This window comes from Hemitrygon akajei, chromosome 3 (genome assembly GCF_048418815.1).
Source record: "Hemitrygon akajei chromosome 3, sHemAka1.3, whole genome shotgun sequence".
Taxonomy (NCBI): Eukaryota; Metazoa; Chordata; class Chondrichthyes; order Myliobatiformes; family Dasyatidae; genus Hemitrygon; species Hemitrygon akajei.
In genome coordinates, this window is record NC_133126.1 from 118,345,724 (window position 1) to 118,459,966 (window position 114,243).

The 114,243-nt window shown below is 44.8% G+C and overlaps 1 protein-coding gene across 3 annotated transcripts; it reads left to right on the forward strand.

Moving 5' to 3' along the window:
* The first annotated feature begins 1,381 nt into the window (after window positions 1-1,381).
* Window positions 1,382-82,451, forward strand: LOC140723612 (interleukin-20 receptor subunit beta-like). 3 transcript variants are annotated; one of them, XM_073038187.1, is made up of 7 exons: window positions 1,382-1,607; window positions 36,246-36,369; window positions 55,707-55,894; window positions 66,720-66,844; window positions 67,198-67,348; window positions 74,131-74,279; window positions 80,630-82,451. In XM_073038187.1, exons 1-7 carry the CDS (start codon window positions 1,508-1,510, stop codon window positions 80,930-80,932), a joined length of 1,140 nt encoding a protein of 379 aa, XP_072894288.1. In that variant the 5' UTR covers window positions 1,382-1,507; the 3' UTR covers window positions 80,933-82,451. The 3 variants fall into 3 exon arrangements, with proteins under 3 accessions (XP_072894288.1, XP_072894294.1, XP_072894301.1); XM_073038193.1 differs by having other exon boundaries at window positions 55,707-55,870; XM_073038200.1 differs by lacking the exon at window positions 36,246-36,369.
* The last annotated feature ends 31,792 nt before the right edge of the window (window positions 82,452-114,243 follow it).

Consider the following 114,243-nt stretch of genomic DNA (forward strand, 5'->3'; position numbering starts at 1 on the left):
GGAAATCAATAGATCATGTAGGTTTCAGAGTCTTGAGCTACAGGTCTGGTCACAGAGAAAGGTGGGAGTCTAAGGAAGCCACATTGCTTCAGAATCATGAACCTCTAGGGTACTGAACACACAGTGAGACCAGACAATGAGGAGGTTGGAACTGGGATATTAAACAGCAACTTTGCCGGTTATTGAAACTGACTGAGTGGCAATTATCTGAAATGAATCTGTCCTAGTCTTTATTGACAATTTCCCCCGTTGTCAGGTCGTGCCTGTATTGGAACAGCGTGGTTGGAGGCATTGCTAGACTTCTGTGCTAAAGCAGGGCTGTCGTCTGGTCCCAGAGATTTTGCAATACCCAGTGCTGTCACAAGCACCAAGCACCATAAGGAGTGAGCAGAAGTGGCTTAAAATTGGCTTCAGTGACGGTGGGGATCAATGTTCCCTCTAATTTTTTTCTACAGCTGTGCAGACCACCATTGCTCTGAGCAGGATTCACGGCCTCAAAACTGCATGGCGTTTCAAGAGTTTTGCCTATGTAATGTGCATACTATGAATATTTAGAATGAAGATTGAACACTCACCTGCTTTTGAATTTATTGAAGGATGTAGTGAAATACAGCACAGCAAAGAGAATCCTTCATGTATTGTAGACTTTCTTTTTGTCAGTCTTTATTACAAATCCACTGTCTTTATTTTGGCACTCACATGCCAGGTTACACCATCGATAAGAAAAAGGATGTTTTTGGAGTCTCCTTCTCCTTCTCCTTCTGTGACCGCTCCCAACTGGATGCAGTAGGTCTGCAGGGCCATTGGACCCTTGCAGATAGGGACACAGGGCCAATGGCGAGAGCTGCATTTTCTGGGGTGTGGGTTACTTACTCTTGTTAGCTGCTGTGTTTGCAGAGCGTTAAGGCAACACATGACGTCCTCTCTTGGTGAGACTTCTTCCGTGTTTCATATTTCTGTAACTATTAAAAACTGCATCAGAGGTTTGTGGTTCTACTGCACCACACCTATTGGGAGTTGGACCTTGAAGTTCCTGTCCAGAGTACTTTTTATACCGTTGCTAATTTCAGTATCTTTTCAAAGTTACATCCAAAATGAAAGATTAGTTTTCTCTATTTTGTGACTGTAACTGCAATTTATATTTTTTTTGTGAAACACTTTGAGGTGGCCTGAACATATTGAAGACACTTTACATGATGCAGAGTGCCAAATGTAACTTTAATCTTCTGCCAGTCACATAATATAATTGTGGGTTAATTACTTATGACATCATGCTGTGTCCTACTGTAACGAGAAGAATACGTTTTGTTCCCTGGAGGCTTCTGCAATAACATCCTCCCACAGCACCAGTGTTTATTGCTGCATGTAGCTATGAAGAACACGTAGAATGACTTGCCAAGGCTTGACTAACAGAAGTCCGGGAGAGAGGAGAGATCAGGATATAACTTAAGCATCGAATGTCGGAAACAAAGTCGAGTTAAAGAGAGAAAGGGAGGTCAAGTAAAAAATGCAGACCAAAAGGAAAGAACTCGAATCGGAATGGTTTCTATATGTAATAGGACACATCATGTTCACGTCAGTATTTCTGGCTTCAACATCAGGGAGAGGTAAGTACATGTGGGTAAGAGGCTAGCTTACCCTTGGGTGCAGATGCACACTTCTTCTGGGTCTCTGAGCTGGAATGTAAAATCAGTGTGAGAGAAAACCAAATATCTTTTGGTCACTAAGATGAAACTGAAAGTTGAAAGAAGTTCGGGGGAGCATAATAATTAACCTTCAAACTGGAAACAAATTTCAAACATGATTTTGCAGTGCTTTTTCAAATTATATTGTAATTATCTTGTATGATACAAATGCTCACTGATATTAAGCAAAATAATATTTGTACTGTAGAGGGTGTAAATCACACTGATAGAACCTCTCCTCTTTAATATGGGAAGTGTGCAGATTATTCTACATAATCAAGGGTATGGCATCAGTTCTGAGCAGCTAGTAGGAAATTCAAGATTTATGAAGGGGATTTATTTCCAAGGTGGCACCTGCTACATAGCTACTGATAATCCAGAATCACTCTCCTTCTCTGTGTCTGCCAGTGTAAGGACTTGTCCTGTTAATATCCGTGCTTTTGGTCAATCCAAGTAAAAGAAAGGCATACATTTGTAAGGCACCTTACATGGCCACTGGCTACCTAAAATTACTTCACAGATAAAGATTACAGTACTTCTGAAATATAGTCACTGTTGTCATGGTGGAAATCTGTAGTCAGAAATCGCAGCAAAATCGGAGCTGGTGTGTGGTGAGGAAGGCAAACAGGATGGTAGCATTCATTTCAAGAGGTCTAGAATATAAAGGTGAATATAGAATATAGAGGTGACGGGTTGCACCTGAACCCAAGGGGCACCAATATTCTTGCGGGCAAGTTTGTTAGAGCTGTTGGGGAGGGTTTAAACTAATTTGGCAGAGGGGTGGGAACCAGAGTGAAGGGACTCAGGATAGGACGGATGGTAAAGAAGTAAAGATAGCGTGCAGTCAGACTGTCAGGAAGGGCAGGCAGGTGATGGGACTCAGTTGCAGCCAACAGACTGAATATCAAATCATTAGGGATGCAGAATCAGAAAGGATAGCAAATAAGGGTACTCAAGGTGTTGTATCTCAATGCGCAGAGTAGAAGAAATAAGGTGGATGATCTTGTTGCACTATTACAGATTGCCAGGTATGATGTTGTGGCCATCACTGAATCGTGGCTGAAGGATGGTTGTAGTTGGGAGATGAATGTCCAAGGTTACACGTTATACCGGAGGGATAGGAATGTAGACAGAGTGGGTGGTGTGGCTCTACTGGTAAAGAATGGCATCAAATCAGTAGAAAGTTGTGACATAGGATCGGACAATGTTGAATCTTGTGGGTTAAGTTAAGAAACTGCAAGGGTAAGAGGACATTGATGACAATTATATACAGGCCCCCCCAACAGTGGCTGGGAGGTGGACCACAGATTATAACAGGAAGTAGAAAAAGCATGTCAAAAGGGCAATGTTATGGGGGGGTAGTCATGGGAGATTTTAACATGCAGGTTGATTAGAAAAATCAGGTTGGTAATGGATCTCAAGAGAGTGAGTATGTTGAATGCCTAAGAGATAGCTTTTTAGAGTTTATCATTGAGCCTACGAGGGGATGAACTATACTGGATTGGGTGTTATGTAATGAACCAGAGGCCATTAAGGAGTTTAGGGTAAAAGGAACCTGTGATCACAATATGATTGTGTTCAACTTGAAATTTGATAGGGAGAAAGTAAAGTCTGATGTAGCAGTATTTCAGTGGAGTAAGGGAAATTACAGTGGTATGAGAGAGGAGTTGGCCAAAGTAAATTGGAAGGAGCTGCTAGCAGGGATGACAACAGAGCAGCAATGGTGTGCATTTCTGGTAAAAATGAGGAAGGTACAGGACATGTGTATTCCAAAATTGAAGAAGTACTCAAATGGTAAAATAGTACAACCGTGGCTGACAGGGAAGTCAGAGCATTGTAAAGGCAAAAGAAAGGGCATACATCAAAGCAAAAATTAGTGGGAAGATAGAGGATTGAAAACTTTTTAAAAACCTACAGAGAGCAACTAAAAAAAAATCACTAGAAAGGAAAAGATGAAATATAAAATCAAGCTAACAAATAATATCAAAGTGGATAGTAAAAGGTTTTTCAAGTATGTTAAAAATAAAAGAGAAATGAGAGTGGATATAGGACCATTAGAAAATAAGGCAGGAGAAGTAATAATGGGGGACTAGGAGATGGCTGATGAATTAAGTGAGTATTTTGCCTCAGACTTTCCTGTGAAAGACTCTAGCAGCATGCCTGATGTTGCAGTGTGTGAAGGAAGAGAAGTGGGTGCAGTTACTGTTACAAGAGAGAAGGTGTTCAAAAAGCTGAAAGACCTAAAGGTACATAAGTCACTTGGACCAAATGAACTGCACCCTAGGGTTCTGAAAGAGGTAGCATTGTGGTGGCATTAGAAATGATCGTTCAAAAATCATTGGACTCTGCCAAGTGCCAGAGAACTGGAAAATTACAAATGTCACTCCACTCTTTAAGAAAGGAGGAAGGCAGCAGAAAAGAAATTATAGACCAGTTAGCCTGACCTTAGTGGTTGGGAGGATGTTGGAGTGAATTGTTAAGGATGAGGTGATGGAGTACTTGGTGACACAGGACAAGATAGTACAAAGTCTGCATGGTTTCCTGCATTCCTGCCCGACTAACCTTTTGGAATTCTTTGAAGAGATTACAAGTAGGATAGATAAAGGGGATGCAGTGGATGTTGTATATTTGCACTTTCAGAAGGCCTTTGACAACGTGCCACACATGAGTCTGCTTACCAAGTTAAGAGCCTATCGTTTTACAGGAATGTTACTAATATGGTTAAAGCTTTGGCTGATTGGTAGGAGGCAGTGAATGGGAATAAAAGGATCCTTTTCTGGTTGGCTACCAGTAACTAGTGGTGCTCTGCAGGGATCGGTGGTGTTGGGACCACTTAGACAGATTAGGAGAATGGGCATGAAAGTGGCAAATGAAATATAATGTTTGAAAATGCATGGTCATGCACTTTGGTAGTAGAAATAAATGTGCGGACTTTTTTCTAAACGGGGAGAAAATCGAGGAACCTGAGATTCAGAGGGACTTGGGAGTCCTTGTGCAGAATACATTGAAGGTTAACTTCCATGTTGAGTTGGTGGTGAGAAAGGCATATTCCATATTAGCATTCATTTCACGAGGTTTAGAATACAAGAGCAAGGATGTGATGCTGAGGCTTTATGAGGCACTGGTGAGGCCTCCTTGAGTATTGTGAACAGCTTTGGGCCCGTCATCTTAGAAAAGATGTGCTGGCATTGGAGAGGTTCCAGAGGAGGTTCACAAGGATGATTCCAGGAATGAAAGGGTTATCATACGAGGAATGTTTGATGGTTCTGGGTCTGTACTTGCTGGAATTCAGAAGGATGAGGGAGGAATCTCATTGAAACCTTTTGAATATTGAAAGGCCTAGACAGCGTAGATGTGGAAAGGATGTTTCCCATGGGGGGAGAGTCTAGGACAAGAGGACACAGCCTCAGGATAGAGGGCGCCCTTTCAAAACAGAGATGCGGAGAAATTTCTTTAGCCAAAGGGTGGTGAATTTGGGGAATTTATTGTCACATGCAGCTGTGGAGACCAGGTCATTGGGTGTATTTAAGGCAGAGGGTGATAGATTCTTGATTGGACATGGTATCAAAGGTTATGGGGAGAAGACCGGGAACTGGGGTTGAGGAGGAGAAAAAAAAAGGATTATCCATGATTGAATTGTGGAGCAGACTCGATGGGCCAGATGACCAAATTCTGCTCCTATATCTTATGGTCTTATGGTCTACCAGTTGTCCTGGGTTCACCTTTGCCACCGGGATTTACCTCATCATGGCGAAGATAGTGCTGCTGGGGATGGTGCACCCCTGTGGCACTTTAATATCTTCCTTGCGCAGGTCTCCACCTCTGACCACGGTGAACAATACCTGGACCTTATGGTCTAAAAGCAAGGATGTAAGGTTGAGACTTTATAAAGCATTGGTTAGGCTTCACTTGGAGGACTGTGAGCAGTCTTGGGCTCCTTGTCTTAAAAGGGACATGCTCACTCTGGAGCGGGTTCAAAGGAGATTCATGAAAATGATTCCAGGTTTGAACAGCCAGCTTTTCATATGAAGAGCATTTGATGGCTCTGGGCCTGTATTCTCTGGAATTCAGAAGAATGAGGGGTGACCTCATTGAAACATATGGAATGGTGAAAGGCCTTGATAGAGTGGATGTGGAGAGGATGTTTTTCTGTGGTGGGGAAGTCTAATACCAGAGGACCTAGCCTCAGAATAGAGGGGTGTCCTTTTAGAATGGAGATGAGGAGGAATTTCTTTAGCCGGAGACAGGTGAACCTGTGGAATTTGTTGCCACAGACAGCTGTGGGGGTCAGTTCTTTATGTATATTTAAGGCAGAGATTGATAGATTCTTGATTGGTCAGGGCATGAAGGGATATGTGGAGAAACCAGGAGACTGGGGCTGAGAGGAAAAATGGATCAGCCATGATGAAATGGCGGAGCAGACTTGATGGGCCAAATGGCCTAATTCTGCTCCTATGTATTATGGTCTAAAAGTCAGTTGACCGGGAAATGCCTGCATGTAGTGCCCACACTTTAGCCGGGCAGTATAAACGTCATTGGGTAATTCTCTTGTCTATCAAGTTTAATACCCACACTACTCTGTACAACTGAGATTGATTTTATGTTTTGAATTAATTACCCTCCATTCACTGCAATATTTCTGGGAATTCATTCTGCATTAGTTGAGAGAAGTTGCTTTAGTTTCAATTTACTTCACAATGACTTTGTTTAAATACATGCAGATTCATAAATTAATTCACAAGAATGATCCCTAGAATGAAAGGGTTAATATACGAGGAACATTTGATGGCTCTGGACCTGCAATCACTTAGAAGAATGAACGGGGATCGCATTGAAAACTACCAAATATTGAAAGGCTCAGGTGGAGTGGATATGGAGAAGTTTTCTATCGTAAGGCAGCCTGAGAATAGAGGGATGTCTCTTTATAGCAAGCCACCTCTTCAGGTAGAGAGTGGCAAATTTGTGGAATTCGTTGCCACAGATGCTATGTAGGCCAAATCAGTGGGTACTTTTAAGGCAGAGGTTGATAAGTTCTTGATCAGTAAGAGCAAAATGGTTATATTGAGAAGGCGGGACAAAGGGATTGAGAGGGACTACAAATCAGTCATGAAGGATTTGCAGAATAGACTCAATAGACAGAATGGCCTATGTTTCATGGTCTTGTGGAATCGACTTTGATTATTGTCCAATAGAATACCACCTCCAACTCATTGTTGTCAATAAATAGTTTTGCCTAGAAAATGGACAAATTTTTTAATTTTAAATTCTTTACATGCAAGAAAGAGAAAAGAAACACGGGTGGGGCAAAGCAGTGAAAAACAGGTCTGTGCTGATGCGAGTGGATTGAAAACTGCAATGTTCAAAATACTTAGATTAGGTTGGGTCTATGCAGAGAGTAAAAGCAAGTTAGTTACAGATTTGTAGAACTGCTATCTGACAGCTCCAGAAACCCAGGTCTAAGCCCGTCTGTTGGGAGATTACATGGTTCTCCCTGTGACTCTGTGGATTTCCTCTGGGTGCCCCTGTTTCCACCCATATGTAAAGAATTTACAGGTTGGTAAGTTAGTTGGCCAGTGTGTCGGTGAGTGGTCAAATCTAGGGAAGTAGATGGGACTTTGGGCAGAATAAAATGGGCATGGGTAGGATTGGTGAAAACAGCTGCTTGATATACAAGGGCTTGTTTCTGAACTGGATGACTCCATGACTTCATAAAAATGATTTTGCTCATATTTCTGGATTGATTATTACTCATTGGATAATGAGTAATAATCATGGCCCAAACAATTCTGGCCATGATTCAGAAACTTCCCAGAACCAGATGTAAACCAATATTATCCCATACACAGCAAAACTCTCTGAACTTATCCCATCAGAAACTGGCAGCCAGTGGTACAACCTATGAGCTGTCATAGGTTTTCACTGTCACGAACAGCATCAGTGACAAGATATCAGTTAAAGGGTGCCCATGTTACACAGCTTCAGGCAGACTGATTTCTCTGTCTATTGGAACAACTCAGCCTGTTAAGCAGCAACTGAGTGGTATGGGTGTGGGGCCTGCTGGTTGAAAGGAATTATTAACACCTTGGGTTGACGTCTTGCACCAGCCTTTTTGTAGAGTCTTGACCTGAAACAGACAATTCCTTTCCCCAAGAGATGTTGCTCATCTTGCTGAGTCCCTTCAGCAGATTGTTTGTTGTCCAGATTCCAGCATCTGTGGGCTCTTGTGCCTTTATTTTCCTGTGATCCATATTTATGTTCTAACTTCACTGACAAAAAAAAGTTCCAGGAACTTGATAATACTGGCCTAAATGTGAGATGTTCAGTAGGAATGAGTGAGTGATCTGGAACAATAAGTTAAAGACACTGGGCATGATTTTAGATCAACTTATAGCTTACTCATTCATTACATGGCCCTCTACACCCAGAATCGTGATAGACCCTTCCATACAAGATACTGTAGCAGTGTGCTACACGCAGCGCTGAAATAACGACATGTAGTCGATGAGCTGCAGTTGCAAAAAGAGATTTATTCGAACTTCGCGGCTTCGCTTTAAAGCCTTCCTGATCCCGCCCTCCCCGAGCGGGAATGCTGATGCTGTAGGGGGCGCATATTCACAGTCCCGTCCTGCGTGCGGGCTTTTCCCCTTGCTGGTGAGGCAGACTTGGCGCCCTTTTTGGGACTGGCTTCAATGCCGGCGCGGGCCGATTTGTGAGCCGGTTCGAGTGCACTGGGAAGTGGGTCGCCACATAATCCCCCCTCAGAACCGGCGATACACCCCCCCAATGTCCACAGTCTGGGTCGGACTCTGTTTGGGAGGTCTGCCTCTGCGCCGCGGTGCCGGAATCTCGACCGGCTGCGCCACGTCCACACGGGCCGGTTTGAGTCGGTCCACCATGAAAAACTCCACTCTCCCCCCAATGTCCAGCACGAATGTGGACCCGTTGTTTCTGATCACCGTAAACAGCCCCTCGTAGGGCCGCTGTAGCGGTGCCTGATGTCCGCCCCGTCGTACAAAAACGAACTTACAGTTTAGCAGGTCTTTGGGTACGCAGATCGGGTTCTGCCCATGCTGCGAAGTGGGTATGGGGGCCAGGTTACCGAGCATCATGTATAGTCTGCCCAGGACCGCTGCGGGTTCTTCCTCTTGCCCCCTTGGGGCTGGTATGAACTCCCCTGGGACGACCAGGGGTGCGCCGTACACCAACTCGGCCGACGAAGTGTGCAGATCTCCTTTGGGCGCCGTGCGGATTCCGAGCAGGACCCAGGGAAGCTCGTCCACCCAGTTAGGCCCTTTGAGGCGGGCCATGAGAGCCAACTTCAGGTGACGGTGGAAACGCTCCACTAGTCCGTTCAACTGTGGGTGGTAGGCAGTTGTGTGGTGCAGCTGTGTCCCCAAAAGGCTGGCCATAGTTGACCACAGGCTGGAGGTGAACTGGGCGCCTCTGTCGGAGGTAATGTGGGCCGGTACACCAAAGCGGGATACCCAGGTGATGATCAGTGCCCAGGCGCAAGATTCGGAGGTGGTGTCGGTGAGCGGGATCGCCTCTGGCCATATGGTGAACTGGTCCACGATAGTCAGAAGGTGCCGCGCTCCGCGCGACACTGGCAGGAGGCCCACGATATCCACATGAATGTGGTCAAAACGCCGGCGGGTGGGGTGGAACTGCTGCGGCAGAGCTTTGGTGTGCCGCTGCACCTTGGCTGTTTGGCAGTGCATGCACGTTCTGGCCCATTCACTGACCTGCTTGCGGAGTCCGTGCCAAAGGAACCTGTTGGAGACCATCCGGACGGTTGTCCTGGTGGAGGGGTGAGCTAAGTTGTGAATGGAGTTGAAAACGCGCCGCCACCAGGCTGCCGGGACGACGGGGCGGGGTTGGCTGGTGGTGACATCACAGAGTAGGGTCCTCTCACCTGGGCCTACGGGGAGGTCCTGGAGCTGCAAACCGGAGACTGCGGTTCTGTAACTGGGGATCTCCTCGTCTGCCTGCTGCGCCTCCGCCAGCGCTTCATAGTCTACCCCCTGGGACAGGGCTTGGATGTTAGGGTGAGAGAGGGCGTCCGCCACGACATTGTCCTTTCCCGAGACATGCCGGACATCCGTCGTGTATCCAGAGATGTAGGACAGATGTCGCTGCTGGTGGGACGACCAGGGGTCGGACACCTTCGTGAATGTAAAGGTAAGCGGTTTGTGGTCAGTGAACGCGGTGAAGGGCCTACCTTCCAAGAAGTACCTGAAATGCCGGATTGCCAGGTATAGCGCCAACAGTTCCCGGTCGAAAGCACTGTATTTGAGCTCAGGTGGTCGCAGGTGTTTGCTGAAAAACGCCAGGGGTTGCCAGTGACTCGTGATGAGTTGCTCCAGTACCCCACCGACTGTCGTGTTAGATGCATCCACTGTGAGGGCGGTAGGGACGTCCATTCTGGGGTGCACTAGCATCACGGCATTTACCAAGGCTTCTTTCGTTTTAATGAAAGCAGCGGCGAACTCCTCGTCCCAGGTAATGTCCTTGCCCGGACCCGACATCAGGGCGAACAGGGGGTGCATGATTCGGGCAGCTAAAGGGAGGAAGTGGTGGTAGAAATTTACCATACCCACGAATTCCTGAAGGCCTTTGATTGTGTTGGGTCGGGGGAAATGGCGGACCGCATCTACATTAGCAGGCAGAGGGGTTGTCCCGTCTTTAGTAATTCTGTGGCCCAGGAAGTCGATGGTGTCGAGCCCGAACTGGCATTTGGCCGGGTGGATTGTCTGGCCATATTCACAGTCGGGCGTAGAGTTGACGGAGGTGGGACAGATGCTCCTGATGACTGCTGCTGGCTATGAGGATGTCGTCCAAATAGATGAAAGCGAAGTCCAGGTCGCGTCCCACCGCGTCCATTAACTGCTGAAACGACTGTGCGGCATTCTTTAAGCCGAACGGCATGTGGAGGAACTCGAAAAGACCAAAAGGGGTGATGAGTGCCGTTTTGGGGTCGTCATCCGGATGCATCGGGATTTGATGGTATCCCCGGACGAGGTCCACCTTGGAGAAGATCCGTGCGCCGTGCAGGTTTGCTACAAAATCCTGTATGTGCGGCACGGGGGTAGCGGTCCGGTGTTGTAGCCTCGTTCAGCCTGCGGTAGTCGCCGCATGGTCTCCAGCCCCCTGTCGCTTTGGGCACCATGTGCAGGGGGGATGCCCATGGGCTGTCAGACCGCCGTATGATCCCCAATTCCTCCATCCTCTTGAACTCCTCCTTCGCCAGTCGGAGCTTGTCCGGGGGAAGCCTTCGAGCACGGGCGTGGAGGGGTGGTCCCTGTGTCGGGATGTGGTGCTGTACCTGGCACCGGGTGTACCGGGTCTGGGCATGGCTGTCATGAACTGCAGTGCCAGAACCGATGGGAAATCCGCCAGGACTCTGGTGAGGTCGTTGTCGGATAGGGTGATGGTGTCTAGCTGTGGGGCTGGCAACTGGGCTTCACCCAGGGAGAACGTTTGAAAGGTCTCGGCGTGGACCAGTCTCTTCCTTGGCAGGTCGACCAGTAGGCTGTGAGCGCACAAAAAATCCGTGCCCAGGAGCGGTTGGGCTACGGCGGCCAATGTGAAGTCCCACGTGAACTGGCTGGAGCTGAACTGTAGCCGCACCGTACGGGTGCCGTAGGTCCTTACCGTGCTGCCGTTCGCGGCCCTCAGGGTGGGACCCGGTGCCCTGTTGCGGGTGTCATAACTCGTCGGAGGTAAGACGCTGATCACGGCTCCGGTGTCGACCAAAAAGCGGCGTCCCGACTGCTTGTCCCACACATACAGGAGGCTATCCTGATGGCCAGCCGCCGTAGCCATCAGCAGCGGCTGGCCCTGGCGTTTCCTGGGAACTTGCAGGACGGGCTACAGCAGTGGGCTTCTGCGCCCCACCGCTGGTGATAGAAGCACCATTGTTCGTTGGGCTCCCCACCCCTGCCTCTGGGGTTAGCGGGCTCTGCGGCCGGGCCGGGTCTGGTCTGCTGCTGGGAGTGTGGCCTGTTGATCTGTGCGACGGACACCCCACTCTCCTTCTTGGCGTTCCACAGCAAGTCCGCCCGGGCTGCCACCTTCAGGGGGTCGCTGAAATCCGCGTCGGACAGCAGCAGGCGTATGTCCTCGGGCAGGTGCTCTAGGAATGCCTGCTCAAACATGAGGCAGGGCTTGTGTCCTCCGGCCAGGGACAGCATCTTGTTCATCAAAGCCGACGGTGGCCTGTCTCCCAAACCATCCAGGTGCAGTAAGCGGGCAGCTCGCTCACGCTGTGAGAGTCCGAAAGTCCTTATGAGCAAGGCTTTGAATTCTGTGTATTTGCTGTCCGCTGGGGGAGACTGTATGAAATCCTCAACCTGGGCCGCTGTTTCCTGGTCGAGGGAGCTCACCACGTAGTAGTAACGTGTGTCCTCCGAGGTTATCTGCCGAACGTGGAATTGGGCTTCTGCTTGCTGGAACCATAGGTGAGGTCGCAGCGTCCAGAAGCTTGGCAGTTTTAACGAAACTGCATGAACAGGTGTGGCGTCGTTCATCTTTGGCTCAAATATCGTTTGGGCCATCGGGGGTCACCATTTATAGCGGTGTGCTACACGCAGCACTGAAATAACGACACGTAGTCGATGAGCTGCAGTTGCAAAAGAGATTTATTCGAACTTCGCGGCCTCGCTTTAAAGCCTTCCTGATCCTACCCTTCCCGGGCAGGAATACTGTAGGGGGCACATATTTACGGTCCCGCCCCGCGCAAGGGCTTTTCCCCTTGCTGGTAAAGCAGTCTTGGCGCCCTTTTCGGGACTGGCCTCAATGCAATTTGTGAGCCGATGTGAGCCGGTTCGAGTGCTCTGGGAAGTGGGTCGCCACAATACGATGAACCGTCATTCAGAGTGTTTCTGAGTACTATTTCTGGTTACATTTACCTGTTGCTTAATGTACAAGTGCAGGAGTAGTCACTCCACCCTTCAAATCTGCCCAGCCGTTCAATAAGATCATAATTGATCTGCCTCAAAATTCAACTCCTTTTTTGTGCTAGTTCCATATTCTGATCTTTCAGTAACTTATCTATTTCTCTTAAATTGCCCTTAATGGTCCGGCCTCCACATCCCTCCAGGGTAGAGAGTTCCAGAGATTCACCACCTTCTGCAGAAGTTCCTATATACCTCAATTTTAAATAACCATCTCCTAATCTTGTAACTATTTCCTTTAATTGGAGACTTATCCATGAATGGAAATATATTGACATCTACCAACCATACACTATCAGGTTCTTAGATGTTTTAATTAGATCACCTCTTTCTTCTTGACTCTAAAGAATAGATATCTAATTTCTACAGCTGCACATGTTAGGTTAACCCTCTTCTTCCAGAACTTAGCAAAACAAATCTCTTCTGGACTCCCCCCAATGCCATTAATCCTTTCAGAAATAAGGGAACTAAATCTGCATCAGTACTCTAGGTGTGGTCTCACTAACAACCTGCATAATTGTAACAGTACTTCTCTGTTAGTTAACTCCAATCCTTTTGCAATAAAGGCAAATGTGATAGGTTCCTTCCTAATAATTTGCAACTTCTGCCTGCTAAATTTCTGCAATTCAGAATCAGAATCAGACTTTAATTGCCAAGTACTTATGCACATACAAGGAATTTACTTCCGGCGGATGTTGTCTCTCTGCTCATAACAATAATAATGATAAATATAAATGAAAATATAGATTATACATACAGGTAGTGCAATCCAAGTAATAGTTAGCCGACAGTTAACCGGCAGTTAACTGTTCAGCAAAGTGACCGCAGTAGGGAAAAAACTTCTTCAGTGCCTATTAGTCTTAGTCTGGAGGGATCTGAAGCACCTACCAGACGGAAGCAGATCAAACAGTCCGTGCGCAGGATGGGAGGAGTCCTTTATGATGTTCCCCGCCCTCTTCTTCAACCTGGAAGAGTACAGGTCCACAATAGAGGGCAGGGAGGCTCCAATGATGCGCTCGGCAGTCCTCACTGTGCGCTGTAGTCTGGTTCTATCCTGCTTGGTGGCGGCTCCAAACCACACAATGATGGAGGTGCACAGGACAGACTCAATGACTGCAGTGTAGAATTGCAGCAGCAATTCCTGAGGCAGACCGTATTTCCTCAAGAGCCGCAGGAAATACATCCGCTGCTGGGCTTTCTTCAGGATGGAGCTGATGTTCTGCTCCCACTTCAGATCCTGAGAGATGGTGGTTCCCAGGAACCTGAAGTTCTCCACGGTGGACACAGGGCTGCTGAGGACTGTGAGGGGAGACATAGCGGAGGGATGTCTCCTGAAATCCACTATCATCTCCTTTGTCTTGAGCGCATTCAGCTCCAGATTGTTCCGACTGCACCAGAGCGCCAGTTGGTCCACCTGCTGTCGATATGCAGACTCATCACTATTCTGGATGAGTCCGATGACGGTAGTGTCGTCTGCAAACTTCAAAAGCTTCACATAGGGGTTGGAGGAGGTGCAGTCATTGGTGTAGAGGGAGAACAGCAGTGGAGAGAGGACACACCCCAGGGGGCGCCGGTGTTGGTGATTTGAATATCCGAGCATATTCGTGCATAAGAACACCTCAACTCAACTATACTTCACCCTGCAATCTCTCCCACTCTCTATTTCTCTGTGGTTTTATATATATATATATATATATATAATTCTTCTTACCTCACACTTTCCCACATTAAACCCCAGTTGCCAAGTTTTCATCCTCTTCTTTATTTACCTATATACTGCAGCAGATCCAATTACCCTCATTGTCACATGTCTTCCTCTTTATTTTGCTGTCAAGAACAAACTTGGGTACCTTGCACTCTGCTCCCTCCTCCTGGTTATTGATATAGATCACAAATAAGTAATTGAGGGCCAATAACAGATTCTTGGGTCAATTCACTAGTTATGTTCTTCCTGAAAAATGATCTTTTATTCTGATTCTGTCTCCAGTGAGAAACCCCAAAGTTCAATCTATGTGAAGACACTTTCCCTTATACTATGTTGTGCACTAGACTGTTAGATGGCATCTTGTCAAACGTCTTGTAAAAATCCCAATGTACTACTCTCTCCCTGCTCTCGAGGGAAGGGCTCTGCATTTGGATGATCAATCTCTCTGCCTTGATGCTGTCAGCGGACAGTGTCAGTATCAGAGCAGGTTTAACTGCTGTGGTTTGTGGATTGTGGACTCCAATTCAGGTTTATGATGTGTTCTTGTTCTGGTTGCTCCTTGCTTTGTTGCTGCTTTTCAGCGACGTTTGAATAGGGGTAGCTTGCAGATTATGAACACTGAGCTGAACTGAAATATGCCTTTTGATTTTGTGTTTTATATTCTGTGTTTTCTTTTGTTGCTGTTTGCGCAATTTTTCTGCACATGGAGAGGAGGGTGGGTTTGATCTTTTTTCCTCGAACGTGTAGGTTCCATGGTTCTTTGTTTTGTGGCTGTCTGTGGAAGATAAATTTCAGGGCTGTGTACTGCATGCGTACATGTATTTTGAATCCTTGGGCGGTGCTCTATTAAATCTGTAGGTTGCATTCTCAAAGACCAGGAGCAAGTTTACCAAACAAGATTCATCATTGATTTTTTAAAAAAAGCATAGAGTTGATCTAATTGCATTGAGTTTCTCCAAATGATTATTTGTTTCTTCCTTGATTAGACATTCCAGCATCTTGTCAGCAACGGATGTTACCATCTTTTTGTCTTCCTCCCTCCTTGAACACTGAATTCACACTTGCAGCTTTTAATCTGCTGGAGCCTCCCATGAACTCAATGAGCTTTGAAAGCATGAACCAATGACTGCAGTAATCTACTACACAACCGTTTGGTGTGGGCCATAAAACTTGACTTGTTGTCTGCCTTTGGTTCCAGTTGTTTATCCAATAACTTGACCCTCATGATAGGGAACTTAAGAAATATTGTTTGAAATTACCAACCAGATGTCTTTGCAAATGTTTGCAGTCTTCCACCATGACTGATGAAAAGCATTGATTTAACTTATCAATAATTTCCTAGTTTCCTGAAGTTGTAAAGTTCCTAGTTCTTGAAAAATTACTGTTTTTGTAACGTTCTCAGTCCTCTGATTTACCACTAGCCTATATCACTTTTATATGCTCTAGTCTTTGATAATATTTTCATCTTCATCCTGAGATAGTTTATTTTACATTTCTCTTCAGAGATCTCTTTCTAATTGGGATGTTTTTGCTGAGTGTTATAAATTAATTATTTAAATATCTGCCTCTGCTCATCCTTTGACCATGTCGTTACCCAATCCACTCAGACTACTTGATCTTCATATCACTGTTAGAGCTCTTATTTCAGCGAAGGCCATTGGTTATGACTTCAAATTGTATCCGGATTTGTACTATAAAGTGCGGGACAGGTCCTTCCAGCCTAACAAGCCACACTGCTCAACAACCCAAATATTTAACACTAGTCTAATCACAGGATTGTTGGCGAGTGGCCATGGTAAAAGCATTGGTCTAGTGATCTGAAGGTCACTAGTTCGAGCCTTAGTTGAGGCAGAGTGTTGCGTCCTTGAGTAAGCCACTTAACCACACGTTGCTCTGTGATGACACCGGTGCCAAACCGTATCAGCCCTTTGCCCTTCCCTTGGACACATCAGTGGCGTGGAGAGGGGAGACTTGCAGCATGGGCAACTGCCTGTCTCCCATACAACCTTGCCCAGGACTGTGCCCTGGAAACTTTCCATGGTGCAAATCCATGGTCTCTCAAGACTAACGGATGTCTATATATAATCGCAGGACAATTTACAATGACCAATTAACCACGACACTTTTGGACTGTGGTAAGGAACCAGAGCACCCAGATGAAACCCACACAGTTACAGGGAGAACGTATAAACTCCTTACAGGCAGCGTCAGGAATTGAATCCAGGTCATCGGCACTGTAAAGTGACGTGCTAACCACTACACTACTGTGCTGGCCATGATATGGTGGTGTAGTCTCCATTTCTGGTCTTTGACACAGGGGATCCTTAACCAAAACATATTTTATCAATCTTAAATCCCCTTATCCTTACATTCCACCCCAAGAGTCTTCGCATCCAGCATATCATTTTCCATCTTCTGTGGGACCCAAACACTAAAGACATCTTTACCCCCTCTCCACTTTCCATAGGGATTGCTCTGTCCACGGCTCCATTGTCTATTCGTCCCTCCCCACTGATCCCCCTTCTGGAACATCCCTGCCAGTGGCACAATTCAGCTTCCTCACCACCATTCAGGGCCCCAAACAATGCTTCTGGGAGAGGCAGCACTGCACCTGCGAGTCTGTTGTGGTCTTCAACTGTATCTGGTGCTCCTGGTGCGGCCTCCTCTACGTCAGTGAGACCAGACGTCGATTGAAGGACCATTTTGTCAAGAACCTTCGCTCTGTCCACAACAGTAGGATTTTCCAGAGGCCAACCATTTTAATTCCACCTCTCATTCATTTTGACATGTCGGTCCATGGGCAACTCTACAGCCAAGATGTGGCCACTCTCAGGGGGATGGAGCAACACCTCATATTCCACCTGAGTAGCATCCAACCTGATTGCAAGGACATCACATTGATTTCTCTAACTTCTAGTAATGTCTCTCCCCTTGCCCTTCTCTCTTTTTCCATTCTGGAGCTCCTCTCTTCTCTTCACCCACCTATCGCCTCCTTATGGTGCCCTTTCTCCCATGGTCCACTCCTCTCTCCCATCTGATTCCTTCTACTTCAGAACTTTACTTTTGCCACCTAATACCTCCTAGCTTCTCACTTCATCCCACCCTTCCCCACCCGCCTACCTTCTCCATCACCCGGTTTCAGCTATCACAGAATCAGAATCAGAATCAGGTTTATTATCACTGGCCTCTGTCTTGAAATTTGTTAACTTAGCAGCAGCAGTTCAATGCAACATAGTATAGAAGAAGAAAAAAACCCAATAAAAATAATTAGATCAATTACAGTATATGTACGTATACTGAATAGATTAAAAATCGTGCAAAAACAGAGATAATATATATTAAGAAGTGAGGTAGTGCCCAAGGGTTCAATGTCCATTTTGGAATTGGATGGCAGAGGGGAAGAAGCTGTTCCTGAATTGCTGAGTGTGTGCCTTCAGGCTTCTGTACTTCCTACTGACAGTAATACTGAGAAAAGGGGGCATGCCCTGGGTGCTGGATGTCCTTAATAACGGACGCTGCCTTTCTGAGACACCACTCCTTGAAGATGTCCTGGGCACTTTGTAGGCTAGTACCCAAGATGGAGTTGACTAAACTTACTATCCTCTGCAGCTTCTTTCAGTCCTGTGCAGTAGCTCCCCCCACCCCACCCCCATACCAGACAGTGATGCTGCCTGTCAGAATGCTCTCCACTGTATCAGTCATCTATTATCTGGTTGCAACTATCATCTATCAAGCTAATATTGACATAGTTGTGTACTTATCATTCTCTCTGCTGATATATGTAATCACTCTAGCTAGGTAATCACTTAGCGTGCCTAAGGCTGTTGCTTGGTACTCTATATATTTATGTATCTTTCATGTAATCTATCTTTTTATGTGAACTATTTGCCATTTTATCATTTAGTATCTATCTACATATATAGAGATTGCCTTCAATTTCCTTAGAGTTTTTTCAGTAACTTGATTTCTGCTCTATTTTTCTAATGCTGGTACATTAGATAGTTTACTACAGGAATGCAACTACTGTACTGCGCAAAAGTTTAAGTCTTATGTATATAGCTAGGGTACCTCGGGTACATTGGACTATCGCAGAGTACTGTATTTGTCAACATGGAGTAGAAAGCGAGTTTGTAAATCGGGCAAGAGCAAAGGATGTTGGGAATGAAGAGTGGAGTGCCACTGGAGAAGTGTGGGAAAGGTGGCAGAGAAGGAATACAGTGGCAGGGATGTGAGACACCAGGCAAAATTGTTTGACTCCAAACAATTGGTTTATTGATCATTACAGAATGTCTCTCTGGTCTTTCCACTCCCTCACCTCTCTCTTTTCCTTTTCCCAACCATGATTCCCCTCTCTCTTCCCTCTTCCCACTGTCATGAAATTATTTTTTTTTGCAGTCCATAATATCCATAATATTACTACAGTACTGTGCAAAAGTCTTCCGCACCCTAGCTCTATATATATATATATATATATACACCTAAGACTTTTGGACAGTACTGTACTTATTTCACATTCCTTTAAATTCAACAAATCTTAACATTTTGGATTTTTCTGGGAGGCATCTAAAAACTGTCACATTTTGATTCAAACTAAATCTCAATCCTTAAATGAGCTAGGAGCACATCAATTCTAATACAAAAATATTTTTAAAAGATTAAAATAAAGCTTTGTGTTCTGTCCATTATTCTTCACAAGACTTTCTGCTCAGGAGTCTCATGGTAGTAATTTGCCTTGTCCGGTGTGTGAGGCTCTCTCCACTGGAACCAGGGATGACAAAGTTGTTCCCTCTTATTTTCTTTGACTGGCTTTCTTCTCTATACTTGGAAAGGAAGGAGAGGATCCTTCAGTGTCAAACTACCAGAACTGGAAAGTTGAGGGAAGAGTTTCTATTAAGGAAGTGTTAGGAGTTTATGAGCTAAGTGGAAAAGCAAGATCTTGTGGGTCAAACATATTAATATTGTTATAGAAAACAAGGAAAAATTTCCAATTATGTAGCACCTTTCATGACCACTGATAATTCATTTTAAAGTATTATCGAAGGACATATATGTCATCATTTGGTTCAAGGGCCTAATGGTTGAGTGGTAGTAACTGTTCCTGAACCTGGTGAGTCTGGAGGCTCCTGTACCTTCTCCCAATGGCAGCAGTGAGAGGAAAGTATGTCCTGCGTTCAGCTTCCTGATGATGACTGCTGTTCTCTTGCGACAGCGTTTCAAGTAGATGTGCTCAGTTGTTGGGAGTGATTCTCTTGAGATGGGCTGGGGCATATCCATTACATGTTGTAGGATATTCCATTCAAGGGCATTGGTGTTTCCATACCAGGCTGTGATGTAGCCAGTCAATATACTCTCCACTGCACATAGATGCTTGTCAAAGGAGGTCTTGGAGCTTATTGATTAGGTTTGAGGGAATGATAATATTGAATGCTGAGATGTAGTTAATAAAGAGCATCGTGATCTATGAATCTTTGCTGTCCAGATGTTCCAGCGTTGAGTAAAGAGCCAATGAGATGGTGTCACTGTGGACCTGTTGCTCCATAGGCACCTTGGAGCTGATCAGGCAGGAATGTTTCATCGCTAACCTCTCAAACATTTCATCACTGTGGATGTAAGTGCCATTAGGTGACAGTTGTTGTGGTAGGTCACCAAGCTGTTCTTGGGCCCTGGTATAACTGAAGCCTGTCTGAAGCAGGTGGGTACCACACACTGCTGAAGTGAGAGGTTAAAGATCTCAGTGAACATTTCAGCCAGAAGATCAGCACAGGTCTTCAGTACTCGGCCAGGTATCATCTGGGCCAGATGCTTTTCGTGGATTCACCCTCCTGAAGGCTGCTGGCATATCAACTTCAGAGAGTGAAATCTTATGATCCTTGGGGAATGTGGGAGTTCCTGATGGTTCCTCCATGTTTTGACAGTCAAAGTGAGTATAGAAGGCATTGAGCTCATCTGGAACGAAACCCTGTTGTCACCTATGTCACTTGATATAACTTTATAAGAGGTGATAGTATTCAAGCCCTGCCACAACTGTCGAGCAGCCTTTGTTGATTCAAGTTTGGTCCGGAATTGCCATTTCACCTATGAGCACACTTTCTGTAGATTGTACCTGGACCTCCTGTAACTTTCTTGGTTAGCTGACTCGAATGCCTCTGATCTGGCCCTCAGCAGATTGTGGATCTCATGGTTCATTCAGGGCATCTGACTGGGGAAGACTGAATGATTTTGTGGGGACACACTCATCTACAGCTGTTTTAATCAAGTGTATTACAACCATGGTGTATTCATTCAGATCCACAGAGGAGTACTTGAATACGGCTCAGTCCACTGACTCGAAGCAATCCTGTAGTTGCTCCTCTGCCTCTTGAGACCACCTCTTTGTTGTTCTAATCTCTGGGGCTTTGCTCTTTAGTCTCTGCCTGTATGCAGGTAGGAGAAGGACAGTCAGGTGATCAGATTTCCCAAAATGCAGTCTGGGCAAGGCACTCCACATCTTTAGTATAGCAGTGATCTAGTGTGTTGGAATCTCTGATGCTACAAGTTATATACTGATAGTAACTGGGCAGGATTTTCTTCAAACAAGTCTATTTGAAGACTCTGTGATTTGAAATGCGTTGGGATGGACTTTTTCTTGTTTGGAGACGGCATCATGCAGGGCTTGATTATAGTGGGTCACTGGCTGTGGTCAGGATCACAGATGAGAATTGAATAGATGCTGTTTGACCATGGGATGTTCCAAGTTGGGTGAACACAAGTTCAACAAGACTACCACACTGGAGCACCATCAAGAGTTTATCATGAAATACACACCTCCTCCTTTTGTTTTTTCTGATTCAGTAGTTTGGTCTATTCTGTAAATCTGGGAGCCTTCAGGTCAGATTGCTGCATCTGGCATGTTGGGAGAAGGCCGCGACTCCATCAGAAATGGAATACAACAGGCTCTCATTTCTCTCTGATACGGCAATCTTGCTGCATCTGAAAGCATTTTATAATCAATGATGCATTGTCACCGTGTGGTGGAGGAAAAGTGCCAGCTAGTTTGTGTAGAGCAAGCTCCCAGGCACAGCAACATGAAAATGAAGAGATAAAGTGTCTTTAACAGTAATTATGAGGAATGAATTGCTGAATAATGTTGGAATCTCTTGTGTTTATAATAGCAATGTGGGACTTTTTATAGCCGCCTGAAATATTGCACGTGTAAGATGACACCTCTCATTGCAGCATTCCCTCCCTGCTATGTGAGGATTGTGTGAATTATTTTCCAAAGTGGTATCAGAAGCTATTAACCTTTGGCACAGAAAGTATTACAAGAATATCTTCAAGTTAAAGGAATGACTGTTGCATTTAGTGGAACTAACTCTGATACAGGGACAGGAGTGAATTGTAACAGAGATGTACCATGCCAGAACAGTGTTGTCATCAAGATGGGGGACATGGAGGATCATTTGAGGCTGTAGAGACAACTTTAAACTAATGGAATAGAGAAGAGAACTGCAGAAAGTTAGCAAAATATAATGGATCAAGAGCAAAGAATAAAACACAATCTAAAGAAAGAACTGTGAATAACACTAATGACCACAGAGCGGAGAAATTCATAAAGCATTAAATTAAATTAAAATAACAACTAAAAACAAGGAGAAAGGCAGTGATACATTAGAAAACAAGACAACATTTGTTCAGGTAAAAATGAAAAAGAGCAGAACAATAATTTGTGGAAAGCAAAGTGAAGTACACCTACAGACAGCTCTTCAACCCAGCTCCTGCATGCAAGCGGACAAACTACAGAGTCCCATCTCGAGAATCCCTATAAATTTGACTTAAATCAAATAAATCACAAATTATCAGAAGAAGTGATCAGGATCAAAATAATAATCACAGGGCGTTTTAATAAGTGTTAACTATGTGGCAGGGGAAGAATAAAATTTTTCTATTTATATGGATGTTTTTCTCTCAGCCTCTATAAGAAGTCCAAGAAGAACAGAACAGATGGGACAAGGGTTGGTGATCTTAGAATTATTGCTCACAACATTGTAAGGCTCAAGATTAGGATTAAGATTGACATTAAGTCCAGTAAAGGCAGGTAATTGATTAGAAATGAGCAAATCACAAAGAAACAAGGGTGGTATTAAATGGAGAAAGCCTAGATAATCTTAACAGTAGAAAAGAAATGGGAAAATTATGAGGTTAATCAATAGAGCTTAATAGAATTGCTCTTTACTAAAAGCCTCAAGCAAGGCAACTAATTATAGTGTCGTCCTTATAAACAGATGGTAGATTCTAATGAAAACAACACTTAGATTTACCTAGATCCTAAAGAAATGGAAGGCAAAGAGGAATATTAAGAATATGTTATAAAGGAATATAAAAACAAAAGGAATTCAAAAAATTATAACTACAGGAATACAAAGAAAGTTAAAGTTGGAATATGATCAGTTAAGCATAAGCAAGATAACCTCAAAGAAAATGATAACGAGTTATCAAGTTCAAGTTTAATTGTCATTCAACCTGTTACCCATTAGTAATAATGACCAGAGAGGCACAGAGAGAATTCGTAATTACCAACAAGACCCTTAATTGTCTCACATAAATTTAGACAACCTAGTACCTGTGTGTACACCTACTGATCCTCCATGAACAGTTAAACAGGAAAGGTTGTACCAGTAAAAGGAGTCTGTACTAGCCATGTGTTCCTCATGGTCCCACTCTGATCTCCGTGTGTCCGTGGGATCCTCCATATCTGTGATGGTGGGTCTCTGAGAGAATTATCGCTACTTTTGCACTGGTTTCAATTTCAGTCCTTACCAGGTCAAATGTTGCATTTCAGTGTTATTGGCTATGATCATCTGATCTATTGGCTCTGGTCCAAGCCAGCATCCATTTATTGACCTTCCTCTGCAAGTGACAACTGGTAACTTATGGCTCTTTGTTCTAAGTCAGTTACCAAACCAGTAATCAGCTCAAGTCACTCAGGGCAGACACAGACCACATCATTCACAAACTTGCATTTTATATTCAATCAAAAAACACCTCACTAATAACTTCGACCTGATGGCAAGAGCAAAGATAGTTCGTCTGTCTGCTTCCATTTTAGCTCTTACTGGCCAACAAACCATACATGAATACCCATGGTTACAGCCAAATGAAATAGCATTATTCCAGGGCAAGACCGAGTGCATGAAGATCACAGCAATCTGCAGATTGTACTGAACACAGTACAGCTTGTCTTCTGTTGAGGAACACTGAGGGGGAGGGAGTGGCAGCACCAACTCCAGCTTGGAGGTCACGCCACACTGACTCAGTGGAGTGCTCCAACTCCAACACCTCTCTCCTGTGTGGTTGCAAACAGGCAACATCGTGCTTCAGGCCCAGTCCTCGCTGCAACAGAGGCCACACAGCTCTCCTGTCATCTACCAATACATCAGTGAATTGGACTTGCAACAATTCCATATTAACAATGTCCAACAGGGTCGTGTGATCACGAGAAAAGTGACTAATATGATCACTCATGGTTAGACTGCACACTGCCTTCAAAAAACCGTCTCTCCAACACTCCTCTGATGCAGGAAGAAGCATGACCAGCTCATTCAGGTTTAATGAGGTGGACCTGCAGTACTGAATGTTCTTAATGTCCAGTAGGGTCTTGCGATTGTAAAAAAATACATTTACAAAAGACAATAACTTCTCTAAGCCGCTGTGGTTGAAGCTTCGCCATCAAAAGTAGGGACTGATTTCTTTGCTTCAATTTACAGCGAAGAAGATAATGAAATAGTCTCAAAATTAATATTACTCTGGGTGGGACAGAGGGTAAATTATTGACATAGTTGCACAATTAGAATGTGTAACAGACCACTATCATAGGCAACAACACCTCTGGCATGATTATTCTAAATACTAGTGCTCCACAACACTGCATTCTCAGACTCCTGCTCTACTCTCTATACACTCATGAGTGCAAGGTAGGATCTACTCCAATGCCATCTTCAAGTTTGCAGATGATTCCACTGTAGTGGGGCATATCTGAACAAATGATTCGGGGCACAGGGAGGAGTTAGAGTGTTCAGTGACATTGTCATCACATCTGCCTTTACCTCATTGTCAACAAAAGAGCTGGGAATTGACTTCAGAAAGGGGGCAGTGCATATGCTCCTGTCTATATCAATGGTGTCAGTGTTAAGAGGGTTGAAAATTTCAAGTTCTTAGGTGTGAACATCACCAGCAGGCTGGCCGGGTCCAACCACATTGAAATCACAGCCACAAAAGCTACCAACATCTCCAACTTCCTCAGGAGGCTAAAGAAATTTGGCATGCTTTTGTCGGCTTACCAATTTTATTGATGTGCCATAGAAAGCATTCTGTCTGGGTGCATAATGATTTGGTAATAGCTTGGCGTGCAACCATAAGAAACCACAAAGAGCTGCGGACACAGCTCAGCAGATCTCAGGAAGCAGACTCCCCTTCTCAGTAAAGCAGCCAGCATAATCAAAGACCCCACCCAGCTCTCTTGTCACCCCTCCCATCGGGCAGAAGATACAAAAGCCTGATAGAATGTACCGTCGGGCTCAAGGGAAGTTTCTATTCCATTGTGCTCAGACTCTTGAAAGGACCTGTTGTATAAAAAGATGGACATTTGGCCTCACAGTCTTGTTATGATCTTGTGCTTTATCATTTACCTGCACTGCAATCTTTTGGTAGTTGGTTTCACTTTATTATCCATTTTTACCATATTCTAGCTCAGTGCACTGTGCAATGATTTGATCTGTATGATTAGTATGCAAGATAAGCATTTCACTTCATCTTGTACATGTGACAATAATAAACCAATACCAATTAAAAGAGGAAGAAATTTGAATCCAAGTTGTCTGAACCTACATATACTGAAGGAAACTGGGAAGGAGACTGGAGCAAAAATAATTTAGTTACTCAAAACTTTGTAGAATAAATAGCAAGGTTAGTCAATGGACAGCGAATGAACATTGTTCCTGTGTATGAAAAAAGGTAATAGAATTGGACCTAGAACTGAAGACAGAATAACTTAGTACCAGTGACAGGGACATTATTGGAATGTGCAGTCGAAATGTAACAGAGGACAATCAAGAAACAGAAAAGTGATAAAATACAACCAGCTGAGATTCCACAAGAGTCAATGACATTCAATCTAAAAGAAAGGAATTAATTTTCATGAAGTGGACAAAATGAGCAGGTGCAGGGGAACACCATCACCTGCAGGTTCCTCTTTAAGTTGCGTGCCAACCTGATTTGGAAATGTATGAGCAAACACGAGGAAATCTGTAGATGTCGGATAGTCAAACACACGCAAAATGCTGGTGGAACACAGCAGGCCAGGCAGCATCTACAAGGAGAAGCACTGTCGACGTTTTGGGCCGAGACCCTTCGTCAGCATTTTGTGTGTGTTGTTTGGAAATGTATGAGCAATTTTTCATTGTTACTTGGTCTAAATCCAGGAACTCCCTACCTTCTAGCACCGTATCTTAACCAGAAGGAATGTGGCAATTCAGGAAAGTAGTTTAATATGGCTGATCTCACAGATAATTATAGATGCGCAATAATTGCTGGCTTTGCTGGTGACACACATGCCTAGATCCTGGCCCCTTTTCTCTTCGTTGGAATTTACCCCTAGCAACTTGAGTCAGAGCTGAAAATGTCACTATTCATTACTGATCCACCTTGACCATCTTCTAACATTCTCCCAAATCTTCAGTCAGAACCCTTTAACATCTTCACCTTCTCTGTTCCTCACATGGGTAGTTAATCACTTTAAGACTATCTTTTCCTTTCTCGGCAGTCTGACAGTTGTTGATGGCTCAATTTGCTATGGATGGGACCTCATCCAGTTGCATCCTTGGTAATGGTTTTCAAGGTTATGAAGCCGGTATTATAGATATTGGCAAGTTAACATCTTTCCTTTTTAAATCTGCATATAGAACAAATGTATTTCATGAGACACTCAAATTAATGTTCATCTACAACTCTAAACAGTAGCTTGAGTCACAACCTCAATATCATAATTCTCCTAAAGACGAATGTTCTTTAAGTAATAATTTGGATGTCTGTATACCCAAGAGTCTGGAGTGGATATGAGCCCTGCAGGCTTGGAAGGTTCTAGAATGAATAGCTCGTCTAAAGTTGCAAAGCAACTCACAGCTGGGGTTGGTGGTGATATACACTGAAATCAGTTTCACTTCTCTAGGCTAGGGTGGGAAGAGAAGAAAAAGGTCATGATTACCACATCATTTTGCTCTGAGTAATATTTGCAGAACCTCCTTGTGAGTGGGAGTGGAATTGAGTTTGAATGAGTTGTCTTCCCATTCTGTAAAGGAAGCCCAGTTAACATCTAGTAGTCTCCCACAAGGTAAGGAATTGCCTGGACCAGGCTAGGTTATCACATTTGACAAAGACAATATGATCTATAACTGAACATGAATTTACTAGGGATCTAAATGAAGACAATGTAACGTAATAAAGTTCAAAGTTTAAAGCAAAATTTATTCTCTGAGTACATAAATGTCACCACATAAAACACTAAGGTTCTGTGTCCTGCAGAAATATTCAGCAAATCTATAGAACAGTAACTGTAAATAGGATCAATGAAAGAGCAAGAGCATAGAATGTGCATATGCAAATATAAATAAATAGCAATAAGTAACAAGATAAAGAGTCCTTCAAGCAAGATAATTTGTTGTGGGAACTTGATAGATGAGTGTAGTTATCCTCTTTAGTTCAAGAGAAGAGTCTAATGGCTTTAGGAGTAATGACAATTTAACGCAACAAGACTTCCTCATCATTCATCAAGACCTTCCATTAAGGAACCATTAACTGCATGATCCTCACATCCAAGTATTCACCACACTCTGCAAGAAGACATTTGTCCTCATCTCAGTCCCGAAGAGCCTTACTCTAGATTGTGACCCCTGTTCCAGACTCCTCAGCTAGAAGAAACCTCTCTGCACACAACTTGTCGAGACCTGGTATAAGTATTGGCTTATTGTTGTTCCATGCACCAAGATATAGTGAAAAGCTTTCATTTGTATGCCATGCTGATAGATTGTGCCTTACATACGTATAGCAAGATAGTAGAAAATTAAAACAGAATGTAGAATATGGCATTGCATTTTAAGAAGAAGCACAGAGCAGGCGAAGAAAAGAAGCAGAAGAGCCACACTGAGGCAGATGGAGATCAAGAGTTTATCTTTTAGTGTATGAAAATTCTGTTCAAAACTCTGAAGACAGTGGGACTGCAGTCCTTGAGCCTGATGGCACATGCTCTCTGTAGATCTGTTAAAAAAATTGTCAGTTTCAGAATTTCCTCAACTTGAGTGAATAAAGAGCTTATCTACACAATTTCTCCTTGTATGTCCACCCCAAGAGCCAGTCTAGTGAATCTGCACTGCACTCCATCTTTGGTAGCAAACATCTTTTTTAGGTAACAAAGACAAAACAATGCACAATACTCCAGGCATGGTCACACCACATACTGTGGATAAGTATGGCCCTTGCGGGAGAGTATTAAATTGCAGCAGGAAAAGGTTCTGAGAGTATTAGGCAGCATCTGGGGAGAGTTGTTTATGGGCAAGTCCACAGCTGACTTGTAGAGGGTGTTTAAAGACCAACTGCGCATAGTACAGTATGGGTACTGCATGTTCCCATCAGAAGGAAGCACGGGATGGAAAGATAAGAGAATCTTGGATGTTGAGAGAAGTGACAAATTTAGTCATGAAGGAAACCAAAATCTATTCCCCTGCTCTCTACTTTCCATTGAATCTTCTCTTTATGACTCCCTTGTCTACCTATTCTCCCCCCCCCCCCACAACTGGTCTCCCTCCTGGCACATTCCTGCAAATATGACAAGTGCTACACTTGCCCCTATACCTCCTCCCTTACCACCATTCAGGGCTCCAGTCCTTCTAGGTAAGGTGACACTTGACCTCTGAGTCTTTTGTAGTCGTCTATTGTATCCAGTGCTCCTAGTGTGACCTTCACTCCAGTGAGATCTATCAGAGATTGGGAGATCACTTTGTTGAGCACCACAGAAAAATAGTGGAGGAACTCAGCAGGCTATGTAGCATCAATGGAAAGAGTAAACAGTTGATGTTTCGGGCTGAAGACACACACTGAATGTTTCAGGAACAGCTTCTTCCCCTCTGCCATCAGATTTCTGAATAGACAATGAACCCATGGAACATTACCTTGAATTTTTACACTCTCTTTTTGTATTACTTATTTAATTTGATTTTTTATATATAGTTTTTGTAATTTGTAGTTTTTATTATTGTGTATTACAATGTACTGCTGCTGCAGAATAGCAAATTTTACAATATATACCAATGATATTAAACCTGAATCTGATTTGGAATGTAGATGATAAAAAAACAACAGACCCAGTCTCTGCAGTACACCACAAACTTCCAGACAGAAAGATAACCATCTACTACTGCTTTCGAACTTCTCCCAATAAGTTAATGCTGAATCCAATTTACAATTTTATCCTGAATGCCACGTGATTTAACCTTCTCTTCCAGCTTCTCGTGTAGTCAAAGGCCTTGCTAAAGCCTATGTGGACAACATCCATTGCTTTCTTTCATTAACCTGCCTCATAACCTTCTCAAAAATTGCTAAGGTTGGTTAGACCCGACCTACCATTCACAAAGATATGTTGACTATCCCTAATCTAAATATTGATCTAAATACTTACAAATATTCTCCCTTAGAATACCTTCCAATAATTTACACACGTGACACCAGGACCAACAGCCTGTAACTCTCTGGCTTATTCTTAGCGCCTTCCTTGCGTAACAAAATAACATTTGTTATTCTCCAGTGCTCTGGCACCTTGCCCATAGCTAAGGGTGTTTAAATACCTCTACTAGGCCCCTGCAATGTTTGCACTAGCCTCCTTATGCAAGGTCTGAGGGGAAACCTTGGGGACGGATCCATCCTAATTTGCCACATGACAGCAAGCACCTCCTCTTCTGTAATCTGCATATGATCCATGACCTCACTGATTTTTTGCTACAGTTCTATAGATGCTGCACCCTTCTTCCAAGTAAATACAGATGCAAAATTAAAATCTCCCCACCTTTCTAAGCTCCATGCATAGATGATCACGCTGATGTTCAAAAGGACCAATTCTGTCCCAGCTATCCTTTTGTCCTTTGCGGATCTACAGAAGTCCTTACCTTCGCTTTCACCTTGTCGCCAGAGAAACTTCTTGTGCTGTTTTAGTCCTCCTGATTTCTTCTTTTTTCTAGGTGTCTCCTTGCATCTCTTATACACCTCAAACACCATATTTGATTCCAACTACCTGTACCCGATATGCACCTCCTTCTTCTTCTTGACCAAGGTCTCAATACTCCTCAAAAAACAAGGTTCCCTAAACCTGTTATTCTAATTGGAACATCCAAGTTCTGTACTCTCAATATTTCACTTTTGAATGCCTCACACTTACAAGGAATGCCTCTGCTAGAAAACAACCTATCCAAATCCACATCGGCCAGATCCCTTCTGATGCCACGGAAATTGCCCTTTCTCCAATTTAAAATCTGAACCTGAGGAGCACACCTACTCTTCTCCATAGTTACCTTGAAACTAGTGAAATTAAGATCACTAGTTCCAAAGTGTTTCCCTGTCAGCTGCCCTGTATCGTTCCCTAATAGGAGACCAAGTGTCACATTCGCTCGAGTTGAGACCTCTATATATGAATTAAGGGCAATTTTTCTGAACACGTTTGACAAACTCTATCCCACACGGTTCTTTTATAGTGTGGGAGCCCCAGTCAAAATGCAGAAAGTTGAAGTTGTCTACTATTATAATTTTATTTCGCTTGCAACGGTCTGCTATCTCCCTACAAATTTGCTCCTCTAAATCCCGCTGACTATTGGGAGGTCTATAAAGTAACCCCATTAAAATGGTCATCCCTTCCTTATTCCACAGTTCCACCATATTTCCTCAGAAGAAGAGCTATCCAGTATAGCCTCCCTGAGTATTGCATGACATTTTCTCTGATGTCGAATACAACCCTTCCCCCTTTAATACCTCCCCGCTATCATGTCTGAAACAACAGAGCCTGGAACATTGCTCTGCTTGTCCTGCCCTTCCTGCAACCGAGTCTCACTAATGTCTACAACATTATATTTCCTTGTCTACAATATTCCTTGCATTGAAATACACACAATTCAGAACATTAGCCCCACCGTGCTCAGCCATTCAGTTTCTTTCCTTGCAAGTGGATTAATATTTACTTTCCCACAGCCACTCGACTTGCTGACCTGCTACTTAGGTTTCTACCCCCGCCACCCTCGTTGAAAACCTGCTGAGCAGCACTGGCAATCTTTTGCACAAGGTTATCAGTCCCTTCCAGTTCAGGTGCAAACAGTTCTACTTGTACAGTTCTCATCTTCCATGGAAGAAAGCCCAATGATCCAAAAATCTGAAGAACTCCCCCCCCTCCCTCACCGCCTGCACCATTCCCTTAGCCACATGTTAAACTGCATTATCTTGTTTTTTTAGCCTCACTAGCACGTGGCATGGGTAACAATCCTGAGATCGCCACCCTGGAGGTCCCATCCTTTAACTCAGCACCTAAACCCATGAATTCACTTTGCCAGATCTCTTCACACTTCCTGCCAATGTCATTGGTTCCAATGTGGATCACAACCTGCCTGCTGACCTTCCTCCTTAGGAGTGTTATGGACCCCATCAGAGATTTCTCTGACCCTGGCACCTGGGAGGCAACATACCATCTGGGAGTCTTAGTGGCATCCACAGAATTTCCCATCTGTCTGCATAACCAGTGAGTCCCCTATCACTACTGCTTGTCTCTTATCCCGACCTTCCTTCTGGACCATAGGATTAGCCTCAGTGCCAGGGACCTGACTGCTGTGGCACCCCTCTGCTGAGTTGTCACCCCCCAAGAGTACCCCAAATGATATGATTGTTATTGAGGGGAATGGCCAAACTTTTCTCTTGAAGGTCACTCAGTTACAAGTCCTGAAACTTAGGAGCAACGGCCTCCTTGTAAATCTTTTCATTCAGTGCTCTTTCTCTCTAATGATCCATAAGTCATCAAGCTCCAGCTCCTAAAGTGATCCGTAAGGACACGGGAGATCGCCCTGACTTCCTACATTGTGCAAGTGGAACACATCACTGCACAGGTTTCCATTCCCGCTGCTTTACCTATACAATAATAAAGAAAAAAGTGACGCTAACCAGACACTCTCTTAGCTCTTGTGTCTTCTTGCCAAAGCCTCAACTTTCCAACTGTAACCCTGTCTGCTCCCACTCTGGCCACTCTGCTTATACTATACTTCTTTTTATTGGCCTTTGCCAGCTGCCTAATTATACAGTCAATTTAAACTAACAATTTACAACCGTGCCTCCTTTAGGCTCCTGCTAGCTGAAACTGAACAGAAAGTCTCAACAGGTACCACTTTCTATATCTCCTGTTTCTCCATCCAAGTAATTGCTCCTGCTACCCAAAACTGAATAACCAACTTACGAGCAATAGGAATTGCCCCAATTAGGAACAGGCTGCATGAGTCTGTGTGGAGCATAGGAGGCAGAGGGTGGTGGTCGATGTGACATTCTGGCTGCAGATCAGTATCCCATGGTGTTTTGCAGGAATCCTTATTGGGACCCCAGATCTGGATGAAAAAGTAGAGGGGGGTTAGTAAATTTGCTGATGATACAAAGATTGTTAGTGTTATAGATACTGTAGAAGACTGGAAAGAATACAGTGACCAGTTGCAGATGTGGGCAGGGGAATGGCAGATGGAGCTTAACCAACTGTGAAGCATTGCACTTTGGAAGAGGAAATGTAGACAGACAGTACATTGTTAATGACGAGACCCTTGACAGTGCTGATACTCAAGAGGAACTTGGGGTCCAAGTCTGTAGCTCCTTGAAGGCTACACTGGTTGATAGGGTGGTAAAAAAGGTGTATGATGTGTTAGCCTTTATTAGTCAAAACATTGGGTTTAAAAGTCTGGAAGTTATGTTGCAGCTTTATAAGGCTCCAGTTAGGCCACATCTGGAGCATGATATCCAGTTCTGGTCACCCCTGGAAGGATATCAAGGCTTTGGAGAGGGTGTAGAAGAGGTTTCCCAAGGTGTTGCCTCTATTAGCAGTCATGTGCTATAAGGAGAGGCTGAACAAACTTGGGTTGTTTTCTCTGGAGTGCTGGAAGCTGAGGGAAGACCTGATAGAGGATATAAGATATTGAGGAGCATAGATAGATAGCCAGTACATTTTTTTCTTGGGTTCCAATGAAAGCATGCAGTTAAAGTTAAAGGTCGATTTCCCTTATGCAGAGAAAGGGTGTTCACCCTGGAATACACTGCTTGGAGTGGTGGTGGAGGATAATCCAATAGAGGCATTCAAGAGCCTCTAAGATTGGGAATGAAAATGCATGGAATGGAAATATGGATATAGTGTAGGCAGAAGAGATTAGTTGAGGCGGACACTTGGTTACTAGTTTGGCACATCACTGTAGGCTGATGGGGACTGTGCTATGCTTGATATTCTCTTTCTTTTTGATTCCCCTTACCAAATGCACAACTTCCCACATCACTAGCAATTTGTCTTGTACTTATTTTTAGCTGAAACATATTTATTTATCTTATGGGACCCCTTGAACTTAAATTCATTAACAAGCATCTTAAAGAGTGGATTAGCTATAGAAAGGCTAAAAGCATGGTGGCATTATGGTTAGCACAACATTTTACAGTACTAGTGACCCAGCTTTAATTTCTGCCGCTGTCTGTGAGGAGTTTGTACGTTCTCCGGGTACGACTGTGTGTGTTTCCTCCGGGTGCTCCAGTTTCCTCCTACAGTCCAAAGATGTACTGGTTTGTATGTTAAATGGTGATTGTAAATTGTCCTGTGATTAGGCTCGGGTTAAACTATGGGGTTGCTGGATGGCAGAGCTCGAAGGGCTGCATTTCAATAAATAAGAAATAAAAGGGAAAATACTTAATTAGAAGGTTGTCAATTTCAGTGCAGTAACTTGAAATAAAAAGTTAGCAGGAAAATGCTGTTGTAGTCTTGATACCGTCCCAGTAGAGGGAAATGTAAAGCTAGAATTTCCTGGATGACAAAAGAGATAGTAGCAAAACTGGATTTATGATCATGGGGATAGACTGAGAATCTGACAAAACATAGGAAGATCAGAGAGGACGTCGAAAGAGAATATAGGAGTAGGTTTGTGATTACTTGTGGACGGAGGCAGATTGCAGAGACAAGAGACTGTGCTTCTTGACAATAAACTGGACTGGTCAAAGAACACTGAGGCTGTCTACAAGAAGGGTCAGAGCCGTCTCTACTTCCTGAGGAGACTGAGGTCCTTTAACAACTGCCGGACGATGCTGAGGATGTTCTACGAGTCTGTGGTGGCCAGTGCTATCATGTTTGCTGTTGTGTGCTGGGGCAGCAGGCTGAGGGTAGCAGACACTAACAGAATCAACAAACTCATTCGTAAGGCCAGTGATGTTGTGGGGGTGGAACTGGACTCTCTGACGGTGGTGTCTGAAAAGAGGATGCTGTCCAAGTTGCATGCCCTCTTGGACAATGTCTCCCATCCACTCAATAATGTATTGGTTAGGCACGGGAGTACATTCAGCCAGAGACTCATTCCACTGAGATGCAACACTGAGTGTCATAGGAAGTCATTCCTACCTGTGGCCATCGAACTTTACAACTCCTCCCTCGGAGGGTCAGACACCCTGAGCCAATAGGCTAGTCCTGGACTTATTTCCACTTGGTGTAATTTACTTAATATTATTTAATTATTTATGGTTTTATATTGCTATATTTCTACACTATTCTTGGTTGGTGTGACTGTAACGAAACCCAATTTCCCTCGGGATCAATAAAGTATGTCTGTCTGTCTGTCTTACTGCATGCTTCTGGTGGCTGGATTTTCCAAGCTATTGGAAGTTATTAATGACACAATACACCTTTCATTTACTTTTTTCATATTTTGCAGTATAATTTCCCAATGAATCTGGTGAGTTTAAAGGGAGAATGGGAATTGTGCGTTAGAGGAAGCATTGAAATTGTGGGAATGAGGGAACTGTGGTCCTGGTGTGTTAGAGGGAGAGCAGGAAAGAGGGTGTTACGTGTCAGAGGAAGTGTGGGAGATGGAGCTCTGATATATTAGAGGGACTGCAGGAACCAGGGTCCACTAACACACAGGAACAGGGGCCCAAGTAAGTCAGAAGGTGATTGGGAATCAGCATTTGGCGAGTCAGATGATGAATCAGAATTTCCAAACTATTGTATAAATGGATTAGTAGAGTTGTACGGTTGTACAAAAGTAAGGAGACTATATTGAACTCCAGTGACACAATGATTCATCTACAATCATTGTATGCGCTTTTGCTAAATGTATTACAGGAGGGATATGGAGGCCTTGGAGAGGTTGCAGAAAAATTTCCATGTCTGATGCCAGGACAAAGGGATTTTGTTTACAAAGAGAGGGTGGGATTGTTTTCCTTATAGCAGAGAATGATTCTAGGTGATTTAGTAGAGATATCTAAAGTCAAAAGGGGTCCAAAGAAAATGAGAAAAGGAAATCTGCTCCCATTAATGGACGAGTTGAAAAACCAGACAATAATGAACAAAGTAAGTTATAGAACAAATCATAAAATGGGAAAATACTTTCTCATTCTGTGAGTAGACAGAATCAGAAATTCCCTGGCTGGAAAGGTAACGGAACAATGATTACTGACGTCATCACATTCCAGGATAGAGTTGGAAATATATTTGAAATAAAAAGACAACACTTGCAAAGCTTCAGGGAGAAATGCCACGGGCTAGTTCTGAAAGACTGCACTTGCAGGGCGCTGGGCAACACTTGGTGGGCCAAAAGGGTTTTCTTCTGTCCTATGATTTGATAGCTTCTTATACTTATGGCCAATATTCAGTCAAACCACGACTGACCTCCATCTCCATGTTGTTAAGGTGCCTAAGCTCTGTAATATGTTGTCTCAGCTAACGAAAGTTGATAGACATATCGGTCTTCTAAGTCTTGATTTTTCTCTAACGCTGCTTGTGGGACAAGAATATCCACTCATCTTTAGCCTTCTGCATGAGGAAAGGTTTTGCATCTAATTTTAAATTCTGTATCAAATACCTTCACATTTTCAACAGGTTAGCTAGTCACACCACAGTGTATAGGAGCCCAGTGGTATAGGGGGAGATCCAGGTTAGCTAGTCACACCGCAGTGTATAGGAGCCCAGTGGTATAGGGGGAGATCCAGGGGCAGTGCTGAGCGTCAGAGCTGGGAGTGATCACAGAGCTTGGGGAGAGATCAAGATGAAAATGGAAATGGAAGCAGGAAAACATCCTCTCTAAGACCTTGGCTATCCACAACATAACATTCCACATTCCTAATAATGGTCACTCATTCAATAAAGGTGGTAAACACCTCTAATCCAGCACCCTTGCGACTTTGGAGATGCCAGTGTAGTTAATTTGCTGGATAATTGGATGTTACACCTATTAATACCCAAACACATTTTGTGTGTTTGTTCTTCAGTGATACAGTTAATTTTTCAGTGGACCTGGTACAGTCTGAAGAGAGAAGGGAATATACAAGGACTCTGTACTCTGTGTCCAGTAACAGACATACCTACGTTGCTGACCTTTGATGGCCAGGATCTCAGTCCTGGCTCCAGCCCACAATTCAGATCCCAAGCTCATCCCCTCTCCCTTGCATTCTGGACCTCTGCTCCCATTCTGGATTATTGAGTGAATCAGATGCTGAACCTTCAGGATCTCAGGAAAATTGAACACTAGATAAACAGTTCAGCTGCACAACTTATTGGCCACAATACTCTGTGTGTACCTTTTATGTTCCAAGTCAATTTGATCACCTGACTCTTTGAATTTGTAGGCCTCGAGGGACTGCCAAAGCCCAAGAACGTGTACGTAAATTCGACCAACATGAGGCATATCCTGAGGTGGAGTCCGGTCAGAGTCCCTCTGGGCAAGGTCAGGTACTCAGTGCAGTTCCAAGGGTAGGTAAATTGTAAACTATTTCACAACAATACAATGTCCACTGCTCAGTATAGTGCTATGGAGTTCTCAATATCAAGTTGAGAGGGAAAATGGTGCTCTTTTTCACCGTTGTATCTGGAAGGTAGCACCTTCAACATTCAACATGGTCCATCAATCTAAACATTCACTCCCTACACCACCAACGCACAGTGTGGTACCTTCAGCAATGAGCACTGTAGGCGCTCGTCCGGTTATTCCAACAACTCTTCCCAAACCCACAATGTTTACCACCAAAAGAATAGAGGTAGGACATGCATGGGAGCACCTCCAACTGCATGTTTCCCTTCAAATTGCACGCAGTCACGTCTTGAAAATATATTACACTTTCTTCATCATCGCTGGATCTAGATCTTGGAATTTCCTTTCAATTTCCAGCCATAGAGTAAGTATACCGTCAATAGGAGGACTGAAAGGTTTAAGAAGATATTTCATCACCACTTTCTCTGTGATGCCAACATCTTATTAATAGCAATAATTGAAACGTCCACGTCTCTGTACTGGGGTGATTGCCTCTTTAAATCCTGAACTCAGATTTCCACTGTGAAATAAAAATAATCAGGACACTAGTGAAGTCCCTTGTGAAGAATTCACTAGGGAGATTGTAATCATGAATCATATCATAAACTTTACCTGGGCAGTTCCTCACAAGAGTTACTTGTAGAGCTCATGGTAGCTGCATTATTTCAATATTGATCATTGGGATGGACCTGGGCTCTTAAAGACCACTCCCCATGGCAATTACTGTATCACAGTAAGTCAAGGCAAGTTGACTTTATGGTTGTGTGGAGAAGTATGGTGAGGTGCACATTCAGCATCATTGCTGAATCAGATTCAGATTCAGATAACATACACAATTGTATATAAAAAGTGTATATATATATATATATATATATATATATATATATATATATATATATATATAGTATCTATAAAAAGTATTCACCCCCCCTTGGAATTTTTCATGTTTTATTGGTTTATAACATTGAACCACAGTGGGTTTAATTTGACTTTCTTGACACTGATCAACAGAAAAAGACTTGCATGTCAAAGTGAAAACAGAGACCTCTACAAAGCGATCTAAATTAATTACAAATATAAAACACAATATAATTATTGCATAAGTATTCACCTCCTTCAAGTTAGTATTTAGTAGATGCGCCCTTTGGCAACATCTATTGAATTTCTTCCAATGCTACCACATCCTTCCTGTGCTGTGGTGACCAGTACTACATCCACATGCAGTTTGAAAGATATTTTGTACAGCTGCCACGTGGTGCTTCATCTTTTGTACTTAATGCCTCAGACAGGGCCCTGGGGGGATAGAGCAGAGGGACTTTGGGATATAAGTGCATGGTTCACTGAAAGTGGAGTCACTAGTAGACAGGATAGTGAAGAAGGCTTTTAGCATGCTTACGTTCGTAAGTCAGGGCAATGAGTAAAAAATCACAAACAAAAGAAAATCTGCAGATGCTGGAAATCCAAGCAACACACACAAAATGCTGGAGGAACTCAGCAGGCCAGGCAGCATCTATGGGAAAAAAGTACAGTCCACGGTTTGGGCCAAAACCCTTCGGCAGCGCACACGTTTTTCCAGCATTTTGTGTGTGTTGTAATGAGTATAAACGCTGGAAGGCTGTGGTGCAGTTGTATAGCAAGCTGGTGAGGCCACACTTAGAGTATTTTGGTCAGTTTTGGTAAACCTGTTAACAGTAAAAATGTTATTGAACAGGAAGCTATGCAGAAAAGATTTACAGGAACTTGAGGACTGAGTTAGAGGGAAAGTTTGAACAGGCCAGGACTTTACTCCTTAGACTGCAGGAAATGAGAAGTGATCTAGTAGATGATACTAAAGTCAAAAAAGCGGTGATTGCACTCAGTCTTTCTTAAGAGCTGTAACTAGAGGGCATAGGTTTAAGATGAGAGGAGAAAGATTTAATAGGATCTTGAGGGGTGACTTTATACACAAAGGGTGGTATATCTGTGGAATGAGCTGCCACAGAAATTGGTTGATGCAGGTAGAATAAATATTTTAATAGACACTTGGACAGGTATAGAAAATTGAAAGGTTTAGAAGGTTGTGTGCCAAATGCTGGCACAGGGACTAACTTAGACTGATATGGTGACTATCTTCGGTTGATATGGATCAGTTAGGACTAAAGGAGTGTTTTGGTGCTGTGTATCTCCACGGGTCTACCAGATTACTTACTTTCTCATCCAAGTCATTTATAAAAATTTGATAAACAATGAAGGTCCCAGTACCAATCTCAGTGGTAAAGCACTAGTTACAGATTTTCAGGTGAAAAATAGCAAGCACCCTCTGTCTCCTGTCACCGAGCCACATAGCTCAGGTCCCATGTGCTTTAGCCTTCTGCACCTGTGTAAGCCTTTGTTCTATAGTCCATGTTCCACCCTGTCTTCATCAATTTTCTTAATTACCATCACAAAAAACTGAATCAGGTTTTCTGAGACAGAATTTTCCCTGCACAAAACTGTGCTGACTCCCCTAATCTGTCCCTGCTTTCCAAGTGAACATTAATCCTGTATCTTAGAATTGTTTCCAATAGCTTTCTTACTACAAGTGTAAGACTCACCACCTGGAGAGGAGCAAGGATTTGTAAAGGATGAATCTAAAAGTAAACGTTAGCAACAATATTTACCTGTGACGTGAAAGCACACAGCAGACTTATTGCAAGGTAGTAACAGCAGAAAAGATGATCTGATTGTTTTTGTACTGAAGCCCAGTACAATAGGCTTATGGTGCCCTCTTGTGGCACAACTGATGCCATTGCCTCTGTTCTGGTCACTCTTCTCCACTCAAATGGACAATAAAGAGGTGATCCTGAGGAGGCATAACAGTTATTTCAGTGAATACAATGATTGAGTATTGTAAAACAAAGAAAACAATTCAGGTGTTTCCCAAATCAGAAACTATGAATGAACTGGCAGATCCACTCCCGAGTGCCGTATAGGACAGCAGCATTCAAATCAGGTTATTATGACCTTCACAAGAAATCGAGATATGACATTTTTAAAACTGTCAGGAATGCCAGTCCCAGGCCAGCCATCAATTGTACGGGGCTTACGTGATATAATGGGCCTCAGACCGAAGTCTGACAACATCACTGGCAACAGCACATCCTTCCCGATGAGCTTAACGTTTTGAACGGGCGGGGTTTGGAAAGTACCCACCCACCTTGATAGCTTCCAATGCACCTGAACCCACCCACAGTCTCTGTTGTAGCCACAAGATCATTTTCTCAGAGATGAACTAGCTTAAGGCGGCACTGGTGAAGCTCAGCAGCTATTATCGGTGGCAAACAAAGCGAAGAAAGCTACTAAGTCCTTTATTAATAATGATTCCTGCAAACAATGGAGAGCTGAGTGGAGGCTGTTGTGTCTCTACAACAACATATCAAGTAAATAAAGGCACACACTTGGAGAAGGAATTAACATGCACATTCACTTTGCAGAGAGAGCACCAAAACAAAGCACGTGCATAATTTATCAGCCAATAATTAATGCTAATAATTGCACCAAAAGAAATAGATTCCTCCTCCTTTAGATTAATGTAACATAAGAACATAAGAAATAGGAGCAGGAGTAGGGCATCTGGCCTGTTGAATCTGCTCCGCCATTCAAGAAGGTCATGGCTGATCTGGCCATGGACTCATCTCCACCGACCTGCCTTTTCCCCATAACCCTTAATTCCCCTACTATGCAAAAATCTATCCAACCTTGTCTTAAATATATTTACTGATGTGGCCTCCACTGCTTCAATAGGCAGAGAATTCCATGGATTGACCACACTCTGGGAAAAGCATAACCTCCCTGTTTTTAAATTCAATCCCTCTGGCAGCGTAAGCCAACATTCCATTTGCCTTCTTGATAGTCTGAAAACTGTATATGTAACAAAGCATTCAATTTCCCTTTAACAGACCATGTCAAAAAACATGCTTTCACAGTAACAGTGTTTGCTTGATTTTTCTCTTTTTAAATAACAGTCCATAATTAACTTCGCTGTACTAAAGGTTCTTTTGGGTGGTGCTCTGTTTCTTTCAGAAGAGTGCCTTGGGACATGTGGAGTGGCATCAGGTTTGGCAGGTGTCCTGTCACGTGCCACGTTGCTGTTGGTGACATGATCATAACTGAGATGTAAGTCCAGTGGATGTACTACATCCATCTTGTTGGATGCAATTGACCCAGGTGTGTTCTTCAGCTGAGCATCCAGTATCTGGTCCACATGATGTCTCCATATCTGATCTCCAACATCCACTGTGTAAATCAGTGATAGCTATCCTACCAGGTGTCCACTTGTCTTCTCGGTAATCATGCACTAGGACTTCATGACCAACCTCAATGCTCCTTGCTGATTTTCTTGGCTGAACTGTTTATTCTGCACTTCCCTCCGTAGATCTGGTTTCAGGAAGTTTATGCAAGATCTCCGAGTCCTGTTCTGAGGAAGACCATTGAATGAAGAGTGATGAAGGTGTTTGGTTTGCCATCGTGTGAACAGAGTTCCAATACACAAAAAGGAAATTGTCCACCTTGTGCTGTAGAGAAATATCCTCCTTGTCCATTGCTTTAATGAATCTCTTGAAGCTTTGGATAAACCTTTCAGATAACCCATTCATCACTGGGTGGTGAGGAGCTGACTTGAAATGTTGGATGCCATTTTTCTTCATGAATAGTCTGAATTCTTCTGATGTGTATTGCATCCGTTGTCACTCACAGTTTGTTTCTGGTAAGCTATTTCTAGAAAAAATAATCCTCAGAGTGGAAACAGTTTTTTTGTGATGTGGTTGTCTTCATTGGTATAACCTCCGGCCACCTCAAATAAGCAACCACAGCAATCAGATACGTGGAGTTCATGAATGGCTGAGCAAAGTCACTATGTACTCTTAGCCATGGTGAAGACGGCCACTCCCACGGGTGTAAAGTTGTGCCTGTGGAGGCGCAGTTTGAACCTTGCAGCATCTCGAACTGCTTTTGGTCAAGTCTTCAATTTATCTATCTATCGCTGGACACCGCACATCACTCTGGGTGAGATTATCTTGATTGTACCCAGATGTCCTACATGCAGATTATCTAAGAGTCTGGTGTGCAGTTCAGAGGGAACCATAATATGAGATCCACACATCAGCATTCTTTGACATACAGATAGATGGTCTTGTCTCACTGAGAAGTCTGGACACATAGGATTACCATGTGCTGGCTACCCTTGCATGGTGATGTCATGGACTTTTGACAATGTCGGGTCATTCCTTGTTTCTTTTTGTGTATTGGAATTTGTTACTGGCAACTGGTCCACAATGTGGTGTGGAAAACTTCTGCTGGGTCACAGTATGAAGACTTCCCTTCTTTGGTAGTCAACAGTGGAAGATGTGACAAGCTGTCAGCTTTACTGTGTTGTTTGGTACCTTTGAACGATGCGTCATAAGAGTGAGCTCCTAGGGACAGTGCCCAGTGTTGTAACCAGGTAGTAGACATCACTGCAATTCCCTTCCTGGGATTGAAAATGGACACAAGGGGCTGGTGGTCTGTCACTTGCATAAACCTTTGTCCATAGAAGTAGTGGTGGAACTTCTTTATTCCCCATACTAGACTAAGGTTGATCTGTGGGTAGATCTGCACTCGCCAGTGATCTTGAAGCAAATGCAATTAGATGTTCAGATCCATCTTTCATGGTGTGTGACAATTGACACCAATGCCATAAGGGCACACATAGCACGCCAGTCTGATGGGCAGAGATGGGTCATAATGTGTTAGCAGTTCATCTGATGTTATTAGTCTCTTTGTTTTCTTGAATACTCTTTCACGTCTTTCTGACCATTCCCACTTTGCTCCTGTCCATGACAAATCGTTCACTGGGTGCAGCACTGTAACATTGTTTGGGAGAAACCGGTGGTAGTAGCTTACAAGGCCCAAGTATGACTTGAGATGTGAAATATTTTCCAGTTTGGATGCCTGTAGCACTGCTTCAGTCATCTCTTGTGACTTATGTTAGCCAAGCTTGCCAATGACATGTTCACAATATTAGATTTCATTGTTGAAAAACTCACATTTCTCTTTCTTTGCGAGCAGACCATACTCACTCAGCCTGGTAAGCACTTTACCAGGGTTTTGGAGGTGCTCTTCATCATTCTTGCCAGTCACAATAATATCATCAAGGTAACATTGTGATCCTGGGATATCTTGGAGCATTTGGTCCATTGCTCCTCGCCAAATTGCTGGAGCTGATGTGATGCCAAAGATGAGACGATTATACTGGAACAGTCCCTTGTGAGAGTTGATTGTGAGGAACTTCCTGTTTGACTCCTCATTCTCAATTTGTAGATAGGCTTGTAACAAGTCAATCTTTGAAAACCTCTCACCTTCTACCAAAGATGCAAAAATGTCTTCTATTTGTGGTAGGGGATACTGCACAGTACGCTGCACTAGGTTGATGCTGAATTTGAAATCCCCACAAATGTGAACGGCTCCAGTCTTTCCCTTCTTGATCACTGAGACAATGGGCGTGACCCAATCACTCCACTCAACCTTGGAGAGAATGCCAGACAACTCCAGGCTCTGCAGTTCAGCATCCACTTCAGAACTTAGTGCATACAACACCGGACTTATGGAATCTTGGTGTTGCTGCTTCATCCAGTACAATTCTGGACTTCATGCCTTGAGTTTACCAATACCCTTCTCAAGCACCTTCTCATTAGCATCAAACAGCTGTGACAGTCTCTGCTTAGTGCTACCATTTGGGCTGCAGTTGCCTGTTGATGACACATTGAGAGCTTTGATTGTTAGCCAGTCTAGTTGGATTTTTCTCAACCATTCACATCTGCAAAGTGCTGGCCTTGCTTGGCGTCAGTACATCAAATTCACTTACAGTTTGCCTTTGGGGGACACTCCCCTCCCCCCCCCCCCCCCCCCCCCCGTGTATGTTGTTAGCATCAGCAAGGTCTTTTCTAATGGTAGCTTAGAAAAATGTCTGTTGTAGTCAGCCTCTGAAATTATGGACAAATCAACCCTGTATCTAGGTCCATTTTCAATTTTACACATTTGATCTGGATGATTTTGTGATCTGCTTCAGTAATGCTATATAATTCTGGGCATGACAGCTCACCTTTGTCAGACTCTATCTTGTCTGATTCAGTTTCCCATTTAGTCAATTTATGCTTTTGTTTAGTTTTGTGTTTGAAACTTTTCGCTTGCTGTGGTTTGTCTCTTTGTGCCTTGCACACTCTCTCTCTGTGACCTCGCCCATGACACTCTCTGCAAACTTTCTCTTTGAACCAACAGTCATCGCCATCATGGGGAGATTTGCCACATTGATAACATTTTTGGCTTTTTGCACCATTCAGGGACATATTGTATATTTCACATTCTATATCTCTTTTTCTGTAGTTATGCCACATCCTTTGCTGCAGTCTCTAATGATCTTGCAATGATCAATGCCTGTTCTAAGGTTATGTCTCTTTCTGACAGTAGCCTCTTTTGAGTGCTTTGACAATGCATTCCACATATAAGCCCGTCCTTTAATGGATCAGTAAGTCCATCTGCGAAGTTGCAGTACTGGGAAAGTTTGCACAGTTCTGCAATGTATTCAGAAATACTTCCATCCTTTGACTGGTTCCTTTTGTGAACTCTAAGTCTCTCAGCTATTGCTAGCAGTATTGAGTTCAAGTGATTTTGCAAAATTGCAACAATTTTGTTGAATGTCTTGCTGGCTTTTCAGGAATACTAAATTGTGTAAAAGTCTGGACATTTTAGCAGCCCTTAATCTAAGAACTGTGGAGACTTTCTTCACTTCATCTACGTCGTTAACATTTCAATACAGTTCAACACTCTTGATATATGATTTCCAGCCCTCATTAGCACTATCAAATTCATCAACTTTCTCAATGAAGGCCATTGTCATTTTATTTTTACTTTAGCTTTGCTATAGGTGTGTCTCTCACTGTGTACCTTGCACTGTAACTCACATGTCCTTTTCTAACATCGGTATTGCCTTCTCCGTATTGGTTCACTCTTTCCTTTCGCTACCCCTCACCCTTCCTCCAAATTCTGTCATTTTGTAACTGTCAGTACAGTTGGTAATATTTGCTGGCATACTGGTTTGTACCCATTCCCAATTTGTTGTGTCTGTACAACGAGCTTTCAAATAAAAAGATGCAGACACTTGGAGAGGAAGTTAGTGTGTATACTCGCTTTGCAGAGAGAGCAACAAATCAATGTGCATGCTTGTTATCAGTCAGTAACTAGTGCTAAGGGAAGTCATTGCACTAGAAGAATTACATCCTCACATTACAGAGGCAAGGCAGGCTTGAGGTAGAGTCAAGGGAAGTAGCGCCCTGACGGTGAGGAAAGTCCCGAAGTTTGATTGATTTAAGTGCCGGGATGAATTGGAAAGTTTGGGTACAGGCTGAGTCATGGCAGAAGGGTCCTGGCTGCAGAGTGGTCTGAGAGCGAGGAATGAACCATTGTTTGGACAATTTAAGTGCCGGGCCAGACTGAAAAGGTCAGGGTCGAAGGCAAGGGATGGGCCAGCTCTGCTCGCTGCTCTGTGACGTTTTCTCAGCTCTGCACCGAGCTGAGACCATGGCCTGCTCCAGCTGCAGTGATGCCTGGCTTTGTGTCCGTCGATTCATTTCTGCAAAACTTCAGTTCTCAATGCCATTTGCTTACTTTTGTTGTTTGAATGATTTGTTCTTTTTACTCAGCACATTGGGTGTTTGAAAGTCTTTGTTTTAATGGGTTCCTTTGTTTTGTGGTTGCCTGCAAGCAGACGAATCTCAAGGTTGTATAATGTATACATACTTCGATGATAAATGTACTTTGAGCTCTGGAAACATTTGGCCTGGATGGTGTCCAGGGTGTGTCCTAATGACCTGTACTGCTCAGCTGGCATTTGCAGACATTCGTAACCTCTGCCAGCTTCAATCTGTTGTTCTCTCCCGCTTTTAGAGCAACACTATTAACCCAGTATCTAAGCAAACACAGTTCCTCAGTGGCTCTGACTTCCAGGACCATGAAGTGTTTCATCTGCAGCTGTGAAGATAAAACTGAGATGACCTTCCCCAACACCCCCATCACAGTTTTGCTCCTTCTCCCCTCTCCACTCTCAGTCCTGATGCAGGGTCTTGATCTGAAACAGCAACAATTCCTCTCTCACACCCCCCACCCCTCCACGCACACATAGATGGTGCTTGATCTACAGAGTGTCACGTACCCTGTAACCGGGTTACCAAACCAGCAGAAATGGAATCATTGTTGGAGTCTGGTATTACTGTAACTAATAGTGTTTATTAGTAAACTAAGCAATACAGTACTATAAAATGCAAATATATGAAACAGGTTAGCAATGATATATACAGAAGTGTGGAAATAGGAATCAAAAAACAAGCTCTTTCAAAGTCTAGGGGTAAATGGATAGTCTTATGATGGTGAAGAGTTCAGTTCAGTTTAGGTCAAGGTAGTTGCTGGTGTACCATTGGGAGGGGGGGGGAGAGAAAAAAGAGAGAGAGAGAGAGCGAGAGAGAGAGAGAGTTATGATGCTGTTGCCGTCGAACCTTCCGTTGTCTTCCTGTCCTGTTACAGTCACCGACTGTGACCCCGTACCAGGCACGACTGTTCTTCTGTGGTAGGCTTGTCACCCAGGCAAGGGTGGACACAAAAACAAGCCCCCACTGGTCACACCTTCACACACCGTGAGCCTCTGATCGATTCCCCTGAATCGATCCTCCAAACCCCACCTTCACGTGGGTGCACAACACTCTTTCAGTGTCCCGTGGTGTGTCTGCTGGTATCTTCGCAGACCTGCTTTTTATCTCCCCTGATGGGGTGCGGCCGACCATCACTTGGTCCCGCCTTGCTATCTCAGCAAGAATCTTACAAGCAGGCAAAGAGAGTGTCCTTGGAGCAAAGGTAAACAATCAGCTAAAACCATTATATTAAATCATGTCTCTCTCTCTCTCATTTGCAGCAGGATGCCACCCCCCTCTCCTTATCTTTCTCTCATTAGCAGCATTGTTCGCGGGGGGGTCAACCCTCTAATACCTGCCTGGGAGCTCGATACACTGTGACACACACCACTCAACCACTCCAGTACCTGCTTGGCAGTTTGTCAGCAATCTGTCTGATGTGGTGTCACACATTATTGGGAATAGAAGGAGACTGTTCAGCGCACAGGTGTTGCTGGCTCTCTGAATGATCTGTTGATGCACCATCAATAACTCTCTCTGAGACGTAAAGGCGAGATATCGGCTTTTATTGACTGGAAGAAGGAACAAGCAGTGATTGACCACCATACTACATCCTGGAGACAGAGAGGCCAGGCTCAGACCTCCATCACCTTTATACAGGGGTCTGCGGGAGGAGCCACAGGAGCAGTCAGCAGGGGTCTGTGGGAGGAGTCAGCAGGGGTCTGTGGGAGGAGCCACAGGAGCAGTCAGCAGGGGTCTGTGGGAGGAGCCACAGGAGCAGTCAGCAGGGGGCGTGTCCAGACAGGTATATGTAGTTCACCACATTCACCCCCCCTTTGTTTTAAAAAGAGTCCCCATGTAGCGAAGTTTCTTACAAGTATATTTACAGGTTAAGTCTATCAGGTGGTTGAATCTGTTGCTGCGATCAAAGTAGCACCGGCTGTGATTGCACAGGTGCCGGTGGTGATTGCACAGGTGGTGGTGATTGCACAGGTGCCGGTGATTGCACAGGTGCCGGTGGTGGTGATTGCACAGGTGGTGGTGATTGCACAGGTGGTGGTGATTGCACAGGTGCCGGTGATTGCACAGGTGCCGGTGGTGGTGATTGCACAGGTGCCGGAGGTGGTGATTGCACAGATGGTGGTGATTGCACAGGTGCCGGTGGTGATTGCACCGGTGCCAGTGGTGATTGCACAGGTGCCGGTGGTGGTGATTGCACAGGTCCCGGTGGTGGTGATTGCACAGGTGCCGGTGGTGATTGCACAGGTGGTGGTGATTGCACAGGTGCCGGTGGTGATTGCACCGGTGCCAGTGGTGATTGCACAGGTGCCGGTGGTGATTGCACAGGTGCCGGTGGTGATTGCACCGGTGCCAGTGGTGATTGCACAGGTGCCGGTGGTGATTGCACAGGTGCCGGTGGTGGTGATTGCACAGATGCCGGTGGTGGTGATTGCACAGGTGCCGGTGGTGGTGATTGCACAGATGCCGGTGGTGGTGATTGCACAGGTGCCGGAGGTGGTGATTGCACAGGTGCCGGAGGTGGTGATTGCACAGGTGCCGGTGGTGGTGATTGCACAGGTGCCGGTAGTGGTGATTGCACAGATGCCGGTGGTGGTGCTTGCAGAGATGCCGGTGGTGGTGCTTGCACAGATGCCAGTGGTGGTGATTGCACAGATGCCGGTGGTGGTGCTTGCACAGGTGCTGGAGGTGGTGATTGCACAGATGCCGGAGGTGGTGATTGCACAGATGCCGGTGGTGATTGCACAGATGCCGGAGATGGTGATTGCACAGATGCCGGAGATGGTGATTGCACAGGTGCCGGTGGTGGTGATTGCACAGATGCCGGTGGTGGTGATTGCACAGGTGCCGGAGGTGATTGCACAGATGCCAGTGGTGATTGCACAGGTGCCGGTGGTGATTGCACAGATGCCGGAGGTGATTGCACAGATGCCGGAGATGGTGATTGCACAGATGCCAGTGGTGATTGCACAGGTGCCGGAGGTGATTGCACAGATGCCGGAGATGGTGATTGCACAGGTGCCGGAGGTGGTGATTGCACAGATGCCGGAGGTGGTGATTGCACAGATGCCGGTGGTGATTGCACAGGTGCCGGTGGTGGTGATTGCACAGATGCCGGTGGTGATTGCACAGATGGTGGTGATTGCACAGGTGCCGGTGGTGATTGCACCGGTGCCAGTGGTGATTGCACAGGTGCCGGTGGTGGTGATTGCACAGGTCCCGGTGGTGGTGATTGCACAGGTGCCGGTGGTGATTGCACAGGTGGTGGTGATTGCACAGGTGCCGGTGGTGATTGCACCGGTGCCAGTGGTGATTGCACAGGTGCCGGTGGTGATTGCACAGGTGCCGGTGGTGATTGCACCGGTGCCAGTGGTGATTGCACAGGTGCCGGTGGTGATTGCACAGGTGCCGGTGGTGGTGATTGCACAGATGCCGGTGGTGGTGATTGCACAGGTGCCGGTGGTGGTGATTGCACAGATGCCGGTGGTGGTGATTGCACAGGTGCCGGAGGTGGTGATTGCACAGGTGCCGGTGGTGGTGATTGCACAGGTGCCGGTAGTGGTGATTGCACAGATGCCGGTGGTGGTGCTTGCAGAGATGCCGGTGGTGGTGCTTGCACAGATGCCAGTGGTGGTGATTGCACAGATGCCGGTGGTGGTGCTTGCACAGGTGCTGGAGGTGGTGATTGCACAGATGCCGGAGGTGGTGATTGAACAGATGCCGGTGGTGATTGCACAGATGCCGGAGATGGTGATTGCACAGATGCCGGAGATGGTGATTGCACAGGTGCCGGTGGTGGTGATTGCACAGATGCCGGTGGTGGTGATTGCACAGATGCCGGAGGTGGTGATTGCACAGGTGCCGGAGGTGGTGATTGCACAGGTGCCGGAGGTGATTGCACAGATGCCGGAGATGGTGATTGCACAGGTGCCGGAGGTGGTGATTGCACAGATGCCGGAGGTGGTGATTGCACAGATGCCAGTGGTGATTGCACAGGTGCCGGTGGTGATTGCACAGATGCCGGAGGTGATTGCACAGATGCCGGAGATGGTGATTGCACAGGTGCCGGAGGTGATTGCACAGATGCCAGTGGTGATTGCACAGGTGCCGGTGGTGATTGCACAGATGCCGGAGGTGATTGCACAGATGCCGGAGATGGTGATTGCACAGATGCCAGTGGTGATTGCACAGGTGCCGGAGGTGATTGCACAGATGCCGGAGATGGTGATTGCACAGGTGCCGGAGGTGGTGATTGCACAGATGCCGGAGGTGGTGATTGCACAGATGCCGGTGGTGATTGCACAGGTGCCGGTGGTGGTGATTGCACAGATGCCGGTGGTGATTGCACAGATGCCGGAGATGGTGATTGCACAGGTGCCGGAGGTGGTGATTGCACAGGTGCCGGAGGTGGTGATTGCACAGATGCCGGAGGTGGTGATTGCACAGATGCCAGTGGTGGTGATTGCACAGGTGCCGGAGGTGGTGATTGCACAGATGCCAGTGGTGGTGATTGCACAGGTGCCAGTGGTGGTGATTGCACAGGTGCCGGTGGTGATTGCACAGATGCCGGAGATGGTGATTGCACAGGTGCCGGAGGTGGTGATTGCACAGGTGCCGGAGGTGGTGATTGCACAGATGCCGGAGGTGGTGATTGCACAGGTGCCGGAGGTGGTGATTGCACAGATGCCAGTGGTGGTGATTGCACAGGTGCCAGTGGTGGTGATTGCACAGGTGCCGGTGGTGGTGCTTGCAGAGATGCCGGTGGTGGTGATTGCACAGATGCCGGTGGTGGTGATTGCACAGGTGCCGGTGGTGGTGATTGCACAGGTGCCGGAGGTGGTGATTGCACAGGTGCCGGAGGTGGTGATTGCACAGGTGCCGGAGGTGGTGATTGCACAGGTGCCGGAGGTGGTGATTGCACAGGTGCCGGAGGTGGTGATTGCACAGATGCCGGTGGTGGTGATTGCACAGATGCCGGTGGTGGTGATTGCACCGGAGACGGAGGTTGTGCTGGTTCCGGCCTAACTGGAGGTGTCAGCCCACTAGGCATCAGTGATCCCTCATGTGTTGCCTGGTATATACGCGTACGAGACGCCCGGTATATGAGTGTCGTGAGGAGTCTGTGTAGGGCTTGGTGTGCACGGTGTCACCTCGGGTACAGGGTTCATAGTTACCGTGGAGTGTACGGGGTAGTGGTCTGCTGCTCCTGTGGGCGCCAGGTCGCGGACAGAGACCGTGTCCCCCGCCCATCAGGCAAGACCACGTAGGCATACTGGGGGTTCGCATGTAGAAGGTGAACCCTCTCGACCAGTGGGGAGTATTTATTACTCCTAACATGTTTCCGGAGCAGCACTGGCCCCGGGGACGTCAGCCAAACTGGAAGGGTGGTCCCAGTGACAGACTTCCTGGGAAAAGAGAATAGGCGCTCATGAGAGGTGGCATGGGTGGACGTACATAACAGGGAGTGGATAGAGTGGAGTGCCTCAGGGAGGACCTCCTGCCATCGAGAGACCGGCAACCCTTTTGACTTAAGAGCTAAAAGTGTGGCCTTCCACACAGTGGCATTCTCCCTCTCCACCTGTCCATTTCCCCGGGGATTATAACTCGTGGTCCGACTAGTAGCAATGCCCCTAGCTAGCAGGAACCGGCGCAACTCATCACTCATAAAGGAGGACCCTCTATCACTGTGGATATAGCAGGGATATCCGAACAGAGTGAAGAGCTGGTGCAGGGCTTTTATGACGGACGTGGCAGTGGTGTCGGGGCAGGGGATGGCAAAAGGGGAACCGCGAGTACTCGTCGATAATATTGAGAAAATAGACATTGCGGTCGGTGGAGGGAAGGGGGCCCTTAAAGTCAACACTCAGTCGCTCAAAAGGGCGGGTGGCCTTGACAAGCTGCGCAGTGTCAGGACGGTAGAAGTGCGGTTTGCACTCAGCGCAGATCTGGCAGTCCCTGGTCATCGTCCTGATGTCCTCCAGGGAGTACGGCAGGTTCCAGGCTTTAACGAAATGGTAAAATCGGGTGACCCCCGGATGGCAAAGATGTGCATGAAGGGCATACAGCTGGTCAAGCTGTGCGCTAGCACACGCTCCCCGGGATAGGGCATCAGGGGGCTCATTGAGTCTGCCAGGCCGGTACAGGTTATCATAGTTGTAGGTGGAGAGTTCTATTCTCCAACGCAAAATTTTATCATTTTTGATTTTGCCGCGCTGTTGGTTGCTGAACATGAATGCAACCGAGCGCTGGTCGGTCAGCAAGGTGAACCTTTTGCCGGCGAGATAGTGCCTCCAGTGCCTAATAGCTTCCACTATGGCCTGGGCTTCTTTCTCCACCGTGGAGTGCCAAATTTCAGAGCCTTGAAGGGTACGAGAAAAGAATGCTACTGGCCTGCCTGCCTGATTGAGGGTAGCGGCCAGCGCGAAATCGGAGGCGTCACTCTCTACTTGGAAGGGAATGGTCTCGTCCACCGCATACAACGTTGCTTTGGCAATGTCCCCTTTAATACAGCTGAAGGCTGCGCAGGCCTCAGCAGAGAGGGGAAAAGTGGTAGACTTGACCAGGGGGCGGGCCTTGTCTGCGTAATGGGGGACCCATTGGGCATAATAGGAAAAGAAGCCCAGGCAGTGGTGGGAAAAGGGAGTTCTAACAGGGGGCGCATACGGTCGGGGTCAGGGACAATGACTCCGTTCTCCACGACATACCCAAGGATAGCGAGTCGGGTGGTTCCGAACACACACTTGTCCCTGTTATAGGTAAGGTTCAGAGCTTTGGCCACTTGGAAAAATCGTTGGAGGTTGGCGTTGTGATCCGGCCAGTCATGACCACAGATGGCGATGTTATCCAGATAGGGAAATGTGGCCTTCAGTTGGCACTGGTCCACCATCCGGTCCATTTCCCTCTGGAAGACCGAGACACCATTTGTGACACCAAATGGGACGTGCAGGAAGTGATAGAGCCTGCCACCCGCCTCGAAGGCAGTGTAGGGGCGGTCCTCCGGGCAGATGGGGAGCTGGTGATAAGCGGATTTCAGATCTATTGTCGAGTACACCTTGTACTGAGTTATCTGGTTGACCATATCCGCGATGCGGGGTAGGGGGTACACGTCAAGCTGCGTGAACCTATTGATGGTCTGGCTATAGTCCACAACCATCCTATTTTTCTGCCCAGTCCGAACAACAACCACCTGGGACCGCCAAGGGCTTGTGCTTGGCTCAATGATCCCCTCCCCGAGCAGCCGCTGCACCTCTGACTGAATGAAGGCCCTGTCCCCCGCGCTGTACCTCCTGCTTTTAGTTGCCACAGGTTTACAGTCAGGGGTCATGTTGGCGAACAGCGGTGGGGGAGGGATCTTGAGGGTGGAGAGGCTGCAAGTGGTGTCAGTACTGCAGCTGTCGGCATGGTGCTGGGTGGGACGTGTGGTTTGGTGTGTATGCGTGGTCAGTAGCGGGGTATATGACGAAGTCCCACCAAACTGAGGATTCCTGACAGTGAGTGGTGGGAGGGGCCAGTCATATGCCATAGTCACACTTTCGAGATGGCTCTGGAAGTCCAGCCCCAATAGCACAGGCGCACACAGTTGAGGCATGACCAGTAGCGCAAAGTCCCGATATTCTGTGCCCTGCACCACCAATGTCGCTACACAACCCACCTGGATGTCTGTGGAATGCGACCCAGAAGCCAAGGTGATCCTCTGACTTACCGGCCGTGTCATGAGTCCACAGCGTTGCACCGTGTCCGGGTCAATAAAACTCTCAGTGCTGCCCGTGTCAAACAGGCAGCTAGTCCTGTGCCCCTCCACCAGGATGTCCATCATTGACATTGCAAGCTGGTGTGGGGCGCTTTGGTCGAGGGTTACGGTGGCCAGAGTTGAGCCAGCTTGGTGCCCGGTAAACACCGGTGGGTCAGGGGCGGGGCATGCTGACGCTGACAAAGATGGCCGCCCACATCTGGGCATGCAAGATGGCGGCCGCCATGTCTCATGCGCAGCGTTGCCCGACCCCACTCGTGGTTTAGACTTACAGACCTTGGCGAAATGGCCCTTCTTCCCGCAGCTGGAGCAGGTCGCTTCTCGGGCCGGGCAGCATTTTCAGGGGTGCTTTTCAAGTCCGCAGAAGTAACACAGCTCAGGCTTTCGCCTGGCTGCAGCCGTGGTCGGGTTCGGGAAGTTCGTGGAATCGCGACTGGCAGCGGCGTTGGCGAATTCACTCGCGGGAACCAGCGGCGGCGGGGTCTGAGGTGTCCATGGAGCCGGAGGGGGATTGCGCGGCTGGACAGCGTCAGCGTTGTGCAGAGCAGCCTCCAGCGTGTCGGCCGTCTCGATCACCGAGCGTAAGGCAAGATCGGCATTTTCCAGCAGCCGCTGGTGCACGTACCCTGACCTAATTCCTGTAACAAAGGCGTCTCGTACTAGCAGCTCCGCATGCTGTTACGCTCTGAGTGTTTTGGAGTCACAAGTTCGGACGAGTGTCTGTAGGGCTCGGAGAAACTGGGTGCTCGATTCTCCAGGCCGCTGTCGTCACGTAGCTAAGTGATGTCTTGCGTAGACGGTGTTCACCGGCCGCAGGTACTGTCTTTTGAAGGCGTCCAGTGCCCCTTCATAGGTCAGCAGGCCTCTGATAAGTGAGTAAACTTTTGGGGTGACCCTCGAGAGGAGAATTCGGTGCATAACAGCGGGGTAAGTTGCACGAACCTCCTCCAAGTATGATTGGAAGCATGCAAGCCAGAGTTCAAAGGCAAGAGCTGCTTTAGGGTCTTGGGGGTCCAAATCCAATCTTTCCGGACGTAAAACGGTTTCCATGTTTTAAAACTTCCAGTCAATAAAATTGATGCACCATCAATAACTCTCTCTGAGACGTAAAGGCGAGATATCGGCTTTTATTGACTGGAAGAAGGAACAAGCAGTGGTTGACCACCATACTACATCCTGGAGAATGAGGCCGGGCTCAGGCCTCAATCGCCTTTATACAGGGGTCTGTGGGAGGAGCCACAGGAGCAGTCCAGACAGGTATATGTAGTTCACCACATCTGTCCAATTTCTTCACTCCATTTCTTGTCCCTAACATACTGAATGAGCAGAGATCCATGGACATGAGGAGCCCTCTATTTCCTCAAAGATAGGAAGTATTGAGGTTGAGGTTGAGCCACCCTGTGCTGGCAGGAAGGGAATTAGCCCTAAGTTACCAACCAGCCTTAATTCTGGTCACCAGATATTCTCTGAACCCTCCCCCGCCACTTAAGGATCAAGATTCAAGATTCAAGATTCAAAAAACTTTATTGTCATTCTAACCGTACATCAGCTCTGCAGGGCAGAATGAGACAGCGTTTCCCAGGAGCAGTGCAATCATAACATAACAAAGGCAATACTAAATAATAAACTCAGCAATAAATAGTAAAACACAATAGCCACATGTCAGTTAAAATCAAGGTATACATGTCCAGTGCAAGTTAAAAGTGTCCAAAGCAGAGTCAGGTAGAGCAGCTATTTAGCAGTCTGACTGCCTTGTGGGAGTGTGGTGAACTAGATATACCTGTCTGACTGCTCCTGTGGCTCCTCCCACAGACCCTGCTGACTGCTCCTGTGGCTCCTCCCACAGACCCCTGTATAAAGGCGACTGTGGGCTGCTGCTCTCCCTCATTTTCCCCAGGATGTAGTGCTGTTTATTCTTCCAGTCAATAAAAGCCGATATCTCACTTCCTAAGTCTCAGCGTGAGTTATTGATGGTGCATCAGGGAGGAAGCTGTTTAGCAGCCTTGTGGTTTTAGTTTTGATTCTCCTGTAACGTTTGCCTGATGGCAGAAGAACAAACAGTTTATGGAGAGGGTGAGAGGGGTCTTTAATGATGTACCGTGGCTTCTGGAGGCATCGACTCTGAAAGAGGTCTTGGACAGAAGGTAGGGAGACCCCAATAACCTTCTCTGCTCCCCTAACCACCCTCTGCAAGGCTTTTTTGTTGGCAGCACTGCAGCTGGAGTACCAGGTTGTGATGCAAAAGGTCAGCACACTCTCAACCACGCCTCTGTAGAATGTAGTTAAGATGTTGGTGGGGAGTGATGCTTGTTTAAGCTTCCTCAGAAAGTGCAATCTCTGCTGGGCCCGTTTCACAATCCCAGTGGTGTTCCTGGACCAGGTGAGATTGTCCGAGATCTGCACCCCAAGGAACTTGATGTTTTCCACTCTCTCCACTATGGAGCCGCTGATGCTGAGGGGTGTGTGCTCAGGCTGAGACCGTCTGAAATCGACAATCATCTCCTTGGTTTTGGTGACATTAAGCATCAAGTTGTTGTCACTGCACCAGCTCTCTAGGTGTTTGACCGCCTCCCTGTACATTGTTTCATCATTTTTGCTGATGACCCCCACCACTGTGGTATCATCACCAAATTTAATAATCAGGTTCCCCTTGAATCTGGCTGTGCAGTCATGTGTTAGCAGTGTAAACAGCAGTGGGCTGAGCATTGAACAAGCCAGAGAACTCCCTGTCTTAAGGCATGCGTAAGGCCCTCATGATTCCAGAGACATGGCGGGGGCATGAAGGGAAGGAGCAGTACGGAGCCACTCATCACATCATTCCACCTTCTTCCCTCAGAGAGTTTGAGCGAAACCACAGGAAAACATGGGTGGCAATCACGGAATGTTCCAGCATCAGGGAATCATGGTGTGACATCACAGCAGACGTATCGTCAGATGTTGACTATGGACTGAAGGTTCGGGCAGAGCTTGGGAATGCCACTTCCAAGTGGGAACATCTCAGTAAGCTTTTCAATCGGAGAGAGAGTAAGTATGATGTGTAAGTGAGGTTACAGACGACAGCTGGGCAGAGAGTTTTCACAGTAAGGTGGGTATCATTTCATGCAACATTGGTAGCTTCACAAAAACCTAAGGTGGAAAGATAAAGTTTGCAGATGGCACAGAATGTCCTGGCAATATGCTGGTGAGATTAGTTGTCAAGAGGAAGGTAGGTAAGGATGCTTTGCACTTCTTTCTGTCTGTATAAGAGTATAATTGCACTTAGCACTGGACTAATGAACCAGAGGATTGAGCTTAATCACACTATGACAGACGGGGAATTATGATTCAAATAATTAACTAAAAACTGGAAGTAAATGAAAAGTAAGGTCACAGTAATAACAACAATGGAACTGCCCCGTAGATTAACCAGGACACAAGGAACTGCATACAGTGGAAACTGAAACAATGAGGATCTGCTGGAGGAAATCAGTAGGTCAAGCAGCCTCTGTGGAGTGAAAGGAATTGTTGACATTCTGGCTCGTGATGAAGGGTTTTGGCCTGAAGTGTCAACAATTCCTTTCCTCCCCACAGATACTGAATGAACTACTGAGTTCCTCCAGCAGACTGCTTGTGCTCCATCAGATTAACTAATGTCTACCAAGGAAGGAAGTCTGTCGTCCTCACCCGGCTTGTCACGTATGAACCCCGTGACCCACTGACGTGCTTGACCAAAGAGAAATAGGCTATAAATCGTGGCATTGCCAGACATGTCCACATCTCCAATCAACTGCATAGAAATAACCTTTCATTTGAAATTTCCCAAAGGTTTTCCTTCTGCTGCAATTACCCCTTTATGTGAAGTGCCAAGGTCTTTGTCTTCCCAAGTCCAAACTGATGGCTGCCTAAGTATAGGTTTAGCAATAGCCAGTGCCATTGTTATTTAAGATTTGTCCACTAAGCTCACCATCCATTACAGCCATCTTTGGTTAGCCTGAGGGCACCATATAACCATATAACAATTACAGCATGGAAACAGGCCATCTTGGCCCTTCTAGTCCATGTTGAACGCTTACTCTCATCTAGCCCCACCTACCTGCACTCAGCCCATAACCCTCCATTCCTTTCCTGTCCATATACCTATCCAATTTTTTTTTAAATGACAAAATCGAACCTGCCTCTACCACTTCTACTGGAAGCTCGTTCCACACAGCTACCAGTCTCTGAGTAAAGTTCCCCCTCGTGTTACCCCTAAACCAGTTTTTTGTGTGCTAGCCATTTGCCATTCTTATGTTTCTTATTCATGTCAACTGAGATCAGAATCAGAATCAGAATTAGGTTTATTATCACCAACACGTGATGTGAAATTTGTTAACTTACAGCAGCAGTTCCATGCAATACATAACACAGAAGAGAAATTTTAAAAAAAATAAACAAATTACAGTATACATATATTGAATAGATTAAAAAATGTGCAAACAAACCAGAAATACTGTATATTAAAAAAAGGTGAGGTAGTGTCCAAAGCTTCAATGTTCATTCAGGAATTGGATGGCAGAGGGGAGGAAACTGTTCCTGAATCGCTGAGTGTGTGCCTTCAGGCTTCTGTACCTCCTACCTGATGGTAACAGTGAGAAAAGGGCATGCCCTGGGTGCTGGAAGTCCTTGATAATGGATACTGCCTTCTGAGACACCGCAATTGGAAGATGTTCTGGATACTTTGTAGGCTAGTACCCAAGATGGAGCTGACTAAATTTACAACCTTCTGCTGCTTTTTTTGGTCCTGAGCAGTAGTCCCCCCATACCAGACAGTGATGCAGCCTGTCAGAATGCTCTCCACGGTACATCTATAGAAATTTTTGAGTGTATTGGTTGACATGCCAAATCTCTTCAAATTTCTACTGAAGTATAGCCGCTGTCTTGCCTTCTTTATAACTACATCGATATGTTGGGACCAGGTTAGATCCTCAGAGATCTTGACACCCAGGAACTTGAAGCTGCTCACTCTCTCCACTTCTGATCCCTCTATGAGGATTGGTATGTGTTCCTTCGTCTTACCCTTCCTGAAGTCCACAATCAGCTCTTTCGTCTTACTGACATTGTGTGCCCGGTTGTTGATACGGCACCACTCCACTAGCTGGCATATCTCATTCCTGTACGCCCTCTCGTCACCACCTGAGATTCTATCAACAATGGTTGTATCATCAGCAAATTTATAGTTGGTATTTGAGCTATGCGTAGCCACACAGTCATGGGTATATAGGGAGTAGAGCGGTGGGCGAACACACACCCTTGAGGTGCGCCAGTGTGGATCGTCAGGAGGAGGATGTGTTATCACCAATTTGCACAGATTGTGGTTTTCCAGTTAGGAATTCATGGATCCAATTGCAGAGGGAGATACAGAGGCCCAGGTTCTATTACTTATCAATCAGGATTGTGGGAATGATGGTATTAAATGCTGAGCTATAGTCGATGAACAGCATCCTGACATAAGAGTTTGTGTTGTCCAGGTGGTCTAAAACCGTGTGGACAGCCATTGAGATTATGTCTGCCATTAACCTATTGTGGTGGCAGGCAAGTTGCAATGGGTCCAGGTCCTTGCTGAGGCTGGAGTTCAGTCTAATCATGACCAACATCTCAAAGCATTTTCATCATTGTAGATGTGAGTGCTACTGAGTGATAGTCATTAAGGCAGCTCATGTTATTCTTCTTAGGCACTGGTATAACTGTTGCCTTTTTGAAGCAATTGGAAACTTCCACCCGTTGTAGTGAGAGGCTGAAAATGTCCTTGAATACTCTTGCCAGTTGGTTGGCACAGGTTTTCCGAGCCATACCAGGTCTTCATCTGGACCTTCCGCCTTGTGAGGGTTCACTCTCTTTAAAGACAGCCTAGCATTGGCCTCTGAGACAGAGATCACAAGGTCATCAGGTGCAGTAGGGATCTTCACAGCTGTAGATGTGTTCTCCCTTTCAAAGCGGGCATAGAAGGTGTTGAGTTCATCTGGTAGTGTAGCATCGCTACCATTAATGCTATGGAGTTAAAAGTTCTACTTTGAATTATCCTGTGCCTTTTGCCAAAAAGGAGTTAGGGAAAATGCTCAGGCTTAAGAGTTAGTTTGAGTCCACAGTAATGTGTGATAGGATTTCACTGATAATCAAGATGGAAAATGCAAGGCAGTGCTTGTATTGAGCTGAGGACTATGCATGTTTACCTGCAGAAACCACGGCTGGTAGCTACCATGTGACTAAATGTGTCCACCACAAAGCAATGCTAATAGTTCCCTGATAGTGGAAGCTCCTCAGCTACACCATTCATTCATAAAGTAAGTTAAAATATTTCTTCATGTGTTGGCAGCTAATTAAGTAATCATCAAGTAACTAATTATTAATTTATTCTTCTGCCACCCACTCTGCAATTAATTCTCTGTAATATCTTCACAACATCTAAAGAGGGAATGGTATTTCGCAAGACAGTTCACTTAACATCATTTGTAATGTAGTCATATAGCAATGAAGTCTACTTTTGATATAATTGCATTGTTGTATAACATGGGCATTCCATGACTCTGCTGCCCAATGGACTGACACATGAATATAAAGAAAACATCATGTCCATACTTAAATATCCACTACAATCTCCCTCTTCTATTGGTCATTACTGTCCATCTCCTCCCAGTTTCCATCAACTCTTTTCAGATGTGACTCTCTTTACCTGCTTTCTGGTAGAAACATAGAAAACCTACAGCACAATACAGGCCCTTTGGCCCACAAAGCTGTGCTGAACATGTCCTTACCCTAGAAATTACCCAGGGTTACCCATAGCTTTCTATTTTTCTGAGCTCCATGTACCCGTCCATGAGTCTCTTAAAAGACCCTATTGGACCCGCCTTCACCACAATTGCTGGCAGCCCATTTCACACACTCACTAGGAACAAGCATCTGACTGTCCACATGATTAATGCCTCCCATCATCTTATACACCTCTGTCGGGTCACCTCTCATCCTTTGTCACTCCAACGAGAAAAGGCTGAGTTCACTCAACCTATTCTCATAAGGCATGTCCCCAATCCAGGCAACATCCTCGTAAATTTCCTCTGCACCCTTTCTATAATTTCCACATCCTTTCTATAGTGAGGCAACCAGAACTGAGCACAGTACTCCAAGTGGGGTCTGACCAGGAACCTATATAGCAGCAACATTACCTCTTGGCTCCTAAACTCAACCCCACCATTGATGAAGGCCAATGCACCATATGTCTTTGTAACCACAGAGGCAACCTGCACAGCTACTTTGAGTGTTCTATGGACTCGGACCCCAAGATCCCTCTGATCCTCCACACTGCCAAGAGTCTTACCATTAATTCCATATTCTGCCATCATATTTGACCTACCAAAATGAACCACTTCACACTTATCTAGGTTAAACTCCATCTGCCACTTCTCAGCCCAGTATTGCATCCTATCAATGTCCCTCTGTAACCTCTGACAGCCCTCCACACTATCCACAATGCCCCAAATTTTGTGAAATCAACAAATTTACTAATCCATCCCTCCACTTCCTCATCCACGTCATTTATAAAAAAATCACAAAGAGAAGGGGGTCCCAGAACAGATCCCTGAGGCACACCACTGGTCACCAACCTCCATGCAGAATATGACCAGTCTACAACCACTCTTTGCCTTCTGTGGGCAAGCCATTTTGTGGATCCATAGAGCAATGTCCCATTGGATCCCATGCCTCCTTACTTTCTCAATAAGCCTTGCATGGGATACTTTATCAAATGCCTTGCTGAAATCCATATACACTATATCTACTGCTCTACCTTCATCAATGTGTTTAGTCACATCCTCAGAAAATTCAATCAGGCTCATAACACATGACCTGCCTTTCACAAAGCCATGCTGACTATTCCTAATCATATTATACCTCTCCAAATGTTCATAAATCCTGCCTCTCAGGATCTTCTCCATCAGCTTACCAGCCACTGAGGTAAGATTCACTGGTTTATAATTTCCTGGGCTATCTCTACTCCCCTTCTTGAATAAGGGAACAACATCTGCAACCCTCCAATCCTCCGGAACCTCTCCTGTCCTCATTGATGATGCAAAGATCATCGCCAGAGGCTCAGCAATCTCCTCCCTCGCCTCCCACAGTAGCCTGAGGTACATCTCGCCCAGTCCCAGTGACTTATCCAACTTAATGCTTTCCAAAAGCTCCAGCACATCCTTTCTTAATATCTACATGTAGAAACAATTGCTCATTAAACTCTGACCTTGGCTAATGAGACAACAAGAATCTCTCTGCTCTTTTCTAAATTTTACTAATTATTGTCCTTACTGAATATTGTCCTGGAAGAACTTGGAATTTGTTGGGCTAGTATTGATTAGGATACTTCTAGTTGCTGGAATCATTATGACTAGAGACATATTTAGAACATAACTTGACTAATATAAAACATATGCTCACTGGCCACTTTCTTAGACACAGGAATGGAACCTAGTATGGTCGTCTGCTGCTGTAGCCCATCCACTTCAAGGTTCGACGTGTTGTGCATTCAGAGATGGTTTTCTACACACCACTGTTGTAACACGTGGTTACCTGAGTTACCGTTGCCTTCCTATCAGCTTGAATTAGACTGGCTATTCTTCTCTGAGCTCTTTTATTAACAAGGTGTTTTTGCTCACAGAAATGTTGCTCACTGGATATTTTCATTTTTGCTCCAATCTCTGTAAGCACTAGAGACTGCTGTGCATGAAAATTCCAGGAGATCAGCAGTTTCTGAGGTACTCATCTGGCACCACCAACCATTCCACAGTCAAAGACACTTAGATCACATTTCTTTCTCATTCAGTTATTTGGTCTGAACAACAATTGAATGTCTTAACCATGTCTGCATGCTTTCTTGCATTGAGTTGCTGGTAGATGATTGGCTGATTTGAAATTTGCATTATTGAGTATGTAGGTGTACCTAATAAAGTGGCCACTGAGTACATATATTGCAAGCATATTCTTTGAGAGACTGGTCATGGCACACATCAACTGCAGCCTCCCAGACATCTTCAACCCACTACAATTTGCCTGCTGCCAAAACAGGTCAACAGTGGTAGTTCCCTAGCACTATACTCATCTCTGGAGCACATCAGACTACACACTTATTGACTTCAGCTCTGGCTTCAATACTATCACTCCAAGTAAACTCGTCAGTCCTACCTCCAAATTTCTAGACCTGGATCTCAAAACCTGTCTTTGCAACTGGTTCTTTGACTTAACGAGCAACAGACCACAATCAGTACAGACAGGGAGCAATGCCTCTGCCACAATTATCCTCTACATTGCCCTACAAGGCAGTGTCCTTACCCACTGACTTAATTGCTTATCCACTCACAGCTGTGTGGCCAGATTCTGCTCTAACTCCATCTACAAGATGGCAGATGATACCACACAGGGTCTCAAAGAATGATAAGTCTGAGTACAGAAAGGAGATTGAGAGCCAAATGACATTGTGTCATGACAACAATCTGTCCCTCAATGTCAGCAAAACAAAAGAGGTGATCAAAGAGTTCGGGAAGGACAGGGTGCACATGCTGCTGTTTACATCATTGATGCTGAGTTAACAGTTTCGCGTTGTAATGCGCGAACGTCACCAATAGCATGTCTTGGTAACCAAGTAGATGCAATGGCCAAGAAAGCTCAGCCGTGCTTTTACTTCCTCAGGAGGCTAAGGAAATTTAGCATGTCCCCTTTGACCCTCACCAATTTTTATTGATGCATCCTATCCAGATGCACCAAAGCCTGGTGTGGCAACTGCTCTGCCTGAGAGCCCAGGGAACTGCAGAGAGTTGAGAATACAGCTCAGCACATCACAAAAATCCATCTCCCCTCCAAAGACTCTGTCTAGACTTCTAGCTGCCTCAGTTACAGCAAGCATAATCAAAGCTATCTCCCATTCTCTCTTCTGCCCCTCCTGTCATGCAGAATATAAAAAAGCCTTAAAGTTCAGCTTCTGTCCCACTGCTGTAAGTCTATTGAATGCTCTCCAGAGGGATAAGTTGGATTCCTAACCTCACAATCCATTAAATGTGGCCTTGCCTATTATTGCCTGCCTACACTACACTTTCTCTAACTGTAACATTTTAGTTTCAATTCTACTATAGTTTTACCTTGTACTACCTCAATGCGCTGTTCAAAGTTCAAAGTTAATTTAGTTTAAAAGTACACATGTCACCATATACAATCCTGAGATTAATTTTCTTGCAAGCATGATCAATAAATCCATACATAGAATGATAACCATAATAGAATCAATGAAGTTTCATGTACCTTCTTCCAGATGGCAGATGCAAGAAGAGAGCACGGCAGAGATGGTGGGGGTCCTTGAGGATGGATTCTGCTTTCCTGCGACAATGTTTCATGTAGATGTGCTCAATGGTGGGGAAGGCTTTATGTGTAATGGACTAGGCTGTATCCATTACTTTTTAAAGGATTTTCCATTCAAGGGCATTGGTGTTTCCATACTAGGCTATGATGCAGCCAGTCAATATACTCTCCAGTACATATCTGTAGAAGTTTGTCAGAGTTTTGGAAGTCATGTCAAATCTTTGCAAACTTCTAAGGAAGTAGAGATGATGTCTTGTTTTCTTCATAATCATAAGGTTCTGCTATGGTGCCAGAGGACTGGAAAACTGCAAATGTCACTCGACTCTTTAAGAAAGGAAGATGGCAGCAGAAAGGAAGTCACAGACCAGTTAGCCTGACCTCAGTGGTTGGGAAGATGTTGGAGTCAATTGTTAAGGATGAGGTGATGGAGTACTTGGTGACACAGCACAAGATAGTACAAAGTCAGCATGATTTCCTTCAAGGAAAATCCTGCCTGATAAACCTGTTGGAATTCTAAGAGGAGATTACGAGTAGGATAGATAAAGAGGATGGAGTGTATGTTGTAGATTTGGACCTTCAGAAGGCCTTTGACAATGTGCCACACATGAGGCTATTTACCAAGTTAAGAGCCCATGGTATTACAAGCAAGTTACTAACTTGGTTAGAGCATTGGCTGATTGGTAGGAGGCAGTGAGTGGGAATAAAAGGATCCTTTTCTGGTTGGTTGCCAGTGACTAGTGGTGTTCTGCAGGGGTCGGTGTTGGGACCACTTCTTTTTATGCTGTATATATATGATTTAGATGATGGAATAGATAGTATGCAGATGGTACAAAGATTGTTGGTGGGGCAGGTAGTGTTGAGGAAACAGGTAGGATGCAGAAGGACTTAGACAGATTAGCAGAATGGGCAAGAAAGTGGCAAATGAAATACAATGTTGAAAAATGCATAGTCATGCACTTTGGTAATAGAAATAAATGTGTGAACTATTTTCCAAATGGGGAGAAAATCCAGGAATCTGAGATGCAGAGGGACTTGGGATTCCTTGTGCAGAACACCCTGATGGTTAACTTGCAGGTAAGAGTGTGTGGTGAGGAAGGCATATTCCATGTTAGCATTCATTTCAAGAGGTCTAGAAAACAAAAACAAGGATGAGATGCTAAGGCTTTATAAGGCACTGGTGAGGCCTCACCTTGAGTATTGTGAACAATTTTGGCCCCCTTATCTTAGAAAAGATGTGCTGGCATTGGAAAGGTTCCAGGTGAGGTTCACAAGGATGATTCCAGGAATGAAAGGGTTATCTTACAAGGAACATTTGATCTGTACTTTAGGTCTGTACTTGCTGGAATTCAGAGGGATGTTGGGGGGTGGTGGTGGTGGTGGTGGGGGGGGGGATCTCATTGAAACCTTTCGAATGTTGAAAGGCCTAGACAGAGTAGATGTGGAAAGGATGTTTCCCATGGTGAGAGTCTAGGACAAGAGGACACAGCCTCAGGATAGAGGGGCGCCCTTTCAAAACAGAGATGCAGAGAAATTTCTTTAGCCAAAGGGTGGTGAATTTGTGGAATTTGTTGCCACATGCAGCTGTGGAGGTCAGGTCATTGGGTGTATCAAGGCAGAGATTGATAGGTACTTGATTGTAGATGGCATCAAAGGATATGGGGTGAAGGCTGGGAACTGGGGTTGAGGAGGAGATTAAAAAAAGGATCAGCCATGATTGAATAGCGGAGCAGACTCGATGGGCCATATGGGTTAATTCTGTTCCTATGTCTTATGGTATTTGGACTTATGTGCTGGGCCCAGGACAGGTCCTCTGAAATAATAACACTGAGGGACACTCACAAAATGCTGGAGGAACTCAACAGGCCAGGTAGCATCTATCTGATTTCCAGCAGCTGCAGGTTCTCTCTTGTTAGTGATTTAACAACACTGAGGATTTTAAAGTTGCTGACCCTCTCCTCATCTGATCCTTTGATGAGGATTGGCTCTTGGTTCTCTGACTTCTTTCTCCTGAAGTTAATACTCAGCTCCTTGATCTTGTTGACTTTATGTAATATGGGATTAATTTGCAGAGAGAGAAGGAAGGAACAAAGAGAATGTTTGTGACAGGGTAGAGAAAATTGATGTAGTAGTGGTGGTTTTGGGGGAAGAGAAGGGCAAAAGCTGATGTTTCTGAGTCAGCAACCACTGGAAGTTGCCAATTGCGTGGTTGCACTACAGTTGATGATGTCTGAGGTATCAGTGGTTGAAATTCCCGAATGTTGCCCAGAGCTCCAGGATGTTTGCATGCAGCTCTGCTTTGAGCTGGGTAGTCGAGGAAGTGCACCCAACAATCCCTGCTTATCCTACCAGCCACTTGTAAGTGACTATGTTTCCCACATCATCCTCAAGAGCCACTTGGAAACTTAAAATTAGAGTGAAATATATGACCTTTGATGCCAAGCATCTGCCCAAAGAAAGTTCTTAATTGTACACCACTCTTTCCTTCATATGTTTTTCTAGACTACAATCTAATTGTCTGACCTCTCAAACAGATGTTAAAGAAAAGAATACAGTACCATTCAGCACCAACTTTTGGTGAAGAACAAGGATAATGTTCTGGTACATTGGAGAGCATACTTAGTGTGAAGGAAGGATGTTGTTTCCAGAAGGAATGTGTGATCATCACTCTAGTGCTCTGAACTCGGATGCATCTAACAATGGTAGATTTGAAGAACAAGGTTAAGTCGGTTTTTCCCTTGTGTTGCTTCACTCACTATCTGTCACGGACCCTGTCTGGCAGCTCTGTCCTTCAGGACTCAATGGTAACTCTGGAAGATGAACATTGGAGTCTCTCACAATCTGTGTCCTTGTTACTTACAGTGCTTCTTCCAAGTATTATTCAACGTGGAGAAGCACTGATTCATCAGCTGAGTGAGAACGTCATGTGCTAATGAGGAGAAGGTTTCCTTGCCCATGTTTGACCTAATGCCCCATGGAATCAGTGAAGGAGACTCCCAAGGTGGCTCACTCCCTGCTGCACATCACCGTTCCATCACTTTTCGTGGGCCTCTCCCGTTAGTGTAACTAGATAGATCCAGAATGCGATAGAAGGGTCTGACATATTATCAGTAGGGTTTGATTCTGTGAGTAGAAGCATATCAGACTGTTACCTGCATGGGCTCCCAATTTAGGTACAAATCTCCAAATCATTTGCGAAGGACTTCACAAAATCATTGCCTCAGTGCTCATGAGAACTCTTTATCCCAGCACAAGCCAGAGTCAGTGGAACTGCCCTCTATCATCATGTTTCATTGTGTATGTATCTGTAGCTTGGCACTGCACCCTATTACAAGTTACAGCCCATGGACCCATATTGGACCTGGAACCTGTAAAATAGTAATAGGTTGTGTACTTGTGGGAGGATAAAAAATGGAATAAAATAGCATATATAAAATTATTAATTTGTTAATCTTAACCAAGAAACAGAAGTTGACTTATGAATTGACCTTCTTTTAAGCCATTCTGACAATACCAATGTTGACTGTTGAAGTGAGTGGTGGCCTGGTTATACTGAATGTCAGTGAAGTACAGAAGAACATCAATGCTCATCTATATTACTGGGAGAAAGGAGTGGAGCAGCAGGTAGGAAACTTGTTATAATTGCTTGGTTAAACACATTAATGCCTGTCATGGCGTTTGACTTTGCCGTCTAAAACAGATAATATTGGAAATGCTCAATAGGTTGGGCAGCATCTGCGAAGAGAGAAACAGAGTTAATCTTTCAGGCCAATTACCTTTTCTTAGAAAGCACAAGAAGCTAAAGTGAGTAAGCAGAGTTAGGTACAAGTCAGCAATCAACTAAATGAAAGATAAGCAGGTTCCACTGAGCTATAGACAATGGTCATTTCTCAGTCAGTTTGCTGTCCATTGCATTTTCCTGTAGATTAAAAATAGTGTTTAGTTCTCCTATTCCATTTTGTGTTTATTAATTCCAGGTCATGAGTGTTTTTATGGACCAAAATCAGAGACCTTACTATCTCCACGTGCAGAAGGGAGTCACATACTGTTTCCAAGCACAGCTCTGTATCTTAGAATACAATAAATCCAGTTCCTTCAGCGACATTATCTGTGAGGCAGTCAGTGGCGGTGAGTAGATTTTATTTACCAGGGAGATACTGCAACTATGGAAGTTACACACCCTTTTAAAGATTCCTTGGTGAACCATAAGTGGTATCGGTGTTATGTTGAAGGCCCATCTGCTTAACTTAGTCATTCCAACACTAATTCTCCACTCCATTCTCTTTACATCGTTCTTCATCTAATTTAATCCAAATTCCCCACTTCCTTATCCCTATAATTGTAGTTGTAGTTCTATGAAATGGCAATATAATTATGTCTCAATGCCTCAAATTCATCTGCACACACTCCAGGTAAAGAGCATAAAGTATAATTTAGTTTGATTTCTTAGTGACTATGGAGTCATAGCGTTGCACAGCACATTAAGGAGGCTTTGCCCCAACATGTATGTACCTAACTCTTTGCTTATCTAATTCCTTTTGCCTGCATGAGGACTGTAGCCTTCTATGTCTTCCATATTTGAGTACCTGTCTAAATGACTCTTAAATGTAGTGATTATATCTGATTCCATGACTTCCTCTTATCCCTCTTTCCAAATGTCAATCACTCTCTGTGTAAAAATTTTTCTCCTCAGATTCTCTTTAAAACTCTTTCTTCCCATAAATTTATGCCCTAATTTTCTGAGACCTCTACTATGGGGAAAAGATTCTTTAAAGGCAATCTATTCTTTTTATGCTTCTCATAATTTTATGTACTTCTATTTGGTCACCTTTCAGCTCTGTTCCAGGGAAAACAAACCCAGCCTATTCACTCTTTCCAATTAACTGAAGTCATCCAATCCAGACAACATACTGATGAATCTGCAGCAAACCTTTCCTAAAATGTACATGGTACTTCTAGTGCAATCAAACCAGCAGTACATTCTATCCTCCCATGTACAAAGGCAAGCATTCCATCTGTCTTCTTCACCACTATCTACCTGTGTTGCCACTTTCAGGGAACTATGAACTTGAGCTCCCAACTCTCTGTTCATTAACATCCCTTAGGCCCATACCATATGCTGTAAATGTCTTACACTTACTTGACTTCCCAAAATGATCACTTGTTAAGATTAGTTTCATCTGCCTGAGTGCTCCCAAGTTTCCAACTCATCTATACCCCGCTGTTGCCTTAAACAACCTTCATCACCAGCCACCACACCAATTTTTGTGTCATCAACTAATCATATCTATCTCATTTATCTCCTCATACAACTTGTTAAACATCACATGTGATGGAATTAATTTGGCAGCTTTACATCTTTCTGCATGTTTGAGGATGATTCCCTGGGTAGTCCTCTGTTAACCATCATTGCCAGTTTATCATTGTTTCCAAATTTAGATGTTGTTGTTATGATTTCAAAAGTCATGTCATTGATATAGAGTGAACAGCAATCCTACTTGGATCGAACGTTCATCATCCTTCTCAACTCTCAAAGTTCAAAGTAAATTTATTATCAAAGTACATGCATGTCACCATATACAACCATGAGATTCGTTCTCTTGCAGGCATACTCAATAAAACCAATAATCATAATAAAATCATTGAGACTGTACCCAACAAGGTGGACAACCAGTGTGCAAAAGACAACAAATTGTTCAAATACAAAAGAAGAGACAGAATAATAATAACAAATAAGCAATAAATATCAAGAACATTGGATGAAGAGACCTTCAAAGTTGGTCTATAGATTGTGGGAACAGTTCAGTGATGGGCAAGTGAAGATGAGTGAAGTTATCCCCTTTGGTTCAAGTGCCTATAGGTTGAGGGGCAATAACTGTTCCTGAACTTGATGGTGTGAGGCCTAAGGCTCCTGTACCTTCTTTCTGCTGGCAGTGAGAAGAGAGCCTGACCTGGGTGGTGGGGTTCCCAGATGATGGATGCTGCTTTCCTGCAACAACGCTCTGTATAGCTGTGCTCAGTGGTGAGGAGGGCTTTTCCTGTGATGGTCTGGGCCATATCCATTACTTTTTGTAGGATTTTCCGTTCAATGGCATTGGTGCTTCAATACCAGTCTGTGATGCAGCCAGTCAATATACCCTCCATCATATATCTATAGACATGTGTCAAAGTTTTAGGTGTCATGCCAAATCTTCACAAACTTCTAAGAAAGTAGAGGCGCTGTCCTGTTTTCTGTGTAATTGCATTTATGTGCTGGTCCAACAACTGTTCCACTGAAATGATAATACCGGATAGTTTAAAATTGCTGACTCTCTCCAGCTTTGATCCCCTGATGAGGGCTGGCTTATGGACCTGAAGTCAATAATCATCTCCTTGGTTTTGCTGACATTGAGTCAGAGGTTGTTGTTGTGGCACCACTCAGCCAGATTTTCAGTATGTTGATTCACCACCATCTTTGATTCTGCAAATGACAGTGGTGTCATCTGCAAATTTAAATCTATTATTGGAGCTGTGCTTAGTTACACAATCATAAATGTAAATTGAGTAGATCAGGGGGCTAAGCACACAGTCTTGTGGTGCACCTCTGCTGATGGAGATTGTGGAGGAGATGTTGTTGCCAATCTAAACTGACTGGGATCTGCAAGTGAGGAAATCAAGGATCCAATTGCACAAGTGGTTACTGAGGCCAAGGTCTTTAGGCTTATTGAATAGTTTTGAGGGGATGATGGTATTGAATGCCAAGCTGTGGTCAATAACGAGCAGTCTGATGTGTGCATCCTTGTTGTCCAGGTATTGCAGGGTTCAGTGAAGAGCCAATGAAATGGCATCTTTTGTAGACCTGTTGTGCCAGTAAGCAAATTGGAGCAGATCCCAGTTGCTTCTCAGGCAGGTGTTGATATGTTTCATCACCAACCTCTCAAAACACTTCATCACTGTGAAGTAAGTTCAATCGGATGATAGTCATTGAGGCAGGTTACCACATTCTTCTTAGGCACTGGTATAATTGAAGCCTGCTTGAAGTAGCGTGGGTAGCTCAGACTGCCAAAGCAAGAGGTTAAAGATCTCAGTGAACATGCCAGCCAGTTGATCAGCACAGGTCTTTATTACTTGGCCAGGTACCCCACCTGGACTGGATGCTTCCTGTGGGTTCACCCTCCTGAAGGATGCTCTCAATCGGCCTCAGACTGAAATCGGGGGCTGTGGGAGTTTGTGATAGTACTTCCACATTTTAATGGTCAAAGGGAGCATAGAAAGCATTGATCTCATCTTGTAGTGAAGCCCTGACATCACCTATGTCACTTGATTTCACTTTGTAAAAGGTGATAACACTCAAGTCCTGCCACAACTGTCGAGTGTCATTTATTAATTCAAGTTTAGTCCGGAATTCCGATTTCTCCCATGAGATGGCTTTCAGGAGACTGTATCTGAATCTCTTGTAAATTACTTGGGCACCAGACTTGAAGGCTTCGGATTTGGCCCTCAGTAGATTGCGGAAATTATGGTTCATCCAGGGCTTCAGGTTGGCGAAGACCCTGAGTGACTATGTATAGACACACACTCAATTATGGCTGTTTTTATGAAGTCCATGACACCCATTCATTTAGATCCACGGATGAGTTCTTGAACATGGCCCCGTCCACTGACTTGAGCAATCCTGACCTCTTTGTAGTCCTAATCTCCGGGGCTTTGCTCTTTGGCCTCTGCCTGTATGCAGATAGGAGAAAGACAGCCAAGTGATCAGATTTCCCAAAATATGGTCTGGGCATGAAACGGTAGCTATTCCGTATCTTAGTGTAGCAGTAGTTTAAAGTAATGCACACAAAATGCTGGAGGAACTCAGCAGGCCAGTAAACAGATGACATTTTAAGCCAAGACCCTTCATCGGGACAGCAGTGGCATAGCAGTAGTCCAGTGTGTTGCGACCACTGGTGCTACAGTTTATATACTGATAGTAATTGGAAAGGGATTTCTTCAAGCAATCCTGATGGAAATCCACGAGTATGATTTGTAATGCTACTTCTTGTTTGATGATGGCGTCATACAGTATAAGACCATAAGATATAGTAGCAGAAGTAGGCCATGCAGCCCATCGAGTCTGCTCCGTCATTCAATCATGGGCTGATCCAATTCTTCCAGTTATCCCCACTCCCCTGCCTTCTCCCCATGCCCTGTGATGCCCTGGCTAATCAGGAACCTATCTTTCTCTGCCTTAAATACACGCAATGACTTGGCCTCCACAGCCATTTGTGGCAACAAATTCCACAGATTTACCACCCTCTGAATAAAGTAATTTCTCCGCATCTCTGTTCTAAATGGACGTCTTTCAATCTTGAAGTTGTGCCCTCTTTTCCTAGACTCCCCTACCATGGGAAATAACTTTACCATATCTAATCTGTTCAGGCTTTTTAACATTCAGAATGTTTCTATGAGATCTCCCTCATTCTCCTGAACTCCAGGGAATACAGCCCAAGAGCTGCCAGATGTTCTTCATACGGTAACCCTTTCATTCCTGGAATCATTCTTGTGAATCTTCTCTGAACCCTCACCAATGCCAGTATATCCGTTCTAAAATGAGCCCTTAAGCACCTCATTATAGTCGGCCGCTGATGGCATGTAAACTGCGGTCATGATCGTGGAGCGGAACTCTCTTAGTAAATAGAACTGTTGGCATTTGATCGTTAGATGTTCAAGGTTGGGTGAACACGAGTATGACAAAACTGCCACATTGGAGTGTAATGTTCAGTCAGGTTCATGGGTCTGGCAAGTGATCCAGAAAGCACTCTCTGCAAATATGTCTATTAATCATTTACTTCCAAACAGTAAAAATTCAACTCAGCATTCATGTTTCTCTATTTACAGACAATACTAAGCTGAATACTCAACAGACATGCATCCATTTAACAAACATACTTAGTTAAAACAGCATACCTTCCCAATGACCATGTCTTAAACAAAGGAAGAAGAGAGCAAGCCCCTTCCATGTCCAGAATATTTGAAGTGGGACACCAACCAGCTATCCACTGGGAAAAGCAGCTGCAGTTTCTAAACTAACCAATCACAATGAAAGTGACTTTCAACAATCAGAATAAGGCACACCCCACCCCCCGCAAAGCACCATGGGAGTCTACCATGAAACACATACCCCCACCTTTTGTCTTTTCTGAATCAGCAGTTCAGTCCAACGTGTACCTAGAAGCCTTCAGGTCTGATGTACACAGAGTAAGCCATGTCTTGCTGAAACACAGAAGGCAGCAACCCTCATTTCTCTATGATACATCAATCTTGTCCTCAGGTCCTCAAATTCATCCTCAAATTTGTTCTCCAGCGACTGCACATTTGCTAACAAAATGCTGGGTAGAGGGTCCTCACCCCTCTCCCTTTTCTATTCTCTATTCCACAGCTTGATAATGTCTTTTTGCCCATCCCTAAACTGCACAAAATCCGGCTATACATATTTATTAACTTATGCATGTGATACCTTATTTAGTGTTGTTTGGAAATTTCAGTAAATTATATCCATTGCATTAATCCTGTTACCTCCTCAAATAATTCAGTTAGGTTAGAGAAGCATGATTTCTATTTTGTTTTTGAACCTTGACTGTTCAATAGTTGTACTTCTGCTTTCTAAATATCTTTCCCATGTTTTATTCACCAAGTTGGTACCTGTTAATTGCTTTATAAATAATTTGGTTAAACTTTCACTCAGATCACTTCAATTCCCTTGACTTCCAAATATTTTGATCAACTGTGCTTTTACCAGGATGCCATTTGAAATAGGAATCCCCCTTACTCATGTCTTTAACAGTTTAGTCTTGCCTCTTCTCTATTTGCTATTTACATTCCAGTAAGACTGTTTTCACCAGCAACCCTCACTCCTCCCTGTATGTTTCTCACCCTGCTCCTTCAGAATTTGTCTACACAGTCACTGGACACTTACCAGTTGCTTACCTGTCCTTTCTTATATGAGTTTAGAGTCTCTGTGACCGAAGTTTATGTCACCACAGGGATAAATGAATTCAGCTCCAACCTGTCCATATCCAACATCTAGGTACTCTCCTTCCAAGGAGTCACAGAATACAGTTTAGTAAAGTATGTGGTCAGTTTGATGGGAGTGGTGTTCAATTGCCCTATTTGACAATGGGACACTGAGAAAGAGACAGAGAAAGAGATAAAGTACAGAAGCAAGCCCTTCCAAAGACATGCAAGCATCAACCACCCATTTATGCTAATACTACCTTCATCCCATTTAATTCTCTCAACATTCTGATCAGTTCTCCTCAGTGTCTCAATTCACCTGCACATTAAAAGCAATTTACAGTGGCCAGTTAAACTACCTGCCAGCTGGTGGTGTTGCGGCATTCTCACCGGACTTCGAGACAAGTGGTCACTGGTTCGAATCCAGCTGCCTCCTTGTACGCTTTCCATCCGTGCTGGGTTGAGCTTTGAGCTACAAACTCGGCCTCATAAAAAACGGATGAATGCTGAAGAAACTGCAAGATTGCCATCCGATGCACCACAAGGCACAGAGAGGAATAACACCATTAACCTACAAACCAGCACGTCTCTGGGATGTGGGAAGAAACCAGAGCTTCTGCAGGAAACCTGCATGGTCACAGGGAGGATGTGAAAACTCGATACAGACGGCAGCCGAGGTCAGGATTGAACCGAGGTATCTGGTGCTGTGAGGTAGTGGCTCTACTACTGTGCAGCCCTAAAGCCTTAAAACCCTACGCACCACAGGATTAGGTACTGATCAAAGAATAGTTGATGTCAGAACAATTATTCAGCATTATAACCCATCAAGCTCATCTGAACTTCTATTGAATTTCCATGCTTTGCTCCATATCTCTGAAATCGTCTATAAAAGTTGAATAAGTGATATAATTCTAATATTGTTCTCGTTCCTATAGACATCACATCCAGTGGAAACCTGGTGACAGTCACTATTGTGTTACTCCTTGGAGTGTGTTTTCCAGTGGCTGCACTGTTTTGCATAGTGAAGTTCTGCTGCAACCCTCGGCATGTATGTTTACCGAAAATTTCAGTCCCTCACGTCCCAGTAAGTACCTGACATGCAAGCACTCAAATGCGTACACGCATGACAGCCCTCAAGGGCTGAACTGTGATTGTAAATACATAGTTGTGCTGTTGCTGCTTTAATCATTTAGTAATTGCTGATTGGTTTATTATTGTCACAGACTGAGATATAGTGAAAAGCTTTGCATGTCAATCAGACCGACCCATGCCAATTGAAGTAGTGCAAGAACGAAAAGTAAACCCAGAATACAGAATATAGTGTTATATTTATAAATGCAGTGCAGTGCAGGTAGCCAGCTAAAGTTCAAAAGCCATGGCGAGGCAGACTGAGAGAGCAAGAGTTCAAATTTCTCATATCTGTTAAAAGAGGGATAGAATCAAACCTAGAATCTAGTGGTATGTGCTTTCTAGATGTACTATCTTCTGCCTGTTAGGAGAGGGCAGAGGAAAGAATGGCCAGGGTGGGATTATGCTGTCTGAGGAAAGTGGGAAGTGTGGATGGAGTCAACGGAGGGGTGGGTGGTTTGCATAACGGACAGGGGTTGAGTTCACAACTCTCTCTAATTTTCTATGTAATGCTATGCTATGATCTATCTGGATAGGATTATTTCTATGGCACACCTGTAAAAACCGATGAATCACTGTGGCCATATTGAATTTCCTTAACCTTCTGAGGAAGTAAAAGCGAGGGTGTGTTTTCTTAACCATAACATCTGCATAGCCAGAATATTTTTCAGGGTTTTGGGGTGTCATCCAGAAGCTAATGCTTAATGCTAATGTGACTGAATGCGAGAGGGCAACACTGAGCTAGCAACCACTGCATCTCTGGTGAAGGTGCACCTACTCAGCTGTTGAAGAGGGAACTCCAGTATTTAGACCCAACGACAGTTAAGGAGTAGTGACATATTTCCAAATCAGGGTGACATGCAGGAGAATCTGCAAGCGGTGGCCTGCCACCATTGTCCTTTTGGAGCTCCGTGGAGCCAGAGATTGTGAAGTGTGTTGGAGAAAGCTCCTTGTGGGCTTTGCACGCCAATTTTAAAAAGCAAACAGGGCCTCTCGAGACTTGTCTGTGGAGAGGAGATTACTTGGGTTAATAGTAACTAGAGTTAATTAGAAAGGGCCAATAAGAAGTGGGGATTGTGTGTGTCCGCCATTGTTGGAGTGGCCATTGAGTAAGTAGATAGTGTTAGAGTGGTCAGGCTTGGGCGAGAACAGGCACAGACTAGTACTTAAATTTGAGAAGTTAGAGGCATAACAAGTGTAGGCAAGATGGTAGTTCAGGCAGTGGAATGCTTCTCCTGTGAGAAGAGGGATCTCAGGGTACCTAACCGTCTCCCTTGATGACTACATCAGCAGGTAGTGCATCCAACTCCAACTCCTGATCGACAAGGTTAAGGAACTGGAGCTGGAGCTGGATACACTCAGGATCATCCAGGAGGCTGAAAACTTCATAGATGAGACATTTATTGAGGAGGTCACACCCAGAGTGCAGGCTTCAGACAGTAGATGGGAGACCACCAGGAGAGGTAAGGGGAGTAAGCAGTCAGTGTAGGGTTCCCCTGTGGCCATTCCCCTCAGCAACAAGTGTACCCTTTTGGATATTGCAGTGGGGGCATGTCCTATCAGGGCACAAAAGGTGGCACTGTAGCTGACACTGAGGCTCAATCAGGCAGAGAGGTAGCAATAGGAGGCTTGGAAGTTGTGAGTTACAGACAGGTGGCCCTATGGCCACAGAAGAGAAGCCATGATGGTGTGTTGCCTCCCAGATACTAGCATCCAGGATGTTCAGAGTGCCTGCTGAAGATTCTCACGGGGGCGGGTGAGCAATCAGAAGTCATGGTGCACATTGACCCCAATGACAAAGGCAGAAAGGGGAAGAGGTCCTACACAGTGTGTATACAGAGTTAGGGAAGAGGCTGAAGAACAGGACCTCCAAGGTAGTAATCACTGGATTACTTCCAGTGCCATGTGCTAGCCAGGGCTGGAATAGGATGGTGGTACAGATGAATGAGTGGTTAAGGAAATCGTCAAGGGGCAGGGTTTCAGAATTTTTGGATCATTGAGATCTCTTCTGGGGAAAGTATGACCTGTATAAAAAGAACAGGTTACACCTGTAAAGCAGGGCAATACCTGCATGGTTTTCTGAAGGTGAAATCTTGACTGACAGATTTGTTGGAATTCTTAGAAGAAATAACAGGCAGTATAGACAAAGGAGAGTCAGTGGATGTTGTTTACTTAGATTTTCAGAAGGATTTGACAAGGTGCCACTCATGAGGCTGCTTAACAAAATAAGAGCTTCTGGTATTACAGGAAATATTCAAGCATGGATAGAACATTGGCTAATTGGAAGCAGACAAAGAGTCAGAATTTTGGCTGGCTGCCGGTGATAAGTGGTGTTCTGCAGAGGTCGGTATTGAAACATAGGAACATAGAAAACCTAAAGCACAACACAGGCCCTTCGGCCCACAAAGTTGTACCGAACATGTACCTTACAAAGTTGTACCTTAGAAATTACTAGGCTTACCTATAGCCCTCTATTTTTCTAAGCTCCATGTACCTATCCAAAAGTCTCTTAAAAGACCCTATCGTATCCGCCTCCACCACTGTCGCTGGCAGCCCACCCATGCACTCACCACTCTCTGAGTAAAAACTTACCCCTGACATCTCCTATGTACCTACTCCCCAGCACCCTAAACCTGTGTCCTCTTGTGGGATCACTTCTTTTCATGTTATATGCTAATGATTTGGATAATGGAAGTAATGGTTTTGTGGCCAAGTTTGCAGATGAATCAAAGTGGAGGGGCAGGTAGTGTTGAGAAAGCAGGGAGGCTGCATGAAGACTTGGATAGATTGGGAGAATGGGCAAAGAAATGGAAGATGGAATATAGTGCATGGTAGTGTGTGGTCATGCACTTTGGTAGAAGGAATATTTTGGCAAGGATTATTTTCTAAATTGGGAGAAAATTAAAAAAAGTCAGAGGTGCAAAGGGACTTGGGAGTCCTTATGCAGGATTCCCTAGCAGTTAACTTGAGTTAGTGGTAAGGAGGGAAAATTCAATGTTAGCATTCATTTTGAGTGGCCTAGAATATAGGAGCAAGGATATGATGCTGAAACATTATAAGGCATTGAGCAGATCACACTTTGTGTATTGTGTGCAGTTTTGGGCTCCTTATCTAAGAATAGGCATGCTGGCATTGGAAATGGTCCAGGGGAGTTCCACGTGAATGATTCCAGAATGAAAGGGTTAATCTATGGAGAGCTTTTGATGGCTCTGGGCCTGTACTTGCTGCAGCTTCGAAGAATGAGGGGGGAAATCTCATTGAAAGGCCTAGACAGAGTGGAATTGGAGGAGGGTTCATTAGTCAGGGCATCAAAGGTTATGGGAAGAAGGCAGGAGAATGGGTGAGAGGGGTAATAAATCAGCCATGATGGAATGGCGGAGCAGACTCGATGGGCTGAGTGGCACAATTCTGTTCCTAGGTCTTCTGGTCGTATCGTCTAATGGAAATCATGGGGTTGGAGTGGTGCTGTTGGTGTGGTCTTGTTTGTAGATGGTTTGCAGTGCAGCTACTGTGTGTTGGCAATAGATGGCATGCTATCACAACAGATCTCTTTATTTTGAACAGTGCCAAATTTTAGAGCTGTTTCCTGCCATTGCACTCACTGAGGCAATAGTAAAGCATTCCATCACATTCCTGGCTGCCACCTTATAAAAAGTGGAAAGGCACTGAAGAATCAGGAAATAAGGTGACTAGCATCAACCTCTAACCTCTCTTCTAACCAGAGTATTTATGTAGCTGGTTTGCTTGAGTTTTGGGTCAATGGTGAGCTCCAAGAAGTTGAAAATGGTAAACTGTGAGGATAATGCCATTGAAAGTCAAGGACAGAGTCATAGAGTCGTAGAAAACTACTGCACAGAAACGGGTCTTTCAGCCCCTCTAGTGCATTTAAGCTGCCCAGTCCCACCAATCTGCACATAGGCCATAGCTCTCCATACCCTTCCTATCCATGTACCTATTCAACTTTCTCTTAAACATTAAAATCGAAATCGTATCCACCACTTGCGCTGGCAGATACTCCACACTCTCAACACCCTCTGAGTGAAGAACTTTCCATTTGTTCCCTTTAAGCATTTTGGCCTTCACTCTTAACCCATGAACTCTCGTTGTAATCTCACCCAAGCTCAGTGGAAAGAGCTTGCTTGCATTTACCCTATCTATACCCCTCATAATTTTGTATTCCTATCAAATCTCTCCTCAATCTTCTACATTCTAGGGAATAAAGTTCTAAAGTTCTAACCTATAACTATAACTCAATAACTATAATTCTTTTCCTACAACTCAGGTCCTCCAGTCCTAGCAATATCCTTGTAAATTTTCTCTGGACTTTTTCAATTTTATTTACATCTTTCCTGTAGGTAGGTAACCAAAACGGCACACAGTACTCCAAATTAAGCCTCACTGACTTCTTAAACAACTTCAACATAACATCTCAACTTCTGTACTCAATTCTTTGATCTATAAAGACAAATGTGCCAAAAGCAAAAAGCAAAAGATAGGTGGTGAAGATGATGTAAATGATCACATTATTGAAAATGGCCATTGCCTGGTAATTTTGTGTCAAGAACTTGCTTTATAATTATGAAATCCTCAATGGAGTCATGAATTTCCTGTATGTAATTCATACTGCTTCATTTTCCAATATTTTGCAAATGTGATTGAGCATTGAGCAATCATAGGCAAACCTGTCCCCTTCTGATATAATGAAACAGGATTTGCCCAAAGGAACTCCTGCAGGAATGTCTGGGGTCTAAATGATTGGTCTCCAGAACTAGATCTGTATTCATTTGATTGAGGTCTGACTCCAGCCTTTGAAATGATTTCCCCTTGATGACCATTGACTTCAGCTTTACCACAATTCCTTGATATCACATTTTATTAAATGCTGTCAAGGTTATTCTGGAGTACTTCCCTTTACTTGGAAAAGTGATCCTAGAAAACCCTATACATGAATATTGGTTCAGCATATTATTTCTGAATATGAAACCTCACTGCACAGTCAACAAGACCTTCAATCATCTTCCTGATGATTGAGAGCAGACTGAATGCGTTGAGGTTAGCTAGAATAGATTTATCTTCGTTTCTGCAAACAGTTCCAAAATAGTGGTGAAGAAGGTGACTGACACAGTTATCTTCATTGATCATGGAACTAAGTATGAGTTGGATGTTATGTTACAAACATACAACACACTGGTGAGACCACACTCAGTCTTTTTCCTTTGGCAGGAGAGCCTTAAACTAGATCACAAAGAAATAAAGTGAGAGGGTAAATATTTAAAGGGGATATGATAGGCAACATTTTCACACAGAGAGTAGTGATATGAAAGGCTACAATAAAATAAATGTCATGGTATTTCCATTTGTGGGGCAGTCACAGAGCATGGGATCTATCAATTAAGATCAGAGGTCAGACATTTAGATCTATGATGTGTAGAAATTTCTTATAGAGGGTGTTGGAAGACTGTAATTCTTTAACTGCTTAATCACTAATATTTAAAGAGGGGATAGATAAAATTTTAAAACACCAGGGAAATGAGGACTATTGGAAATGACACAGAAGAGGAGTTGAGACTTGGGGAAAATCAGCCATGATCACATTGTATGGTGGGGCAGGTTTTAGGGGTAATGCTGCCTACTCTCGCTCCTAATCAGTCATTTTCTTGTGATCTAACCCATCTCACCCCCTGCTGAATGAACAGAGCAGGATACTTGATGTTGAACGGAACGTCAATTGAACCTAACAAGAAACATTTGATGATTTTTGCATGGCCCATCATCATTAACTGACTCAATTTGTTCCTGGTAACTGTTGTAACAAAAGATGTTTGTTTGACCAGTCGTTGGGTTGATTGACAAGCCCACTCCCGGGAACCACAGGAATGACCTTTAACCTTGGTCTAAGTCTAGAACCTGACAGGATTTGCTGGTCAGACCACAAAGCATGCTTCAGCCAACATAGAGTAATAGCAACACACAAGATCTCCAAACACCTCAAAGTGCAAAGCCTTGGAGAAGTGTTCAGGAGGAGCACCCTTGTTCCACTCCATCACCTGTCCACCCACTTGGGAGTGAGGAAAATTAAGTTGTAAATGATGTTGACTTTAATGTCTGCTCGGAGGCTCATGATCAAGAATAAGGTCAGAAATTTAGAAAAGAACAGCTAAAGTGTCCAGCCAGGGTGGAGTTCTGTCAATGTTTAGGCTCAAGACGATCCTGGAGTGACAACATTGGTGAACTGTATTCAATGATTTAGGATATGGAGAGATAAAAAATATTATAACATTAAATGTTTTTGTCTATTCTCTGCAGAATTTAGAAAACCTTCAAGCAGTTGTCCTGAAAGCAGAAGACTACAGCCAGGAATCATGTGCTTCTGTTGAGGTCTGGCATCATTCAGAGGCATTGATTGTTGAACACCAAGAGCTGACTGTACAGGAGAAGATAAACGACAGCATGGACATAGACATGGACATCTGGTTAATGAACTCTGTTTCATACGGGAACATTTTCCAATCCCAATGTTCAATGCAGAGAGGATATCAGTCTCAAATGAATTTGGAGCATGAGAAAATTACACTGGCAGTGCTAGCGGAATCTTATGTAAGAGGATGAACAGACTTCAGGATGCTCAACTGGTTGGAGGAATTAGAGCACTCTATCCAGTTTCTAACATGCATTGCTGTAATTCAGAGCTACATTGCAGTAAGTTGTCACAGGACATCTGGTGACAAGACAGGAGAACTGTTCCAGAAATGATTCTTCATCTCATAAATCAATAAAATCATTCATTTTCTTGCACATAATTCACTTACTATTTTAAAAAAGGATAGAAACCACCTTTATTTCACAACAGAACAATATTTGTGCCGAGCACAATGCCAAATTGCCAAACCTATTCCATCTGCATGTGATCCATAGCCCATCTTTCCCTGCATATTTATGTATTCCAAAGCACTTTGAACATCACTATCATGTTCAGCTCCACCACTTCCTTTGACAAATTACCACTCTTGGTGGAAAAGAACTTGCCCTGCATACAGTATCTCCTTTAAATATTCCCCCTCTCACTTTATATGAATGTCCTCTAGCATTTGCAATTTCTATCCTGGGAAATTGACGTTGACTGCCTACCCCTTCTCAGAATTTTATAAGCTCCTGCTATTAACCTCCAGATGAACACCCTGATATTCAGACAAACAATTAGGTTAGTGATTGTGTTCCTTTCATGGGATTCTCATGACCTCATTGACGTATGTATAGCCACAGGGCTCCCATCGTCCTGGAGACTTTGTATTCCTGCATCTGACATGGAAAGGTCTGAGAGTGCCCATCAGGTTACAAGGCTGTGGCCCTAGACTGTGCTAAAGGTCTTTCCCAGCTTGAATCACCATCTCCATTGTAATTGACTTCATTAACTGTAGACACATGCAAACTGGTGAAGTACATATAGATAATTTTTTAAAAATCTAAAATTATTTAAATATAAAGTTACTTTCATTTTATTTTTATTCATTAAAACATGTAAATTAATATGAAAAAAAGAACAATTAAGTTTCACTGCAGATATCATCCAGGACTTTAATCTCTGACCAAAGTGAAGGTTTGGTCTGGACATATTGGGGTTCACCAGAGCCAAATGCTAAACCATTAGGATTTCCAAATAGTCAGATGACAGATGATCAGATTTTTGGCTGCTTTTCCTCCTTTGCTTCTCAGCCTTATTTTCCAGTTTCTTTGAAGACATATGGGAAGTATCTCAGAGTAAACTACAAATTGCTATTGTGCATTTTAAAATGAGGCTTGTTGTCATCTATCTATTCTGAAGTACTGTTTTGACCATGACTTTAAACAGATAATTAATGGGGTAGATATTCTACTGCCCTGTGATCACCACCCAGCTACTCCCACCTGTCCTTGGCTGCCAAAGTTCTATTATTATTTATCAATAATTATTTATTATTTTAGACCCTCTGACAACATGGTGTGAAGCCAGTGGAGTTGGGGTAACTTTCCTGATCCTATTTGCTCACTAACAAATCTTGTTTCCATAGAGACCTTACAAATAGCTTTCACAAAGCTCTTTATATTTACTTCCATGTTTTGTTAATTATTACAATTGAATAAACAATCAGAAGGTCACTCTGACTTTTTAGAAGATCAATATTGCAGCAGAAGCAAGCAGAATTTAATAAAATAAATCCATTTAAGATTAATTCAGTCTATTGTTTGCAATGAATGTGGTTTTCACTTCTACATTTCTATGTTACACAGATATTCTGCAGTAGTTCCTGATTCATAGCAACACATCCAAAATGCTGGAGGAACTCAGCAGGTCAGGCAGAATCTAAGTTCCTGATTCATGTTGGGGGACAATGATTCTCTTGGGTGTTTTGCATCTGTGCATACTAAAGAAGATTAGCAAAACCACTTTCCTACACTAAATGTACATTTTTAACACATTTTTTGACCTTTTTGAATGTGCTTAGTGACTGATCCTCCACCTGCCCCTTAGTGAAGGAATTTCTCAATGGAAGCCATTAGCCTGAATGGCCAACCCCTTAATTATGGTTCATCAAGTTCATGTGGGCTCTCATCTGAGCAATCCCATCAGCCTCCTCTCCTTCGGCAGCTCAGTCTCTCTCACAAATACATCAGTTCCCCTTGATTCTTTCCCCACTTACTTACAGCAGGAGGAATTTACAGTGGCTGACTGAACATAGACTTTGAGATGTGGGAGGAAACTAGTGCACAGAGAGGAAATTCGCACGGGCACAGGAAGGACATGCAAACTCCACGCAGATAGCCTCCATGGTCAAGATTGAACCTGGGACTCCCGAGCTGTGAAGTTACTCCTTCCTTATCACCCATTTTTTTTCTAGACACCTCAGGGAATGCACAAAAACTGACTATACCTTCAGCTGATATGCATATGCACAGACCGCACACAGGGCGCAGAGGACAGTGATCAGGATCTTCATCTGCCTTTATCCAGAAGGCAAATGAAACGTTGTCCTTCATTGCTAGAGGGATTGAAATAAAGAGGATGGAGGTTATACTGCCATTCTACAGGGCACTGGTGAGGCCGTACTTCGAGTACTGCATGCAGTTCTGACCTTCCTACTTGAGGAAAGATATACTGGCTTTAGTTGTGGTGCAGAATGCGTTTACCAGGTTGGTTCTGGAGATGAGGGGACAGATCAAGTCACTTGGGATTATACTTCCTAGAAATCAGAAGAGTCTTAGAAACAGAGCAACATAGAAAACCTACAGCACAATAGAGGCCCTTCGGCCCACAAAGCTGTGCTGAACATGTCCTTACCTGAGAAATTACCTAGGGTTACCCATAGCCCTCAATTTTTCTGAGCCCCATATACCTGTCCAGGAGTCTCTTAAAAGACTCTATCATATCCGCCTCCACCACTGTCGCCGGCAGCCCATTCCACGCACTCACCACTCTCTGGCCAATGTACCGTATGCTTTGTTAACTACAGAGTCAACCTGTGCAGCAGCTTTGAGTGTCCTATGGACTTGGATCCCAAGATCCCTCTGATCCTCCACACTGCCAAGAGTCTTACCATTAATACTATATTCTGCCATCATATTTGACCTACCAAAATGAACCATCTCACACTTACCTGGGTTGAACGCCATCTGCCACTTCTCAGCCCAGTTTGCATCCTATCAATGTCCTGCTGTAACCTCTGACTGCCCTCCACACTATCCACAACACACCCAACTTTTGTGTCATCAGCAAATTTACTAACCCATCCCTCCACTTCCTCATCAAGGTCATTTATAAAAATCACTAAGAGTAGGGGTCCCAGAACAGATCCCTGAGTCACACCACTAGTGACCGACCTCCATGCAGAATATGACCCGTCTACAACCACATTTTGCCTTCTGTGAGCAAGCCAGTTCTGGATCCACAATGCAATGCCCCCTTGGATCCCATACCTCCTTACTTTCTCAATAAGCCTTGCATGGGGTACCTTAACAAATGCCTTACTGAAATCCATATACACTACATCAACTGCTCTACCTTCATCAATGTGTTTAGTCACATCCTCAAAAGAATTCAGTCAGGCTTATAAGGTACAACCTGCCTTTCACAAAGCCATGCTGACTCTTCTTTATCATATTATGCCTTTCCAAATGTTCATAAATCCTGCCTCTCCATCAACTTACCAACCACTGAAGTAAGACTCACTGGTCTATAACTTCCTGGGCTATCTCTACTCCCTTTCTTGAATAATGAAACAACATTCGCAACCCTCCAATCCTTTGGAACCTCTCCTGTCCCCATTGATGATGCAAAGATCATTGCCGGAGGCTCAGCAATCTCCTTCCTCGCCTCCCACAGTAGCCTGGAGTACATCCCGCCCAGTCCCGGTGACTTATCCAACTTGATGCTTTCCAAAAGCTCCAGCACATCCTCTTTCTTTAATATCTACATGCTCAAGCTTTTCATTCCACTGTAAGTCGTCCCTACAATCATTATGATCCTTTTCCATAGTGAATACTGAAGCAAAGGACTCATTAAGTACCTCTGCTCTCTCCTCCAGTTCCATACACACTTTCCCACTGTCACACTTGATTGGTCCTATTCTCTCACGTCTTATCCTCCTGCTCTTCACATACTTGTAGAATGCCTTGGGGTTTTCCTTAATCCTGTCTGCCAAGGCCTTCTCATGGCCCCTTCTCACTCTCCTAATTTCTTTTATTAAGCTCCTTCCTGCTAGCCTTAAAATCTTCTAGATCTCTATCATTACCTAGTTTTTTGAACCTTTCGTAAGCTGTTTTCTTCTTGACTAGACTTACAACAGCCTTTGTGCACTACAGATCTTGTACCCTACCATCTTTACCCTGTCTCATTGGAACGTACCTATGTAGAACCCCACGCAAATATCCCCTGAACATTTGCCACATTTCTTCCGTACGTTTCCCTGAGAACATCTGTTTCCAAGCTCCTGCCTGATAGCCTCATATTTCCCCTTACTCCAATTAAATGTTTTCCTAACTTGTCTGTTCCTATACCTCTCTAATGCTATAGTAAAGGAGATACAATTGTGATCACTATCTCCAAAATGCTCTCCCACTGAGAGATCTGACTCCTGACCAGGTTCATTTCCCAATACCAGTTCAAGTACAGCCTCTCCTCTTGTAGGCTTATCCTCATATTGTGTCAAGAAACCTTCTTGAACACACCTAACAAACTCTACCCCATCTAAACCCCTTGCTTTAGGGAGATGCCAATCAATATTTGGGAAATGACAATCTCCCACCACAACAACCCTGTTATTATTACAGCTTTGCAGTGTCTGTCTCCCTATCTGCTCCTCGATGTTCCTGTTACTATTGGGTGGTCTATAAAAAACACCCAGTAGAGTAATTGACCCCTTTCTGTTCCTAACTTCCACCCACAGAGACTCAGTAGACAATCCCTCCATGTTGTCCTCCTTTTCTGCAGCCATGACACTGTCTCTGATCAACAGTGCCATGTCCCCACCTCTTTACCTCCCTCCCTGTCCTTTCTGAAACATCTAAAGCTTGGCACTCGAAGTAACCATTCCTGCCCCTAAGCCATCCAAGTCTCTGTAATGGCCACCACATCATAGCTCCAAGTACTGATCCATGCTCTAAGCTCATCTGCTTTGTTCATAATACTCCTTGTATTAAAGAAGACACATCTCAAGCCTTTAGTCTGAGCACGTACCTTCTCTATCACCTGCCTATCCTCCCTCTTGCATTGTCTACAAGCTTTCTCTCTATTTATGAGCCAACTGGCTTTCCTCCATCTCTTCAATTTGGTTCTCACCCTCCCCCAGCAATCTAGTTTAAACTCTGCCCAGTAGCCTTAGTAAACCTCCCCGCCAGGGCATTGGGCCCCCTGGGATTCAAGTGCAACCTGTCCTTTTTGTACAGGTCACTCCTGCCCCAAAAGAGGTCCCAATGATCCAGAAATCTGAGTCCCTGCCCCCTGCTCCAATCCCTTAACCACACATTTATCCTCCACCTCACTCTATTTCTATTCTCACTGTCACGTGGCACAGGCAACAATCCCAAGATGACTACCTTTGTGGTCCTGCTTCTCAACATCTTTCCTGACTCCCTCTAGTCCACTTTCAGGACCTCCTCCCTTTTCCTGCCTATGTCGTTGGTATCAATATGTACCATGAACTCTGGCTGTTCTCCTTCCCACTTCAGGAGATTGTGGACGTGAGCAGAAATATCCCGGACCCTGGCACCTGGGAGGCAAACTACCATCCGTACTTCTTTCCTGCGTCTACAGTACTGCCTGTCTAACCCCCTAACTATAGAGTGCCCTATCATTGCTGCCATCCTCTTCCTTTCACTACCCTTCTGAGCCACAGGGCCAGACTCTGTACCAGAGGTGCAGCCACTATTGCTTCCCCCCCGTCTTATAGAAACATCTGCACTTATGATAAGCATGGATAAGATAGAGGCAGGAAAGTTGTTTCCATTGGTAAGTGAGATTAGTTTTAGGGGACATACATCAAAATTTGGGAAATACATTTAGGACAGAGATGAGGAGAAACAGATTTTCCCAGAGAACAGTGAATCTGTGGAATTCTTTGACCAGGGAAGAGTATCTCAGTAAATACATTTACCACACTGTTAGACAGATTTTTGCATGGCAGCGATGACAAAATTGCACCAGTGAACAATGCCACCAAATGTGATGTCCTTCAGACAGTTCACACACCTACTTCCTTCACTTCTTCTGCTATGATTCTGTTAAGCTGTGTACAATTGGAATCCGTGATGTACATTTTGATGGTGTGTTTTTGGACTAATTGAGCGATCTGGCACATTGCTGCCTCTGAGGGAGTTCAGCAAGATTTGCAGCGGATTGTGTGGCCTGGAGGGCAAGAAGCCGGGAGAAGGGGCATGAGCCCATGATCGACTCAATGTCTCACATTTCTTGCTGATTAAAGCATCGGGCAAGATTGAAATCAATGAGGATGAGAGCAGAAGGTGAGCAGATATTCAACACTGTCTGCCTGCATTTGATGGTCCCCCTCTCGCTGGCTGCTGCCAGAAGAAGGTGTGGATTAGACTCATTTACAGGCTCTACAGTTCATACTATATCTGTTTCTGGTTACTCATTTTTTATTGCTGACGGACTGGTTCTGTGGCCTGTAGTCCAGGAACAACACAGCATTAAACTGAACTGAAATGAGCTAAACTCAACATTCCTAGATGGTTTCAATGACTCTGTGGTCTGACGTTTGAGATTTTCACTTGCTTTTTGCCGTTTGTACGATTCGTTCTTTTCTTTTGCATGTCGTGTATTTGATGTTTTCTTTGAAGGTTTCCATGCTGATTCTTTGTTTCCTGGCTGTCTGTGGGAAGATGAATCTCACGGTGGTATACTGCATACATACTTTGATGATAAATGTTCTTTGACTTTGAAATTAAGGGATAAGGGGAAAAGATGGACAGGTGGAGCTGAATCCATGGCGTGATCAGCCATTGTGTTTATGAACAACTTTATGAACAACCTATTACTTATTGATGTAAAAGATTGCAATTTTTCAGCCTTTTTGAAGATTACTGTTTAATTACTGTAAAAGCTCTAAACTATTAATGAATATCAAGCATGGAGGATTTGAGTTTTCATTCATTTTGGTGAGGAGGTATCACAAGGATTCATAAGCTCATAGACACTACTGACAGATCCTAATTAAAACAACAATGTCTCAGGTACCATCAGTGGAAAGATAAAGGGAGTTAATATGTCAGGTCAAAGAAATTAATAAAACTTTTTCTTTCTACCCAGATGCCTTCTGGCCTACTGAGTGTTTCCATCCGTTTCTCTTCTTTATTTCCAACATCTGCCATGTCTGCTGGTTTTTTGATATCTGTTTTCAGAATAATCCAATTTGGAGGTGGGATGTTGTTGTCATCAGGTTTGGAACAGAAAATGAGGTGAAAGGTTGCATTAAAGCAAGTGAAGGTTTTGTCTGAGAAATCACTTCAACTAGATCCTGCAATTGTCTGCCATTGTCTTTATGAATAACCTTGATTTAGTTAGGCTTCATAAACATTTCATAAACACCCATCATTAAATAGAGGTCTGCCTGGGTACTGTGGTGAACTACATATACCTGTCTGGACTGCTCCTGTGGCTCCTCCCACAGACCCCTGTATAAAGGCGACTGTGGCCTGTTGCCCTGCCTCATTCCCCAGGATGTAGTGTTGTTCATTCTTCCAGTCAATAAAAGCTGATACCTCGCTTCTTACGTCTCAGAGTGAGTTATTGATGGTGCATCAATTTTATTGACTGGAAGTTAAAGCATTGAAACCGTTTTACGCCCGGAACGGTTGGATTTGGACCCCCAAGACCCTGAAGCAGCTCTTGCCTTTGAACTCTGGCTTGCATGCTTCCAATTATACTTGGAGGAGGTTCGTGCAACTGATCCCGCTGTTAGGCACAGAATTCTCCTCTTGAGGGTCACCCCAAAAGTTTATTCATTCATCAGGGACTTCTCGACCTACGAAGGGGTGCTTGACGCCCTCAAAAGACAGTACCTGCGGCCGGTGAACGCCGTCTACGCCAGACATCGCTTGGCCACCCGCAAACAGCGGCCTGCGGAGTCGACCGCAGAATTTCTCCGAGCTCTACAGGCAATCGTGCGGACTTGTGACTGCAAAACGCTCACAGTGGAACAGCATGCGGAACTCTTGGTCCGAGACGCCTTTGTTACAGGAATCAGGTCAGTGTATGTGCAGCAGCGGCTGCTGGAAAAGGCTGATCTGACCTTACGCTCAGTGATCGAGACGGCTGATATGCTGGAGGCTGCTCAGCACTACGCTGACGCTGTCCAGCCGCGCGATTCCCTGCCGGGTCCGTGGACATCTCCGGCCCCGCTGCCACCGGTTCCCGCGAGCGAATTCGCCAACGCCGCTGCCAGTCGCGGTTCCACGAACTCCCCGAACTCGTCAGACAGAAAACTGTGTTACTTTTGTGGGCTCCTGAAACATTCTCGAAACAGTTGCCCAGCTCAAGAAGCGACCTGCTCCAGCTGCGGGAAAAAGGGCCATTTTGCCAGAGCCTGTAAGTCTAAACCACGCGCGGGGTCGAGCAGCGCTGCGTCTGAGACCTGGGGGCCGCCATCTTGCATGCCCGGATGTGAACGGCCATCTTTGCCGGCGTCACCATGCCCCGCCCCTACCTACCCTTGTGAGACCTGGGGGCCGCCATCTTGCATGCCCGGATGTGAGCGGCCATCTTTGCCGGCGTCACCATGCCCCGCCCCCGACTCGCCGGAGTTTACCGGGCACCAGTAAACTGGCCACCGTAACCCTTGACCAAAGCGCTCCGCACCAGCTCGCAAGGTCAATGATGGACATCCTGGTGGAGGGACACAGGACTAGCTGCCTGTTTGACACAGGCAGCACTGAGAGTTTTATTGACCCGGCCACAGTGCAACGCTGTGGACTCGTGACATGGCCGGTAAGTCAGAGGATCACCTTGGCTTCTGGGTCGCATTCCACAGACATCCGGGGGGGTTGTGTAGCGACATTGGTGGTGCAGGGCACAGAATATCGGAACTTTGCGCTCCTGGTCATGTCTCGACTGTGCGCACCTGTTCTATTGGGCCTGGACTTCCAGAGCCATCTCGAAAGTGTGACTATGGCATATGACGGGCCCCTCCCACCACTCACTGTCAGGAATCCTCAGTTTGGTGGGACTTCACCATATACTCCGTTACCACATGCACATACACACCGAACCGCACATCCCGCCCAGCACCATGCCGATAGCTGTGCTACTGACACTACTTGCAGCCTCTCCACCCTCAAGATCCCTCCCCCATCGCTGTTCACCAACCTGACCCCCGACTGTAAACCGGTGGCGACTAAAAGCAGGAGGTACAGCGCAGGGGATAGGGCCTTCATTCAGTCAGAGGTGCAGCGGCTGCTCGGGGAGGGGATCATTGAGCCCAGCACAAGCCCTTGGCGGTCCCAGGTGGTTGTTGTTCGGACTGGGCAGAAAAAGAGGATGGTTGTGGACTATAGGTTCACACAGCTTGATGCCTACCCCCTACCCCGCATCGCGGATGTGGTCAACCAGATAGCTCAGTACAAGGTGTACTCGACGATAGATCTGAAATCCACTTATCACCAGCTCCCCATCCGCCCAGAGGACCGCCCCTACACCGCCTTCGAGGCGGGCAGCAGGCTCTATCACTTCCTGCGCCTCCCATTTGGTGTCACCAATGGTGTCTCAGTCTTCCAGAGGGAGATGGACCGGATGGTGGACCAGTGCCAACTGAAGGCCACATTTCCCTATCTAGATAACATCACCATCTGTGGTCGCGACTGGTCGGATCACGACGCCAACCTCCAACGATTTTTCCAAGTGGCCGAAGCTTTGAACCTTATTTATAACAGGGACAAGTGTGTGTTCAGAACCACCCGACTCACTATCCTTGGGTATGTCGTGGAGAACGGGGTCGTTGGCCCTGATCCCGACCGTATGCGCCCCCTGTTAGAACTCCCTCTTCCCACCACTCTCAAAGCCCTCCGGCGGTGTCTGGGTTTTTTTTTCCTATTACGCCCAATGGGTCCCCCATTACGCAGACAAGGCCCACCCCCTGGTCAAGTCTACCACTTTTCCCCTCTCTGCTGAGGCCTGCGCGGCCTTCAGCTGCATTAAAGGGGACATTGCCAAAGCAACGATACATGCGGTGGACGAGACCATTCCCTTCCAAGTAGAGAGTGATGCCTCCGATTTCGCACTTGCCGCTACCCTCAATCAGGAAGGCAGGCCAGTAGCATTCTTTTCTCGTACCCTTCAAGGCTCTGAACTTCGGCACTCCGCGGTGGAGAAAGAAGCCCAGGCCATAGTGGAAGCTATTAGGCACTGGAGACACTATCTCGCCGGCAAAAGGTTCACCTTGTTGACCGACCAGCACTCGGTTGTGTTCATGTTCAGCAACCAACAACGGGGCAAAATCAAAAATGATAAAATTTTGCGGTGGAGAATAGAACTCTCCACCTACAATTATGATATCCTGTACCGGCCTGGCAGACTCAATGAGCCCTCTGATGCCCTATCCCGGGGAACGTGTGCTAGCGCATAGCTCGACCAGCTGTATGCCCTTCATGCACAACTTTGCCATCCGGGGGTCACCCGATTTTACCATTTCATTAAAGCCCGGAACCTGCCGTACTCCCTGGAGGACATCAGGACGATGACCAGGGACTGCCAGATCTGCGCTGAGTGCAAACCGCACTTCTACCGTCCTGACACTGCGTAGCTTGTCAAGGCCACCCGCCCTTTTGAGCGACTGAGTGTTGACTTTAAGGGCCCCCTTCCCTCCACCGACCGCAATGTCTATTTTCTCAGTATTATTGACGAGTACTCGCGATTCCCCTTTGCCATTCCCTGCCCCGACACTACTACCACGTCCGTCATAAAAGTCCTGCGCCAGCTCTTCACTCTGTTCGGATATCCCTGCTATATCCACAGTGATAGAGGGTCCTCCTTTATGAGTGACGAGTTGCGCCAGTTCCTGCTAGCTAGGGGCATTGCTACTAGTCGAACCATGAGTTATAATCCCCGGGGGAATGGACAGGTGGAGAGGGAGAATGCCACAGTGTGGAAGGCCACACTTTTAGCCCTTAAGTCAAAAGGGTTGCCGGTCTCCCGATGGCAGGAGGTCCTCCCTGAGGCACTCCACTCTATCCGCTCCCTGTTGTGTACGTCCACCAATGCCACCCCTCACGAACGCCTATTCTCTTTTCCCAGGAAGTCTGTCACTGGGACCACCCTACCAGTTTGGCTGATGTCCCCAGGGCCAGTGCTGCTACGTAAACATGTGAGGAGTAATAAATACTCCCCGCTGGTCGAGAGGGTTCACCTACTACATGCAAACCCCCAGTATGCCTACGTGGTCTTGTCTGATGGGCGGGAGGACACGGTCTCTGTCCGCGACCTGGCGCCCGCCGGAGCAGCAGACCACTACCCCGTACACTCCACGGTAACTATGAACCCTGTACCCGAGGTGACACCGCACGCACCGTGCCACACACCCAGACTGCTCACGACGCTCATGTACCGGGCATCTCATACGCGTCTATTCCGGGGGCCTCGCACACACGTGAGGGATCCCTGACACCTCCAGTTGGGCCAGAACCAGCATAACCTCCGTCTCCGGTGCAATCACCACCTCCGGCACCTGTGCAATCACCACCTCCGGCACCTGTGCAATCACCACCACCGGCACCTGTGCAATCACCACCTCCGGCACCTGTGCAATCACCACCACCGGCACCTGTGCAATCACCACCGGCACCTGTGCAATCACAGCCGGTGCTACGTAGATCACAGCGAAAGATTCGACCACCTGATAAACTTAACCTGTAAATATACTTGTAAGAAACTTCGCCACCTGGGGACTCTTTTAAAACAAAGGTGGGGGGGGGGGGGTGAATGTGGTGAACTACATATACCTGTCTGGACTGCTCCTGTGGCTCCTCCCACAGACCCCTGTATAAAGGCGATTGAGGCCTGTTGCCCAGCCTCATTCTCCAGGATGTAGTGTTGTTCATTCTTCCAGTCAATAAAAGCCGATATCTCGTTTCTTACGTCTCAGCGTGAGTTATTGATGGTGCATCAGGTACAAAAGGAAAAACCCAGAAATATTATGGCCATTCCATCCCCAACACAAGTTCAGGGACATATATTTTTCCCTGATACAGTACCTGACACAAACTGACTCTCCCTTGAGTATTCAGAGCCTTGTGGCCTTGTTTATAAATTTTAATTCTGGCTCCCTAGGTCATTAGTTCAAGTGTGTTCATTGTTAAAAGAACTAGGGGCTTGGAGCTGGTTGAACTGTATGCAACACGAAGACACGAAGTTCAAAGCTGTGCCAGTCCACATAGTGGTAGTCAAGATTTACAGTTCAATTGGTCCCAGTATTCCCAAGAACGATATAAAGTCCAGATTCATTGTGAGGACCATCAGCCCTCCACACGCTAGATGGTGCTGCTGCAAATATACACAGGCTTGTATATTGCATGATTTTTTCCCTAGATTTCTTGGTGACACTTGCCCCTCCTCTCCTCCTTTAATCTAGTTTCTAAAATCCAACTCTTCCACTCCTTCTTGGATTTTGGTGATCCAGAATCAGCAGATTTTCCAGACTACTGGATGTTATATTGCTTCATTAACACTTTCTTTGACCGTTACATGGTAGAAAAATACTTTTTCCAGTGAACTCTTAAAGGGAGAGTGGGCAGTCATGCCTTGGTGAGGCAAAGGGAGCATGGGAAACAGACCCAAGTCAGTTTTAAAGGAATGGAGCCAGGAATTTAAAGAGTGTGGGGAGGGACAACAATTGATGTGAGTGGCAAGCGTCAGGTGGCCAGCAAATCGAGATGTCCTTAGAGGAATGCTGCCGAATGGCACGTTCCAGGCTGCAGGAGAACGTGCTGAGGGATGCACTGAAGCTTGGTGCAGTCACCACAGTATAGGGTTCTTCCACTACTGCTCGGGGAAAGATTGGGTTGGGTGAGGAAACATCTCAATTATTGTAGTGGTGTACCACCCTAGGGAGCCACGAGTGGTAACAGTGCTAATGGTCTTAAGGAAAGTAACTGAACATGACTTAGCTCCTACAAAACGTAGAAAAATCCTACAAAAGGAACTGGATTCAGCCCAGCACATCATGGGTGAAGCCCTCCCAACCATTGAGCACATCTGGATGAAATACTGTTGTAGGAAAGCAGCATCCATCATCAGGAATGCTCTCTTCTTGCTGCTGCCATCTGGTGGAAGGTACAGGAACCTCTGGGCTCACACCACCAGGTTCAGGAAAAGTTACTGCCCCACAATGATCAGGCTCTTGTACTGCACTCACTTTCCCATCCATTCAGATGTCCCCACAACCAATGATCTCACTTTAAGGACTCTTTATCTCATTATCTCATGTTCTCCTTATTTGTTGCTATTTATTTATATTTGTATTTGCACGTTTCATTGTCTTCTAGCTGATCTTTCATTGATCCTGTTATAGTTATTATTGCCTGTAGGAAAATGAACCTTAGGGTGACATATGTGTACTTTGATAATAAAATTTACTTTGAACTTGGAATATGAATGTAAGAATGAAAAGACATTGTATAGTTTATTCTTGTAATTATTTACAAATTATGAATGAAGTATTAAATTGCTTCAGTGTGGCAGATGCTCCAGTCCATCTGCCTCTTTCCTTTCTTTCACTACAGCTAGAATTCAAACCATCATGATTTCCAAATAGTCAGATAATGGACTTTCAGAGTTTTACAGTATTTTCGCTACTTCACTGTTTTTCCTCCATTGGCTTCTCATCCTGAGTATTCACCTTATGTTCCTTTGAAGATATATAGGAAGTATCTCAGTGTAAATCACAAGTTGCTATGGTGAATTTTAAAAATGGTATCTGTTGCCATCTAACTATTCTGAAGTACTGTGGTGACCATGACCTTAAAGTGGTAACTAATGCAGTAAGTCTTCATCTGACCCATGATCACTGCTCTGCTCTCCCAGCAGAGTCCTGGGTGTGGGCTTCCACTCTCACACTGTAGGGCAGTGACACTGTAACCGGCTGGCTGTTCACACAGACTGGCAGAGAAGCAATGGAGGACCTGCCACACAGCTCACTATCAGTGAAAGCTGTCTCTGAAACTGACCGTCTTTAACATTCAGCAGCATTTAAAAAAGAGTAGGGTTGTTGAAAATCAAAGTAATACTGAGCAACATTTTGTTTTGAAAATATTGGAAACAACCTTACATAAAACATAGAACAGTACAGCAGAGGAATAGGCCAATCAGGCCATGGTCTGTGCAGAGCATCATTTCAAATTAAACCAAATCCTTTTTTCCTGCATATGATCCATTTCCTGCATATTCATATGCCAACCTAAGAGCCCCTTGACCAGCATTATCATATCTAGTTTCCATTACTACCCCGGCAGTGCATCCCTTGCACCTACCGCTCTCCATGTAAAAAAAACTTCCCTTTAAAGTTTCCCTTTATCACCTTAAACTTTTGCCTTCAACTACTTGACATTTATATCTTTTATTAAAAAAGATTCTGGCTGTCTACTCTACCTATGCCTCTCATAATTATATAATCTTAAAACAATTCAATTCATTTAAGCTAAAGTTCGCTCTCCTAACTTCTACGAGACGCATTTGATTTTCAGTGACTTGGGCATAATGAGAACTGGCACAGACTCAGCGGCTCCATTTTGGATTCTGCTGCAGTTCATGCTGCCTGGTGACATCTGAGGGTAAGAACTTTAAGCCTGATCTACCGGGTGATTCTGGGATTTCCATGAGTGAAAACCTTGTGAGCCTGGCAAGAGGTCAGCTCCAACGACCCCTGTTCAAATCTGCTCACAAGCTGCTTTTGGAGGATTCCCCATTAGTGGTAACCTGTTATTCCCTTTATGAAATCATTGTAACAGTATGGAACATATTGGTCAACAATTTATCTATATCTATTAATCATCTGTATATATAATTTCAATAATTTCCATATTACATAATGATTTATTTTTGCCTGTGAAATTGTTATGCTGCTCTTTCAATCCATGACTTACAGATATCATGAGCTTCAGCTGGAAATGTTCAGCCTACGTAGAACCTTCAGTAACACTGGTACTTTCTGAACAGTTGGAAGGCAGGCAGGCAGAGGGACATGCGCTCATCATGTGACTGTTTGACAATTTCAGATTTGACAAGCAAGTTTTTAATCTCTTTCTGTTTAGATAATCATCTTTAGATTGCTAATACTTGAGGGCTAGAGTTATAGGGAGAAATTAAACAGGCTTCGACTTTATTCCTTGCAGCATAGGTGAATGAGAGGCGACCTTACAGAGTCAATAAAATCATGAGGGGCACAGATCGAGAGAATGCACTCAGTCCTTTTTTCCAGAAAAGGTAAATCAACAACTAGAGGGCATGGGTTTAAGGTGAAGGGGGAGGGATGTATAAGGAACCCAAGGGGCAACTTCTTCATCAGAGGGTAATGTTAATATGGAAGAAGCTGCCAGAAGAAGTGGTTGAGGTAAGTACAATTATAACGCTTTGAAGATATTTTAAGAGTTACACGCATAGGAATGATTTAGAGGGATATTGACCAAATGTGGGGAAAATGGACTAACTTGGATGCGCATCTTGGCTGGCATGACAAATTGAGCCGAAAAGCTTAATTTTGTGCTTTATTATACTCTATAATCCTGTTATAATTGTGCATTTCCATAAGAAGTGATTTCCTTGCAAAAATGTACTAAAACACACTTAGTTGAGAACCATGAGGGATGGTAGAAACTTTGTTCATGGCTGGAGAGAACTTTATTCAGTTTTTTTCATGTAATGATTTATCTGTGCAATATATTTTTACTGAACACTCATCTTCCCCACTGTTCCTTTCTCCCAGTCTTAAGTTAAATTGGAAGTGCAATCTGCAACCACTAGCTTTAATCTCTCACCACACTCATCACTTCCCTGTTAAATATTTCCTTCTGTCAAGCATCAGTAAGTCTTAATCTATTTTCTAGTTGAACTATAAACTCTCCCTTCTCATTTTATCAGGTTAAATAGCATTGAACCCCTGGTATAAGATAGATTTACCTAGCTGAAATTACACTCTTCATAATTAACTATAGCTTTCAGTTCCAATTCTTTTCAACAAAAAGAAACCTACTTTGTAACATCTTCTGTTTTGGCACAGATTTGGTTCCATTGCTGCTGAAGCCTTTAACTTTGACTCCAATTTCCCTTGGCCGACTGTCTTCTGCTACAAACTTCAGAATCTGAATGCATTCTACGCTACAGTCTTGCCTATGTGCTATTTGGAACGACTTGCATGGCAAGAGTGTGGAATTTCTTATACTCCTTCAAGTTTTGTGTATGCTTTCTTGAGACTCAAAGAACAGGCATTTCATTGTCAATCAACCTCTGTATGTAGACTGCTCCACTTTAATCCATGTCTGCAGCAGAAGTTGTATGTGTTCCTGCCTGTGGGGAACCAATATGCAAGGTCTCCCCAAATCCTTACTGCTGGTCAGTGAATCAACAGGATTGTATTCTGCCTTCAACTGCCCTCTGTAGTGTGCATTGCTCTTCTCCAAAATGTTAATGCTACATCTCCAAACTTGCTGAAGTTGCTCTCTATTTTAAAAGTAAATTAGAATTCTAATTAACTAAGTTGAGAATTACTTCTTCAGTTATTTTGTTGTCCCCTCCTAAACAGGACTTCCAAAATTCAAAATGGAGATATACCTTTACTTTGATTAGCGAGTACCTGACTAGGATACACTTGTAAGTATCTCGGCCCAAAACATTAACTGTTTATTCCTCTCCAGAGGTGCTTCCTGATCTGTTGAGCTCCTCTAGAACTTTGTGAATGTTGCTTTGGATTTCCAGCATCTGCAGAATCCCTTGAGTTTATGTTATGCTCCTCATCAGCATGAAGGGAGAATAGACCAAAGATAGGGTTCTGTTGAGGGGAGGAGGGAAGTGAGTGGAACAGCAGATGCAAACCCAAAGTAATAGTGGTGTAATAGAGGAATGTTATATGAAATGAAAGATTAAGCAAGTAGATACTTGGTGGTTGAGGTGTGACTGCTAAGTCAATATCCTGCTGAGATACAGTGGTCATGCTGCTTACAGACTGCGGACTACCCTTCCCAGCAGGATAGAGGCAAGCATCACGCACTATGCTTTTTTAATGTCTCCAGAATGATTGTTTAATCAGGAAGCTGAGAGATAGGATCATGAGCTTTGAATGGCCCTAGAATCTAGAGTTGTACAGTTGGAAAAAGGCATGTTGTCTCCTTGAATCCAAGCTGATCATCAAGCACCAATTTAAAGTGATCCTACACTAATCCCAAGCTCATGTGTCAGCGTGAGAATTTGATAAGGCAGATGGATGTCAGGTATCAAACCTGACTGATAGAGGTCTCTGGTGGACAAGTGATGGGTGGGTTATGCATCGACTTGAATAGTGAAGAAAGGAAGACATTTTTATGTAGTACCTTTCACATCCTCTTCAAGATGTCCCAGAACACTTTTTTTTTGGTGTATCAGTGAGATGTTAACAATGGTTTAGGTTATTAAATGATTTTATTGAATTTTGGCAGTACTGTGTGGCTGTCATAGAGTCATACAGCACGAGAAAAGATCCTTTGGTCTATGCTGATCTAGATACCCTACCAAAGCTCGTCCCTTTGTGCCCGCATATGGCTCATTCTTCTAAACCTTAGCTATGCAGTGCCAATCCAACTATTTTTGAAAAAACTTCCTCTGGCAGTTCATTCCTGTGGTAAACTATGTAAATGTGTCTGGACACGCCCCTCTGCTGACTGCTCATGTGGCTCCTCCCACAGACCCCTGTATAAAGGCGATTGGGGCACTGCTCCTCCCTCAGTCTTCGACATGTCGTACTCCCTTTTTCTGTTAATAAAAGCCTATCATTCACTTCCAGTCTCTGAGAGTTATTGATAGTGCATTAATTTTATTAACAGCGATTTTAAAACATGGAGATCATTTTACGACCCGACAGATTGGATCTCGACCCTCAACCCCAGGAAGCTGGCAACACTTTCGAACTCTGGCTAGCATGCTTCGAATCATACCTGGAGGAGATTCATGTGACCGAGCCTGCCACGATGTGCAGAGCTCTCCTCTCCAGCATCAGTCCACGGATCTACTGCATGATCAGGGATCAACCGAGCTACCAGGGCGTGACGGACGCCCTCAAAAGACAGTACCTGCGGCCGGTGAACACCGTCTATGCACGACATCGCTTAGCGACACGGCAGCAGCGGGCAGGAGAGTTGAGCCCTGAGTTTGTCCGGGCCCTACAGACACTCGTGCGGGCCTGCGACTGCAGGGGACTGACGGCGGAACAGCATGCGGAGCGCCTGGTAAGAGATGCCTTTGTCACGGGGATCAGGTCAGTGTACATGCACCAGCGGCTGCTGGAACATGCCGATCTTACCTTGCGTTCGGCGATCAAGCTGGCCGACACGCTGGAGACCACTCTGCACAACTCTGACACTCTCCAGGTGCGTGATCTCCCGCCGGCCTCGTGGACGCTGCAGACCCCGCAACCCGCCGGCGAATCAACCACGGCTGCTGCCAGTCGCGAGTCCGTGAAGTCCCCGCAACCTGCCGGCGAGTCGACCTCGGCTGCTGCCAGTCGCGAGTCCGTGAAGTCCCCGCAACCCGCCGGTGAATCGACCTCGGCTGCTGCCAGTCGCGAGTCCGCGCAGTGTTACTTCTGCGGACTCGGGAAACACCCCCGAAAATGCTGCCCAGCCCGAGAAGCCACCTGCTCCAGCTGCCGCAAGAAGGGCCACTTCGCCAAGGCCTGTAAGTCCAAACCGCCAGCCCCACACCAGCTTGCAAGGTCAATGATGGACATCCTGGTGGAGGGACACAGGACTAGCTGCCTGTTTGACACGGGCAGCACTGAGAGTTTTATTCACCCGGACACGGTGCAACGCTGCGGACTCGTGACACGGCTGGTAAGCCAGAGGGTCACCATGGCTTCTGGTTCGCATTCCACAGACATCTGGGGGAGGTTGTGTAGCGACACTTCCAGAGCCACCAGAGGCTGCAAGTGGTGGAGTAGCGCGGCTGTCAGCATGGTGCTGGGTGGGATGTGCGGGTCGGTGTGTGTGTGTGGTCAGTAGCGAGGTATATGATGAAGTCCCACAAAACTGAGGATTTCTGACAGTGATTGGTGGGAGGGGCCTGTCATACTCCATTGTCATTGCTTTTCAGGTGGCTCTGAAAGTCGAGCCCCAATAGCACAGGCGCACACAGTTGAGTCATGACCAGTAACGCAAAGTCCCGATATTCTGTGCCCTGCACCACTAGTGTCACTACACAACCCCCCTGGATGTCTGTTGTATGCGACCCAGAAGCTGGTGTGGAGCGCTTTGGGGTGCTTCTCGAGTCCACAGAAGTAACACTTTGTGGACTCGTGACTGACAGCAGCCGAGGTCGATTCGCCAGCGGGTTGCGGGGAGCTCACGGACTCGTGACTGGCAGCAGCCGAGGTCGATTCGCCGGCGGGTTATGGGGTCTGCGGCGTCCACGGGGCCAGCGGGAGATCGCGCGCCTGGAGAGTGTCAGAGTTGTGCAGAGCAGCCTCCAGCATGTCGGCCAGCTCGATCGCCGAATGTAAGGTAAGATCGGTGTGTTCCAGCAGCCGCTGGTGCTCGTACACTGACCTGGTCCCTGTGACGAAGGCGTCTCTTACTAGGAGCTCCGCATGCTGTTCCGCCATCAGCCCGCCACAATCACAGGCCCGCATAAGTGTCTGTAGGGCCCGGACAAACACAGCGCTCGACTCTCCTGCCCGCTGCTGCCATGTTGCTAAGCGATGTCTTGTGTAGACGGTGTTCACCGGCCGCAGGTACTGTCTTTTGAGGGCGTCCATCACAGCCTGGTAACTCGGTTGGTCCCTGATCAGGGAGTAGACCCGTGAACTGACCCTGGAGAGGAGAACTCTGCGCATCGTGGCAGCCTCGGTCACTTGAATCTCCTCCAGGTACGATTCGAAGCATGCTAGCCAGAGTTCGAAAGTGTTGCCGGCTTCCTGGGGTTGAGGGTCGAGATCCAATCTGTCGGGTCGTAAAATGCTCTCCATGTTTTAAAATCGCTGTTAATAAAATTGATGCACCATCAAGAACTCAAGGAGACTGGAAGTGAACGATAGGATTTTATTAACAGCGAAAAGGGAGCACGACATGTCGGAGACTGTGGGAAGAGCAGTGCCCCAATCGCCTTTATACAGGGGTCTGTGGGAGGAGCCACAGGAGCAGTCAGCAGAGGGGCGTGTCCAGACAGGTATACATAGTTTACCACACACACAAGTCTTTGTCTCTGCCATCCTGATCAAAGGTTCTTGATGTTACTATCTGCCCACTTCCAGTCCTCTGCTGACAACCCAACCCATTTTTCATTCTCTTTACTTTCCAGTGGAGGTATTGGTCACATGGCTGCCACCACTAACACTTCAGCGCTAAGGACTGAGTACAACATCAAGATCTCCTTCCTTTATTCTTTCTCATGGATCCACAGCTCTTTGCTTGAGAACTCTCTCTGAATCTGAAGCACAATCCTTCTTAGTTCATTCCAGTGATGAACTCCTCCCAGAACTGGTTACAAGAATGCATGTCAATTTTCAGGCTCCCCACATTCCTTCACTGTCATGTTTTTCCAAAAGGCATGCTGGGCTCTGCTTTGGTACTCTTTCATTTCTAACAGGTTTCCCTTGGAATATCTATATAGTTTCTTTATGCCACACATTTTTTTTGTATCACTTAATTGATCTTTCTTTTTAATCAATTCTTTTTCATCCATGCTGTCACTGAGGTTCAGCAGCTGCCTCTGCCACTCCAATCAGGACCTAGGCTTAACAGTGATTCCTTTGCTATGTCCCAGCTCTCCATTGAATACTTCTGCATGTTTATTCCATAACTCTGTATACCAGTACTCTCACCAATCAAGTGCACTTTCCGCAAGTTGAGTTTGGGCTGCTCAAACCATGAGTGGCCCAACAGCACTGAATAATTACCTTTAACAACGTACAGTGGAAGTTTCTCTGTTCATTAATCTCCACTGTAACACGTACTACTTCCCTCCCTGGAACAACCTCACCAGTGTAAGTCTTTAAAGTCAATCTTGATGAGATGCCGCAATTTCTCCTTGTAACATGTCTCTAATACCAGCGTTACTGCAGCATCTGTGTCCACCTGCATCCTCACTGTGACCCCATCCAACCACAGGGTCAACCAATATCCGTCTTTGTGCCCTGAAACATATAAAACATGCAAAGCTTCTTCAACCACAGAATGAGAGTCACTCAGTTCGTCCTCAGTATGCTCCATCTTGTTCACATGTTTCTGTTAAGAAACATAGAAAACCTACAGCACAATACAGGCCCTTTGGCCCACAAAGCTGTGCCGAGCTGTGTCCTTACCTTAGAAATTACCTAGGGTTACCCAAAGCCCTCTATTTTTCTGTGCTCCATATACCTGTCCAGGAGTCTCTTAAAAGATCCTATCATATTGGCGTCCACTACTGCCACCACGCATTGGCAGCCCATTCCACGCACTCACCACTCTCTGCGTAAAGAACTTACCCCTGACATCTCCTCTGTACCTACTTCCAAGCACCTTAAAACTGTGTCCTCTTGTGCCAGCCATTTCAGCCCTGGGAAAAAGCCTCTGACTCTCCACACAATCAATGCCTCTCATCATCTTATACACCTCTATCAGGTCACATCTCATCCTCCGTCGCTCCAAGGAAAAAAAGTCGAGTTCACTCAATCTATTTTCATAAGGGATGATCCCTAATCCAGGCAACATCCTTGTCAATCCCCTTTGCATCCTTTCTATGGTTTCCACATCATTCCTGTAGTGAGGTGACCAGAAATGAGCACAGTACTCCAAGTGGGGTCTGACCTGGGTCCTATATAGCTGTAACATTACCTCTCAGCACCTAAATTCAATTCCACGATTGATGAAGGCCAATGTGCGTATGCTTTCTTAACCTGAGTCAACCTGCGCAACAGCTTTGAGTGTCCTATGGACTCGGCCCCCAAGATCCCTCTGATCCTCCACACTGCCAAGAGTCTTACCATTAATGCTATATTCTGCCATCATATTTGACCTACCAAAATGAACCACCTCACACTTATCTGGGTTGAACTCCATATACTACTTCACAGCCCAGTTTTGCATCCTATCAATGTCTCGATGAAAACTCTGACAGCCCTCCACACTATCCACAACATCCCCAACCTTTGTATCATCAGCAAACTTACTAACCCTTCCCTCCACTTCCTCATCTGGGTCATTTATAAAAATCACTAAGAGTAGGGGTCCCAGAACAGATCCCTGAGGCACACCACTGGTCACCGACTTCCATGCAGAATGTGACCTGTCTACAACCACTCTTTGTCTTCTGTAGGCAAGCCAGTTCTGGATCCACAAAGCAATGTCACCTTGGATCCCATGCCTCCTTACTTTCTCAATAAGTCTTGCATGCGATACCTTGTCAAATGCCTTGCTGAAATCCATATACACTACATCTACAGTTCTACCTTCATCAATGTGTTTAGTCACATCCTCAAAAAATTCAATCAGGCTCGTAAGGCACGACCTGTCTTTCACAAAGCCATGCTGACTATTCCTAATCATATTACGCTTCTCCAAATGTTCATAAATCCTACCTCTCAGGATCTTCTCCATCTCAACTTACCAACCACTGAAGTAAGACTCACTGGTCTATAATTTCCTGCATTATCTCTACTCCCTTTCTTGAATAACGGAACAACATCCGCAACCCTCCAATCCTCCAGAACCTCTCCTGTCCCCATTGATGATGCAAAGATCATCCCCAGAGGCTCAGCAATCTCCTCCCTCACCTCCCACAGTAGCCTGGGGTACATCTCGTCTGGTCTCGGTAACTTATCCAACTTGATTTTTTCCAAAAGCTCCAGTACATCCTCTTTCTTGATATTTACATGCTCAAGCTTTTCAGTCCACTGTAAGTCATCCCTACAATCGCCAAGATCCTTTTCTGTAGTGAATACTGAAGCAAAGTACTCTTTAAGTACATCTGCTATCTTCTCAGGTTCCATACACACTTTTCCACTGTCACTCTTGATTGGTCCTATTCTCTTAGGTCTTATCCTCTTGCTCTTCACATACTTGTAGAGTGCCTTGGAGTTTTTCTTAATCCTGTCTGCCAAGGCCTTCTTATGGCCCCTTCTGGCTCTCCTAATTTCTTTCTTAAGCTCCTTCCTGCTAGCCTTATAATTTTCTAGATCTCTATCATTACCCAGTTATTGAACCTTTCACAAACTCTTCTTCTTGACTAGATTTACAACAGCCTTTGTACACCATGGTTCCTGTACCCTACCATCCTTTCCCTGTCTGAATGGAACGTATCTACGCAGAACCCCATGCAAACATCCCCTGAATATTTGCCACACTTCTTCCGTACATTTCCCTGAGAACATCTGTTCCCAATTTATGCTTCCAAGTTCTTGCGTTATAGACTCATATTTCCCCTTAAACACTTTCCTAACTTGTCTGTTCCTATCCCTCTCCAATGCTATGGTAAAGGAGATAGAATTCTGATCACAATTGTTTGTTCTAAAAGTCATTTTTCTTTATTACAATGTTTTTGGTTGACAGTGTCATTTCTCTTTTACGGCCATATTCAATATGTCCCTTTTTGCCACAGCTTTCTCAGTCTAAATCCTTATACCAGCATTCTTTTGCTGAATGCCACTTTTGCCACAAAATTGATTGCCAATAGGAATCTTATTCTTAAAGTCAGTAGAAACTTTATAAATTTGGGAAGATGTTCTTAATAGCTGTGCTTTTTTAGCAGCGATCTCCAGATTACCTTCTGTAATGTTAGTCTGCCTTCTGTAAGCTAACGTTTCTGAATTGCCTCACTAGACAGACCATACGAATCTGACTCATAATGTGCCATTCAGTGACTGCCCAAAATCAGTGTTCAGACAATTGCTTCAGCACAGTCACAAACTGTGAAATAGACTCTCCTTCCTCTTGATTCCTTTTATGAAGTCTAACCCTCTCAGCAATAAACAGAGATTTAACTTTAGGTGAATACTTTAAGACTTCAGCTATGTCACCTCAAGTTTTATCAGCAGGTTGTACTAAATTGCACAATATATTAAACTTGTTTGCACCCATAACAGTCAGAAAAGTTGGAACAAGAATATCTTCTGAAATTTGATTTGCCAATGCAAAATATTCAAATCTTTCAGTATATGAACTCCATTGCTCTATAATTCTGACCACATCCTTACAAACATTGTCACCATTTTCAAACACAATGGCGTTCCAGAATGTTAACTTATCTATCTCTTTCTCTCTCTCCGATCTGTTTTAATGAACCATCCTGACCTTACTCTCTCCCCTTGGATTCTTCACTCATCCTGATTCCTGCAGCCATTTTCTTTTTGCTCACCCACATTTCACAGCGTTACACTGCCAGCATTGCGCATGGACATTTCCCGTGGCTGCGAATAACACACGAGAGATGGAGAGGTGAGGAACGAATGTGCTGCTATTTATTCTACCCAGAATGCCCTCCCACATTACGCTCAGTACGTAACACACAGAGAAGTTTGACAGCAACTCATATGGTCAAAATATACATGAATACATAACAGTTTACCGATTGCTGAGCCTTCCAGTCCTCTGCAGTGCGGTTTCTGTAATGAAGCAGTTTGTCAAGATGCTCCCTACTGTGAATCTGTAGAAGGTCGTAAGTACTGACGTGCATAGTCCAGCTCTCTTCAGCCTTCTTAGAAAGTAGAGGCACTGGTGAGCTGTGTAGGATGTGTTCTGGGGCCAAGAGAGGTTGTGTGAGATGGGCACTCCCAGGAGTTTGAAACTGCTCAGTTTCCACTGCTGTGCCGCTGATGTGACGTGGGGTGCTTCACCTGAAGTCAATATCTATCTCCTGTGTCTTGTTGAGATTAAGGAAGAGACTATTTGCCTGGCACTAAGCCTCAAGCTCTACCATCTCCTCTTTGTAGGCCGTTCATTGTTATTCGTGATGAGCCCCACCACTGCCATGTCATCGGTGAACTTGATAATGCAATAACTCTGGTATTGCAGTGGGTTAGAGGGCATTAGCTACAAGGAGAGAAATAGCAACCGTGCCATTCCTTACAGTAACAAGTATACCACTTTGAATACTGTTGGGGAGACGATCTACCGGGGGAAGATTATGGCAAGCAGGTCTCTGGCACTGTGTCTGGCTCTGTGGATCAGAAGAGAAGAGGAGTTCCTGAAGAGACTAGGAAGGCAGCCGAAAGGCAGGGCCGCAATATCAGTATTTCTGCCTGTGAGGATAAAACTAGGAGGAATTGGCAGATGAATGTGTGGCTGAGAAATTGATGCAGGAGATAGGGTTTGAGATTTCTGGATCATTGGGATCTCTTCCGGGGAAGGTATGACCTGTACAAAGAGGATGGGTTACAGATGAACTTCAGGTGAACCAATAACCTTGCAGGGCTAGAACTGTTAAGGAGGGCTTAAGCTAGTTTGTCACTGGCATGGGAACCAAAGTTTTGGGTCAGGGGATAAGGCATTTGCTATACAGGTAGATGCAGCGTGCATGAAGTCTGTGAGAAAGGGTAGACCATTGACAGGGCAAAACTGCAGTCAGTAGGATGGGTTGAAGTGTCTCTGTTTTAATGCAAGGAGTATTAGTAAAAAGGGTGATAAGCTTAGAGCAAGGGCCAGTACATGGTAGCGTCATGTTATAGTCATTATAAAGACTTGACCGTCACAAGGGCAGGAAGGGCTGCTGGGTGTTCTGGGGTTTAGATGTTTCAAAAGCAATAGGGATGGAGGTAAAAGAAGTGGGGGAGTAGTATTTCTAACAGGGATAGTAGCACAGCTGCAGAAGGGGAGGGAATTGTCTGCTGAGTCAGTGCGGATGGAAGGCAGAAACACAAAGGGAGCTATCATTCTACTGGAATTATTTTGTAGACCCCCTTCTAACAGCAACAAATATACCGAGGAACAGACAGGGAGGCGAAGTTTGGAAAGGTGCAAAAATCACTGAGTTGTTGGCATGGGGGGCTTCAACTTTTCTAATATTGCACCTCCTTGATGCAAAAAGTGGATGGGGTGGAATTTGTTAGGTGTGTCCAGGAAGGATTCCTGACTCTGCATGTAGACAGGCTGACAAGAGGAAAAGCCATATAGGATTTGGTGCTACACGATGAACTAGGTGGGATGTTCCATCTCTCAGTGGGAGAACATTTTGGAGACAGTGACCATAAATCTCTGATGTTTACCATAGCCTTGGAGAGCGATAGGAACAGATGACATGGGAAAATATTTAGTTGGGGTAGGGGGAATGGTCATGCTAATAGGCAGGAACTGGAGACCATAAATTGAGATCTGATGTCCTGAACCATGCTCTTAAGTTCATCACCTTTGCTCCTGGAATGCACAATGGAAAGGTGGAGGTTGTTTAGTGAGCACTGGCATAGGGCTCTGGATAGGTTTGTCTCTTTGAGGCAGGGTGAAAGAACCATGTTTTAGAAGAGATGTGGAACATCTAATCAAGAGGAAGGAAGCAGCTTACTTAAGGTTTAGGAAACAAGAATCAACAGGGCCCTAGAGAGTTAGAAGTTAGTCAGAAAGGAGCAGTAGAATGGACAGGATAGCTGAAAGAGGGCATGAGAAAGCCTTCGTGAGTACAATTAAGGGAAACCCCAAGGCATTCTACACATCTGTGAGGAACAGAAGGATGTCCAGAGTGAGGTAACAGCTATCAGAGATAGTCGAGGAAACATGCCTTGAGTCAGAGGGGATAGGGGACATCCTCAATGGGTATCTTGTTTCAGTATTCACCAGAAAGAGGGTCATTTAAGTTTGTGAGGTCTGTGTAAAGCAGGCTGATATGGTTGAACATGTTGAAACTTAGAAAGAGGATGTACTAGAACTTTTGAAAAACATTAGGATAGATACTCTCGTAGCGACTTTATTAGGTATCTCCCAATAAAGTGGCCACTTTAAGGTTTGATGTGTTGTGTGTTCAGAGATGCCCTTTTGTACATCACTGTGGAAATGTGTAGTTATTTGAGTTACTGTCACCTTCAGCTTGAACCATTCTGGCCGTTGTCCTCTGACCTTTCTCATTCACAAGGTGTTTTTCCCACAGAACTGCCACTCACTGGATTTTTTTTTTTTGTTTTCTGCTCCATTCTCTGAAAGCTGTAGAGAATGTTGCACGTAAAGATCTCAGGAGATCTGCAACTTCTGAGATACTCAAACCACCCCATCTGGCACCACGTTCAATGCTGCGGAGATTATATTTCTTTCCTATTCTGATGTTTGGTCTAAGCAGCAACTTGATATCCTGACCACATTAACATGCTTTTATGCATTGCGTTACTGCCGTATGATTGACTGATTAGATACTTGCATTAACGAGCAGGTGCACAGGTATAATTAATTAAGAAGCCACTGAGTGTAGTGTTACAGTTATAGAGGAAGTACGGTGCAGACAGACATTAAGGTGCGAGGGCTAGCTAGACATAATGCATTGAGAGGTCAAGAGTTCATCTTGCTGTACAAGAGGACTATTTCATAGTCTTATAAGAACTGTTCTATGATTCTAAAATAGTGAAGAAAATAAAGATGACATAAATGGATCCAGTATTAAAGCAAGCAGATGAATAATGTGAATGGCTGGATGGATTTTGACTAATGTTTGGATAAGAAATCTTTAGAAATCAGAGCTGCATTTAACAGGGCCACCGAGCAGTTGTACTCAAAGAACTATGAAACATATCAACAGGAAAAACTTAATTTCAGACATTTTGAAATTATGAACAAAAATGCAGTAGTTTGCAGCTTAGTCAGTGTAGACAAGGTTCCAGAGAGCTAGCTAACAAGTGCACAATCTCATAAAACTACTTTAGATATGGAAGTGACCTATGAAGCCAATGCACATGTCCACATAAGCAACGGCAATGAAGACTGGACATCTCTTTGGTGCTGGTGGACTGACTGCATATATATTTATGCACCACCATTGAACATACAATAGAAAATCGCTGATCCATTCCCAAAGAGACTGCACTGGAAGTTGACCTAAAAAGCCAGCCATTTCTATTTCACAAATAAGAGATTCAAGCAACACACACAAAATGCTGGAGGAACTCAGCAGTCCAGGCAGCACCTATGGAAAAGAGTACAGTTGAAGTTTTGGGTCGAGATCCTTCATTAGGGTTGGAGAAAAAAAGATGAGGAGACAGCGTTAGAAGGTGGGGGGATGGGAGGAATAAACACACGATGATTGGTGAAACTGGGAAGGGTGAAGCAAAGAGCAGGGAAGTTGATTGGTGAAAGAGATACAGAGCTGGAGAAGGGAGAATCCAATAGGAGTGGACAGAAGGCCATGGAAGAAAGAAGAAGGGGAGGAGCACCAGAGGGAGGTGATGGGCTGGTAAGGTGAGAGAGGGAAGTAGGAATGGGGAATTGTGAAGGGTGGGGTGGGGGAAGTGTTACTGGAAGTTTGATAGATCAATGATCATGCCATCAGGTTGAATACTACCCCGACAGAATGCAAGGTATTGCTTCTCCAATCTGACTGTGGCCTCATTGCAACAGAAGAGGAAGCCATGGACTGACATGTCGGAATGGGAATGAGAAGAGGAATTGGGTGGCCATTAGCAGATCTGCTTCTTCTGGTGGATGGAGCGTAAATGCTCGGCGCAGCGGTCTCCCAATCTACATCAGATCTCACCGATATATAAGAGGCCGCACCGGGAGCACTGGATACTGTAGATGAACCCAACAGACTCACAGGTGAAGTGTTGTGTCATCTGGAAGGACAGTCTGGGGCCTCAACAGATACCCGAAGCCACATAGAATCAAACTGGCAGTAAGTTAACCTCAATCCTTGTCAGAATGCCTGAGAAAAAGACTTTTTGTATAAACAAAAGAAATAGATTTTGATAACTTATTTAATGTCACTAATTTCAATATTTACTTTTGCTCTCTAAGAATTTTAGTTTCTTGCTGTGATTAATTAATCCTTTCCGCTTGTTACTAAGTCCTGCAACCATATTAATGGAGAGACAGTTGTTGCTATCAGTACATTGATTTAAACTCAAATACATTTTTACCAACCCATGTGCTCTCAATCCCTTCAGAATTTCTCCGATGCTGATTGGTTCATACACTCTCCAGGCAAAGCAGAGGTGGCAGAAACAGGCTCAATAGACATTGAATCTTCAGAGCAGGGGTTCCTAACCTGGGGTCTGTGGACCACTTCAGGTAATGGTAGGGGTTTAAGGCATAAAAAAAGGTTGGGAACCCCTGCTTTAGAGGTTCTATGTGCTCTATACCTTTTCCAACAGCTGCATTGACAACGACATCCAGAAGAGGGGGCGTGTAAATACCACTTGCCTTGCTTTGAACTGAGAGGCAGGAGTGGATTGATTCCCATTTCCAGTAGTGGGACCTTGCTGTTCAGTGCCATAGTCGTAGGGTACCTCTGCGTGGCTCATGTAGTGCTGAACCATGTTTACTATTTAGAACTTTGTTTCCAAACATTTTAGCTTAAGACAAGGTTAACACTGTGGATAGGAAAATGCAACAGGTGTTCAACTGAAATTCAGCAGAAAATGTCAATAGATTAGTGCAAATCCACAGATTGATTCAGAACTAACTTAGCTTTGCAGGATTTAATTCAAAATCTAAATGCTAAAATATTTGTGCAAAATTGTGTGACCAGAAGGGTCAGCATCAATATCAGGGTTCACGTGTTTTTGTTCTGACAAGTGTATACACTAAAATAATGAAGTTAACAAAGAGCAGGATATTTGTCAATCGAGTCTTATCAGAAGTTGGTGTAAAATAAGTTCTGAATAAAGATAATGAATGCAGAAGCATTTTGGGACACACAACATTTTTACTCGAGTGAATTTTAACCAAGAGCTGAATACTGCTAACAGGCTAATGTGCTGGAACATGTTGAGGTTAAGAAAGATGTTGGAGCCTTAGAAAATCATTAGAATAGATTAGTCCCGGGGCCAGATGGAATACAACTGAAGTTACTATCAGAAGCAATGGAAGATATTGCTGGGGTACTGATAATTTTTGTGTCTTCACTGGCCACAGGAGTATTATCAAAGGATTGGAATATAGCAAATGCTCTTTTATTCAAGATAATCCTGGGAATTACATTAGTGGTGAGCAAACTAATGGAGAGGATTCTCAGAGAGACAGGATTTACAAGTGTAACTCCCTCATTGGGCTTGTATGCAAACGTAGCTCGTTAGCCGGCTTGCTAACAGCCATGGGACTCACTGGTGAGATGGCCACCTTTCACAAACAATATACATCCGGGGTCAGTATGACTTGGGGTTCAGCCAAACAGGAACCTTGTGATGCTCTGATTAAAGAAACTTCACTTTAAGCTAATGCTGTAATATTGCCTATACACAATTGTCGGTCAGCAAGAAATAACAGATTGTGCACTGCAAATAATTATAAAGAAAGTATATTTACAAATTTCAGCTTTATGGAACAGTTTGTAGGGAAAAGAAAAAATAAAAGGGCCTACTACAGTTCACCCAGTTCAAATGTGCACATAAAGCTGAAAGCACGCACCACATTCCAAACTTCGCTCGAAAATTCTCCTGAATGTACAGACTCTTTCTCGTGAGTATTGGCCCTTCCTCCATGGAGCCATTCACCTATAAAAAGCATTTGTGGAACAGGAATGCTCCTTCTCAAAGCATTCTCAGCCATCTTCTCTTCTATCCTCTCCGCAGCTCCCGCCAAAAAGATCCATGAACTACACTGTCCATCATAAATCTTACTCTGCCCAGCTCTCTCCAGAACCTTCTCTCAATTTCACCATCCTGATTGGCTGACATAACATTCCTAAGTTGAATATCATAGCCTCTTTTCTCTAGCCAAAACCAAACATTCTACTAGCAGGACACATCGCTTTTGCAGAAGCTGCTAAAATTAAATATCTATGGCATAACAGTAGGGCATTACACAGCACTTGGAGAAACATAGCCTTATTAGGAATGGCTTTGTGAGGGGCAGATCATGTCTCAGGAGCCTGAATGAATTATTTGAGGAAGTGACAAATCAAGTTGATGAAGGTCGAGCAGTGGATGTGGTGTACATGGATTTTAGTAAGGCTTATGATAGGATTCCCCATTGAAGTCTCATCCAGTAAGTCATGAAGCATGGTATCCATGGAAACTTGGGAGCATGGATTTGGAATTGGCTAGCTCACAAAAGTCAAGGGTAGCACGGAGCATATTCTGCCTTCAGGTCGGTGGCTGGTGCTCTTCTGGGACCCCTGCTCTTTGTGACTTTTACAGCTGACACGGAAGAGGAAGTGGAAAGATGGGTTAGTAAATTTGTAGATGACATGAAGGTTAGCAGTGTTGTGAATAGTGTAGAAAGATGTTGTAGGCTACAATGGGATATAGATAGGATGTTGAATTGGGCTGAGAAGTGGCAATTTCAGTTCAATCAGGAAAAGAGTTAAGTGATACACTTTGGAAGGTCAAAGTTTAAGGTAGAGTGCAAGGTTAAAAGGCAGGATTCTTTGCAGTGTGGAGGAACAGAAGGACATTGGTGTCCACAGCCACAGATCACTCAAAGTTGCCGCGCAAGTTGATAGGGTGGTTAACAAGGCCTGTGGTATGTTAGCCTCTGTGTGGGTGATTGAGTTCAGGAGCCGTGAGGCAATGTTTCAGTTCTATAAAACCTTAGTAAGACCACACTTGGAATATTATATTTAGTTCTGGTCATCTCATTATAGGAAGAATATGGAAGTATTAGAGAGGGTGCAGAGGAGATGTACCAGGATGCTGCCTGGATTGGAAAAGCATGTCTTCAGAAGATAGGCTTAGCAAGCTAGGGTTTTTCACTTTGGAAGGAAGGATGAGGGGTGACTCGATAGTGGTCTATAATATGATAAGAGGCATAGATCAAGCCGAGAGCCAATGACTTTTTCCCGGGGTTGAAATGGCTACCACAAAAGGGCACAATTTTAAGGTGACTGAAGGGAAGTATGGGGGGATGTCAGAAGTAAGTACTTTTACACAGGGATTTGTGGGTGCATAGAACACACTGCCAGAGTTGGTGATAGAGGCAGATACATTAGGGACATTTCAGAGATTCTTAGATAAACACACGGATGATAGAAAAATAGTGGTCTATGTGTGAGGGAAGGATATTAGATTGATAGTAGATTAAAAGGTCAACGCAACATTGTGGACCAAAGGGTCAGTACTGTGCTATAATGTTCTATGCTGTATGATCCTGTTCAGTATCTGAAGCAACATACAAAACACCGGAAGAACTCAACGGGCGAGGCAGCATCTATGGAGGAAAATGGTGAATGATGATCTAGATTGGATCTGCAGTCTGCCTCTTCATTGGTTTCTGCAGTCTCTTGTGTCTCTGTTCTACACCTGACCAAAGAGAGTCTGATACAGCAGGGTGGAAGAAGATTTACTTTGTGTTTAACCAGAGCTGTAACACAGCAATTAATGTACAACACACACAAAATGCTGGTGGAACACAGCAAGCCAGGCAGCATCTATAGGGAGAAGCACTGTCGATGTTTCAGGCCGAGACCCTTCGTCAGGACTAACTGTAAGGAGAGATACTAAGAGATTTGAAAGTAGTGGGGAAAGAGGGAAATGCAAAATGATAGGAGAAGACCGGAAGGGGTGGGATGAAGCTAAGAGCTGGAAAGGTGATTGGGAAAAGGGATACAGAGATGGAGAAGGGAAAGGATCATGGGATGGGAGGCCCAGGGAGAAAGAAAGGGGGAGGAGAGCACCAGAGGGAGATGGAGAACAGACAGAGGGATGGTAGAGAAGTCCAGACTTTTTGGATTCCAGACCTAACCAATTCCCCTCTACCACCACTCTCCTCCATCTAGCGGAATTAGATCTTACTCTCAATAATTTCTCCTTTGGCTCCTCCCACTTCCTCCAAACCAAAGGTGTAGCCATGGGCACCTGCATGGGTCCCAGTTATGCCTGTGTTTTTGTTGGCTTTGTGGAACAGTCCATGTTCCAAGTCTATACGGGTATCCATCCCCCTCTTTTCCTTCGCTACATCGACGACTGCATTGGCGCTGCCTCCTGCATGCATGCTGAGCTCGTTGACTTCATTAACTTTGCCTCCAACTTTCACCCTGCCCTCAAATTTACCCGGTCCATTTCTGACACCTCCCTCCCCTTTCTTGATCTTTCTGTCTCCATCTGTGGAGACAGCTTATCTACTGATATCTACTATAAGCCTACAGACTCTCACAGCTACCTGGA

Excerpts from the sequence above, each read along its gene's own strand:
- LOC140723612 (XM_073038187.1), top strand. The coding sequence starts at position 1,508 with ATGCAGACCAAAAGGAAAGAACTCGAATCGGAATGGTTTCTATATGTA. Across the intron at positions 1,608-36,245 it reads GGCTTCAACATCAGGGAGAG|GCCTCGAGGGACTGCCAAAG; the intron begins GTAAGTACATGT and ends TTGAATTTGTAG. Across the intron at positions 74,280-80,629 it reads TTTCAGTCCCTCACGTCCCA|AATTTAGAAAACCTTCAAGC; the intron begins GTAAGTACCTGA and ends TATTCTCTGCAG.